At 38.1% G+C, this 144,179-nt stretch overlaps 1 protein-coding gene and 1 long non-coding RNA gene across 7 annotated transcripts; both read right to left on the bottom strand.

Moving 5' to 3' along the window:
• Positions 1-29,999: 29,999 nt before the first annotated feature.
• On the bottom strand, positions 30,000-138,129 carry IQCM (IQ motif containing M). The gene is given in 8 exon segments (XM_069014862.1): positions 30,000-31,112; positions 35,800-35,851; positions 53,240-53,399; positions 88,787-88,921; positions 90,167-90,270; positions 90,775-90,854; positions 90,989-91,169; positions 137,942-138,129. Coding segments are annotated over 8 exon segments (1,017 nt in total). The 3' UTR covers positions 30,000-30,995.
• Positions 54,645-67,207, bottom strand: LOC138109445 (uncharacterized). 6 transcript variants are annotated; one of them, XR_011150473.1, is made up of 5 exons: positions 67,083-67,207; positions 58,368-58,513; positions 58,012-58,075; positions 57,106-57,187; positions 54,645-56,330 (listed from the first exon to the last, which is right to left on the bottom strand). It is a non-coding gene; the product is annotated as an uncharacterized lncRNA (long non-coding RNA). The 6 variants fall into 6 exon arrangements; XR_011150477.1 differs by having other exon boundaries at positions 58,012-58,036; XR_011150475.1 differs by having other exon boundaries at positions 58,373-58,513.
• Positions 138,130-144,179: the final 6,050 nt, after the last annotated feature.

The raw sequence follows: 144,179 nt of genomic DNA, 5'->3' as shown, positions 1-144,179 counted from the left end.
CACGACAACATTCTGGTCCACACACCTTTGGTGTCATGGTATTTTTGTTATTGATTTCAAAGGGGGTAAATGTCACCCCAAAAGAGAATAACATTCTCTTCTCCCTTCTTGCTCTCTACTGCATCTTCTCCTCTTGCAACTCACAATGCCCCTGGACACCTTAACCACAGTCCAATACAGTTTGGCTGCAGTTAAAGGTCAATGAGCAATGATGAATGAGGGAGCTGCAGTAGCTCTAATTCCTGTCACAGTCGTTCGGGCAAAATGGTCATCTGGTGAAGCTGCTGAAATGCAGGCATGTGGTTAAGTGGCCAATTCACTTAGTCCTTTAACCATTAATAAAACTTTTGGGCTATTAGATCAAATGGTAGTGATTTGAAACGACAATATGATCTGAATGCCAGACAGATACATGAGCAGACATTTGGAAGAGACAATTACATGATATACAGAAAAATTAATATTATATGATTAGACTAATTATTGAATTTTGCTATATCTAGAATCTATCTTTTCTTTGGCTGCATCCTTCATTGCTTTTGTTTGCAGCATGGCTTATACAGCTGGATATTGGGGGACTTAGCTGGGGAGGACCTAGGGAGCACCTGTTATTTCAGAGATGCTGGACCTAAATTAGATCTTTGCTTTTTTTCCTGGATTGCTGTCACAGGACTTTTTAGGATTACTCAAAAAGGGGGTTACCATCACTCTGCTTTTTTGAGACCATTAAAAGTGCATTTTTCAGCCCCCAAAACAGATAGTGGGGGACAGGGAGGGAATGCTTTCACGCTTGCGGTCTTGCAGCAGGACTTGTAAAAATATACCTTATGTGTATGCTTTTTTCTGCCTTACCCTTTCCTTCACTTCTCTGTCTGAGTAACCATTAGTAACCACTGAATCTCCAGGATACTGACCCCAAGTGTGTAATAAAGGCAAAATCTTGACTAAATGTGACTCACTTGATGGGATGGCAGCCAAGAAAAGAATTTAGCAGTAGTCCCACATATCGCACCTTGTGTATTGGTGGCCTATTTTTCCATCAAGACAAAAAGAATGTATTAATCTCATAGAGATAAATAATTCTGATTTTGAAGATAAGTTTTTCAGGTTTTCAAACTCAGAACTAAAAGCAGATGAGGACAAGACGAGTCTCATTAAGGAAATAGGAAAGTATAAGATAATGTGGTTTGGCTTTTTTTGTTTGACATGTATTAAAACAATATTATTTTAGTAGACTAAAGGCCAAGCAGGGATTTTGCTTTCAGCTTGAATACTTATTCCTTTTCTTATCTCTTTTCATATATGTATGTGCACATATTTTCTACTTTTTAACAAGTTCCATGTACAACTGAAAATATACTCCATCTAAATATGCACCAGGGTAATGTTATTAATTCACTAGTGCTGTTTGAACTAAATGATAACTTTTGTGTAAAGTTATTTCCACATGTAAATTTCTGTAACATCACTCTGTTATTCCAGCTAATAAGCTAAAAAAGAAAAGTTACTTGTAGGAACCCAGAGTGCTGAGAATATTTCTCTGCCTGTTTTGAAGGGTTCTTACCCCCCTGAACAACACTGGTTTGAACTCCAACCTTGGAAAAAATTACCAACAATCAGACAAGAACTAGAAAATACAGTGGTGTGAATTAGGTGATAGACTACTATGTAAGATTGTCACAGGGTGAAAAATTTAGAGGTTTTAGGCTTCTCTTTGTAGTAAATAGAGAAGAGCAAAAACCATCAAAATGGAGGATTGTTGCTCTCTAAACCTTCTTCTTCTTCTTCTACTACTCCATGTTCAGCAGTAAAAGTAATTTGGGATGATTGTACAAAAAATTCCGCAGTTCCTGACTGTTACTGAATAATTGGTAGGAAAGTGAAAATAATATACGTTTTTAGTAACCATTGGTTAAATTATCTTTAAAAGGCTGTGTAAATCTTGATCATTAGGCTTTTCTTCTGCATTCTCTGCTCTGTGTTCTGCCTGGGTCACGCTAGTGACTCTGTTTCTCTGATAAGACTTAATAAACAACTATCTGGCAGCAGTGAAACTCCAGGAATGTCTCCGTTTGTCTCTATAACTAACTCCTGGCAAGGAATTTAAAACGCTCTCCCATCAGGAGAGATTTTATTTACAGCACGGTTCAGTGTCAATTACTCAACCATAAACAATGGAGATGTTCTATAATTCCAGAATTTTGTGATATTCAGTACTCAAAAGCAATAAATTACTTATTCATCTTTGATTGAATGGAGTTTGGGTTTTGGTTGTTTGCTTTTTTTTTCTTGAACACTGTGCTTTGTTCTTTACTGTCTTCCTTGCTCTTAGCATGATGTACCTTTACATACACAACTTATATACACAAATTTATGTAGAAACATAGTGGTATATGTTTAGTGGAACCTGACGGAGGAAAAGAATAGTTAAACCTTTCATTTTTGACAACCAAGAGGTTGTTGATAAAGGAGAAAGAAAAATTAGACAAATGCTAATTGAAATGTTGGCTGATAAAAAGAAAGGCAGCATATTTGTAACTAGATCATTTGTAATGAAACAACCACTATTAATTTTACATCAGAAATAACATATATATTGTATCTATTTTTCCTTCTAAATTAATTAAAACAAGTTGACAGATTATACATTAAGCTCCATAGGTCACTTCATATATATATATATATATATATATATATATATATATATGTGTGTGTGTGTGTGTATTCGTATTTTATTCTGTATATAAAGGAGTTATTATTCCACTCCAACAGATTCCAGAAAGATCTGATTCCATTCATTTCAAGAATGACTGAAAAGCAGAGTCGTAAACACTCACTCAGCTGTTCCCCAACGCTGTGAATCCCCACACTGGAGTTTTCACATAAATAGGCTCGAGGTACTTCAGGCAGCTCCTCCGGGCATCCTGCTCTTGCCAAAGTACTTCACTCTGGTCCAAGCCCCAGCAGAGACCCAAGGTTTCCCTCTTTCATCCATCTTATTGGTGCACTGTAGACAGGTCCTCAGGCTGTCAGTGTTGAGGGATCACACTCTGTTGGGGTATCACACTTCAGCCCCAGGCCTTGACTCCAATCAATGAAGAAGCTGGATGTATAAGTCAGAACACCACTCCTCTGTGTATTCTTTAAACTTGGTGCTATGCTCCATTTAGAAGCTTGATATGTAACCAGTTTGATGTAATACCCACAGAAACCATTAATCGTCCATTGGGCTCATTGGGCAATTAATGGCTTCTGTGAGGGTCTATCAAAGATGAACAAAGTGAACTATATTTGTTCAAGAATTTCCTGATCTAGCAAGCAAAGATTGAGTAAATGGCCCCAAAAGTGCAAGTCCAACAAGGCAGAAATGTAACCATCACGTCTGCGGTGTTCTGAAAAGCAGGCATCTACTGATCTTAAATTACTTACCATTAATATTTACAGGATAATATATGCTTTGCAACATGTGGCACACCCCAAAAAGCACACAGGGAGCATTTTCGTAGTCAATGAGGTATGCAACTACTCCTATGTGATTAAATACCTGATCCTAGCATTCAGTCATCTTACTTAATTATTATGCCCAAATCTTTGCCTTTTAGAGTCACATATGACCTATGTTTTATGCAGAGAAAATTGGTATCAATATACAATAATTGATTTTATTCACACTTCTTCTACCTTTTTTGTCTCAGTAGAAAAACTAGGTGGGACTTCACAGGGAAAACTAAAGCAATGAGGCTATTACCAAGCAAGGGAAGAAAAGACCTGAAAAAAATCTGATTTCTCAAGTGTGAGCAACTTCACAGCTACCTCTTTTCTGTTATAATGATGGGACTTCAGCTCTTTCATGGTGTAGTTGCAATCAGTTTATTGTTACCTGAGAGTGGTTGTGTCAGACAGGTGCACCACAGGTCAGTTGTCTTGTACTCATCAAAATATCTTCACACTGATCTGCAAACTGAGCAGGAACCAGTGGCTGACAGAATACACATTCAATAATCTTCCAGGTAACATATAGCCCAATGGCCTCAACATGCCTTATGCATGTGGTAGTGATGCTAAATTAAGGCCTGGAAGTTATTGATGGTATTTCTTATTTATTTATTTATTTATTTAGTGGCTAAGAATAGCAAGGCTATTCTGATGTAACTGAAAGCTTATGCTGTGCACATGCATGTTCTTTCCAGCCACTTCTTAAAACCCTTCATGCCATCCAGAGCATTATATCAGCTGTGCTTTGCTGAACAGCACCTTCCATATAACACTTCTTTAAAAGGAAATGGAATTTATCAGGTCTGTTACATTAGACATAATTTTTACTAAATATCCACTCAGCTGCCTACTTCATTCAAGCCCGCCACTGCCAGCAAGGAAGTAATGTTAGAGGAACAAGCCAAAGATTTGCAAACATTATAAACAGCTTCAAAAAGTTCAGAGCCTGCCAGAGATTAATTCAACACCTGGATGCAGCTTGTATGTCAATCCTAATTAAAAGAAGAAATGGATTTGTTGAACTACAATGTCTCTGGACAATTCCTATCACAAATGACAACAGCTACCAAATTTTACAAATTGCTTAGTTTAACACTGTCATCGGAAGAAAACTGAAAAAAAGTAGAGCTTCTTGAAGAATGACATTTGAGCTGGGTGAAAACCTCTGCTAATGATTTCTCTTGCAATTTCTTTCATAGCCAAAAATAACTTATATCTTTCTCAAAAGTGCAGAAAACCAAAACTTATAACCAAAAAAAGAAAACTGGTCTTCTGCTTTTCAGCTGTTGATAAAGACAAATTTCCGGTGTATTTTCACTGGAGTATTTAATTTTGGAAAAAAAAAAAAAACCATACAGAAAACAGACTTCTTCCAGTTAGCTATACTGTCCTACTCAGGGAGAGGAACCTTCGTCACTGCTCTGCTTCATTTGCATGAGAGACCTGGTGTCTAAAACCCCAACTCTGGCTACAGGAAAATACTGATTGGAGAACTGTAGAAGAATAGAAACTGTTAATCTTATGAGCTCAAGCTCCTTGTGCTGTTCACTCTGCAGCAAGGACCTTGCTTCATTTCCACTCTCCCCTGTGCACTAGACACTGCCCAGGCAGTGCAGAGCACAGGTCTCTGAACAGCCTGATGCCACGGAGGTATTCCCCAGAGCTCCCTGTGAATGACAAGTGAGCCGTGTTCACATAGCATGGGATTCCAGGAGTGTCCAAACCCATCTGCTACCCTACCTTAACAACAATGTCCAGTTCATCTGGGATGCTGCTGACACCTGAACTTGTTTGTCTCCTCTGGTATATGAAAACTAACATCAAGAAGCAGCAGTCATTTGTTGTGACAGCGCCGTATCATACCACAGGCATCTCTCTGGTGTGGCGGTCTCCAAGTGCAGCAGGATAGTGCACACAGCACTGCTACAGAAAAATACTTCTCTGCCTGATGTGTAAACAGCACTCTTCATCAGTTTGTCTTCTCTTTTGTGGCTATTCTTGAAGCTCTTTTAATATAGTTTCTGGGAACAGTGGTTTGTGTGTCAGTATTGAAATTGAAATAATAGCTGTCATATTTACTTTCAGGTTGACAGTCTTCATATTCATTGCTGCTCTGTGGAGTTCATCTTAGCTACAGACATGATTGTCATCCTTTTCCTGAGCTGGCCACACTCTGGGAATGTCTGCAATAACCTAAAGACATGGTGCAACCCATTGCCTTTTTTGATTTTTTTTTTTTTTGACAACATCTTTTTAAGTACTGGTTATACAATTTATGCCAGGTGCTGTGTTCTCATTTTGATCCAAGACAGAGCTCTGCATACCTTTTCACCTGAAGGAATAGGGGTTTTGGTGATTTTTTTCATTCCAAACCAATCCTTTGTCAAAGAACTGTGGAGTTCTCTCTGGAGACTGTGCCAAGTGACCTCCTTCCTCATTAACATGCATTAACTGGCACTTTATAAGAGTTTTGTTCAGATTCACTCTGGGTTTTCCGGCAATTTCTCTGAATTTTCTTCCCAGCTTGCATTAGGGCCCATTCTGCTGTAATACAGTCCTCAAAATTGCGAGAATCTGCTTGCTCTGAGCCAATCCTACACATATGTTTTCATTTTTACATGGAATTCAGGGTTCCTCACATTTCTGCACTACAGCTTCCCAGTCAGCCTCTGTTCTGCTTAACAGGAAATTATTGACTGCAACAATCTTTGGAGAACCAGCTGCTGTCAGGAACAAGGCTACCTTCAGAATGTCTTCATTCCTACTGGCACTGCCTGCTTACAAACAGAGGGAAAAGTGCCTCCCAAATTTCCTTCTGTTGCCTTCCACGTTTCTGGGGGGGTTCTGGCTCTGAGAGAGATCCTGAAGATCTCCATTCTACTTAGGCTATTTTTGTTCTTGGTCCCATGTGGTGCTCAGCAACCACTTGGAGACAAGGTGTTTCACACACCTCTATTCCACTCAGTGTCTCTGTTCCAGCTGCCCATGGTTTTTAGCACGAGGCCTTTACAGATATGATTCCTTCCATGTTTAGTAGATCACTGTGACAATTCTCTGCTCTTGCTGTGCGATTTAACATAATATAGCTCTTCCCCCACAGCTGTCACTTCAAACCTTGTTAGCTCTTGGGCTTGTTTTGGCAAGAATACTCAAGAAACTTCAGATTTTATAGGGCAGTTTGCCATACCAGCTTACTTCTTTGCAAACAAGACCCTAAGAACTTTAGTGGAAAATACAATTAAAGATGTTGGAGCTGTAGCTGAAATAAATTCAAATTATTCAAATGGATAGCTGCAATCTACTTTTTTGAAACACATTTTTGCAGCACGCGTTAGCACACAGCTCTTATGTTGCTCTGGGAAAAGTGAAAGAAAATACTGGGATATTTTTGGCTGCAAAGATAAAAGAGAAATCCCAATGGAATTTGATTCACACATCCTTCAGGAGCTGTAGGAGCAAATAGAAGGAAGCATCCTTAGCTGGTCCAATTAGCAAAACTACATTGAATTTTAATAGTTTTTCTCAGGAACTAGTGACCAAAGCCAGAGAAAACTATCCGCTCTTTAAAAAGTCAATGCAGTAACTAACATGATATGAAAGCAGTGACTCTACACATCTTCCTGCAGTGATAAAGACAGATTTCATGCAGCTTTTAATCCCCTGCCAGCAGCTGAGTTGCAGGTTACATTTCATGACCCACCTGGTGTGTTTACTGACAACTAGGGCTTCAAGTTCTTTAAAAACTGCTGAGCAATTTGAAGGGACACAGTCTTTTAAAACAGGCAGGCTGATATAAATGTACACTTGGGCTATACTTGTATGCAAGTGAACATTTCAGTGCCTCCTGACCAGCAGATGCTCTGAAGTGTAGGTATGAGAATCACAAGAGATGTCTACTGGAGGTCTGGTTATCAGTGAAGACCATAACTGCTCTAACACCAGTTCATGGATTCCCACACCAGAACATTACTAGGCAGGACTCTTAACTTCAATAAGACAGCTACAGATACTTCTGAAAATGTTTATTGGGGCTAGTCAGAATAGGGAACTCTGTGTGTGCATGTTTATCTAGCAACTTCCTTTGTGAGCCCTTATATTATACTGACTTGGATGGTATAAATATGGTCTATGCTTCATATTTGCCTTAAAAGGTTTCTTCTTCTTTTATCTCCTCTGCAATATGTCTTAATTTCCATTCTTTATAACCTAATTCATTATGACTACTTTGTGATTTTTTTTATACATTGAGCCCAGTGCTCCTGTACAGTGAAATTCTGGTGTTAAACACAGCCTTCACATTTCATGTGTTACCCACTGAAAAGGCAAAAAGAAAAGGGACTACGAGGGGCTAGATTGACTTGAAGGGGAAAGTGACAAACTGCACATTGAAAATAAGTATTGCAATTACCTTGCCCAAGCTGGAAGGTATCCATTATCAAATTTATACCCAGCAGCTGTAAAAATCTGGGATATTGTTCTGTCATGTAGCCTATGTCATCCTGGGCTGCCATTATAGTTCCCAGTTCTGTCTTAAGTGTACAAAAGAAATGCTTCAGCATAAATGTATGACTGGGTAGACTGATTGATTAGAGAAACTACTGGAAAAGACATTGTCCAAGTGGCCAGATCAGAATGTAATCTCTGTACCCAAGAGCAGGTTGTTCACATAGATTGGTGGCAAAAGATGAAGGTGAGGTTGTTTGGTTGGTTCTTCACCAGGAGATTCCCCAGGTGGGAACAGACACAACCTTGATGACCTCTAAGATTTGAATACTCTTTTCTTAGCAAGATGTATATTGTCGAGTTTCCTCGATGAGTTTAGATTTGGCTTCCATGGGGTATAAGAGGTATTGAGGCACCTCCTTAACCTATGTAGATTTGCTGCTGTGGTGGGCAAGACCCCCTAATTCTAGGGGCTTACACATTTGCAAAACTGAGAATATTTCTTGCTAAACTGCTTCTTCAAATGGTCACAAGCTTAGTTAGCTGAAGCATTTTTATTTTAGCTAACAATACAAAAGAGCTGAATGTTCTCCCCTCCCTCGAATTAAGGTCTGGCCCTTTTCTCAGGCAAGTCAATAGCAAAAATCCCAATGCACTTCAGTGAGAAAAGATGGGAACCTCCCCTTGGCAAGTAAGAATCAAATCCTTTTTACTTCTGATTTGCATTCTCTCCATTCTTTAAGATCTTGGCCTCCAAAGAGAAAAAGCCTTTTTGCCTGATGACTTGAAATAGAGAAATATTCCCATTTTCACAGCTCTATTGACTCACTAGTGTTAATAAATACACACCAAAAAAATGAACTTGAGTGGAATAGGCAGCATAAATTCAGAGGACTCCTGCCTAGCAGATAGACTGAGCAGTTTGATGCTGTTTTTACTTCACAACATTGTGACTTTTAAGGTATAGCAATGATACACAGCACCAAGACTGGATGGAGTGAAAGAAATTGTGGTAGGATATTGTTTCAAGGTCTTCTTTCCTACAGGTTTTCAATGGAATTGACTTTGGATGAAAGCGAATTTGGTATGCAGTTTATGAGAAATTATGAAATAATGAGGAAAGCCAACATCCCCTCTCACTATTAAATCACATGGAAACCCTTGGTAACAATTAAAACTGTTCATGTTTTTAAATCAGCTAGACTTAAACATGTGAGAGAAATTCTGAATATAAATCAAATTGAAAATCCAGGCCAAATACCTTCATTTTTCTTGAAATGGAGATTAAAAAAACACTGGGCAAAGAGTATCTGTCTATCAGTTTAAAAATGTTGCACAGAGTAAAAAAATACCTCCATTTATCCCCCTGCAAGAGGCTTAAAGAATGATGGTTTTATAACCAAAGACACATTGCCCTAAACAAAAATGGGTCAGCTACGCAGCTGCAAATTGGAGAGCTCCAGCAGAGATCTCAGAATTTCCCCTGATAATGTTAGAGCCAGCTCAAAGGAGCATCTACCAAAGAGTTATGAGATGAACATGTTGAGGGTTGGAAAATATAGAGTAATTATAAGTAATTTCCATGTGCTGAGGCCCAGGGTCATTTGTGTGTCAGTCCTCAATACCACAGCAAATGGGTTTAGGCTATCATAATGCTGATGCATTTAGTGCACTTGGCTTTCTGCTCATAAGGTGCTTGGGTGAAATACTAGACTTTTGTAAAAAATCATCTTAAATGGGTTCACCTCAAGTGCCTATTTTTTGAAGGGTTACTGTAAACCATTAGGCTTGTATAGATAATCATTTGCAAGCGATGCAAATGGAAAATAAAGGCAGGCATTTATAGAGAAGACTTGCATTAAAAGGGCTGAGAATAAACATTGCATCAGACATCTTAAATGTCTTCTGGAAAGATCATGCAGAACAATAGATTAATGACTTAAAATGAGCTTAATTAATTATTAGCCAGTAGGCTTCATGAAGGCTCATAACTTTCAACAGAATATAAATCATAAGTAAACTAGATGTAGGGTCTGCATTATGCTGAGAAATAAAACCAGAATTCATTTAGGAGCAGACAAAATTGAAAAGACATTGCTCTTGTAACACTACTTACTTCATCAGGGGCAACAACAGAGTTGAAGCTACACAAAAAAATGAAGCCCAGCAATAAAGTAGCAGTAATCCATGGCTGAAATACTTGCAGGATCTCCTTCAAAGTCTATGCCTTCTGCTTCGTAGTTCACCTACAAAAACAGAGACATGGAGACTTAAGCACAGTAAAGGCTAAGGCAAGGCTAAAACTAAGGCTCAGGCAAGGAACTTCAGAGAACTTCTGGCTGAGGCTAAAGTCAGATTGTTGGGTCACTCAGCTTGTAATGAAGCTGTCACTATGTCATCGATCCCCAGAAGTGCTGGGTTTTGTCACAAGCTGCAGTTGTGAAGACATAACGTGCATGGCTGGTTAAGATACAGACCCTCAGGAAGCTTTCTCAGGGGCCACTCACCAGCTCACCCTCAGCCATGCAGGGACTAGTCTGGCATTGATCTCTAAGCTAATTTGGGAAAAAGCATTGAACAGATTAAAATTGACTTCATCTAGGACCTGTGAATCCAGCTCAAGACTGTCTTGAGAAATAGCCATGCACAATGATGGCCAGTTCAGCAAAAGAGCACTTATTCCCTCCTTTACACAAACAGTTTGACCAACACATTAAAAAAAAAAAAGAAAAAATTACTCTGCATGCACCACTTATATCCATCTTTCAGCATCAATCTCCCATTCCTGAGAAAGATGACAGACCTAGATCCTCAGCCTCCTTGCTAGGTAAAGATTGCATCAAACTCCTCTAGCTGATGTTAACATGAGATATGTTCCCTTTTATTTCTCATTGGCTTTGTGCTTCAAAGGCTCTCCAGCATACATATGGGTATGTGCACATGCTATTTTCCACTCAGATGTGAACTCCAGCTGCCTGTGCTTCTCTTTGGACAGATGTGAAACAGCTCCAAAACAGAAGTCATGTTGCTGTGATTAGAGCAGAGCCCAGGCTTTTGTATCTCTGGAGCATATTTATTCCCAAGCTAACTGCAGCTATGTCCTTTCTTCTTCAGAGAAGGCTCACATCATGCCACTTGCAGGACAAAGAGAGAAACAAAATTAATAAAATCATGATTTCCTACAAAAAGCAGTGTTGGCTTTCTTTTCTTTTCCAGTTATTTCTCTCCAGCACGAAAAGAAACTGTCTTTATTCAGTGAGCAATCTTACCAAAGCCAATTGATAAGCAAAGAAAGCCTTGCTGCAGATGTAGGTTATCCTGGTGGGTGTTTAAGTTTGCCTCCTGGCAGCCTTCCAGTTAGCAAGGTTGGCTTCAGGGTATGTACCCTTAGGGATGGATGTAGGCGAGCAGGATCAGCACTGTTCCAACAGGCTGCCTGCTTTGTAGGACCCAGGGCTATGTGTCCTCTCATGTGAGCCCACACTTCAGACAGCTCTCAGTTTAGAAAATGCTGCCAGTCCTGCCCTGACACCCCCCTTGTTGATGGTGGTAAGTGCTCTTCAATGAGGTAAACCCACTGACAGGCATCCATTTGGTCTGCCCAAGCAGACTCTAAAAGGCAAATTTGTGTTGTTCTTCATGTCCCATCTTAAGAAGAACAAATGGAATAAATAATGAATAGCAACGGGGGTTAGAGCGCAGCTGCTCTGACTTACCAGGCCTTGTCAGCTGGCTCTTCCTATACTGCCAGCTGACCCATTTGGTTGTAGTGCAGGTACTGTGGACATGTTTTATGAATGATGTTTTGTTTGCTTCTCTGTCATCAAACCTTGTCAGAGTACAGCTACCTGGACACCAGGTCTTCTGACTCCATCGAGAAAATGCCCAGGAAGTAATGATCAGTGCAGTCCAAACAGAAGTTTTCCCCATTTGCCTCTTCTGTCCTTGCCTTTAGGCAGCTGTTTGTCTATCCACCTACTTGCCTACCCACCTATGTCCCTCCTTCCTGGGCACTCTTTCCAATGAAAAACATTTGTGAGGGATCTGCACTAATACTTAGCACCAAATACCATTTTCTATTGAAAGCACTCCACAAAAAAAATAACAAAGGGAAATGTGTCTATGCTTGCATGCAAAATAGAGCTATTGTTGGGGGGAATTGTGTTTGCTTGCATACAAAACAGAGCCATTACAGTGTGGGGGTCGTGTTTTCCTTTTATGTAGCAAAAGAAAGTGCTTCTCCATTAGAATCAAAATGCTTTGCAAGAGTTATTTTCCACTGAACTTTAACCTGGATAATCCCTCTTGTCCAGTGTTTACTTTTTGCCAAAGGCAGAGTGAAGGAGTGTAAACACAGAAGGTTCTCCCACCTGAGAAGCAGAACAGCCACTTCGCCCCAGACTCCCTAAAGACTGAGATCTTCCACAGACCTACTTGCCAGGAATGATCTTCATGCTCCACAAAAAGTCTTTGTAAATTTTTGATTCCGTTCTGGTGAAAGGAATGGGAAGGAGAAGACAAATCTTAAATTCTGCTGTGTGAGAAAACTCTTTCCTAATCAGCTCAAGCACAGGCTAATGAACTTCCATCTCTCAGGAATTAGGTCTCCCACTTGCTGGTTCTGCTTGGTGGTAGTTGTGCATCTAGACAGGTTTGAAAATGGAAGCATTGTAACCATTTATTTTATATTTTGTGTCTCTCCCTGAATATTTTAAGTTTTCCCAGTGATTGTTACTGTCTGCAATATATAGCAGTTAGGAAAGAGATCTTCCATAACTAAACTAATCCTACCTTTTAGGTTTATCTGGGCATGTTCCTACAAGATGACTATTTTGTGTCTCTAACTGACTTGACAGGAATATGTATGTTTCCAGTGGTGGTGAAATTTCTTGTCTCTGGCTATAAAATCCTGGTCACAGAAACCTCAGGGGGTTTGTCCTAAACATAAAAATGAATAGCCCAAGCTCCAGTTATAATTAATTCCAAACTTCAGTTATTTTTAACTCCAGCTGCTGGTAAAAGAACATAAATATATGTAATTTTATATTAATTTCATTTTGCTGCTTGATATATATAAAAAATGTAATTTCTGTAAATGTCTTTGCATTGCTTTACTTCCATAGTAGGGCAAATAACAGATTTGCTTATAAGGCTAACTAAAAACTTAAATATAAAGGAGTGGATATTATGTCAATCTTGCCATCTGCAAAGTTACAGTGAAATATTTTTAGTGTAATAATGAGGGCAGACTGGAGAGTCTGGTCTAATCCATTTAGTCTCCAGTCAAATTCAGAGAATCAAAAAATGGTCATAAGCATCTTTGTGATTCCCTGATCTTTGCTCATTACACAGCAGGCTGGACCCAAATTTCAACTTGAAAGACATCTGAGACTGTTCCTGTATGACTTTGACTGCCAGAAGACCATTCTGGCACCACAGGAGAGTGCACAGTACAACAGCAAGTCAGCTACTCCCTCTTTTCTATAGGTACACAAAAGGAATCCTGAAAGAAATGGTTTAAGGCAGCTTCAAGCTTATTTTGAGCCTTGAAGACCTACTGATTTAGTTGTCCTGACTGTAATTCCTGCTCTGAATATTCAGGCTGGCTGTTGTCCTTTTTTCTGTGCATGGCTTTTTCCAAGACCCCAGCAGTGCTGAGCAGTATTTCCAGACATCCTTTGATTTTATATTCTCAGTAGCCTGGAAGCATCTTGACAAGGAATGGTCTTATCTCAATCTGTCAGACAATCACTGATCCTGTGTCAGCATGGAGCCAATATGCAGCAGTCCCTCTATGTCCTGCAAATGCCATCAGCTGCCATAAGTCATCTTTATTCTCTCCATAGTGAGTGGGTATAGCTGGAACATATCACTGCTCACTGAAAGAAGATGATGATGTCCAAAATGGGTTCTTAAATTGATCCCTGCTCTCCAAACACAGGTGATTGACTGGTGGGCTGCAGCCAAGGTGGCCACATGCTGGGGAGCAGCAGGAGGTCCCTCCTTTTCCCGTCAAGTATGAGTGAGTGGGTCTGAAAAAAAACCCTAGAAGGAATTACCAGCTCTCAGTAAATAAATTTTAAACTGTGGGCCCAATTTTCCTGTTGAGCCTTGCTAGTAGCCCTGGAAGGAGTGCAAGAAGTGCAGGCTGAGCACAGGCCAGTTGCAGCTCCACAGCACTGAGGTTGAAGGTGTGGGATGGGAGAATCATAGAATCATTTGTTTTGGAGATCCAAAGATCATCAAGTCAAACATTAACCCAGCACTGTCAAGTCCACAACTAAACCATGTTTCCAAGTGCCACATCTACATCATACATCTATCTGGGGCTGGTGACTCCAGCACATTCCTGAGCAGTCTGTTCCAATGCTTGACAACCCTTTCCGTGAAGACATCTGTCCTGATACCCAATCTAAACCTCCCCCAGTGCAACTTGAGGTCATTTCCTCTCATTCTATCATTTGGTATCTGGGAGAAGACACCAACTTTCACCTGGCTACAGCTTCCTTTCAGGCAGTTGTAGAGAGTGATTAGGTCTCCCCTGACCCTCCTTTTCTCCAAACTGAACATCCCCAGCTCCCTCAGCCACCCCTCATCAGACTTGTGCTCCAGACTCTTCCACAGCTCCATTGCCCTTTTCTGGACACGCTCCAGCACCTTGATGTCTTTCTTGCCGACAAGAAATTCCCTGTGAGAGAAGCAGGGCTGGGCTGAACAAGTGCCTGGCCAGGGCTGCTCCTTCCCCTCACTTATCTCTGGCTTTCACTTAGGCATCTCCTTTAATCCACTAACCATCCATGCACAAAAAGCTCTTATCCAAGGTTAATTTGGTCCTTTCAGACTAAGTTAGTTGGTCTGCACACAGCTATGGGCAAGATTTCCCCTCAGACTGTAAACATTCGCTCTGCTGAGAGGATTTAGGCTAAGTCATGCAAATGCTGACAGACCTCTAATATTTTTACACAGTCTCCTTAAGTGCCCCAAAAGTGATTTAACTTTGCCCACTGTGGGAGGACTGATGGTATGGTTTGATGCAGGTCAGGGACTCAGAGGCTCACAGATGACCTCAGCACTGGCAGTGACTGGATGTACCAACACTGGAAGGCTCACCCCAGTTTGATTAACTCTCTCATGCAGACTGCTGTAATGCTCTTCTCCTGAATGCAAGCACAGCTAGATTTGAAAAACTTCAGACCTTGGTCAAAGCTTGGGGATTGACACCCTGTGTCAAACCTGCTTTGCAAAAAATCACAGCTCTACTGCAAGTGTCCCAGTGACTGTACAATCAAGATGTGACATGCACCACCCTGATGCCAAGGATTCAAAAGTGTGGTATATACTCTGTGGTGTTTTGGAATGCCTTTGCTGGTAGAGGGAGTGTCTTTGAGTGCCAAATGATCTGCTCATCTGCTGGATCTTGCTAATTTTTGATGCACATCCAGCCCTGCCCTTGCACAGGACTTGATTCATTACTAGCTATTGAAACAGTGCTCAGCCTTAGCTCTGAGGGTGTCCTTCAGAACATGGATTTGCTCTTACAGGTGTTGCAATTTAGGTCTTCTTTGGTCTGTTGCTGTTTCTGGTTGGCTTTCGCTCCTGAGATTAGTGAGCAGAGGGCACAGAGCATTTGGCTGTTCACACCAAGGGCCCTAGTGACCCAAATCCACATGGATTTCCAAAATATTTCTAGTCGTTCTTGGTATCTGTATTCAAGTCCGAATTACTTGTAAGTGTGTTAAAATCCTTGCATAGCTTAAAGCAAATACAGTGCTGATGTTTCCAGGATCCCTTTTGGCAAGTCTAAGGAAACACAAGGAATGTTGCAAAAAGTGGGAGTAATTCAGGCTTATTTAAGGAGAAAAGGCAAAAATTTTAGGGTGACTATCCTAGGTAAAAATGATGATAACCATAATTTTTGAAAATCAATGTTATAACACCACTAGGCTTCCCATAGTTTTCCTTTAAAGCAGTGCCTTTCCAGGCTACTTAAGAGTTAGAGTCTCTACCGCAGCCAGGAAATTCTTTAAGCCAGAGCTACAAGTTTTCCCACATATCTGCTACCATAACATAATACAAATAATGTATTGAAAAAGGAAAACCAAAATCCTGTCTGGAAAACCTCTAAAGAGTTGCAATGTGTAGAACAGTGTGGGTCAGGCCTGAAAAGTACCTGGAAGGGTCTCACAGGCCACATACGAAGAGAAACACTTCCCCACAGCAGCAGTTGTTGCTGCTTTTTTGTCTTACCATGACATTACAGAAGAAACATTGAAGCCAAGTCTTCAGAGACTTGGCCCCAGATTGCTGACACTGGATCCCATCCTCCAGTTCCACCTGTGGGAAAAGTGGCCAGTATCTTTTAGTGTCCTTGAGGTGACCCGATTCATTTTTACCAGCAGTGCCAGCACCTTGGGCCACCCTTTGATAAGGGGGTGAGGTAATGTCTACCAGTGAGTAGTCATGGCCATAGCACTGTAGGGAAATAACTGGACTGAGATCCAGCTACTAGTGTGACCCAAATACCATGACAAGCTATTCTGACTATCAGATTAAAGCAGTTTGCCAGCTTCGAAAACAGACTGGTCTCAAACAGTGAGGACCCAACCCTCCAGGGACTGACACCCTGCCACAACAAACCCTTGCACAGAAGGGATGCAGGTGGCTGCCCCTCAAGTCAACAGTATTTTCTACTCTGTAGTATTTTAGAGACTGCAGAAGGCAAACTGCAGGTCAAGCTACAGTGAGGCCTTCCCTTCATTTTTGAGGTCAATGATGACTATGTGGTCAGAAGTTGTACATTTAAAATTTCCTTTTAAATACTCTTGTTCATCCAGCCAGAAGCCTCTCATTCTGTCATCATAAGGCACTGCTGTAGGGCACATTTTCCTGTCACAGTGGGAAGATTAGAGATGAAAGAGGGCTGTAAAGAGTAAGAATTCGATGCAAAGAGGATGAGTTTGCTCTGTAAGTTGAGTGATTAAGATGGATATCCAGAAGTAAGACATAGAGGTTAGGTTTCTTTCTTGGACCAGGAGCAAAAGAGATATAAAAAGTGAAACAGAGACAGTGACAAAGCAAGACACACACAATCACTAAATGCAAACAGGCATCCTTCCACCTTTTCAACTTCTCATTCATCTGACACAGTGGAGAGCCTTGAGTGTCACAGCTTTAAGCTCTGTTTACGCTACCCACCCCTTTTGCACAAACGCCTGGAACACAGCTAAAGACTAATGAGACTGAGCCCTAACCTTTCAGACATGGATAAAACTTCATATTCCAGAGCCTTGCCTTTATGCCCTTTTGACTGTGCATGAGGGAATGCCTCTCCCTGTTTACCCTTCTGTTGTCATGTGAGTAGCCCTGCCGGGCTAATCACATATTTATTCAAGTAAACCTTCCTTGGTAGAAAACACATTGCACTTTATTGTTATTCTGAAGACACTTGCATAAACATTGTGTCATTTCTATAATTACACACCTAAGTGGTTAGGCTGCCTGATTGAGCAGATTGTTTACTGTTATTCTTTTATAAATCTTTTTATTTCAGTAGTTTTCTTTTTAGCAACATGATAATATGTGCTTTCACTCTAATACCGTACAGGATGCATGCTAGGAGGAGCAGATTGTTGACTGTTGTTTTAATAAATATTTTTATTGAGCTAATCTGTGTTAAAGTGATCTCTTCTACTAGCAGGGAGAAAAAAGGTTTCTAGGATGACTAGCCAGCATCAACAGATGCAATAATAGCCATCATTTATAGCAGTACCTTCAAACAATCACAACTGGAAACACATGTTGTTTCACAAAAAAGCATGTATTTTGAAATGTAAAAATTGCATCATGTTTAAGGTATTCTGCCTACAGTACATGTTACTGAAGTGAAAGGGCACATCTGTGCCGTACTTATTCAGATGACTATTTTAGTCGCGGGATGACGGCAATTTATTCATTGATTTCTGGATACCAGATTGCCAAGAAGATATCAGATATCTGGTTGATGTTAAAAAACAGTTGGACTATTTATTTGAATCTCATTTCTTGTAGCTGTTTAAAAATCATAACTGAATAGCAAGTTAATGAAAAAGAACAAGGAAATAGAAATAAACCATCATATATAATTCCATCCTCTCTATTCCCTTGGACAGAACTATATGCACGGATTTACTCACAGGACATTTCCCACACACTGTTAAACTCACTTGGCCTGTGTGGATACACAAATCAAGGTTTGAATCACAACATGAAGATGTTGCAGGGGATGGTCATAATTCACATTTCTGCCTTGTGGCCCCAAGGGCAGATTGCCAGCACCTAACAAGCAAATAATAGACATGGTGGAGCCTTTATTTTATCTTTAATTTCCACCTTTTGCTGGCAGTCCAGGAGAAGGGAGCTCTCATGGCTTCCTTCCCAAGCTAAGAGCAAGATCAGTGGGCACATTCTGCCTGACAAACAAGGTGCAACACACATGCAATAGTTGCCAGAGCACCAGTATTTCATCCCAGTTTCACTTACAATTGTGTGGGCTGGGAAGGTGGGGAAGAGTCAAGGCTGGCACTTCAGCCGTGTGCCAGTGTCCTCCTCGTGGCATGCTTGGTCTCCATGGCTGACTGTCCCCTCCCTGCCCAGGAACCATATCCAACCACCCTACCTTGCAACCTGAGAAGCAGAGTTCCAATTCCAATTTTCACCTCTGAGGGATAACAAATGCAATGGAAACAGAACTCCCCAGAAGCATGAGAAGATCCTGTATTTCTATGCAAAGTATTAATTTCGTTGTGGTAGAAAACATCAATGTTTGCTCGAGTTATTTTATTCCTCTCCCTCTTGGGAAAAGACCATGAAAAATTACAGCTTTTCCACACCAAAAACAATTCTTGATGGAAATATCAAAGGTAGAGGAATTGCTTCTTCTGAGGTAACATACAACATTTATTTACTTTTTTCCGATCAGCTCCATAGAAAATATTGTTCATGTTTAGACATACAAAGCCAAAATGGAAAATTATTCTTTTTTTTTCCTGGCCTGTGTGGTTAGGGCAATCTCAAAGCCATAGTGGATTGTTTCAATTAAGAGGAAAGAAGACTGGTATCAATCAGATAATGTGGAAAACACAGTGTCTTCACCACACTCTTCCTTCTGCGAAGTCAAAGCAGCCCATTCACCACCAATGAGTTTCCAAATATACTCACAGCTGAACAAACACGGAGGAAAACAAGGGGATGCAGGGAATAGCCAGACATCCTGGTTGGCTCCCACATGTGCCAGCCTGTGTCATGGACACATTGCAGAGACGAGCCCCAGGGACAGTGGTGGCACTGAAGGGCAGGAGTAGAGGGGAACCTGCAGCACTAGAGCAGGCAGCCTCTGCCTGCACCACTGATTTAGGGCAGGAGTTGCCAGTCTCAGACAAAAAAAAACCTGTTGTCTTTTCTCTGTCTCTCTCTCTCCCCCATGTTGGTGCATGTGATTTAGCTTCTAGCTGATCTGACCACAGCAGGCTGTGCCTTGAGTTGTGGCTTTCTCCGCTACCACCACTCATCGGGGAGTTTAGTTTCCCTGAACTCGTTCACCTGAAGTGCTCTTTCACTTTAACCATATCTTTGACTGCTCTGAGGCATGTTTACTATAAGCCATTACCACCCTCGAGCCTAAGAAAAGAAGGAAACACAACCCCCCTTCACCTCACTGTGAAGGGTTTATCAAAAGTCATAGCTACAATTAAGCAATCAGTTCTGTGTTGCTATCAGTGGTCTTTGCCCATTTCCCTAGGGATGGAGCAGTGATTATTAAAAACATTCACTGGAGGGGAATCTTGAAGGTGACCTGTGACCTGTGACCTTAAGCCCCTGTGGCACTAGCTCAGGTCAGCCACACCTGTGCCAAGGCAAGACTTGAAAATCCCCAAGGACTTCACAGTCCCCCTGGATGCCATGCTCCAGTGCTAGACACTCCTCCCAGAAAGGAAATTTAACTCTTACTAATTTCTTTCCTATATTAGGCAAAACAAGGTATGAAAGCTATTCCTGGCACAGCAGAGATTAGTTCTTCCAGGCACTGCACATTCCTGGTGGTACCAAAAAGCAAGGAAGCCAGGGATAGCAACCCCTGAGGGATGAGCCAGCATCCTCTCCCTGGTGCGACTGCTGGCAAGGCCAGCCCACACAGAAACAGCATAGGATGCCTTGCAGCTGCATGGCTGTGATCTTGTGAGCCTATTTGAGAGAGAGAGAAGAAAAAAAATTGGCATTATAGAGGGAAGAGTGTGGTAAAAGCCATAATTTGGCTGGGATTAAAGAAACCACTGGAAGTTCCTTAGTTTTAAATTTTGTACAGATGTCAACTATACTTGTTCCTACTGTCTTTAATTTAACGTCTGGAATATTGTGGTAATGTAATTCAGATGACACATGACTGGGAAACAGCCAGACCAACAGATTTGTGAAATTTTCTTTTTATGTTTAGATTTAATAAAAAAAGATCTCTCATGTGTGGCTTTTCTGCACAGCAGTGAAAGAAAATGCTTTAGAAAGCTATGAAGAGTATCTGCTAAGTGCTCTTGAACATGCCTGCAGACAGACCAGAAGGCAGGGGCACATCGTGGCATTGCTGTTTTCCCAGCTCAGCACACCATGGCTTTTCCCCTGTCCTTCATGAAGAAAAAGAGGAAAATGCCAGCACACTGTACATTTCCTTCGGTCCTTCAACCCCATTTTTCACCAGGAACTGAGGTGAAGAAACATATGGGCACCTACCCTAAATTGTTCCAGCTATGTCTAAAGTGATCACCCTCACAGAATGCTGCACATTTTGCTCCATTTTATGCATTCCAGAGCAGTTTGGTATATTACAAGTGCCCTGAATATGGTGTTTGGTGGTGGTTTTGTGAATAAAGACTCAGGGAAACTAATAAGCAGTTCAAAGAACTGTGATCAGGTTTTTGGTCAGAAGCCATGGATGAGCTAAAGTCAGGGTCGTGCTTATCTAACTTGGTGGTGCTTAGACCTGCCTGTTGAGTTTCCATCACAAACAAGAGCTGGTGTCAACCTCATAGAGATCTAAGAATTTAGCTCCCTTTACATGCCAATACAGTGAAAACAGATTCAGAAATTGCTTTTCAACAAATAAAGGTGTCTGACCAGGACCAATTATTTCCTAGCTCACTGTTACTTAAAAAATACTAAATTTAAAAAAAAAACAAACCATCCTTGGAGGGACTCTACTGAGTCCTTTTTAGCCTTTCATCTCCTTCATGACATATTACAAAATGTATTTGGAGGACATTATGCTTTTGGAAGAATAATGCTAGTTTGAAGAATCCTTCAATAAATTACTTTGAAATGCCAGGCTGGTCTCACTGTGCATGCAAGTGACTCAAATTGTTCGGGATCTGTTTGCATTCTCACATAATGCAATGCAATTGTACAAATTTCTCCTCAGAAAGCGTCTTTGAGCCCTGCTAGAGTGCAGGAATAGGCTATGAGTTCTCTTCCTCAGCTTTCTGAGTTAGCTCCTCTTTCACTTTCTTTAAATGAGAATTTATCGGCATATTTGTTGCCAAATCATCTTCTTTGATTTAAAAATATACAGTAAATTATATGGTTCAAAATTTAGCTGCCAAAAAAACCCCATGTCAATCTTCATGTATCTTTCTGCTGATCTCTTTCAAGAAAACACACACAATGGCCTCAGCAGCTTTGAGAATGAAACTTATTTCAAGAAATTTACCCCTTCGCTGTATAACTGTAGGTCTACAAGCGCCTACATTTTTTTCCCTGGAAATGTTGACTCGGCTTTAATCTTAAAACATACGGATGTCATTCTCTTTTTGCTCAGAGGCACTGATGTAACTGAAGAAAGACATTAAGTTTCTGGAGGGAGGCCAAGCTGAATAGCATCAGCATAGAGTATACAGTGCTTCCATTGACATCAGATCTGGAAGCAGATCAGATGTGAATGGGAGACCCACAGTGAGTCAGGTTTGCATGTAAACCTCCAGTGAGTCTGGAGTAGCTCCAGCAGCAAATGTGATGTCAATGAAAGAACTGTGCTGTATCCACTTTCAGATACTCCTGCTGCAAAATCACATTGGTTTTAGTTCATGGATTAAAGTTCAGCCAAACTGTGGGGATATTTTTTTTTTAGATGGATCCATCAAAATTTCATTAAAGGATTGTTAAGACATTACGCAAAACAATTAAAGCTCAGAAATCCATGGTTAAAGAGGCCACTGGGCCTCTTAAAGAGGTTTTAGTTAAAAATAAGAAACAAACAAAAAAACCCAGAGATTTTGGACTGCAATACCAGTTTTAACTTTCTCCATTTGATAAACATTTATTTTCAGCAGAGGTTTCTTGTTATTATCTTTTATATCCTATTGGCGGTCCCAGGTGTTTTTATCCCTTGGTTTCTGATTGATGGATTTATTAGTTCCTGAAATCCAGGAAGATTTTTGTCTTTGGATTAGACCAATTTTGAGTGAACAAAATGTAATTTATTCCTGAACAGCTTTCAATTATAAATATGTAGGCTATCAAGTATTCCCCTGATTTTTAAAATATATTTTCTTTTATTGTTTTCTGAAATGCATATTTTATGATTACATCAGCGCTGTTGTCCTGATCTCCAAATTCTTGCACCAAGTTTCTGAAAAAAGAATAAAGCAAATGGAGAAGGCAGGAGGAAACAAAAGCAGCCCAATTCCCAATAATAAAGCACAACCTTCTCTGTTTTGAGGTAAGCAACACATGTATCATGCCATGTTCTGCAAACTCAAAGTATATAAATGCTACCAGATCCTCACTCCTACTGGAAAGTTGAGGGTCTTCCTTTTTTATAACCTTGAAGTCTCAGTACTTCTTACTTACTGATTTCTTTCTGTTTCTGCTGAACAAGAGAAAAAAAATATAAATCCATTCTTGTTTCAGTGAGCAGTTTTAAAGGTGCTTCTTACCCACTCAGGAGTAATTCCTGTTCTGCAGCCCCATCCTAACACACCATGCTGATGTCTCGCTGGGTGTCTTGAACATCATATTGTAGAGCACCACGAGCTTGATATTTGCTTTCTTGCGTGTGCTTTACTGTGTGTCAGTTACATAATACCAAGGCACTGCAAAAATCTATTGTATTTCCTGCCGTCAAGTCAAGCCCAGAATAAATCTTGTTGCCTTTGCAAGAACCCAGTACAATTTAAACGTGGTTAATTTGGGGCACATTTGCAGCCAGTAGGTTAGATGTGAGCAAAAGGTATAAACTCAATTGCTTGTGCCCTAGATCAGCAGTAAGTGGGTGAATTCTACAGTGGAGGAATTCTCTCTGCCAATAGTTATTTATGCCACTACACCAAAAATTTTAGGCTTACAAATAATTTATAGATCAAACACCTCATTGTGGAGGTAAGACGTTTGAGGCTGCAAAGTCAGAGATATGGTTCTTTTCATCAAGACCACAAAGCCAACATGTTACTCTGTCTCCTCTTCAAGTTTCAGGTGTACTATAGGCATCCCCTTCTGTAGGTTTATCTTGGCCCCAGCTCTGGGGCTGCCCACAGGTTTTGCTGTTTAATGTCTATGTTGTCAGCCTCAAAAAACACAAATGGACATGCAGGACTTTATGAATAATTGTATTTTCCTATTTTTGTAGCATGCGAAAGCTTCCAATAACAAACAGAGATGAATTCTGCTCTCAGGAGTAGACATTCAATACCACATTCATTCATTCACTCCTTCATTCATCCTATGGCTATAAAAGAATGAACACCCACATAATAAAACGTGCTAAACCTTAGCCGTCATCCTGGTTTTAGAACCATACTCATAACTTGGTACCTGAATTCTGCTGAAATCTCTGGGGAAACACCCGCTTCAATCAGACTCTCTTTTTGGGAAGCAGCAGGCCCCTCTTCTCCTTCCAGTCTGTGAATTTACTGTGTTCTTCATTCCCATCCACCTCCTCTCTCCTCTCTAACTGTTATGCACGAACCCAAGGGATCTCTCCTGACATGCCAGTTGGATGAAGCCTTCTCTTCCCTTCCTTTCGAGGGAACCTGATAAGCTCTTGTTACATGCCTTGCTGGGAAGTTTTTATGGTGCTTGAATTTCCAGGCTCACAGCAAATGCCACACCTTTTCTTCAGTACATCTGTGAAATTCAGCTTACTGGTTTTAGAAAGCAGCATAGACAGAGTCTGACACTAGAGTCTTTGTATGTGTGAGCTCTCTAGGTAAATGTCAGCTTGACTCATCCCATAATTAAAACTTGTCAGAAGGAGATCCTAGTTTATGTATCTGAGCAGAGTTATTCTTCAAGGGACAAGCGTAACCCATTCATCTCAATTTGATCAAGATGGCAAAGAAATGAGTGAGAAAGACAAGAAACAGATGTACTTTTGTTTTCTTTGTGCAGAGGATAAACAATACAGAAACTGAATCCCTGAGTTGTTATTTTTGTATGCATATGAAGAAAAGATACCAGACTTGAGTGAAGGTTTTATCTAACCAGTACATTTCATGCATTAGCCCACTCCTTTTATGCATTGCAGGGTAAATGATGTCTCTCTTCAGTCATGCAGGAGCACTGTATGCAGGGAAAATGATTACAACTTCATGGAATCAGAGAATTACTTGGGTTAAAAGGGAATTTGATTGTTAGTTCCAACCCCCCAACTTCCCTCTTCCCTGTGCAGGAGTCGTCATTCAAATCCAAATAGAGGAATAACTGCCCACTACTGATGACCATATTAATGCCAGAGAGAGATGGTGCTATTAATAAAATCCAAGGATGGTTCTACAGCTCCGAAAGCTATCCTACATCCACAGGAATGTGTGTGTATACAAGACTCAAACCAAAACTGTGCATTACTTTATCAATTTCCCCATGCCCACTCTGGAACACCCTGTGTGGCAAAGGAATAATGCCTTGGGAGTACACCTCCTTTCTGTGGGTTAGAAATCAGACTACCAGGTACAAGCTCTGCACAAGAGGCTGATGAGCTGTGTAGTAATCTTCTGCCTGTGTAAACTTTAGGGTGGGTGTAATCTGGATTACTGGTCCTTTGATGCACAGTTATTCCTATGAGGTTTTTGTCCCAGAAAATACCAGTAAAGGTATATGTGGTCTTTTTTACTGCGTTCTTCTGAAGTAAAATATATCACAGTATATCTTTCTAATATATCAAAAACTGCCTGTCCAATTCAAATACTCTGTCTCATTTTCCCTGTCTCTCCAGTGCCTCCTCTACGTCCCATTTTTCTTTCAGGGCAGCAGCTACTGGACTCCTTTTTTGAGGCTCTCAGCAAAGCTCAAAAGCCAAACAAAACACACAGAAATCTCTGAACTAGATTATCACTTTTTCTTCAGGACTCTTGACCTGTTGACCACCTCAATCTTAAGGGTCAATCACCACAATAATTAGCTCCTACCCTGTAACTCACGATGACCCTGACTGTAGACAAGCTATTCCTTGTCACCCTTCTGGCAAGCACACAGAACCACTTTGATACCACTTGCATAAATACTCACATCTGTGGATGCTTATGGGATCACAGGCTCAGGGTGAGAAGGCATAAGTCCAGAGTTCACCTCTCACTGCAAAGAACTTGGCCTGTGAGAAGCAAAAATTGCTTCTTATAAATGGGGTATATACACTCTTGATACAATGCAGTGTAAAAGTATGTCCTAATGTTACCAACTGCTGCAGCCTAAGAAGTCAGAAAACACTTGTAAAAAAAATTGAAATGCTGGTCTGCACGTAATTGATGTGAATCCACACAAGAGTGTTTGTCATTAAATTAATATATTTTCGCCAGTGAAATAGTATTAGCGTATTAATTGATGATACTGGTAACATCAGGCTCGTTTTCATACATGGAGTGACCAGGTGGTTGTTTCTGAATGGAGGTTTGTGAACACTCACTAAAATGGTTAGACTGCAACACCAGTTGTTGATTCTGTTGACTTCTCCAGAAAAAAAGGAGGAAAAAAGATGGATCCAGGCACCAGTCCCTACACAGTTTAAACAATGTGATTTCACAGTTGCTTAAAAGTCACAGAGCAGCTGCGTTGAAATTGTAAAATCTGCAGTTTTATTATGCCAATGACTTTCTATTGGCCTCAGTCTTAAAACAACATACTCTTCACTGAAGTTCTCTGCTAAACAAAAAACACATCCAGACTGACTAAAAATCAAACTCAGACAAGCAAAAAACAATTTGGCCTTCATTTCTCTGGGCCCAATTGGTCCAATAATAAACAATTTTATTTTTCTTCCTCACTCCTACTCCTACTGATAATTACCTTATTCCTGATGGAGAATATAAAGCATTGATAAGCGACTATTGCTGGGAGGAATTCACAAAGATTACTTTGTCCTCCTGCAGGAGTTAATGGCATGCTGAAATTCTTATAAATTTCTCTACTACTATTTTTGTACAAATTTTAAATTTGCCGACTGCAAAAGAGGATCTGCTGAGGAGGTTTCTCTCCAGCAGAGAAGACAAGCGAGTCCTAATCATTCACTACTGCTTGGGAATTCAGGTGACGGCTTTCAAACAAATTACTGCTTCTAGAGTAATAACTATTTTTAGCCTACATCTTCTGTGCCCATGTCTGGAGTTAGAGGGTACATTAAGGTCTAGTGTACTGTTTACTTTAGGCAGAATAAAAATAGCTTCTAAATATGGCACTAATTTGAATGCAAAATAGATATTCCAGATAATACCTCAGGCAGTGAAACTACTACGACACTGTACTGCTTATAATGTCAGGGAAATGGAGAAAAGAGCCTTTTTCATGATTTCCATGATGACAGGTAATGTTTGATTCCCACCCTTCAAAACAATGAGGATATAGGTAGGAATATTGCCCTTTCTTCAGTTAAAGCTGATGATCTAAATCGGATTTCTTTGTGCTTTTTAACCTCGATTTTCTAATACTGCATGTGGGTTTTTTCCTGCTTTGTACTCTGACAGCAGTGACTTGTCAAATATTTGAAGGACTGCATGCAGGGATAGATGGGGTACAAAGCCTTCTTGAGGAGTCTGCAAACATTATTCTATGACTTGTATCAGATTATACTTGTATGGGATTGAGTCTGTTAATTTTGTATTTGTAATGGTATTTACCAGCCATATGACAGGATAAAAGAGAACGTAGTACACTGTGGCTATGATCACAATATCAAATATTGAATCACCAGGAAGCCCCAAAAGACATTCTGATTATCCATTTACATTTCTTAGATTTAATTCATTCTGGTGTTATGCATACCCTTAGATTTAGAAAACAGTGAATATTAATCTTCTGAAAGTATAAATAAAATTGATCTCTGTGGACATTATCTGATGACTCATCTGTTGGACTATGTAGAAATTCAGTTACTATCAAATAAATTTTATTTTTGGAACAGCTACAGCTAATGCAGTCATCATGCTGACAGTGTGTATCATTTAACCCTAGGGCTTTACATTAATTTTACAGTGGAACTAAAACCAGAGACCACGATCATTTAATAGACTGCCTAGGTACAGAAGCCTTGAGCTGAATCTAGATTTCTGTGCACTCAAAAGGACCCTGAATTGCCACTGTTCAGCTTCCAGGGTTAGCAGCCAATTGAATGGGAAGGGGTCTTTCGTACATCTCGGGGATAAGATTTCGTATTGCTTGGAGACTCAGTGTGATCCGCTTAAACTGTTTCTGCTTTTATGTTTGGATGGCAATGGCAAATGGATTACCTCAATGAAGTCAGCCAGAGTTATTAAGCCTTCTGTCTGCATCCTGCCTTGACCTTCCATTTCAGAACTGGCACTCAGATACTGAGGGCACGACACAAATCTCTGCTCTGAGACCCTTGTCATGGGTTACTCTCCACCAAGCACGACAAACCCATGCTGTGAAAAAACTGACAGCTAACAAAATTGATTTTTGTTTTTAATCACCTGATGCAAGGTGTCACATCAGTTCCCAGACAGTCCATACCTCCCAGAGCTGTTGTTTCAGGTATGTGAAAACATGACCATGGATACATGAATTCTCTGAAAATCAATGACTAATGTTGTTCTACCAAACCCAGAGTTTCCAATACCAAAGAAGGCAATTGGGAAGAAATGCTGGTAGGGTGCACCACCGTGTGTCTCCATTTGATCTCTGTACAGATGGATAAGGAGGTGATCACAGGGAGCGCAGGATGATTCCTGGAAAGCTGTGATAAATCACACGCAAAATGATTCAGAGCACTCTGGTGCTTGAAATTGATGCTTCACTGCGTTGCCTTCTGGATTCTCCATTAGCTATACAGGCAACCAGGGTTCTAATTTAAGTACCCAGGCTCTCATGTATAATATTTATATTGGGTATGTGAATTCTCTAGGGCAAAAATACTGAACTCAGTTTACACAGACCACAATAAAAGGCATAAGGTTTACCCCAATCACTTTTAAAAAAAAAATCTGTAAAGCCTCCAAAATATTCTGGATGGTTAAAAAACTGACAGTGATAATAATATTAAAATACCAGTTTTAGTAAAAATAATATTTTTTGGACAAACTGGGTGTTTCCAAATCTCTACCAGCAATGCTGTATGACTTGCTATCCTTAAAACAAGAGACAGATATGTCTGAGCCTGACCCTGCTTCAGTTTCCTTTTGAATGTTACTTTCTCAAAGTGTGATATTTCACATAATTAACCTCTCTTTTGGTTTTTTTTTATTTTCAATAATCAAAGTAAAAAAGGAATGGACTGTAAAGCAGGCTGTTATCTAATGCAGTGAAACACAATGCATGATTTGCGTTTTCTTTGGCTGATTTAAATCAGAGCTTCATTGCAAATTCCTCCTTGTCAGAGAGAATGTAAAGTCTGGGCAGCTCTAGAGTTCTAGCAAACCTGAACGTTGACCTTGCACATTTTTTCTTTCACTTTTTGAATGCTCATGAACTTAATTTGAGTGTAAATGTTTCAAGGATCAGTCTGAAGCAGTGTTTTTGAACTCAGCTGGGTCATAGGAACTTTCTCAGCACTCCATTCTAATTTGCAGTTTCACTATAATAAAAGCCCCAAATATATTGCTACTGTCTAGACATTTTATCTGAAACAAGTGTCCTTTGTGGTCTCAGAGGACTTTTCTATTTTATTTCCAGTAAATCAAAGTCTGTGAAGAGCTTTGGTTCTTATTAAGACATACCCTTCACAGTCCAGCGACTGCCAACAGAGACAAGCCATTGACAGTTCATTTACATATAAGTGATGACTTCCATCAGGTATCTGGCTCAAAAATACAATGGACATTTAGAGCATATCCAATATTTCTTGTTCTTTGATGAGCATCAAGTGCCAATTTATACACAGAAACTGACTATTGGAAGGTGAAGTCTTCTCTTCACTGACCTTACGCTGCCTTTTGCAGATCTGTAGTGGCATACTGTCATTCCACTAAACACCATTTCATCCCTCCAAAGAGGCGTGTAAAGCAAGCTGGTACCAATAAATATCAGAACAACTGTAAATTTCACAGAAAACATGCCCTGACTGCATTAATTGGCAGCACAAGTCATTTACCACATTTACCACAAGTAGGCCAGTAAGGTTAGGATTTAGGGGGAAATGGGAGGAGACGACCCCCAGCACCAGGCAAGGCAGAGGTGTGGGGGCTGCTGCTCCCTGAACACAGCTGGACAGACAGCTGTGGGCTGCAGCTGGCCAGGGATAATGCAGAACAGGGTTCAGTCCTTGCTATGGTATTATTTACAAGGTCAAGAGCACAGAAGAAGAATTTTTAGAAAACAAGAGGAACATAATATTAGAAAATTGTAGTTTATAATAAAAAATAGAAAAAAAATATTAGAAAATATAATAACTAAAATACTGAAAAAGATTGGAACAGGCAACTCCTTTTAGTAGCTGAGCAGAGCCAGATTACATGTCCCAGAGCAGCATCTATTCACAAGATTAAATTTTGCATTTCTTTTAAAAAAGATGGACGAAAACAGAAAAGAAGCCAACTACCCTACTCTTTCCACTGAGAGAAAGCAGGCAGAATGCATGCAGCAGCAGCAGCAGCAGCAGCAGCAGCAGCAGCAGCGCTTCAAGTCTTCCCCAAATTTCCATTTGTACCCAAGTAATCCTCAAAGCTGAAGCATCAGTTGTTCATATGCAAACTGCTTGTGCCCTCAAACTAACCAGCAGGAGGGTGGTTAACTGGTAACCTGTCGGGTCATTTTTAATCTCAGAAATGATAACCAATTGACTTCCTTCTGCCAGATGCTTAAGCATCTTGTTTTGGCAGGATGAACATGAACAGCAGGGGATGGACAGTTGGAAACTCCTAAAGGGCATCCGCTGGCAGAGGACAGACACTCATCCCTCAGCAGCACATCTATTTTAGAGAGTTTCCATAGCCTCACACCTCCAGGTGGGCTGGATGCTGAACCAGCTGCTGGTGTGCCTGTGTGGCAGTGGGGAGGAAAATTCTGTGAAAATAATATCCCTTAACCATTTTCTTGCATCAGTTGTCAGCCGTGCGTGCAGGAAGAAATTTGTGTCACCTTCAGTGCTCAGTACTTGCCTCCATGCTGAACAACAGACTTAGGCAAGTTTCAGGGCCAGAGCTAGGACTGCACCCACTGAGAGAAATTAGAGGTGCTGTGTACTCTTTTAGGCCCCAGATTCTGAAATATTTACTGCATTTCCACAGAGGGATGACTGTCAGAATAAAGATTTGTCTCATATATGGTTTTAAAGAAAAAAGACCTAAGTAAAGAGACTTACTGACTTACCTGTTGCTCTAGGAATTGTACATTTTCCTTATCAATTCACTGTAAGAGTTTTGATCTTTGACTCCAGTACCTACACTGCACACTGATTCACCCTCTCATATACAAATTGACACCTATGTTTTTTTAAAGTGCTCCAAAATTTTGTAACCTGCTGGATTTTCACTTTTATTTTTAGGTCCTCAATAAAGTCTTCAGCATGAAGGAGTCCTGTGTCCTGCTTGGTCTCAGATGTAGTAATCTTTCCCTGCAAAGGAATAGCTCTACACTGGAATTGATTTATAAAGACTTCACCAGTTACTTTTCGCACAGCAGCAGCACCAGAAATCCTGGTAAGAGAGGTGATTTTCTTCTCTCACTGAAGAAGTTACTGATGCAGCTGACACTTGAAAATCAGCTTTCTTTGACTTTCAACTGGAAAATGCTGTAGTAAAGAAACAACAAAAAACATTTATAAGTTAGAAGCAAATCAGAGGTTTAATAATTAGAAGCTTGGTAACAAAGGTCAATAACTTTTCAAAACCAAAACGCCAAATTTTATATAATTTAGACAAGTTTAATAATTTTTTTCCCCAGCTGAGATTATTCAGAAAAATCAGGATGACTTTTTGAGCTGTTTTCAAGGAGATGAATCTCATAGTCTAAATAAAGATATTATTAGCTAAAGTGACTCGACTTCTTTTATAGAACCATGCTGTATTTGCAAGCAAACCTCATTTCGACTGCCTAAGATGTGAAATTTTAAAGTTATTTCTAATTTCAATTACTGGATGCTTCCAGGTCAGTAAGTTTTCAGGCCATGTAGAATTATTTTCCAAGTGATCAAAGAGAAATTATTGCCGGTTTAGATTGCTCTTAATTCTTTATAAAACTTTTCTTTTTCACTTTATAAACACCATAACACATCCTTAATTTGGCCATGCTATAACAATCAGTTTATTTAGTTTTAGCATTTGCTAACACAGTTGTTCAGTAATGTTTTTGACTGGTTTTAGAAAAGGAAAATTGGAGTCAGATATGTAAAATACAATCCTTACAAAGAGAAAAAGAGTACATTTTAACATTTTATAAAGCAAAATAATGAAAAGTGAACTTATTTACCATGTGGTCCTGTAAAAGTGAACTTATTTACCATGTGGTCCTGTAACTCCAGAAGTCTCCCTATTCCATTCATTCTTGTTTGATGTTCAATCTTGCTTTAGTGTATAGTAAAGGAATAGGTGAGTTTATGTAGGAAATTTTTCTCATCCTGACCGAGTCAAGGAAGAAAAATACTACCAGAACATGACAGGAGGAAAGACTTATTAGTACCCATTGAGAGGGAATAAAAATGGGGCCAAAAATACACCCTTGTACATCAGCTGGTCACCTACAGAATGATATTAGAGTTGACACAGAGGGTCCTAAGTGCTAACCTTTTATTTTCCTCAAACTGAATACCCTCTTCTTTATGTCCCCTGGAGAAACACTCCTAAAATGCAAGTGAAAAGGGAGTGCTAGGGAACCAGGTACAATTATGTTAAGTACATAAGGTCATGCTTCACATTATTCCTCAAGAGTAGCAAAAAAATTCATATTCTTACAATTAAAAGGTAAATTCACAGTAAGAGGAGTAAGAAATACTTCTTTCTGCTCTGCATTCATAAAGCAGCCCCTTACCAGCTCAGCTTGTTGCACAGAAGTGCCTCACATGGTAAATACTCACTTGAAAATAGGACCAATACCATCCAGAGCTATGCTCTTGGTATGTATTTTGGCTCACTTTAAAGTAAAATAAAATAACATATATTTAGCTTTAAAACGGCACATATTTGGCACAGTTTTGATGAATAGGAGTTTACCATGTGGATATTACTTTCTACAGAAAATAGACTATTCAAAAGGAATAACGAGAGCAGGATGCTTTCTAATATGTTCCAAAAGTAGAGAAAACAAACACACACAGAGGCAAACAAACAAACAAACAAACAAAGGACGTCGTTCTGCAAATACTTTCACGTGTGAGAAAGCAGCACTTTGCTGTCTCCATGACAGTGGTTATTTTTGCAGGAAGGGGGACCAATTCCCTTCTAAAAGGACTAGCATTATGGCCATCGGGCTAACAAGTAGTCAAACAACTTCCACAGATGTAAAATAATGTAAAAAAAGGGGGTGGGGTTTTTTGCTTATTTGTTTTGGGGTTTTTTGTTTGGGAGGGGCGTTTGGTTTTGTTTGTTTTGTTGTTTTGTATGTTTATTTTGGGAGGGGTTTCTTTGGTTTGGTTTTGGTTTTTTTTAACTCTCTGTCATTAATGCAGCAGAGGATTCCGATGATGCACACAGGCACGTGCACACTCCTATTTCATACATTTACCCAGTACCACCCCATTGGAGCAGGTTGGGTCAACAATTCCCACAAATCCCATTATTGCTGATGGTGAACTGTCAGGGTGAGTTTGGCAGGAGGCTTTGTGCTGCAGACAGACTTTGTGGCACAGGTTAAGGACTAGGCAGGAGATGCAGAGCTGAATAAGAAGTTTTCCTTCCTGCATCACTCGTCAACACAGCCAACACCACTTTGGCGACTGTGTAGCTCCTGCTGTGTCTCAATGTCAAACATGTTCCTTATGAACCCTCTCAAAAGATTATTTGCACCTTTAACATTCTGGCTGAGTGACACAGTTCTCTGAGATGGTCTCCAACTGGAAAATACAATTGGAATCGCAGGAGAATAATTATAAAGAGTATAGAAAGAAACAATTGCCAAGAACATTTGTATTATGATTTCAAAGTCTAACCAAGCCTCTCCTCCATCAGTAGTGAAAACAAGGAGACAGGAGGAGAATAACAACAGAAGGGATAAGAAAGAGAAGCAGCTGGAAGAAATAAGCAGGAAGCCCCAGAATGGAAAGTCTCTTGGCAGGATCTGTGGAAAATAGACCCATATCCATAGAGCTGAACTGTACAAAATAATCCATTACCAAATAAAGATTTAAATAATACGCATATTTAAGTTTTTCTATTACCTATTCTGCCTAAGTAAAAAAAAAATTAAAATAGACCATTGATAATTTGGAGGACAGTCCAAAAAAAGGAGTGGTCAGAGAAAATGATTTCTTCCTCTGCAGGGTGCACTTAGTCTCTTCAGGTTTTGTGCATGGAGATGCTCGCATCAAAACTCTCCTTGTTGGATACTGTCCTGGTGACTTCTCAAAGTCTCATCAGCACTGGGGTGTGTCAGAAGTGGGACTGGATAGTAGGAAGCTACAGCAAGCAACAGCAGAAGCATTTAGTTTAGAAAGTCAAAACCAACAAGAATGAACAGGTTTTAAAATCAACAAAAAACTGACCACGAGAAATATTCCCAATTACTCCTCAAGACACCTATAGAACAGATGAAGAAAAAGCTGCCATAAGCCAGCTCTCCAAGATAAATCCATGCTACCTAAAACCTGACTTGTAGTGTTCACACACAAAGCTGTACAAGTACACTGCTCAGCAAAGGCAGCCACTCTACAATGGTGACACATTTTGATGGGATCCTGACGACGAGTATTTTTCTTATAGGCAAAAAATTTAGGAAAGTCTAAACCAGATCATTAATTGGTTTTGAAGTGGTAGTTTCTGTGATCCTTTGTTGCTTTTGGTAAACACCTTGAACCCACTTCATGGCTGTGGTGGGGCAAGATAACATTGCCTTAGTCACCTGCCTCAGTTTCCTCATCTTGAAAGTTAGGATAATACTGAAACATTTTGCAAAAGTTAATTGACTACTAAATTTTTGAAAATTTGTTATGTAATTGGTGTTAAAAGTGCAGCAGCAAATGTACCATGTTACATTTGTCAACATCAGAGGTACAGCAGCCTAACTCCCCCTGAACAATGTTACTTTGAACTGAATAAAGAAAAAATTGCATGACTTTGTCACCCAGTCAGCTGCAAACTTATAGTCACAGAGAAAAGACAAACAAATACACATGATTTGTAAAGGAAAGCATTTTTAGGTAGCAGCAGGAATAAAGGTCCTCAGGTTTCAAAAAGCTGGCCACTAAAAACTACTGAGATTGAATGTGAAATCAAGTATGGAATGCTGGAAGGTAAAGCAAACAGGGTTTGTTGGGATCCTCCTACGAGAAGGAAGCTATAGGCTGAGATCTTTAGTGATGCTTGAGCTCCCTAGCTAAGTCTTGTTAACATGAATGAATCATATTTGCTGCTTTTCAATTTTAAGACATTCTGCACAATACAGAAGCATAAGTCACCTTGTCTGTTTAGAAGGACGCTGTTGCATCTGTTTCCTGCCCTTAGACTTTAAAAGGAAAGTTGTAGTCATAAAAAAGGACTATAAAGATGTACTGTTTTATTTTGAACCCCTGGTATTCCTGTAACTACTTAGGATCACAACTATTTGTTTTTAATAAAAAATAATTTCCAGTTTGTTTGGGTTTTTTTCCTTTTTAGTTCTTTCCTTTTTTACTTCAGCTTTTTGCAGAAGCAATGAAGATATGAAAACAGCCTCAGTCCTATGCTGGCCCAAGAAGGCAGCAATATTGTGATGTAAGTTTCTGTTGCAAAAAATTCATTAAAAGCAAAGATGACAGCTTGACTTTCAGATCTCAGGCAGAGTTACAGGGCTGTCATGTAAAGAAAAAAATAATCATATTCTTACTGGTTATGGAATTCTCTGAGATAATAAATATGGAAAGCTGTACTGACATTTTTGGTCAGTCTCCTGAATATAACTAATAACCAGATATTTTGCTGTTTCTCAACCTTGGCTGCAATTTACAGCTCTACATAGGCATATTTCCCAAATCACCCCACTGGCAACACAAATAAACAGTGAGATATACACAGGGATGTGAGCAGTGGGGGAAAAGCAAAGAATTTTAGTACAAAAGCAGACACGGGTGAACAATAGAAAGCTTAGACCTTTGTCTGTTTTTGTTAGCTAATTTTGGGGTTGAGAAGGATGAGGGTCGGGGAAAGGCTGCCAGCCCATGGAGTCAAAGCCTCACCTTGAGTTCAGAGCAGCACCAATGACCAAAAGTTCAGGAATGTTGTCTGCCTCCGGAGAAAAAACATTCCACTACCTTCAGCATGTCATTTAAAGTTGGTAAATCCAATGGAACAGCACTTGGAGAAAGGCAGCCGAGTCTCTGAAAGCTCTGGAGAGAAAAATACAGTAATTTTAGAGGAAATCTATACTTAATGCTGTAAACCAATTTCCGATACACAAAGTTTGAATACATACATTGTTATATGTATGTGGCATATAGTCATGTGATCTTCCTAAAATATGATTGTATGATTTTCTTAAAATCCAGGCATTTGAGTACCAGCCCTCTCATGATACAGTTCCCCCAAAGAGTTCAGTTATTACCATGTATATAATATTGTACTGTGATCTAACAGCTTGGAAAAGCTGATGTCTCAAATAATTCACTATGATTTTAAGTCCAGAAGCACAAAATCTGTAAGAATGCAATTTTAATGCAAGTAGAAGTAAAAGAAAAATCAACAAATTATAAAAGACAAATTATACTGAAATATTAGCTAAGTTACAAACTTGAAAATAATCTGTTATATTTTCTTTAAATATAAGCCACATCCTGTCTCTATTAGCACTTCCCAGACTTAGCTACAGTATATGTATGCTGATATGGGATTATGCTCTGTGCATTACGACTGGTTATATATTTCTCAAAACTTAATCCACTCAGAAATTTATTAAGCAGTAAAACTAAAATTCTATTAACCTTAATGGGATTTACACAAGGGAATTCACACTTAATGTGGATGCAACACCGACACTTAAAACTGTTGCCAGGAAAAAAAAAAAAGAGACAAGCTTAGTGTAGTTAAAGCAAAGCCATCACATTCTCTATTTATGTAGTCCTGCACAACGGTAATCCTCTGTGTGTTAAGGAGAGAGAAGAAAGAGCCACAGACTGGTTGGTGTTTAAGCTTCTCAGATGCCAAGTGAGATAGCTGCATTTGCCAATAAAGGGTGGTCTTACTGCTGTGGGACTAATAAACATCGGAAGGAGGATGGGAAGGCATTATGTTTGGTTTTCTTAGGGGTCCTGAAAGTGCAATTGCTCACATTTTCTATGGTATAATTCTGTACCATCACACTGCTGTTCAAATACCTTCCCTGTAACACAGTATACGTGGAATGGAATGGATACACATTCACATTCCCCTGTACCAGCCTTTCCTCAAAAACAAACTAAAGTAAAACTCCTCAGATTTTTCTCAGGAGAATACTGATCTCTACCATTTCCAGGGTAAAATTAATTGTGGAGCAGCCTCTAAGTCATCTAGTGGGAGAAGACTGACTTAATTTTGAAAGGCTGAATGTTATCTGAGTATGTGATCCGGAATTCAGTTTTCCAAGAAGAAACTTATCAGACCAAATGCAAGCCTGCTGAAGAGATGAGATTTCAATGGGTAAGAACAGGAGACTCCTGAGTTTTGTTCAAAGGGGATCGCTCAGTGATGGGTGCATCAGAATTAGGGCAGCAAAGAAAAACATAGGGACCCTGGAACTTGATGCCTCACCTGTGCCAAGGAGGAATGGCATTTGGGCAGATCCAGGAATGACAGCAGAATCTGGAGAACATTTTGGCTCCTGCAGGTACAGTTGTAAGACACCTTCAGCTTTCAAGCCACCCCAGCAGCCTTATATACCAGCCTCGATGAAAATATTTGTAATATTGAGGTCTAATCTTCTGCGGAACCAAGACAAATAAAGGACCCTGAGCCAATCATGAAGGAATTAGAAAAAGAGAATATTGTGTAAATTAATAGAAACATGTCAGACTTCACAAGGTTCCTAATTTGGATTCCCTGGTATAAAAATAGCAGCCTGAAACAAAAATACTGAAATAATGCTCTGGTACAAATAAATTGGTACTTTAGGATAAATTACATTGTAAATGCATTCAGGTATGCTGACATTTACATGCAGTCTGAAATGATGAAAAATAATCACTTCCTTTCCTATGCTACTTTTCTTTCATTAGGAATTAAATAGTCACAAAATAAAACCTTTCCTATACTGTTAGCATCTTTGCCCTTCCTTGACAATGCAGCCCTGATACGCTAACACAAACATAAAGCTTTCTGATATAGATTTTCAGCTGGAAGTCTGTTTTGTTATTCTGTTCATGTCATTCTGCCCAGAAGGGTTTGGAAAACAACCATTTTAAAGACAGTAAAGTTGAGTTCCCCTCTTCACATCATGATCTGCTGTGTCAACATTCTTCATTAGCTAAGATAAACTATGCAAAAATCTGAAAATGAAATTAGATGGTGCAGAGATGAATTTAATGTTAACTGTCTTATGAACGCAGAGATAATTTGATTTTGGTCTTACAGTAAGCTTTCTCATACATAGGATACGAGCCAAGCTGTGAATATGAGCTTGGATCTTTTCTCTCCGTGTGGGCAGAGGGTTCATTTGCGAGAGCATTTACATTTGAGGATTTTGGGCTTCTGTATTTTGGATTGCATTCTCCTTTTCATCACATAATTACAATAATAGAAGCATAACAGAAAATACTTCATCTTTGCTTATGCGTGCCAGGAATCTTAAAAAGGTGATTGAGTCTGGTCATAGCAACTGGTCTGGAAGAACAAGAAGCACAGGAGGAAAGTCCTGAGCCCTGAGGCAATTTTTCAATAAAATGTCTAAACCTGGACAATCAGGTACCCAAATCTTCATTTGAAATCCTCTTGATGCAGCATGAAATAGAAGAATTTTTTTCCATAAGCCCACCAGATTTAGTAGAACCCTTCCCTGACATCCAACAGCATAATTGCCTGTGGTGTGGGTGAGGTCTCCACTTGGTTGCTGCTCTCACAGAGTGTTCAGGCTCCTTTACCTCTTAAGTTCCTTTAATACTGAGACTAATACCTCATCCAATGGTGGACATGAACAGCAAGTAGTTCCCCACAGTGGTTGAACTCCTCAGCCAGGGCTTAGAAATAGTGTCTACACACCAGTCAGGTTTGGAAAAGCAGATTAACCATCCCATACAGCTTTCTCTTGAACCTTCTCATATGCAGGGTGAAAAAACTGAATACTGCTGAATAGTTATGCCGTAGCCCCTTGCGGTGCACTGAACTTCATGCTAAGATCATTGAAACAAATACCACATTGCTCATCTTGTATTTCCATTTTTTTGTAGTGATATTGAGGACTATTTTACATTCAAATGCTATCTGTCTTGAATTAATGAGGATAAGAAGCATGCAGTACATTGCTACATATTTTCAGTAGCCCTTATGTTGTTTTCACCCTGTGAATGTTCTTGAGGGGAAATATACCACAAGAAAAGATATATATGAAAGGAAAAAGTAGTTATATACTGAGTTCTCTCTCCCTTCCTACTCATATATCTGTCTTCATTCTTTCTGCAAAATATCCACGTGGCTGATGGGCCACATGAGAAGGGATAGAGAGAAATATTGAGCAAGAAAGAAATAAATTGAAAAGGTTTATTTCCCTTAAAAAACTGTGCATCAAATGGACAACAGGTGCCATAATTCTTTCCTAATATTCTATATTCTTTATTGTCTCCAATCATATTCAGTGAGGAAACAGCCACTGCATCTGTATTTCCTTGCTAATTTATCATGCTACAGCATGCTCCAGTAACCAACTTCCCCAAATGTTCAGATCAGGCGTCACTCTGGATAAACACATATCCAGTCATCATTCCATGCTGCTAAAACCCCATGTACAAGGAAACAGAGGGACAAATGGGTTTGTGCACATGGATGCAGAAATTCAATAATCTGGACAAGCACAGAGAGGACATCTGATGACAGGCTGTTCAAGATCATTTAATTTCTGCTTTATTTACTGCCCCACCAGTCACAATTTTACATATATAAATATGTATGTATGTGTGTAAAATGTGTAAAATCTATGCATCCAGATATATATATGCACACATGTATATCCAATTTTTTTCTCAAGTTCATACCTGTATTAGCTTTAAGTATGCAATTTAATTGTTCTAAGTTTCACTGTATTATTTAAAATACTAGTTACAAATTTCTATACATTTTGCTGCAGTCCTTTTAAAAAAAATTAATGAAATTAATTTTGCATAGCATTGCAATTAATTTTAGTTGAATATTCAACCTTAATATAATTAATATTTAACATATTTCTGCAATCTGTCCAAGACTGTTTGGTAAAGAACAATATTATTCCTACTGCTGCATTTGAAGCAAGAATTCCTTTAACTCTGAAAAACTGAGAAAGTTAGGAGTTCCCAACAGAATATTAGATCATGTCCTCATACAACACTCCTGAAACATTCAAACATACCCACACATCTGGGAAGCTATTGCTATAAAAACTCTTTCATACAAGTAATCCTTACTCAGCCTTTAGTCAAATTCCAAACATTCAACAAAGCTCATAATTTCCTGAAAAGTCAACATTTTCTTTCAGAGGAAGTGGCCGAGGAGTCAGGTGATGAAATAGAAATATTGAAATAAACGCGCTAAATCAAGAATTTCAGAGATAATGCATACAACTCATTTTAGAAGATGTACTTTTCCATAATTTTTTATATCTGGGAGCAAAAAACTCCTCATCAATCAAAAACCAGTACATAGTTAGGAACAAACATATTATCTGTCCCATAAGAGTTTGCCATTTTTTCTTGGGAAATCAACAATTAAGTTTTCTGTCAGAATTAACGGATCTATATGCATAACTATAGATAAAACTATTTCATGCTTTTGGGGATCCTAAATTTTCTTATTCTCTGTATTGTCAGCTCTCACAGATACAAAAACTTACTTAGAATAACTCTGCTCTGGGAAGCTGGAAAGATTAACCATTATGATCCATAGATTCATGACATCAGACACCCACCGTCAGAAAAAGGGAAACTTCAGTGCAAACTGCAGAGACTTGTGGCAACTACTTCTATCCTTCCCAATCTTTCCAGAGCAAGGAAAGAAATGGCAGCACGGTGCAAAGCATCCAGGGATATTTTTCAGGGATATTATTACTCGTTGATGGAAAATTGTCTACAGAATTTCTATGATGTTTATAAGACATGCATAGATGTAATGCAACCAAATAAAAAATATATTAGACTGGGTTCCTTTTCAAATCTCTCCTCTTGATGCATTTTGTTTATTTGAGCTGACCTCAAATACCATTCAGTTATGATCTGTATTTAGCCCTTTAAATAGGGAAGCTAAAATAATTTCCAGACAAAATCTGTAGAGAAATTTAGGATCCTTTCCTATTAACAAGAAAAACAGAAGGCAGTGTTGTTTGAGGAAAGGGAATGGTCGCTGGAAATGCAAACTGGGTAGTTACTCAGATCCCTGCTTCCATGAGTGCAAGTATTTTTACCCTCTTATTCCCCAACAATATTTGCTGTATCCTGGGCATGTTCTCCAATGCTGAAAAAGTGGACTGAGACTAGAAACTGAGGTTTTCCACTCATCATTATTAAGGAAGGCTCCTAAAACCTTTGGTCAACCCCGGCCAAAGGTACAGCAGGGAGTCCGCTTCTTTCAGGACCATCAAAACGTTTAGTAGCCTTTCCAATTTTCTTGTCAACTCACAGAATCACAGAGTGGCTGAGGCTGGAAAGGACCCCTGCAGCTCATCTTGTCGAACCTTCAGCTCGGCCATGGACACCTTCAGCAGGTTGTCCAGGGCCATGACTTTTGGATACCTTTGAAGGTGCAGGCTCCAAAGCCTCTCAGGGAAGGCTACGACAGGGCTCAGACACCTTCACAGTGAAGAAATGGCGCATGGATTTCCCAGAACAGGTCAGAGAAGGGTTCCCCATAATGATGCTTTACAGGCACTTTCTTGCTTACATGCAAATGTTTGAGGTGACTCTGCTTAAGCCCTGTTTTGTTGACTATCATAGAATCATTGAGGTTGGAAAAGACCTCTAAGACCACCATCTGAGTTAATGGAAGCCCATCCATTAACTCAGCACTGCCAAGTCCACCCCTACACCGTGTTCCCAAGTGACACACCTACATGTTTTTTAAACACTTCCAGGGCTGGCAACTCCACTACTTCCCCAGTCATCCTGGTCCAATAATTTCCAACCCTTTCAGTGAAGAAATTTTTCCTAATATCCAAGGTAAATCTCCCCTGGTGCAACTTGATGCCATTTCCTCTTGTCCTGTCGTTTGTTACCTGGGAGAAGAGACTGACCCTCACCTGGCTACAGCCTCCTCTCAGGCAGTTGTAGAGAGTGATGAGGTCATCCCTGAGCCTCCTTTTCTCCAGAGTAAACACCTCCAGCTCCCTCAGTTGCTCCTCATCAGACCTGTGCTCCAGAGCCTTCACCAGCTCTGTTGCCCCTCTCTGGACATGCTCCAGCACCTCAGTGTCCTTCTTGTTGTGAGGAGTCCCAAAGTGAACACCGGATTCAAGGTGCAGACTCACACTTCTGTTCCCTCCTTCAAATCAGCCTGGGACCTTGCAGAAGATCCAAGCAGCACAGCATAGCCTTTTATTTTAGCTGCTGCACTCCTTTTTTTTGCATAGGCTCTGAGTCCCAAGGTCCCAAAGCCTCTGGAAAGGCCATTGCCAAACGACTTCCAAACCTCTCCCAAAAGATCTGTCTTGCTACCACATTTCAGAGCTCTACCCTGTTCACAGTAGTCACCGAGTCTTTGCAATAAAATCTCCTAATGCCCATATGTGGCAAGCATTTGCTGTTTACACAGCCATTAGCCAATCTTTCCAGAAGATTTCTTTCTTGCATGCTATTTTCTTATTCGGGTTACAAGAGCAAAAAACAGAGGCCTGTAGTAATCTGTTTTAACAGGCAAAAACTCAAACATGAAGTCACAGCCACATTTTTTTTTCAGATGTGCTTTTCAACATAGACTAAGGGCAACAGAAAAAAAGCAATATTTTTTTTTCTGCTTTCATGGTAAGATTTAGTTTAGAAGATCATTTCTTCAGGCTGATATCTACATTGCAAGCAAGATTTAATCAAGAATTACATTGCTTAATACCGTTTTGCGGAGCTCTGATGGATTGATTCACCCTTTCCTTAGTCATATGACAAGTGACTGGAATAAAGGATAAACAGTCTCCCTATCTGGTCTCTCCATGCTCCATGGTATTCGCACCAGCCTTAGCAAAACTGCTTTTTAAGATCAGTCTAAAAAAGAAAAAGGCCAGAGCCTATCACAAACTACTGTATCAAAGAGATATGCAAATCTTTCCTTGTTCCATATTCTCCCTAGCCTCCCACTACAATTATTAAATTACAGGGTATTAATAGAAACTAAATGAAGCTCTCTGAAAAGATGAATTCCAAAGATGCAAAATTCAAATGCCAAATAGAGAGCATGCAATTAGGTTCTTAAATAATTCTTATCACAGCTCGTGCTAATATTAGCACTTCCAAAAAACAATAGAAAACTGCAATATTCCCAGAGACACCCCATTGAAACAGCATAGTGAGGCACCAAGAAAGATTCTTGGTGAATTTCTGTATTTTGACGCTATGCAAAAACAACAGTTATCTCCCATTGCAATAGAAAAAAAATTATTTTGCACTCCTAAAAGAATTTGTAATATTCATGTGGTGATACTTAGGAAAAAAAGAGTTGTGGTTTTTTATCTGAACCAATGCAAAACTGAGGCTTTTCTGCTTAGATTTTTCAGAGAGCACAAATTAGCACAAACTTTTACCTAATTGGGCTCTTCAAGTAAGTATGCAGCAATGAGCATTAGTCTCTCCTCATTGCTTTTTAAAACCTTTATGTCTATCCAGGTCCCATAGCCTTACAGATTTTAATGGCCTTAATGAAGAAAAAGAGCATTGTTATTCAATTTGTCTCAAGCAGATCTCCATCCAGAATGACAATGTCGCCATTCACAATGCTATTGTTTGAGTTGTGTCATCCTTTCTATTCTAAGTCTTGTTTTTCAGGAAGTTTTAAATTGCCAGAGATTTTTCTTCCATGAATCTCAGGCTTAACAAATAAAGATGGTCAGTGGGTTGGTCAGTCAGTCAGTCTGCCTGTTATCTATACATATAATCTGAATTCCTGCAGTACACAATGCCAAAAGACAGAACCATCCACCTGGTGAGTTATTCAGAATTTCACTTTATGCAGCTCAAAATCACTGTTCTCCTAAAACTGAGGTCTGGCAAATTACTTCCCTTCTATACCATCAAATTAATTTTTAATTCCTGATGACTAAAAGAATCTATGAGTAGAGTGATTCAAACCAGAAATTTACCATAACCTGGAGTTAGATGCCATCTCAGCATGACATGAAATATTCACTTTAGGGGACACAATTTGCAGTGATATGCACCAAGAATCATCAGGAGCAGGAATGGAAGTTGGATATTAGCTGAGTATCATCAGCCATGCAGCTCTCAGAGAACAAATTATTACTGAAGAAAATATTGCATTCTAAATGCTGGACCAACTTCTGTGAAGAATTGGAAGGTGAGAGGAACAGATGATCCTTGGTCAGACCAGGGCAGGCTGAAGGGAAACAGAAGGATTGAGAGGGAGATAGTGAAAAAAACTAATACCTGAACTCCTTTCACTTTTCCCTGCTCCCTCATTTGGCTCAGAAAAACTGAGTAATGCAAGCCTGGAATAACTAGTATGACTGCACGAGTCACCAAAAGAGTACCACAGCCTGGAGAAAAAGCTTTCAGCCCATGAGAACTGCACTAATGGAACCACACTGGAGCCACCCAAAATGCTCAATAATGGGTTTGTGAAAGAAAAATACTACTTATGAATTTAGGCTTAGATTCTTGCCCTTGAGCTGACTTCAGAGGTTAGATTAGATACACACTTCTGTATCCTCCCTCACTTAAGAGGAACCTAGAATGGAGATTTAAATAATGCCTTCTTCCCTGAAAGCTATTTTTAATATCAGATCACCAATATATCAAGATAAAGTTTCTGTGCAAGCAGATCAAACGTTTACGTACATCTATTGCTATATCAATACGACTCGATTTTCTAATCAGAAAGTTTTTTAACATGCTTTCTTGCTCTAAAAGGTGATCACTTTTTTGCAAAAGTGAAAGTTTCCCCTTTACTAGCTGGCAGTGTAGTCAGAATATGCTTAGAGCTGACTAGATGTATTATCACCTGTCAGCTATTTAGAGCTCCTATTAAGTTAGAAGATAGACCCGCACTGAGTCGGGGAAAACTACATCTGCTTCCAGACATCAAACTGACATTTCCTGGAAAGAAAACACCCCACCTGTTCACTGTAGTCTTTGGAGCTGCCAGCAGGGCAGGCAGACATTATTTTCAGGTTAACCAAGTGAAAACAGATTAAGGAACATTAAAACTTTGCCACTCCATTATTAACTGCTCAGGACTAGGAACATTTGTATTAAATATGGCACCTGCTAGAGACTGTTCAGGAGAACAAACCAGATCGAGGAATTAGGCCAGAAACTATTACTCTGGGGGAGAAGAAATGCCCTGACACAAATAGATTCCTATTTTCCCAGTACTTTGATTAGAAACTGTCTTCTCATTGGTGCTTAGCACTGTTTTTAATGTGGCCAATATTTTACTGATCTATCAGTCTATTAATCCACGGGCCTGGTTTTATGGGATGCAGCAATGAAAATAACTGCATGTATGCAGCTTCTTACGTGTCTGTGGATAATCTGTCACACTCTCTAGCCGGTATTGAGATGTCATCAGGATCTCAAACAATCTGTTCACCAAAATAATTGGTTCAAATTTCTTAATTTGAATTAGATCTCCTGAAATGTCTTTACTGCTGATAAAGGAAGGAGTTTGCTAAGCAACAGTTTCAGCATTTCTCTTTGTGATTGAAATCCTGAGAGCAGTTATAAATACTAGAAATGCCTGGGCCATAGAAGACATTCAGCAGACTGACTCATTATATTAAAAAATTTCATTGGCAGCAAAAGAAATGGATGTGAGCAATGTTTTGCCTGTAGTACCCAAAGCAAGTGCAAGCAAGCTTTTTAGAGGGATTACAAAGCATTACATTGATTTCAAAAGCAGACAAATATGTTGCATATTTTAAAATAATTTAATTTTTAAGCATTACAGAACAACAACATAAACATATTTGTGAAAATTAGCACACTAACTAGTTAGAACAGGGAAAAAGAATATAAATAGGTGTGTGGTAATTAAGTGCAAATATGTTTCAAGAGCCAAGAAAGAATTTCTAGTTTCACAGAATACCCTTTTAGGGTTTTAGAAATCAACCTTGCCAATGGATCCCACATTCTAAGGACTGTGAGCATGAATTACAGATTTGACAGTACCAAATTTCTTGACTGCATACATGATGCTGTATTTGGGTTTGGTTAATTGAATAAATGGTTTTTTAAAACAAAAAATAGCCCTTCAAGTGCAATTAAGTTTCTCCCCAATACCCTCCCCACCTTCCCAGGCACACTAGCCTTCCTTTCTAAATCTTGTTTTCTTAAAATTATCAGGAACAGACTAAGCTATCTCCAGATATCTCTCTGGGAAGGGTAGGTGGTAATTGCGATGTTAAAAACCATTTTGAACATTTTGAAACACTGTCTTGCTTACAGCTTCATCATTCTGAGCATCATGTTATTTAACTGTAATATTGCAATTTCGGTTTCTAATGGATCTGGTTTCAGGGTTACACATTTAACCCATTCCCAGCAGAATTTTGAAATACAGCTCTTGTTGCTGTGGAATTTCAAAGCTTTTAAGTCATTAAAATTGCATGTCTTTGTATGTTTGCTGTAGATATAATACAGTGCAGTAATTTCTTTGAGGCAATTACGGTCCTCTGAAGCCAAGGCTTTGTTGCAACCCCTGGAATCCAACCTGAATGCCTTTTAGAATTTGTTCAGAATTTTCTTCCTCTATCTACCCTGATCTGTGAAAAATGCTAGCAAATCAGTTGATTTACTGGCTGCAAATCTATGCCAGTAACCACAAAAGATGAATGTAAAATTTTCCCTTTGTATATGATGTTTTAGTCTGGGGACTAAAGGATAATATGGTGCTATTACTCTACCAGTTCTTCATAAAGAACTACATGCATTTTACTATTCTATATGAATTATGAAACCTTTATTCAAGGAGCTCTCAAATGGTAGGCAAGGACTATAACAAACCTCTCATATTTTGCTAGTATTTCTATGCTTCATTAAACTGACTGGTACCATAATTAATTACCATTGTTAATAAATGGGGCAGCTTCATTATCTTTTCTGTTTGGGAGAAGTAAAAGAAGAGCTTCTTAGATTAAACTAACTTTCCATCATTCTGGTTAATGTGCAAGAAAAAATTATTATTACTCCTTTTTTTCATAGCACAGATTTCTCCATGTAACTGTTGGGTTGTAAATTACATCCAGAGCCTTTGCAGAGTGGGACAAATATTTCTTATTCTGCCATGAATTGATCAACAATGTTTCTCAGAACTTGAAATCTTAAATTCAGGGAAGGAATTCCAGCTACATTCATACTGGAATCCTTCATGGTATCCTTGTAACATCCTTGCAGACCTGTAAGATACTTTGGTTTTATAAACTCTCTAACAAAGTTGACTCTGGATTTCAATTAGGATTCATGTCCTTGGCCCATTGAATTAATAAATAACTTCATTTAAATATATAATTTTTTAAAAAATCTTTCTTATACAATTTGATTATCATTACTTAAAAAGGCTTGTATCTTGCTTCATGATAAGCAAATCATAATCTGGTAATAAACAGCAGTTAAGGAAAGAACATACAAATAATACTGGCTGTTAGCTTTGGTATTTTTAAAATTGGTCTTAGTTTACAGGGAAATAATGACACTTCAGTTAAGCAGAACTTTAAAACAGTGACAGCTTGATTAAAATTTTTCTCTTTTATTTTGAAGGGTTTGAAATTTGTGTTTCAAATGCATTGAAGGAAATTCTTAAACAAAAAGAAAGTATCACTGAAGACTGCTGACATCTTTCACTCAAAGGATTCTGAAAAAAGGGTGCTGCCTACGTCAGTCAAAAATAAAAATATTTTAAAAATGGGCAGCTGCACTTTTCTTAAAGAATTTGATGTAATAAATAATAATTACATATGTACAATGTTTGTTTATTATATACTTCTATAAAATGGATGTGCATAAATATACAATTCTCAGTATTAAAGTGCTTTGGGAAGTTTGTTCTTAGCAGAGGCATTATATTGCATTTGTTATCAATAATTGGAACAGAAAGGCTACACAAATACTGGTCCTCACAAGTTGTAATGAATTATGCTTTACATCTAAGAAACACCAGTTAAGTCTGATGTAGAACAGTTTGGAAATGATCCTAAATCTGCATTTCTAGAATTCTAGGTAATCCTAGAACACTTCAAAATGGTTCAGGCTTGACATTGTGAATACGTGCCTGGAATAATTTAAGTATTTAGTGGCATTTTTCCCTAATTTGACCTTGGCATGCCTCTACATCTTTTGAGGAAACTTTCCTATGAACAGGCCTGAGCAATGCAAATCCTATTTGAAAGTCAACACAAAGTCTTTATGTTCCATTACATGTGTTTCGGTGGGTTCTGTTAATCATTAAACCAGGAAACAGAATTGTGAGGTTTAATTGAGTAGTCACAAAGATGCACACGTTTCAAACTCTGGTTTTGCAAAATGATGGATGAAATTTTAGAAAAATGCAGCCACTCCAGGAACCTTTTACACACAAAATTATACAAGTGTTGTCTTTAGTCAAATTAATGGATATATCGCTAGTTTGTTACCAACCTGAGGGCCACATTCCCAGAATCACATGAAAATAAGACTAGAAGAGATGTGACATTTCCCTTTAGCCTTCTTCTAAAGAAATTTCAGATACTACTGTTCAGTTTTTGTGGGGGAAAAAAAAAATTCTTCCTTTCTGAGCAGCCAAGCTGTCATTTCCAATATTTTTAAAGGAAGTTCAGGCTGAATTTCACTTCAGAATCTTTTGATATCCCACACAGCTCAGGAAACTAAGGAATGCTCTGATGTGAAACACCACTGTGAAAGAGCCACAATTCTCACCTGAAGTGAGGCACTGAGATGCCACTGCATTATCTACATCTTCTACAAATATTTGTGTTGATATGCAGCTTTTATGGCCTGCTGCATACCCTGAAATCATTTAGAACACAAAGACTTTGCCGTGGAGAGCTTGAGCTTTCATTTGCGGGTCCAAGGGCTACATTCCAACATGCTTTTTAGGGACAGATTTACAATCCTCCGCACTATAGCAAGCTATACTGCCAGGCTAAGACAGAGGAAGGAGCAGCTTTACAAAAAATGCAAAGGAAAAAACATAAACATACAGTAGGTCTTGCTGGTCTGGCCCACTGGGCCCATATTGTTGGTCACAGCATGGATCTGACACTGTGGGGTTTGTTTACAGCATGGGGTGCAGAGAGCTGCACGCACAAACAATCGTGAGAACAGTATATCTGTTCTTATGTGAAATGCACTGACAATTGACCCCACTGGGATATAAATGAGGGACTGGATTGTTGTGGAAATTCTACTGGTTTTTTTGTGCTTTTTAAGTGCTGAATTTTCTTTTCAAGTGATCAAAAGTGTCTTTGAGTCACAACAGTCAAAGATGGCAAAGACCACATATTGCTCTAATTCTGGTCTTCAGGACATCTTGTAGAGATTAATGCTTGAAAGATATTATTAGAACTTTTTATTCCTTTATCCCAAAGTGACACCATATGAAACGCTTGCCATGATAGCTCTACAATATCTTTTTTTTAATTTTATTTTTGAAGCTATACCATGTAAATTAAACTGGTAGAATCACATCAAAGCTAGAAGAAAGAACTAATATGCACCATATACAGACTTTTAAACACCTGTCATATCCTCTGTTCCTCATGTAGTAGAATAATCACTCTACCTCTTGAAGTGTCAGTGCTTCAGCCTTCCATTTTACATTGCTTTCTCTCTGCTTATTTCTTTCCCCACAGAATTTTTAATCCCCTGTTTACAAATCTTCTTCTCACACAGAAGACCAAACAACATCACAATCCCTGTAACTGGTAGGACACAGGACTTTCAGGGCCTTTTTATCACAGATTAGTCCAGCAGCCAAAAGAGAGCTTGATGGAACTGTGTCTATTCTGAATATCATCAGGAAGCCATCCCTGGAGAGACTCTAAACACCCATGAGACATAGAGGCTCTGGTACTAAACAGTTGGTTTCTAAATTGGTTTCTCAATGACAGGTTTCTCTTCAAAAACCTTTTACAACCTTATTTCTCTACTTGAATAAACCACACTTAGCCCATTGCTGTACTATCAATACTGGTAATTTCAAGGTATATATATATTACCAGCAAACAAAATAACATCAATTTTTTCGTGGTATTGCTTCTTTGTTGCAGTAAAACATTGGGAAAAGGTCTTATTTTACAGTAAAAAAAAACAAATCCAAAACCCTGCATGGTCTGGTTCCATAGAGGAAAAATTCTTCTGTAACTGATAAAGTAAAACAATTGTGTCATTCCTTTAACTATGAAGAGGAAATATTGTACCACAGGTCTAATGAAGAACAGTCGACTCTATGTCATCACTGATAGTGTTATACTGCTTAGTATTTGCTTCAAATTGCTCACCTGGCAAAATAAAAGTATTGATCCATCACCCATGCCATTATTTAAATAAGGAAACCATGCCTTCTTTCATCTAAAGGTGTTTCAGTATAGTGAATTTGAAATACTGTCCCATTTTCAAATATTGAAACTGGCATATATGGAAAGTTGAAATGCTTGCAAAACTTATCACAGTGACAAACTTCAATGTGAATTAAACCTTGATGTCCTGGCTCTTTAATCAGTAAAGCAATCTGAATACACGAGCTGGCAAATAAATTAAGTGGGAAGATGCATTTCCATAGAGTCATTTTTGCCGAAGGGAAATGAATCTTATCTTTCATTTTCCAGTTAAAAAATACAGTGAAGATTACTCATCCTTAAAGGAGATGTTAGCACAGAACTTACTGGTAATGTAGGAGCAATAATAGTTGGTATAAGTACAGAAGTGTTATGAAAACACGCCTTGAATATCAATGATATGAAAAAACTATTGTATTTCAAAAAGCTTTAAAGCTTAATTCCAGTACATTTAAGCACATGTAAAATTCTTTGATTAGAAAAAATCTTTAATTTACATATGTGGTGTAAATATGTGTCTGTGGGAACTTCCACTTGTGAATTAAATACAATCACAGCTGAAGGATTATTTACCTTGGTTTAGAACTTTACCAAATAAAAACCCTGCCTACAGATGGGCTGGTAAGGGGGTGTTCACTGTTTCAGAGTTACTTACTGAAAGCTCAAAGCATCTCAGAAGCCACAGAAACAGGCACAGAAAGCAAAAAAGGGATGGATGGAATCTCATGGTGTTTATGAGCATTAGCTGTGGAACACACAATCAATTTCCAGACCTATCCACAGCAAAAATGCTTATTAGAAGAGGAGACTGAGCTACAGAAAGATCTCCTTCAATAGACTGATCTTCTTTCAAGGCAGCTACTGCACCTCTCTTGTCAACCAGCTTAATATCTGCTGTAACTCAAGAAGATGGAAGAGTCTGGTCACAGCAAAAAAGCTTGACAGCCTCCAGAGGCAGATCTTAGCACGTGCATCACAATCCCACTTGGAGATCTGCTCCTGTCTCCTCCACTATTTTGTCAATGTTACAATTGAAATGTGACAGACCAATACGCTATCAAAGATCCAAATAAGCATTTTAAATGAAAAGTCAGTACCTAGAATATTGACCAGCATGAGGTGAGCAGTTAATGGCTTGAAGTCTTGGCAGACTCCAATAATCTCACTCAAATGGCACTAGTCTTTGGGTGTTATACACCAGCCTTGCTGCATTAAAATCAATGAATTTATGAGTACTTCCAGCAGACGGGGATCTGCCCCAAAAGAAAGTGCAATTCAACATATCATAGCACCAGCTCAAGCAGAGTTAAAGACAGTCCTAACGGTACATCAAAAACAGGGAAAAGCTTTTGCATGTTTGCCTTAGAAGTAGCTTTTACGTCTGCAGGTAAAAAAAAATCCTTTGACATTTCATTTCCAATCAGAGGTTTACAGTTGTTAGAATCATGAATTATCACCTATGTAAAAATAGTCATAAAAATTAGCTCAAATTCTTAAACTTATTTTTAAATATGTTTAAAACATATCTGACAACTTAAATTTCAAGTGAGATAGAAAATTATTTTTGAATAATAATTTCTTCAGCACAGCAGCTGTCATGAGGACACTTGTAAAACGTGATGGGAGAAGGAGTCTATCTTGTTAACATATCAAAGATGAGCATAACTGTCTTAATTTTAATCCATGTCTCTTTTGATCTGAATGCAGCACAAGAACACTAAATGTCTGGAAAAGGGATGACTCCCATTCTCCCTGCCATTTATTACTTCTTTCTGTCAATCTTCTGACTTATATACATGTTTAACAAAAAAAAATCCATGCTTGTAGAGATAGGTGTTTGTGTTTCAGTGTCCTAAAATTCCACATTTTTGAGCAACCTACAGAGAGTGCTGGTTTTGGGCCAGTATCCTAGAAATAAGTTTACAGCATAAATGAACGGCAGGAAAACTCCACAGAAGATGTGGGAGTAACCAACAAAGATTTTCATCTTGAATTTCTAACATAGAGCTTGGCTGCTATTAACTGGCAACATAAGGGGAAAGGGTATAAGGAGAGTAAATCACAGACCATTTAAGGGGAAAGGGTATAAGGAGAGTAAATCACAGACCATTTCCCATATAGATTGAATCTGATGTTTTATCTGACCCCTAACATCTTGTAAGGAAAAATATTCTTATTCTGACACTAAGGACTAAAGCCTGCTACACAATTCATAGTTTTGTGGAGGCTTTTAATTTATTTTTGTCCTTTTATTTTCAGCTCCCTCCTGCTCACACAATCCCTGACTGCATTCACCATGCATTTCTCAGTGGAATCATGGCCTGAGACAGGGTAAGTGCATCAGCTTTGACTTTGCAGTAGCTCAGTCTGCAGGGGCATCCATCTCTCCTCTACCCTTTCCACCTCCTCTCTTCAGCCCACACGCTGTGGATTCTTTCTGGACATCCAGATGTAAATGTGGAGTTACTTTGCATATAATCCTGACATAAAAGTGCCAGGAAAACTCCTCTGCCACCTGAATCTGAACCTTCAAAGAGATAACAGAACACACCCTGCTTAATATTAACACACGCAGAAAAACTCTTACAGGTTAAGTGTGATGCTCAGTTGTGGAATTAGTAGGGTTTGTGTCAGAAGCTACTGAAAACGAAGGATTTTATCTCATCCTATGGAAAGCCAATAGATAAACTAACTCAGTTTTGGAAAGTACACCACAGTTTTTCAGCAGCACAGGTGGTAATGGCAAATTTTCTTGTGGAGATGAACATACCAGGTACACAGGGTCCAGGAGATTATGTGAAAACAACTTCATGCCCTTCATTGCATAAATATCCTTCAGAGGGGTTGAAAATTTTACCTAATATCTTGCATCCATCTTTTTCCATCCATGAGAGGGTGCACCCACAGTAGCAGCACTTTGAGCAGGTTCTTCAGTTTTGCAGCAAGAAAAGGAAATAATGTGAAAGCCATTTCAAATGCTTGATGCTTTTTGATACTTCTTATAACAGCAGCTGAAGCTGAAAAATAGGAAAAAAATGTATAATGACCAACATCTTTCCTCTGATATACAAATAAATGCAATTGACATTCACAGTAATAACCTGTACAGATAGATTTACTTTTATTACGTAAGTGAAACACATTAGGTAGGACTGGGAGCTTCAATAAGTTAAAAGGTTGAGATGTATGTGGGATTATAAGTTGTGGAGCTGCTGGATGTGATTAAAAACAGTACGAAGGTGTCCAGAATAGAGAGTTTGAATTGATTACTGTTCTAATGCTTCAGCTAGTTCAATATGCAGATGACACTCAATAAATAATATGATTCAATCTTTTCTGAGTAGAGTCCAGTGATAAGCATGACTAAAATTTTCAAAGGCATTCAAAACTTAATGGGAGATGAATGTGTAATTATTCTTCAGACCCTTTGAAAATCTCAGTCTTGATAGTTACTGTTTATTGATAACGAACTGTAACACATCTGAAGTCAGACCATTAAATTATTTGGTTAAATGAAATATTTGTTAACAGAATCTTATGGACAAAAAGCACAAAAAAAAGACCAAAAAAAAAAAAAAAAACACCCATAAATAAATAAAATTGCTAGTGAGAAACTCTTATCACCACACTTTATACACTGATCTTCAATGGTTGCTGATCACAACTTATTTCTAAAAACAGGACAAAATAAAGGAGTTCCTAAAGGAGTCTGACCCTGCAAGTGTACCTCACATGTGCTTCTACACTCAGGATGTTCAAGATCTCATGAGACCAAGGAGCTTTGGCTCTCACATACGGAGGGCTCACTTCCTTGGAAGCGATAGCCCTGCACCTGACCACAGGAACAGCTAAAGCAATGCAAATTTCTGGATATGACCTTTTTGTAGCAACACCTAGAAAAACCTCGCTGGAAGCATGTCAGAGGTGAGAGGGGAGGCTGTTTTCCTGTCTGACTAACATCCAACTGCAATACACAGCCAAGACAGGGATACTGATGCTCAGACCCCTGAAGCACCCTCTAGAAAAGGAGAGTGAACCCAGTTCCTTATAGCACTGCACTCCTGGTGGTATAGGTCTTTGGGCTATATCTGAACCTACATCTGGAGGAAAAAGGATCTTTATTACTAAAAAATAGATTTCAAGGCCAATTCAGTGCTGAACTTCCAGTATTTTGTTGTTACAGTTCAATAAAACCGCTTTGCGTTACACTCATTTCTGTATAAAATAAAGTGAATGTCACACTTTTTTGTCATATCATTTTTATTTAACAGGGTTTTTTTTCTCTATCCATTAGTTAAAAAAGTTATAACAAGGCAAATCATTTATCAAAATGAAAAATGCTTTACTCCTTGAGCAAGGAAAGGGAGTCTAAATAGAATGTCCCTGCTCTTAAATTAATGGAACAATCTTACATTTAATATTTTCTCTTAAGTAGTTATGTAAGCACTCCAAGATCATTAATGAAGAAATACAGAATCACAATTTACAGCTGAAGGGCAAAACTGCTAAAAAGGCATTTCAAAACCTTGTCATCGAGTGATATATTCTAGGCAAATAAATGTAAGGATCATTGATCTCCGATATCATAATTAAATGTACATAACACATGACAAGGAGAAAGGACAACAAAGTTCATTGAAACTTGACTTCAAGATGAAGATGCAGAGCTAAACAAACAGATGTACTAGGGAAGGGTCAGGTTTATAAACAATAAGCACTTTCATTTTGACATAAAGTATTTTTTAAATCTCTTTTTTTTTGTCACTACTACAACTTTAACTAAGAGTAATGGTTAGTAGTTATTAATAATAAAGATAATTCATATGTGTGCAACATCCCAAAGGTACCCTTCATGAATTCTGGTGAACTGGTGAAGGTGGTTCTGGTTCTGCTGATCTGGTGTTGAGATATTTTATATTTCTGTCCCTGCATTTCAATTGTACTTTGTAAATTCAGCTCCCTCTTTGCCATCTAGACACTAATACACACATTCTTTCTTCCTAAGTAATCCTAGTAGCTTTCTTCCTAATTATCCATCTGAAGAGATTTACCCAGGCTTTCTTAAGTAGTTCAATAACTGATTTTTTAACATACAATATGTTTATTGCAACAAAAGAAAATTCACAGAGATCAGATGGAATACATCCCAGAGTGCTAATGGAACTTGCAGAGATAGTGTTGGAGTCACTGGCTATTATTCTTCAGAACCAATGGAAAAAAGCCAAGGTCCCAGAGCTGGAAAGCTACAAACCATTTTACCTATTCTGAAGAGAAAAACATGAAAGCTGGGCAACCTACTAGCAGAATTACAGAAAAGAGACTTCAAATTTGAATTGCCAAGTTAGCTAGCAAAGCAGTCCATTTGCAACCTGCTACAAAGGCATGTTGAAACATGGGGATAAACAACAGAAATAAGAATTGGCAAAGACAAAACATGTCTGTGATATAAATATTATTGAACATGGGTCTCCTGTTCTGTGCTATTGTTATCACTCAACACTTTAAGACACTTTCACATGTACCACAAGTACAATAATCACTTTAACCGGATTTCAGGAGCAACAATCTACCATTCTCATTCCTCATTTCTCCCCACCACTTGCACAGGAAACCTATCTTTTGTCAGTGTGCCTTTACACCATTCAAATATTTTTCATGTAACCTCCCTGCTTTTGTCCAGGTCAAATTGCATGCTGAGTACACAAAAAGACTCACAACATATAATAGAAGATGGATCATAAATCCATCACACTCAGATATGGAATATGGAATATTCCCATATAGGGATTAGGTTTTCAACAATAACAAAAAACAGTTTAAGAACCCATTGGGAGGTCTTGATTTTTGTGTTTTAGGAAGGTCATGTCTCTAACAGTTGCAAGGAGTTCCTCACGTTGAAAATCCAACAATAAAAATAGATTCCTCTTTCATCCCACAGGGCATAGGAACTAGAAACCAGAAAACAGAAATACTTAGAACAGCGAGATTTATCAGGAAACACACACAAAAATCATTCCCTGTTCAATTTAGTCCTAAAGTACTTGGATTAAGAATGAGTTCATCTTCCCAGAATATATCGCAAAGTTTCAGAAAATAAATAATTTTATCCATTTTAGCAAACATAGATAGATATATATATATAAAAAACCAAAAGTTAAAATCTCTTAATTTTAAAATCCCCTTCTTTACATGAACACCCATGGCATTTTATCAGCAGTCAGACATACTATTTTAATTTTACTTCTTCAGTACTGATTACCCAAGGTCTGGAATCAATTATGTTCCTGTATTTGCCACATTTAAGTTCTGTGTGTAAGTACTCAGCCTGGACTGGGGACTGAGATCCTAAATCTTGTCAGGATGATATATATGGTGGAAAAGCTCATAGGGGGACTACCTTTTACAGACTGATGGAAGGAAAAAAAATTTCCTTCCAAAGCAAGTGAGGCAGATAATTCCAGGCATAAGCAATATCACAAACCAGAAAGGACACAGAAACTTATTAAACCCATTAAAAGTACAAATTTTACCAGGGAGAATCATGCTGCTGCTAACTCAACATCTTTCACCCTATTCCATAAGCAGCGAGTGTTCTCTTTGCAAGAACTAGAGCATTTCCTCTGTAATTCTATAAAATATAAATGTTTTGTACTCCTGGAACCAGGTCTATATCACCTGACTATAAAAGTCACAGCAGCATGTTTTACTCACATTACTTCTTACCTCTATTCAGAAACCTTTTAGTTGCTATAACTGTTTTTGAAGAATTCACTTCTGTTAGCCATCCTGCATTCAATGAGAATACCTAAAGAAGTGCAGAGATATATCTGCTTAATAATAATAATAATAAAAAATAATATTCTAATATCATATAAAATAGTCAATTAGAAGGTTAGAGCTGATTAGAAGGACCAATAATATAAAAACTACAGGAATGCATGATTGATTTTCTTACCATTAGTGCTGCATCTGTTTTGAAAACTCTGCAGTCTTGTATTAGAAAAAAAATAATCCACTGTTGCTCGCTTTTTAAAATTTTATAAGCATTCTCATCCCAGATTTTTTTTTTTCTTAAAATATTATGCCCTTGCTGTTAGGAACTGAACTCTGATTCCAATCACATACAAGGTGTTGCCCTTTTTCCCCAATGCTTGCACTTATTCTGTGCTATTTTCTTCAGAGGCAGGAAAGCAACCCACATCTGGCACCTCACACCACATGTCATTTTGCATTTAATTTGTAAATAGGAGGAAAAATATTGAATCAGAAAGATATATTAAAAAGAAATGTAAACAGGAATGTAAGAGGGATCCAAACTAATTTGAAAAACTTGCAAGAAAAACAGGTGCAGGTTAGGCTGAAATCGCAAAAGTGACATTAAAGGTGTTCCCTGGGGTTTTATTTTGCTCCCCTCTGTTTCTTTTCCTTCAGTTTTTCAAGTAAAAATGTAAAAAATATGTGGAATCAAACAGATTCTTCATCTACTTTTAAATTACTTTTAAATGTTCATTTGTGGGGCAAAACCAGGACCTTTCAGAGCTTTTGCTTCAAAATGGGGCAGCACAGTACAACTGCTAGCCCTTCCTCATCCACTGGGCAATGAAACAGGAGAAATAACACTAAAATTACCCTGAATCCCACATACTGGTGCCCTCTGTAGGTATTTAGAAATACATTCATAGGATGAAGGATTCTGCAAAAAGAAAATAAATTCTTGGACAGCATTGGAACAGAAATCTAAGGAAATCCACAGAATTTTACAACTTCAGACCAGAACTCCAGATATGAAGAGTTACCAAGAACATAGTTTAAAAAGAAAAGGTAGGGAACACAGATTTCACACTGAAAGGGTGGATTTTTTTTCTTATGAAAATTACTCTTTAAATCTTAAACCATGATTAAAGTTTGCATTATGTGCGAAATGCAATGTGGAACTAAAATACATTTTCATATTTCATACAATGAGATAGTAGGAACAGATATACCATACTCCTCTAAATGGATTCTGCTTCTGAAACTCTGGTAGAATAAACTTTACATTTATTTTCATCAACATGGCAGCCTTGTCTCATTAACGAGATTCATATTTGTTTTCCAGAAGATTTCAATTGTAAGTATTTGGTAGCCAACTCTGAAAAAAGAAAGAGTTTATTAATCACTCCCCTAATATAGACATATGAGAGCCTGGGGTGCAATAAAGCTTGTATTCCCTCTGGTTTAGGAAAACTCTATTAATAACAGGTGGCAGAGCTGTAAGTTAGATGTATGTATTTTCCCAAACAACTGTCAACCAAAACTTTGTAGAATACTACACATAGAACTGTGTTCTCATGTTGATACTTAGGTTCCAACTCAAGCACTGCTCAAGCATTAGGACTCCTTTTGCTTGTGCATTATGAGACAGTCCTTAATTTCACAGTCCTGTCTCCTTCACTGCACCAAACTGATGGTATTCACCTCATGAGAAGTTATTCAGGATTTTTTTTCTCCTTTATCAGTGTTTTCCTAGGGTTGATTACCATACAGTACTCATGCTCTGAGCTGAAGACAGAATTAGCAATTTCCTCCTTCTTTACGGGACTCATCACAAAAATATCAGATGTTCAGAGACATTAAAAAATTTACTTTTGTGAAAGCCTCTGGGAGGAATAGGTTTTATTACTACCATTTTACTGCTTGGGAGCTAAGGCACTGAGGATCAGATTTTTCACAGTTAAATAAGTACCCAAAAATGCATGAAGGAGCCTAATAGTTTTCCCAAAAGTGCTAAAACACTTCATTTACTGCACAGGGGTGCTTTTGTAGTTTCTTCCATGACACTGTGCCCATCACTAGCCATGCAAATAAGTACATTTTAAAATCTGACCAAAAAAGATTAAGGATAAGGGCATCAATGAATTGTGGGTTCCAGTTCTCTGACATCTTGGATTTCATCTTCAGTGTGTTTGGAATTCTACTAATATTTTGAATGCCTGAAACACAAGCTTCAAGATGCAGCAGAAATCTAAATATCAGTTGTAGCTCTGAATCCTCAGCATTTCTGCATATCAGTCATCATGATCCCAAGTCAGGCATCCAAAAATACTGAATACCTCTGCAAACACTTTTACATAAATGAACTATCAGCAAAAAGAAACTCTGTGGAGCTGCTGTGGGCAAGTTTTTAGAGCTCTAACTGAGTAACCATTCTCTCCCAGCAACTCTCATCATCATTTGCTGCATACCTTCCAGCTTCTGCAGCAAAATGGAGGAGTCCTGGCTGCAATCTCTTTCACAGCAAACTATGAACCTCTTGTACTGGATGGGGCAGAAATTTGTCACAAAGATATACATGTTTGTGCAACTGAAGACCATTACTCTGTGTATATACGTAGAGGCCAATTTGCATATGTAGTGCAGCTGATGTGCAAACTGCAGATCACTTGCCTTTCAAACTGCAACAGTGTTCTTTTAATGCTTTGCAGACTTGTTGGTGGGGTTTTTTTGGTGGCATTTCAAATATTAGAGAACAAAGAACATACAAACAAAAGTGCCCTTATGATTTAATGCACTGACAGACTGGAGTTTTTAGCAGGCAACGAGCCATTTGGTGCCCCACATAAATGTAGGTGACCTTGATCATATTCCATGATAAGAAGGCAGAATTCATGGTCTTGACTTTCTGGTAGATGTGCTCAAACCCAGCTTTAGGGTTCCAGAGTCCTCAGAAGAAAACTGTCACTTCAAGTCACTTCATTTCATCTATAAACACCAAGTAAATTCTGTTCTGTATTTAAACAGATAGGCTGTTCTTAAGATAACCAACTTTTCATTTTTTTACTACTTTATTTTCCTTGACATATATAAGTTATCCTGAAATAAAGTTGTATTTGTAGTAGTGATATCAAGTTAATAGATCTAGCTCTACACATGGAATCCAATCCAAAATCGAAGACCTGCAGCAATTTCTTAATTTATTTTTGTCTTGTTTTGTATAAATGAGCTAAAATATTCCATCATATAAACTCATATTACACTAGACATGTGTTGGCTTTTTACGATTATGTAAGTGGCAATTATGAAGTGTATTTCTACTAGCTGTTGCAATTACTGCATCAAACTCAGATTTATCATATAATAAGACCTCAAAACTTGAAGGACATATGAGGACATTTTTGTTCCTGTAAAAGTAATTGCTTATCACATCAACTGCATTGACATAGATGTACAGAAGAAATAATATATGAGTAAAAATTGAAAGCTGTAGAGACTCCTGAATGCTCTAATAAATTTGCAGTGCACTGGAAGGGTACTTCAACTGTTGGCTAACACAGAAACAGATAGTAATCATAAGCATATCTCCATCAACACTGAAATATGTGTAAGGACAATAAAACTATATATATATTCTTTTGTTCAACATCTTTGATGGAGAACTATTATTTAGAAATAATACATAATAGCTCTATAATGTATAATATATAATTATGTAAATAATTAGTATAATCTTGAGATGAGATGAGGGCTATTAGTGGCAGTGGATACTTTGAACCTTGCACATTTAGTCAAAAAGACCAATGACATCCAATCAAAGTCCCTTAAAATGAATTGCAACAAACAATGGCAGCACAGCTGCTATTAGAATTATAATTGAGTTTAGGAGGGAAACAGCAGCTGAATGCAAGGCAGATAATTAAGGAGCAAGCTTTTGTTAACACTATCAGTAGGGTCATGATTCTGCAGATTGTGAACTTATTACGGCTGAAAAAACTGGTCTCTTTTTACAACAGAGGTATATTTCAGGTTTTTAAGCCAATAAAGAGTATTCTGGCTACTAGATAACTGATGACTTATTTATTTAAAGCCACCCATTTAGAGAATGATAAGCACTTACAGAATCTAAGATTACCATGGAAACATTATTCTTAAACGCCAAGGATCATGGGAACAATTGGTTATACAATTGGATGGGTAAATAGCAAGCCTCTGAGTATGACAAAGACTGTAGCTATAGAATTACATTAAGTAATTTCTCTCTTTCAGGCTAATATACATTCTATTTTAACCCAGCTCTGAAAGGGAAGCAATTTACCTTGCATGGGTAAACAGTGAAAAGAAAACCTTTATGGTATGCAGAAAAAAAATACACTGGGTTCTCTTGGGTTTCTAACATCTAACCCACATGTTAGGGAACTACCAAACCCAAGACTGGGAACTGGCAAAATGATCTAAAATTCGTGTTTCCTACTGTAAGTTGACTAATCTTGGAACAGAGGTTGAAAAGACAAGCAGACAAGACTCATGAAAGGATCTGAAGCCGCTCAGAGCTTGGAGCCACAGTCAGGCAATGCAAGATGTTTGACCACTCATAACCACGAGCTAGGGTTCAAGAAATAGGTAGAAAAACACTAAAATCTCATCAACAACCTTACATGCTGTAGGCAGTACCAGTGTTACAATATCATTTTTTCATAATAATCCATACTCTTTAAAGGAACGGAAGTGTTTGAAGCTCTACCAAAGATGTTTTCATCACCATTGTACTCATAACCCCTGTAACTTGGGTAGCACAGACTCAGGATCTTTGGTTTAAGACAATCCTGCTGACAACCAGAGGTCATTTCACCAGCAAATCTAAATTTGTTAGGCACAAATGAGTAATCCTACTTCAGAATTTCATTGACCCCAATGTGTAAATAAAGCAAGCAGAATGTGTCTGACTGGCAGCAAGCCATTATCGTGCTGTGTGAAATAAAAACACTAATATGTCAAAGGGATTTTTAAAATACTCCTTGATATTCCAACCTGCTGAAAATTCTATTTTTGAACCTGAAACCTCCTGAAATAATATAACAAAAATCTTTTAAAAAATATTTTAACATTGCTATACACTGGCACTGTAAAAAAGTCATTTGCTGGTTTTGTGTTCCTGGTTCTGAACTTTCTGAGGTCTTATTTCACCTGATTGTTGTTAGGGTAGGCAAAAGCTTGTGCAGATTTGAAACCATTTTTATCTCTGTTTCTTCAGGAAATCCATTCCCAGTGTTAATATGGAAAAGCTTAATTTGGTCATTACTACAATGGAATTCAAATGTGCTTCAGTAAGATATAAGAATGGGAACATTTCTGCCCAGTTCCTTTTAAGGAAATCTGGAAAAGAACAGGTACCATGCAGGAGTACAAACAGGCCCTTCTGCTCATATGCACAGCATGTTGAGATCTCTACTGCCAGATTAGCTCTCAGATGTAGCAGAAATCTGAAGCACCTTTCAAATTTTATAAAAATTACTCTTGATAATTTACTAAAACTTTACTCTCTTCACATTTGCAGTGGGAGTAAAGGCATGGATGTTCACCCAGAAACATAAGAGACAGAGCCAAATGGAGGTGAAACAAACTTGCAGGTTTTCTAAAGCATATTATAATGGTTACCAGTTAAGCCAACACCTCTCTAGAGTTATAACAGCAGAATCTGAGTGTATCCTGACTTTTACTCTATTTGCAAAGGAAATTTCAAAGGAATATTTGACTGTTATCAATTATGCCTTGAATGCTCATAGCAGATTGGTATCCTGCAGAATAAAGAACCCTGATTTATAGTGGCCAACAAAACGTTTCAAGATTACTACAGATAAGGGCCATCTTCCTGAAAGGGTTCTAAAACCCAAATGAACTTGGAGTCCTGAAATTTTCTATCTAGGTAAACTCTGGAATACTCTTGAAATTTTTAGTTTTACTAATTTTTCTTTTAAACACTGCTATATATTACAGATGAAAAGACTCCTGAATTTGAAATTTTAGGAAATCCTTACCTAGGAAGTATAGAGAATTGTGAAAATAACTAGTGGGCTAACATTCATTTTCTTAACAGTTCAGAGAGTTGGTGTGACTGAGATGTGAATGAGGTAATGGCATATAAAATGTGAAGTTAACAATTTCTAAAGACCATTAATAAATATATTTTTAGCACCTTCTTACTGGAAAATCTGGGAGTTTTCCTCAAGATGATCAGATTTCATTAATGCAACAGCACTGGGGAACTCTCCCTGTAAAGCAAGACCTGTTTTTTTAATCAGCCTCTGTAATAATCATTTCACATTTTGCCACTTTAAGGACTTGAAGCCCAACAGAAAATCAACATTATCTCCTTTTGGCAATAATTTTTTTCTGCTAATTTAAAATTAAAGACTGTTGCTATTATTGTATATGTTGTTATGATCACCAGGGAAGACAGTGATGCAGAGCAGAGAACAGTCTGGAGCTGCACCATTTTCCGACTTCGTTAGACATCACTTTAATGCAAGGCTGATCTATTTGAACACTTAAACACACAAAGCCCTCTAAGAGAAATATGCTGCTCACCAATAAATGAAATCAGCAACTTTTGAACATCTTTAGAATTTCTTTTCTCTCCAGCTGGATATAGTTTTTGCAGTTCTTCCCTTATAATAATGATTTCAAGTATTTTGCGCTGGTTTCACTGTTGGGGTGTCTAGCAGAAGCAATAAACTTCTCAAACCAAACCCCCCTCATTCCTGTCACAATTTCCTAGTACTATCTCCAAAATTCTCCCACTGAAATACCTTCTACTTTTATATGATAGCCTGATTTAAAGTGCAAATGTTTCCTGTTTACACTGAGTACAGTTATGATAACGGAAATTCAGCGTTTCAATAAGAAAGTGACTTTCGAAAGAATAAACAAGAGTGCTTTTTTCTCCTATGCAAAAGAGAAAAATAATCAGCCTTTCTAACTAAATAAGATTGTGAAACTAAATCTATATAGTAGAAGCATGTACAGTAGCTAATGAAGGCCAAAGTGTCTGGAAACAGTTGGTAAATTGGGAAGTTCTACCTAACAGCTCAGCTGGTCTGATGCCCCATCGAAGGGTAGGTGAATGTCACGTGTGACACTTTTCTTCCTAATTCTTCTCTTCAATCAAGAATGCAGGTTTAGGTCCCTCATTCAAGGGACTTTAAGAGTCAACAGAAAAGAGTCAGAGTAGCAGAAAATTCTGGAGGTTTAGTTCTCTTCTTATCTTTTGTTTTCCACTTTCTCTGAGTGGCCATGTTTGAAAGGTCTGTCTTATTGTGGCTAATTTAGATATGGAGGATACCATGTTCTTTCTTGCACAACTGCAATGGATGTCCTGATGGACATGCATTATCTATTGGCTCCCCAACAGCAGCTTTTCACCTGAATAGATATCAATGAAAAAAGAATTTGTTCCTCATGATTTTCATTATCTTGAAAGCACGATTTCTAATAATGCAGGACAGATAAAGCCCAAGCCTGACTTCCTTTGCTGTTGGGGAAATAAAAATAGATTTTCTGGTAAGCAGCAAAGCTTTGCTGCAAAATACCTGACACATGATTAAATGTGGAAACCTTCCTAATGCAATGTGACAGGATGATTTTTCAGCTGAAACCCGTTTACTCCTCCCTTTGCTCCTGAACAGCAGTTAACACTATTGAACTGAACAACAGGTCATATCTGCAATTTTCTTTTTATTGATGAGAGCTTTCTCTCCATAGTGATGTAATTGCTACTCCACAGAGTGCTTAGGAGCAAAGTCTGGAATTGGAACGTCCCTGATCATTGTACCGTGCTGCCACCGAGCCCTCAATGGATGCAGAGGCTGAACAGCACATTCCAAGGAGAAGGACTTCTGTGTGGGAGGCTTGCAGGACACAGCTCAGACCAACTGGAGTGATGAGATACAGTACAGTGCAATAATATTTGTCACTTATAGATCACTTTATTATTTTAAAACACCTTATGAATATTAATCAAGCAACCTCTTTATTATCCAGTGAGGTGAGATAACACCCACTGCTTGCAGTATTGTGTTGGGTTATGTGATCTGTAAGTCCACATATAGTACATGATTTATTAAGATTTACTAATGACCTTGAATTCTATTCAGACTTTCATTCTACCTTCAGCTGCATGGAACTGAAGCCCAGAAACTCAAATGTATTTAGGTATGCAACTTCCATTGATAGAAGGGCAGGTGAGGCAGATAACCTCTGAGAATCTGAAGTCAAATACTTCCATGACATGCATTAGAGGACAGGACAAGCATTTTGTTTCCCCTCTTCTTTCTCTCAGTACTTTTTCCCAATGGGAAAATTATGTGGCAGCTTTCAAAATTATTTTTCATTTATTTATTTTATTTCTGCTGTGCTTCACATGTTTGATATTGAGGCAAGGTTAATGACATGCAGCTTGCATTTGGAATTGAAAGTGGAGATGTTTAAGGTTGTTCCTAGATCCTGTGGGTATATGGTAGATATTGCCAGAATATACAAGAGATTAAATGATGCTTATCAAAAATCAATGTATACTAATTTTTTCCTATCTTTGCAAATTTCCTGGGTTCACAACACAGTGGAGGTAATGCCTGCATTTCATATATACTAGCTACCCAAATTCAAGGTCAAATCCTAAATTACTTCTTGAGGCAAAACTCTCAGGTAGTTGATTAATGTTTTGGCTGTGGTAGCACGTTAGGTTTCACCTTCTGCAATGATTATATATGAGGTGTCACTGAAGTCTTGTATGGAATCGAGGATGCTTGATTGATTCTTTTAATGCCTTTAAGTTGTTTCCATTTAAATATACTTCTGAAAACTGTAGCTGTAATTAAAGGCAGGACAATGGTTCCCCCTCTCCATAGAGAAGTAGAAGATTAATTGCATCGGTGAAAAGAGACTTCAAATGTGTTTGTCACATTTTGTGAGAGATTTGTAAACTGAATATGTGCTAAAAGAGATATGAGAGAAAAAAACCTGTTAACACTGTTAAACGTCTGATTAGGCCACAGGGAAACCACAGTCAGAATCTGTTTCTATTGAAGATTTCTTGTGTGGCTTGGTAAATCTCTAATTTTCCCATGCCTCCACGTTCCAGTAGAAAAATAGGCATAAAACCTCATCTTTCCTCAAGGAAGAATTGTTGAGTCCAACAGTGTTTTTGAGGCACTCACAATCTACAAATATGTAGGGGAGGGCAAATAAGGTTTTCCTTGACATCTTTTCCCTGCTCAGAGCTAGACTACATCACCCAGGAGATTTATGTCTGGAGGGTCTCCGAAGGCTTGATTTACTCTGTGCGTGTGGCTGAGCACTGTGCATATCTCAGATATGAAGCATATTGACCAAGGAAGTCATTGCAATTGAAGAAAGAATTAACTGCTCTGTTGGAGGGCTTCATAAACTCGTTTGTTATTACTGTTGCTCCACAGAGCCCCGACTGTCCAGCACAATCTCTTTCTGCCTGCACAGTCTGCTGGGAGCTCAAGAGTTCTTCTACTGAACAATGAATCTTTTTTGAGTTGGGCTTTTTTGAGGTTTTGGGTTTTTTTTTTTCCTATATAACAGTTCACTTGAAACAACGTGTTGGGCACTGTTATGCATTTATTTACTATGGTGGGTTAATCTCATCTGGGGAGGTATAGAAACCCAATCATGAGTGCTACAGTATATAAGCTAATTGCCAGGATAAAACCAAATGAATAATTACTTAACTTCAGAATGAGGCCTGGGGGAATTTTTCTTTAATAAAGGTTTAATTCACCAGTGATAATGAATGCAATCTCACATACTACTGAACAACACCATTAGCATAATGGCTAAGATACAAAAACTATAATTAGAACAAAACAGAAATGTTAATTACAGCCACGAAGGTACCCAAGAAAAAGGGAGTTATCCTTTACCTGTCAAATGGCTTCCTGCCTGTGTAGCTTTAGTAATCCCTGCGATGGGTCATCAATTCTGCTCAAGTGACTGACAGGCAGAAATTAAAAACTGAGGCTTCCTTTGCCTTCTGATTCCAGAGAGGACTGAGAGTCACAGAGGAGACTTAAATAGTTAGGAGTACAGGTGAGGGCAGTAAAGACTCCACCTCTAATCACAAAGCTTAAAAATTAAGCTCCCATGTGTCTGAATCCCACCTTTCAATTCCATTTCACACAAAGGCAGCGCTATTGTGTCATCTCAGGAGTATGAGATCTCCTCCAAGTTCATTTGCTACCCCCAGGCGTACTTGCTGTGCACAGCACTGTGTTGCTGGACAAGGAAACATGGGAGCCTCTTGGCTAGGAGCTGCTGGGAAGTTTACTGATAACAAGCAGCTTCATTTCCGGCAGTAACAACAATAACCAAAGCTCTTTGTACATAAAAATTTGCACAAACTCTTATGTCTAGCATAAATGAAACCTGGGAGATGTCCTCATGGAAGAGCACTCTTTTGTGCCTTTTCTGGTGTGCATTTTCTTTAATCTCATGCTACTCAAATATTAAATTTGCAGATTCAAGAACTCAAAAGTTATAAAATATGAGAATGAATGTTGCATTCCCCCCCCCCCTTACAAGATTCAGTGCATAAAATGGACACTAACTGAATGGGGAGCTATTCAGTTTTTCTTTTTATCTTCATCATTCTATGTTTGATTCCAGACCTTATTTAGCACACATCATCAAAACCCTGCACTGAATACAAAATTACCAATTTCTCCATAGGCTTTTTTGTGGTTTTCTCAGCTTTTTTTTTTTTTTTGTGGTGCTCTCAGCTCTCACTATAATTAATCTATCCTCCCAACACCTCTAAGAAATCATATAATTGAAGAACAGAGAGATGAAGGCCTCTTTGCTACATATTCAGTAATTTGGGTGCCTGCTTTGATACAACTAAGCTGTAATTCATGCAGCAGTGCACACATTTAAAATACAGCCCCTATTCACTTGTACTTTACACATGAGCTTTTAGCATGTCCATAAACAGGAAATTTCTGTAAAAAAAATAGTGAAAAACTCTGGTTGAAGAAATCTGCAGATGATCTCGTTAAGAACATGGTGGTGAAGGCAGGAGTGGTGCTCAGTCCCTCACAGTGGCATTTGGCCACCTGAACCATGAGATAACCCCTCAGCCTGAACAGTTCTGCCTCTTGCATGCTACAATCTCTGCAACAAAAGGAGATGCAATCAAAAAGGGTGGGAAGGAAAAAAGAAAAATGATAACCTGAGAAATCAGATAAATTTTTGTTATTATGTTTTCTAATTTCCTTGTGAATTGGAGAACCTGGAGGCAGATGTTGGTGGGAAAAACTCTTCTACTGTTCACCTAACACCATTGCCATTAAAAGTAATGAAGGCTGACTTAAGTATTTATAGCTGAACTCAATCACAGTCCAGGCAGGGAATAAAGCTGCCTTGTGGTGATGCAGCCAGTGGCTGTTCAGTGAGCGGGGAGCTGACAGTATCTACGAACAGGGCACTTTCACCGATGTCCAGGAGAGGGGTTAGTGAAAGTGCTCACTGTTCTGGAACAGGAAAGTGATCAAAGCACTGATGCTAAAGCATTGGCTAAACCACCTCCGAGGGAGGAGGCTCAAGGTCCATCTGTTTGAATAGATCTCTCAACACCTGGCTATACAGGATATGATACCTTTCCTGTTTAAGCTAGACAACCTCACCAAAATGTATTCAAGTTTCATTAGAGGAACCTGTGGAAAAAAAAAACAAAATCCAGCACCATGATATGACTTTTTAATGCAGTAAACAGGATGCTTGTGTGAGTGGCAAGAGTCCTGGACTGTGTTTCTGTTCATGTACTTTATGCAGTGACTATTTAGCATGAAATGCATAACAATGGTTACAGTATGGACCAGAAAACAAATGCCTCTTCTTCCTAGTCCCTTTCTTGCAATTCTATGTTCCAGGCAAAAGAAAAACTCAAAAATCAAAAAAAGCAACCAATCAACCAACCAAACAAACAACAACAAACACACACACACACGAAAACCAAACAACAACACACACACACACGAAAACAAACAAACAAAAAAACCACACAACACAAACAAAGCATATTAACTTTACAAAAGGAAAACTTGTTGTCCATGAAAACAGTCAAGGAGGGGAAGAACCTGCCCAGGAAGACTGTGGATCTCCCATCCCTGCAGGTTTTCAGGATCATACTGAATTAAATGCAGAGCAACCTGATGTGACCTCACAGTTCAGCCTTTATTCAGCAGGAGGTGAAACCAGAGACATCCTGGGGTTCCTTCCAACCTGAATTATTCTCTCTTACAAGAAAAGTGCTCTCATGGGAGAAGAGGTTGGTGGTCTTCCTCATGAGTTACTCTGTGGAAAAATTAACAGTTGAAACCAAGCCTGAATGAGGACCTCAGAATTACCTGCAGCAGAGTGGGAATGTTCACCAGACAGAGCCCTTCACTCTCACCCATCTGTCTCATTCTTTCACAATGTCTAGAAAAGCTATTTACAGGCAATGTCCATGCACAGATTTTGTAATGGATTTTTATTTTATTCTTTTATCTCAGTAATTCTGTTTTTGAAGACCTGTTAGCCTTACTAGACAATGAGAATATTTCTGTCTAAGCTGATTCTTAAATTTCAGAAAATACTAGTTTTTAATTTTGGACAGAAATTACCTATTAGCCTAAACTGCCCACTCCGTCAGAATCCTGTGCAACTTTAACAGATTTCAATTCACTCTGTTTAAATTATGATGCACAAAGCTAAACAATCTTCTCATATGAATTTGTCTTTCATGCAAAGTAAGGTTTTCTGGAAAAAAAATGCTGTAAAACCAACAAAAAAGAACAAAGGAACAGCTGTAAGTCAAGAGTTCTTATGCCAACACACTGTTCAGCTGGGTTCCACATTCATTTCCATCCCCCACATAGTGCTGATTACAAACTTAGATGCAGTTCTAATGTTTTCATTTAATTCATTTTTCCATATTTTAAATTCATTGTATTTAGCAAGCATTCAGTTTGAAACTTGCAACAGCAAAAGAAACCCCCACAGGTGCAGGGAATTTGAATAATCAGGTCCACATGATCCCTGAACCTCAATCCACTGAAGTCTCCCTGGGACCACTTTAAATGTGCAAAGGAAACGAATGTCCAAATTACTCTAAACAATCGTGAGATAAGGGATGGAATAAGGCAGATGATTAAAATATTGATACTTTTATTACAGTAATGCCTTCAGTCCCCCACAGAGACACTAGCTCTGTTGTGCCAGGCATTGTACAGGCACACAGGATGGTGCTCTGCCCAGGAGGATTTACAGTCCAAACCCTGATTTCCCCTCAACACCCATGTTATAACATCAGGACAGGAGTAGTCAAAATAGAGTGTTAGAAACAAAGAAAAATAGGAAACAACTATTCAGGTTGCCCAGTAAGACTGTGGCAGAGCTGGGCATAATTCCCAAGGCTCCACAGTTCTGTTTTTGTGCCCTGCTTCCCAGACCTGACTGCAAACTAATCCACTTGTGTGTTCTTCTGCCATCCATGGCAGCTCAGCACTGGCTGGCTGCAACACATTTTCCAGCTTTGTAGGTGCTACAGTTTTCCTGAGACTATTGCCATGTGTCACAATTACTCATGTTTCTTGATTTTCTGCAATGCCTCTTAATTTTAGGATTTTACTTTACTTTTTTTTTTGTGAAAGTTCTCAAATTCAGTTTGACCTACCATTTACCAGCAGAGTCCTCTAAAGCACTACTATATCCCAAAGATGAGGAACAAATGGGGACATGCAGAAGGAACAATGTAGTGCACAATCTTAATAAATTTGTCTTCTGTGCTCAGTTTGCACAATCCATTCAATGTATCGTTGAAATATAGCCAATGACTGAATATAGCCCAAAAAGCTGAAGGACAGCTTTCTCCTAAAAACTGGCATAGTCTAAAAAAAAAAAACAGAAATGAGGCATAAAGAAAAACATATCTAATTGAAACCTTCAATTCTGTCCTTTAGCACATTGTAGGACATGCATGCCAATGCACCGTTGAAGATACAGCAGCAGAAAATCATGCATTCCTACATTACAAACCTGAATGACACCTGGGAAGTGGAATATTCAAGCAGTTTCTCTTGACAGCTTTATCAATGGGCCTGAAAATGCTCACAATTTCATATCTTTCAGAAATGTACAGTCAAATCTGATTATTTTGTGTAACAGCAGTTTTTATGTCATCTATTACCTTCTAACTGAAAATTCCTTGTTACTGAGATGGCTGGAAAAGAGAAAGGCTTTGCTACATGATAACAAACAAGATCTTGATTACTCCAAGGAATGAAGTCTTTTAGAGCAAGCACTGCTTTATTGAGGTGAAGAAATTTTATGCAACTCAATCCTTTGCCATCACCTAAAGGCTTTACAAGCAAAAATACCAAGTAGGGGTTTATTCAAACCAAATTTGAACCAGAAGTCATTATGCAGATGCATAACGCACACATCCTTCTCTGCATCCATATCAGAGGCAAAAAATAGCAGAGATGCTGAAAAACACCTGCTGGTACACCATGTTCTTTATTTATCAGGAGAGTTTCTTTAGATATGGCTGAATCACTACTTTTTATTTGGTGTATTGTTGCAATATATCCAATGACTGAATACAGCCCACACCCATTTTGCCTGCAATGCAACTAATAACTCTCTTTTTTGTGGGGTAAGTAAGGACCCAAACAGCTAATTTCCTTACCTTCTACCTGGAAGCCAGGATATATCTATTGGTTCCTACCTATGTCGGGCCATTGGCATTTTTATTTAGTCAATATGCCAAAAAGTTCCATTACACAGTACATTTTGTAACAACTTCTTAGACTTTTACAGCACTTTTTGTTTGGGGATTCAGGAGGGAGAGTTAGGCTGGCAAGGACGTTCAGATCTGAATTATTTCATCAAAAAACAAAAATAGAAAACCATGATTCCTCTAATATCTCTATATTTATTTTATTATACAAGACATTCTCCTTGACTCCATACTAAGCTCTTTTAAAACTCTGCCATGTTCCAAAACATGGGTTTAAAAGCCTAAATTTAGGCTCTTGAATCTGAAATGTATTTGCCTGCAGGGTGCCCGAGCTCAAATTCACCCTTCATATCAGGGAGTGCAGTTTCTCTGGCTTCACTTTTACCATCAGTGAATAAGCTTATTCAGTCTCGAGAATGCACTTTACCACCTGTCAACACCACTTTTTGGCTGTGATGTTTTTAAAATGAAGCTTTACCACCTTCCACTAATTTCCAAGTGAGCCCGACCTTCTCTTAGAACAAGCAAAAGCTTTACAATTAGCTGGTGCTGGTTTGTTCCTTTTCGGCAATGCATCTTGCATCTACACTGATTGCTGGGCTTTGGAAAAAAACTGAACATGTACTTATTGACTAATCAAAAATACAGTAAAAGTAGAAAGACACAGCAATATTTAAAATCTAGCTGATTACCCTTTGGTGGCAGATGACTAACAGCTTACCTCAGCAAAGCAAAAATTGCTGCCAAAGGTTTCTTCATAGAAATAATCCTTATTTATTATCCAAGTTCACAGCTGTATACACTGCAGGCAGTAACTAAAAACACTTAAAAAGCACGATGCTAAAAAAACAAACCCCAAGCTTACGTGACCATGATGCTTATTAAAGGTCCAATTCTTCCTCATTAAAACCAACAGGAGGGGCCCTGCCAATGATTTTAGTGGTAAAGGAAGTCATCTCAGGGAAAATATTCAGACAAAGTCATAAAGCTGCATTCTGCTCATTAGCAGTAAATGTGTGATTCTCTCTGGCATGAACAGGGAAAGCACTAAACAGCTCCAAGAGTTCTCAGGTTACTCAATAATCTCCTTTTTTGAAATAATAGGACAACAATAAAAGCTATTTTCTGCCCCCCATGTACACATGAAGCCCCAGCTGTCCAGACCCTAGTATTTCAGAAAAAAGTAATTATACACAGCTGTTGTAATAGTTCTTTTGGATTAAAGCAATCTTTACATGGTACATTATTTTTATAAGACCTATTAAAATCTCACTTATTATTAATAGTCACTATTCACTTCGGTAAAATGTATGGATTAAGACCAGATGAAGAGAATAACATTTACTAAGCAATTCAACCACTTAACATTGTTTGCTTGGAGGGACAAATACAGGGAAATAGTCTACTATTCTTCCCCTGTCATGCACTCCATCTTCCCCTCACATGGCTTTTATTTGTCCTTCCTGAGATGCACTCCACGACATTTTCATGCAGTTTGCAGGAGACAAATATGAGACTAAGCATGGCTAGGTGACAAAATATCAGCCATTGATTTGAAATAGACTGAAATGAGGTGGAATCAAACAGATTCTATCCCTTTCTTCTTGTATCACTGCTGCAGGAAATAATTGCCTTTAGACAAAAAGATCTGTTCCCACTTTTGCCAATGCATGGCTGGTAAAGGGTGCTGTAAAGGACACCCGTGGCAGCTGAGTGGTTCAGCAGCCCTCAGCATTGCTCCAGAGTGTGAAACGTGGGAGCAGTAATGAATAATGTCCCCTGCACCCTGCACAGAGCCTGGGGCTCTGCCAGGACCGGAAAGAGGACTCTGACACTGAAGATCCACCTGCCAGAGCCAGCAAGATGGAGAAGAACAAAAAACTAAGGAGCCTGGATGAGCAAACAAGCCTCTGACACGAACTAAAGTACAGAAAACTTGGCAGACTTGGTATGGAAAAAAATTTAGAATAAGGAAAATGTGTTGGACACCTTTGTCAGTCCTTTGAGGTTAAAGCTGGTGAAAGTCTAAGAGCTTCTGTGCCATAAGGTCTCCCAAAAAGAGAGCCAACTGAGGGCGTAGCTGATGACTCAGTCTGCTCAGAGAGCCCACAGAGACCTCTGAATGAATTAGTAGGCTGACATATATCATGCAGCATTACCAGCTCAGCTTCCAGAAACATGATGAGATTTGTGTTAAATCTGGACTAATTAGCCATGTCTCCAAGCAAGTCTAATTAGTCCAGGTTCCACATGTGTGCTGACATGGTGGTATTGTCCTCCTTGAAGAGCTAACCACTGCTAACTTAGCAGTGCTAACTTTGCAGTGCTACAAACTAAATTCCATCACACAACAAGAGCAGCTCCTAAAGTAACACACACAAGACATTTAAAACTTTACAAGTCCGAACTACTGCTATAACCCATATTGAAAAAAAAACAGAAATCAGCACTGGTTATGAATGAGAGGCCGCCCTGTGCTTACCCACACCACATCAGTCCAATAACTCAGAGAATTTAGATATAACCATTGCTGGGATCAGGTCCCTAGCCACAAAACTTCTGGCGTCTTGGCAAAGAACTTACTGGGATTCCTGGGGCTATGGGAAATCTGAGCAATCAGGAATCCTTCAATCCAGTTCTCTTTCCTACAAATTTTCTAGTTCAGGTCTTCTTTTAGCATTTTTTTTCTGTTCTCTTCCTTATGTTTATAATGGTCAAAACGTCATTCAGTCCCACAACTCAGTACCTTGTGGCAGCAGCTGGAAAGTGCTGTCCACATGTTTATGGCCAGTTTTCAGAGCTTGTGGTCATGCCTCTGACGAACCACCAACTTCCTTAATTTCTTGCCCAAGAAGCCACTGATGAACCCTAACAAGGGTTTGCTGTTGCCTATACAGCAGCAGTATATTGGTTAAGTGTGGATATGCCAGGAATTTTTAACCTTTCCAATTCATCCCCTAGTTATTGCAGTTGCACTCTTGTTTTTGTGTACATAAGATAGTGGTTTCTGGTGTATAAGTAATTATTCATCTAGAATATGTGCTTCATTTTTGTATTCAGTTTTACTGAATACAAATCACAGATTCACCAAATGGTTTGGGTTGGAAGGGACCATAAAGAACATCTTTTTCCAAACCCTGCCACGGGCAGGGACACCTTTCCCTAGACCAGGCTGCTCAGAGCTCCATCAGCCTGGCCTTGAACTCTTCCAGGGCTAGGGCATCCACAACTCTGGACAACCTGTGCCAGTGCCTCCCCACCCACTCAGCAAATAATTTCTTACTAATATCCAATCTAAACCTAGCCTCAGTTTAAAACCATTCTCCTTTGTCCTGTCACTTCTTGCCCTTGCAAATAGGCTCTCCATCTTTCTCATAGGCTCCCTTCTGATACTGGGAGACTGGTATTATATGCAACACTCAGCCCAGGTAATGAATACTTTTTATGTTACAGGATGCATATAGAAAAAAGCCCAAATTCCTGAAGGGGAAAACATGCCTATTAAGTTGAAATAATTCTGAGACTGATTTCTTTTCCGGTAGAATTCTGGAGAACAAAGCATCTACATTGAATTGCTTAGCAAGCATTTCAAGTATATATGTTTTCTTTAAAGGTAAGTATAAACAAAAGGACTCTGTGAGAGTAAATTCATATTTGCTTATTCTCCCATTATAAATTATGTGATCTTTCCAAATAGAAGCACTAGAATAATTAAACTAATTTTCCAAAATTATTCTAGTATATTCAATTACAAATTTTAATTATTTTGGAGAAATAATTCGCAGTGTTAATGAAAGAGACAGTAGTTAGAATCATGGCAGAGTATGGGTTTCATGTCTCTGCATTCCATAAGCCTTATTAGAAATGTAAATCAAATATTTGATGAATACTAAGAGTCTATTGGGACATTAAAATGAATATTACCATTGTGACTCTGAGGATCAGGTTGAAGTATAACAGAAGTCAGTTAAGGTAAGTGGATTTCGATGCCAAAGGGAACATTAGCTGTTTTATAGAGGCCCCTAGAGTATTACCCGGTATTAAATGTGAAAAAATAGATGTTTAAATAACACTCAGGTTGTGACATGAACCAACAAAAGACACCAGAATTTCAAAGTTTCAGCTGTTACTTCATATATATATTGACCTCGTCTCACATGCAAAATTAACTGAGGACAGCATGGTGATGGGGAACATATAGGTGGCATAGGGGAGTTGACTCTGAGTCTCCTCTGTTATTCCCTAATCATCCACTATCAGTTAATGAGAACTTTGACATAGCCTTTGAAGACAGGAAGGTCTAATGCTGGCCCTGGCGTACATCTTAAAATATGATTTTGTATTTAATGTGCTGTAAAAGAATCCAAACCTCACCATATTCTACAAAGGGCATTTTGATAGCCTGAAAGGTTGAACAGCTTGCAACAATTAAGCCACTCCTACATATTTATACTTCACCTAGTGTATAGTATTTTGAACACTGTGCAAGCTGAAATTTATTCTTTCTAGAAGGTATCCCACTTCGGAGAAGGGCTAAATCGGAAACAAAGATGAGCTACATCTCCTAAGGCAATAAAGGCTCAACTATTACACATTTTATTCCATCTCAGTTTATCCACGAAGCACCATGTCCCATTACTTTTTGTGAACATTTAAGCAGTTATTTACCTCAATTTTATGTTCATTTAAAGAGAAAGAGGAGTTACACCGGCTAGGAAAAAAGTATAAAAATTCTGTGTATTTGCTCTACCACATACAAACAAACACTATTGGTAGTTTTGGGGTGAAGAGATAACTGTGTGCCTTCAAATTTGTGTAGGCTATGGCAAAGTCTGAGGAGAAATTGTAAATAAATACATGCTTGTATTTGACAGAACCAAGGCTGTGAAGAGTGATCTCCTACACTTAGAGAAATGTCTACATTTGAAACTGTCAGAAGATAAGTTCTATGCCAAATTTTTCACTATTTGAATGAAATTTCCTGCAGGTGATGGTCCTTGGGAAATTTTAATTATATGTGGGTTGAACTTGGAAGAATAAAAGAATTTCATTTTGTTCCAAATTGAACTTTTGTACATCTTGTACCACAAAGTCTATTTACTTACGAGGATTCATATTCAGACAAATTTGGGTCGTTATCTCCATTCTCTACATTCTACCCTTTCCCTGTCATTTCTATAATTTTATCTGTGGCCAGTACACTTCACGTTAAGGTATCACTGACAACATATTTAGAAACAGAAAACGTAGAAGTAGATTTCCTTTGCATGATGTATTGTTCAAAATACTCCATATTCAAGGAAAAGGGAGAACCAGTGTAGTAGCACTTTTTTTTCCCAGTACTTTGATAGAAGTTCTGGAAAAATGCGGTGCTGAAACCGTCAATACAACAGAATATTGTCAAAATACATTCTCATAATAGATTCCAAATTTTCTGTTTGACCAAGAAATATGGATGAAAATGATAAAATTTCATAATATTCAAGAATTTTCCAGAGACTTCGCTGCAATTTTTTCTATAGAATCTGATGGAGTGGAGCATAAGTAAATCTGTGTAATGCAAATTCTCTTTTTTTTTTTTTTTTTCAGTATAAAGACATTAATAAAAAATTTCATTTCAAATTATTAGGATTTTACCTAGACCCTTTCTTTTACATTCAAATAGCCTTCCAGTACTGGAAAAACCAAACAGCAAAAGCATATTTAGTAACTGTATTCATTCTGTTAGCATAAAACTCAATTTTTACAGAGATTCAATCTTGAACTGTTTCAAAACAGGGATATAAGTGACTTAAGTCATCATTTAATTACTTTCACACAAATATTTAACTCAGCGTGAAAGCATTATGCCAACACTTAAATGAAAGCTGCTCTCATGTCTCTAATCCTATGACTAAAACAATTATTTGGAGTGATGAGCTTAATTCAGATCAGTTTTTCTATTATGTCACTGGCCTCTGGATTAAACACTACAAGCAGGGTCCTCTCTGTATATTTAGAAGACAATAACATTTCAAAGGAAATATCTATTTAGTTTAGAATGTTTTCTAACAAAAGAGTTACAGCAATTATTGCATGTTCTTGGATAAGAAACTTGGATAACTAGCATATAGGAAATAGCATTTTATTTTTCATTTAACAAGAAATGTTTATTGATATACAAACACAGAAACCCACCATTTTTCATAGCTTTTTAGTGGCAGAAATATATTAACTGGAGTTTCTAGCCTACAGTGTTAATAGCTTTCTTTAAGAGAATGCAGGCTATTGATGGCTATTCTACAGTATTCAATCATCTACCAGACAGATATTTATTAGGTGCTGTCTTGAACTATAGCAGAGAGCATCTTGGATCTTGTCCTCCATATCTTGTTCTAGAGACTTTGTTTCAAGAAGTTATATGGTTATCACAAAGGCATCCAGTGCTCGGGGTGCAGTTTCAAATTCTGGATTCAGAAGAAATTAGCACAAATATGCAGCTTTCAGAACAACTTAAAGAAATTAAAATAGTAACCCATGAACCAGAAGAGAAAACTCCAGCAATGATGGTCACAATGAGAGATGTCCCCTTCTTGCTGGGTGACAGAAAAAATTAGCAATAATACACTGTCTTGGGGTGCCTTTATGAGGGGTGTCCCATATCACAGCTCTATGCCTGGACATGATTCCTGTGCCTTTCTGTGCCTTTAAAACTGGGTGCGAGAGAAAGAAGAAAAGCCAGACAAACTTTTCAGAGCAGTTTGTGCTCCAAACTATCTCGTCTCCTCTGCATGCTTCTGCAGCAGCAGGAGTGGAGACCAGCACCTTCCTGCTTTTCCTGGCTCTTAGGAGAGACACAGAGAGTTAAACCCCTTTGCTTTTCAGCTAGTCTGCAAGCTGAGGCAAGAGAGCTGGTTTTTTTTCCCCTGGGACTTTGGTTTCTTCTTCTTCTCTTCTGGACTGTTCAACAATACCAGAACACACCAGGACACCCTACACCGTAGGCCTGGAGGGGTGCCTTTGCCAACCCAGCTCTGAAGAGGAGAGAGAGAGACCACCCCCAAAGAAAGGACTCTAAAATCTTCCCAAGTTTCTCTCCACAGTGAGAGGTTTTATTACTTAGCATTATTATTCTTTTCCTGTGTGTCTGTTAAATAAATAGGGTTTTTTTCCTTCACTTTCCTCCAAGCAATTTCTTCCTGAACCTGATGGGGGAGGGTGGCTGTGACCTGCCTTCTATCAGAGGACATTCAGATTTGGACGTTCCTCCGAGCTGGTCTCAAACCGGGACATACACTAAAACTTAGTTTCAGATAGAATAGCAGAACTGAGAACACTGTAATCCCAGCAAAACAAATAATAGAAAACCTAGAAGTTACTCATCATTAGAACTGACAACTAAATCTGCTTTCTTTAGGAGAAACACAAACACTGATGGCCAAATCCCACACTGGTAGAAGCACTGGAAAATTTCTAGGAGAGTTACAGTGTTAAAGAATGTTTTGTGTTTATTTTGATCAAGCAGATCTAACAGTTGATACGAAGACAAGTATTCAATCCTTCTGCTGAATAGAATGCAAAAGACAATTTAGAGGAAAAAGAAAATATTACTCACTAGATCAAGTAGTACTTCTTCATATAGAGTTACTACAACAGAATGCAAAAAGATCACAATCAAAAAGGAAAAAAAAGCTCTTGATCAGTCTTGATACACAGAATGCTCAAATGCTGGAATTCATATAACTATAGGGAACTCTAATTAGATTTTTTGGTAGCTGTATCATTTTTAAACCAAGTGTGAAAGGGGGCAGAATCAGCCTATAAAATATTCTTCTGGAGATGAGCTTAAAGGAAATGGTTTACATAAAAATCAGTTGTTGATATCACAAATGGTTGATTTGACGATTTTGCACATAAATTTGTTTTAGAAGTTGGGGGGTTTTTTTTGGCTTATGTTTCAAGGTTGGATGAGTGGCTTTATGGAGGACTATTGTACAAAAAAAAGGAAGCATAGCTGTGTTAATAAAATAATTGATTAATTTTATGCCGTATACTTAAGAGAATTTTAAATGCAACAATGGATTACAGGAACATGTGACAGGACATTTAACGTAACAAAATTCTGTTACTCAAATAGCTTAGATAGCAACATAAAACAAAAACTACCTTTGCTGAAGTAAGGAAAAATGTATGAAAATATTGCTAACAAACTGTTAAGATGATGGCATATAACAATCCTGTTATTTTAAATATAAAGTTGTACAGATAAATTATACAATTAAAATAATTCACTGCAAATATTAGTTTTTCCATTTTACAACATGAAGGGGTTTTTTGCCACTTCTTTCAACTGGAAAAAAAATCTGTGTAGTATCACAGAGTTAATCAGCAAAGTAATTTTAATGGGGCTTAAAATTAAGCCCCTGTGCTCCTGCTTTTGTAATCCTGACAAAGAGTTGAATGTTGTTACTACTGATAGATTGGAATTTGCCTAAAATGCAGCAAATTATCAAAACCTAGCAGGAAAAGAAAAAACAACCCAGTGTTACAATTTTAGGGTTCTATTAAAGAAATTGAGTAGATTCTCTACTTGGACAAATATCTTGCCTTGTAAAAGACAAGTCTGATTTTGTTGAAAAACCCTTTTATCTTACCCAATCTCTTGCACATATTCACTATTGACGGAAAGAATTCAAGGACCTTTCTCTGTGAGTAGTACCTGTCTCAAGAGGCAAGAAGAAGTTGAGAGCATGTGTGTTAGGTAAGTTCCTGGAGGAAAGAACTAAGCATGAGCGTGTATGTGGCTACACGTGTGAAAGAATGACAAAAAAATAAGCTGCCCTTTAGACACCACCTACTTGTTCAGTATGGGCATAAGAACCAGTCTGAAGTCAATTTAAAATAATTCAGCCCAAAGTTCTAAAGCTAGTTCAGTATACAATCAGAGACAAATAATTTAAACTCTTCTTTATTTCTCCATTTAAGAAATGAGAATAATATATACTTGTCTACAACATAACAGTAGAGGAAATATTATTGCACTTTTAAAGTATGATTAAAAATTGCTAAAAAAGATATTAAACTCTATAATAATCCATAGAGTAATATATAAACTGGATATTAGAATGATCCTCTCTTCATAGTTATCAAAAAATATGCTTAAACTCTTTACATTCATTGCTCTGTCAAGAAATATTTGAGTATGGGAACTCGTGATTATTCCCATTTCCTGCTGTGTAACCAGGGATTTATTTCACTGGATAATTTCTTTTTTTTTTAATTTCAAGATATATTATGCAAATTTCAACTTTATATATTCTATATGTACTAAAAATACATATTGGTGTACCTGTGTAGATGCATTGTGCTGCGCATATTCTGAAATACAAAATATAAATATGACAACACATTCTTTAATAGGGGTGGTGTTGAATCAATTTTTATTTTCCATATCCTTGCAGCCAGCAAGTTCTTCAAACTTTTAAATCCTACTATATATCTTTCTGACCAAGAACACTGCAATGATAAAGCTTTTCATGTACTATTAAAGAATAAACCTTCTTAAATCATGTAAAAGATATATTTGTTGCAAAAAATAGTGAGCATTTAATTTCTGTCCCACATGCTGCTATTCTATTCTGGAATTTGGGAATCTCTTAACAGCTACCAAATCTTTAAGCTCATATTTTCAGCTGACCCATTTTTTCTTACTACGGATCAAAATATCCTACTTAAAGGACAGATAAATGCTTTCCTGTCAAAACTGAGGTGAAATATAAAGTGAGGTCTCGGAGAGGTCTGTCCTAAGTTCGGTTCTATTCAATATTTTCATTAATGACTACTAAGATAATGGAATGGAGAAGTCACTTTACAGAGCTTCTAGGTGACACCATGCTGGAAGCACTTACAAGCAGTCAAACTCAAAATTGTCTTGATAAATTGGAAAAATGGCCCCAAGTCAATAAGAGGAAATTCAATAAAGACAAGTGCAAAGTAGTAAATTTGGAAAGAAATAATCAAATGCTCAAAAATGTGGGACTGTCTAGGCAGCAGGAAAGATTTGTGCTATAGAGAACCACCATCAGAAGAGCAGTCAACAACACAACTGCAAAAGGAACAAGTGTCATCCTGAGGTGTTTTAACTGATATGCTCCTATTCAAGAATGTGAAGTGATGAACTTGTTCTATCAGCACCAGTGAGTCCTAAAGAGCAGTTCCACCAATTAAGGGACTAAAGTCAAAATTTACATGAAAACAAGTTTAAAAAGGCAGTGCCATTAAGACTCAAGTGAAATGCAAATGCAAAGTAGACACAGCAGCATTATGGTTATTTGTTAACCATTTCAACGTGGCACATATGCTAATTTACTTATTCATTTAAAAAGCTTTTAAGATGTGTGCGTTATCATACCAAGGGAATGAATTGCACTTACTATTGCATGACATATATTAGCAAACTGAGACACTAATGTTTATATAAAAATACAATTTCCCTGAAATGTAGTGACATTAATGAAAACACAAATTGCCAGGTGAAAAAGGATGTAGCACAGGAAATCATAGAATCACAGACTGGTGGAATTGTTTGAGTTGGAAGGGCCCCTTAAAGGGACATCTTCGACTGGATCAAGTCATATAGTGACCCATCCAACCTGACCTTGGGTGTTTCCAGGGATGGGGCATCCACCACCTCTGTGGCCAACCCATTCCAGTGGTTTACCACCCTCATTGTAAAAAGAGCTTCTTCCTTGTATTCAATATAAATGGACCCTCTTCCAGTTTAAAACCATTACTCCTTCACAACAGGCCCAGTAAAATGTTTGTCCCCATCTTTCCTGTAGACCTCCTTCAAGTGCTGAAGTGTAGCAATGAGAAATCTCCTTCTGGACATGTGAAAGGCCAAATGGCTAAAGGATGACACAGGAAATTTGATCAAGCCACCCTATTGCAGTGATCCTAACTGGTGTCATTGGAGTGAGGAGAAAAAAAAAACATCCCAACTGCTTCAGTCAGGAGATTACTCCCCACAGATTTGAGATGAGCCTTTGTAATGAAAAATGCTGGTCCAAGGGAGGTCCTTTCTCCCTGAGTTGCAGTCAGATGGTCCCAGAAGAAAACTGCTCTGTTTCCACTACAGGCCGTATGCTGATGGGTAAGTACTGGAAGCCTGCTCTGCTTCCCACTCACAACCTGCCACTGGATTCTCTGTGATAGGAATCATCCTTCTTATATTTGGGGGTAGGGAGAGGCAATTGACATAGAAAAGTAGTCAAATGTAAGGATTTATACCCTATCTCTAGGTGTAGAGAAGATCTATCCTTTAAAATTTCCCCCCCTTTCTTTAGAGCAGATTTGACACTGCATCATTATTTGTACAATCTACAGGTGCTAGGATAGTGCTCAGGAGCCCTAGGCACAGAAGAAGACCCTCAGTGCCCTCAGATTCTAACACAGTTGGAACAAAAAGCCAGTCCAAGATTTTATAGCTTAGGTATAGCCGGAAGAGACGGCACAGGAGAATAAATAAATAAAAAAGACAGCATCAGCCTGGATGACAGGCAGCAGTGTCAGCACACTGCTAGTTCAACTGTTGTCAACTATTCTATAGACATTGTAGCAAAGGAGAATTTTAAGGAGGAAGTTTACTTTTCAGATGGTTGTTCTGATGTAGATTTTTAGATTAATTCTAAATGTGATATAAAATATGAACAGACTTGAAAAACTCTCTTCATCAACAAAGAAGGATTTTTTTTTTTAGTTCTCAACTTCTTATCAAAAGGTCTTAATAAAGCCATAATGGTGTTTTAGAATATTATTAATAAAGTCATAATGATGCTTTGGAATGTTATTACTGTCAAAAAGAAATTACATTTGAACCATGTTTAAAGCAATGTTGGTGGCTGGACTAGGCTTGTGTGGGTAACCCAAATTGCATTTTCTGTTTCTACTTGCCACTCCCAGGAGGAGCATAGTGATCATAAGCTAAGAGCAAAGTACTCAAGCAAATTAAGTTCTTAAGCACGAATTTTATCTTTCTTTAAAAAGGAAACAACAGAAAGAGAAACACAGGCTTTTGTTTGTATATATGTGGAAGGTTAGAACAAACATTGATTAGATAGCTTTTGCATCCAGCAGGGATTCTTGCATGCTTGTTGACAAACATTCCAGATGTTGTGGGAGTTCTTTAACCTTTTAAACCCACATTAATCTGTAATTCTTTTGGGAGAGGATCAGCAGTCAAGGAGAAGGGTATACTCTGTATTTTATTTCCTTTTGCTGCAGTTGACAGTGGATGACCCGTAGTCTTAAAGACCTGAAGGAATCATTAGATAGATTTGCATTTAGCCTTGATCCAGAAACCATTAGGTAGGAAATGCAAAGCTTTACAATAGCTCTATTAAGACATTTTATTAATGCATCTATTCATTATCACTAACTCTCTTGCAGAGTTCTTACACAGTGGAATTTAAATTTCTTGACGTTATATTTAGCTTAAATGGTCAGAAGGATAACCTTCATCTCCCTCCGGGTTCATTATTGCATAGGTGTGGAGAATATTATTAAACAACAGTACAATGGAAGAAACTCCTGAGTATTGTGTTCTGCCAGATGCATGAGAGCTATTACAGCTTTGTTCCCACTACAGTATGCACAGCTTTCTGCTGCTTGTTCTTTAAGATTTTGTTTAATGAAAAATAAACAGTTCTAGGAGGCAATTTTCTGCCAGTGATGCAGGAAGCATATTTTTCCTCAGAAAGTGCAGGGTACTCAACACAGAAGGGTCCTGCTCTATAAATAAGGCTTTTCTGGCATGACTGCAACAGAAATTGCTGTTAGGTGTTGTTTATTTAACAATTTATGCATAGTTACACATATAATCCACAATAAGGAAGAACAGAGAGAGGAAATAACTGCAGGGTGCACTGGTGAGAGCTGCAGTCAGCCAGTGCCACTTCTGAGCTGAACCTCCAAAACCATGAGAGCTTCCCAAAAGCCCCAGTAATAAGTGCCAGTTATCATGGAATAGCCAGTGAGACTGAAAACTGATGAAGGTTCAGCATGAGTCAAGCTCTGAACTTGTGACAAGGGACTGCTCTAATATCCTCTGTTGGCTTCATGCAAAGGACCAGATCCCAGGGACCTCCTGTGTCTCCCCTGCCTCTCTGCAGCTTGAGAGGGAATTGGCATTGACTTTAACAGGGATACGTTGCTTTGAAATGTCTCTTAGAGATCATTGTTTTACATTCATTTGTTGTTTCAGTTCAAGCCAGACCAGTTTGCAACCTAAAAGCTCCTATAAAAACCTTGCCTTCCACTAATATGTGTGAAAATTTAAATAAATGAAAAATCTGGGTACTTCTGTGCTTAAATGAAGAGATAGTTTACTGCCTCCCTGTAAATACAGAAAAACCTACAATGAGGCTAGGCCAGTATAAACTGTGATGGCTTAAAGCCAGTGATTCAAATTCTATGCAATATTGCATGTTCTTAGCCTAAACACCAGATATTTTGTGTAAATACAGGACTAGTTATCAAGATCACAAACACAAAGATGAAAAAAATATGGATTTTAGTAGAGGCAACTCCAAAGAGCCAATTGCAGAGAAAATCCTTACTGTGTTTACATGTTATTTGAAAACAATCCAATTATCAGGATGCTGCAACTGTGAACAGTTCGCCTTAACAACATATAAACAGCTACAACTATTTCTCCAATCCAGTCCCAACCAGCATTAATAGCAGTAATTTCAGTGACTGCAGAATACAGAAAATACCAAGATATTGTGGCTGGACTCTTCAGCAAATATTGAAGCAAAATAACTAGCACTCCCAATACCTAACCTCCAGGCATGCATGGTTCCTCTGAACACAATGGAAAAGTGTACCTGAATTGAACATGCAGGACTTTGAATCAACCAGAGGGGAAAAAAAGTATGTTAAACAAAGGCTACAATATTGCTTTCCAAAAAAATGTTTAAAGAAATATTTTTCATGAGAATTAGCTACGATGTCAATGGATACTGCAAAGAATTTGTCCAAAATGGATTGGTTCATTACTTCCATCTTTTCTGTTATATTCAAACAAAATACAGCAGTGCTGCAGTGAGGATTTCTCCTGACTGCACAGTGCATGGCATTCTGCTTTTCAACAGCAGAATGGAGTAGCAGCACAAATTGATTTGAAATGTGATGAAATAGCATCATTACTTGTGTATGAAATCTCAAAATCACTGCACTATGGCCTTAATTTTAATTGGCTTTTTCAGGAAGCCAGCAGCTAAACCTCACCACTGATGGAAATTCATTCAATTATTTGTAGTCAGTTCCTAACTCCTCAGCCAGAAATGTGTTAGGTAGTAACACAGCCACTGATTTTCCCTCACACTGTGGGGAACAGGATATGTATAGATATATCTAGAGAATAGTCTGTGGTTACATTCATCTGACCTAAAGGAAGCTCCCTTGCTTTCCTAGAAGCCAAAAAGCAGATTTCGTAAGGAAATCACAAACATGTTTGTCTGTATAAGCTTCCTTTCAGCACTCCTGAGTCCACTCTAAGTATCATTCTCTTCTTCAGTTCCTGACAGTGCCTTTACTGTATAGTCAGTCTGGTTTGGTCAAATTATTGTACCAGCTCACAGTGTGTGAGGACAGCGTCCCATATTCCCCTTTTTTCTTTTATCCCATCTATTATTTCTCATGCACATTTCACAGTATTTTATAACATATAGTCTTCTTTCCTATTTTGACCACAAGATCTTTGCTATTTAATGATGAACATCTGCATTTTGCTGCAAATATTTTTTTATTAAATAATTAACAGTTATTAAATAATTAATTTAATTAATATCTTTATTATTCTGATAATTTTACTACCTTCAGTGTCTAACCTTTACAAAAAATAAGCAGATATTTTTGTAGTTATGAATGGTACTGATGTAATTAAAACTCACTAGAGAATATGTAAAATTAAAAGTCTTCAAGCTTTTGCTGTCTTAACTATTGTTGGCCAAAGACAGTGTTCGTTAATGACTGCAAATGGAAAATCAACAGGACATTTAACATCTGGGCACTGCTTCTTCAGTAATGTTTAGATTCAATTAAAATAAAACAGCAACAACAAAACTAGTAAGAGTAAAATGGGTTGGGAAAATTTTCAAGAGATCTGAATATTTTTTGTTTGACCTGTGCTCAGACTAAATAGCCACACGGTTCCTTTTCTTGTTTTAATCTTCCATGGATCAGTCCACAGCGATGCAGGATGCAATGCCAGCCTGAAAAAGTCCAGTGTAGATCTCTGTAGCATTCTGTCTAGACACACAGACCTCTTCTTCTCACTTATCTTTCCACTCCTGAATAGGCAGACATGCTATGGGATGCTTTTCCACTTCCACAAAATATGGTTGCATCAAATCAATATTCAGGGAATCCAAACATTCAACCAGTTGCAGTGTCTCTCCCAAGCAATTTAGCAAGGTTTTACTCTGCTCATAACTTGTCTTCAGAAATAATGACATCTGTATTATAAAATTGAGGAAGAGAGGCACTTTGCAGATAAGTGGAATTTATTCAAAATGCTTCCATGTTAAAAATCATTTTATGGGTGCCCTTTAGACTCAGGCACATCTCCATGTTTTAGCAATTATTCATCATTTACATGTTCAAAATTTAGAAGAGTTTTAAAATCAAAATGCATTAGAAGCCTACACACAGCCTCAAGTGACCGAACAAGTCTTGATAACACTTCACACTTAAGAGATAAATAAATTAAATAATTAGTACAGAAGCATGAACCTTTCGTAGTGTGTCTGTGAACACGGTGAAAAGTCTCCCAAATCTAGGATATAAGACAAAAATCTGTCTCACAGTCACAAAATCTGCTGTTACCATAGTGATGGGGACTGAGCAAACGACTAAAAATACCTGGTCTTATTCATGCTGTCTTAGGAATGTGACCTAAATGACACGTAATAGATGATTTTCCATGAGAAATGGATGGCATTTATGAGGAGCCAACACTGGAAAGCAAGAACCATGTGTTGTCAGACATTCAAAGAGACCACCTTCTCAAAGATGCATCTTGGAAAGAAAACTCCCTGGGACAAGGCATGCAAAAAAATTATGATCAAAAGAAACCACATGTAGATCATTAACAAGTCAAAAGCACCAATTACATGTGAGTTTCTCTCACTAAATAAAATTGGACTCCAAAAGCATTCTTTGGCGCTGCTAATACATAAAATTAACCATAACCTCCAAAGAGGATCACTGTCCACAAGAATCCCCCAGTTGTGACAGTCAAGGACAACTCGTGTTTAGACCAGCTTTGGTTCACAGCACCTACATGTGTCACTACAACCCAAAAGTGGACTAATAAAGTGTGTTACAGGAGAAACTGGCAGTGTCATCTCCCACATCCTGCCTTATTTACAGTCATCTAAGAATGTTTTCATCTCTGAATGTTTCTGAAAGTTTCCTGCACTGAGCTATTTAAAGGTGTTGGAAGGCAAACACCACGAACACCACTGAATGTACAAAGGGGTTAATGTTTGCCTGAAGACATCTGCAAATGCAGACCTGCACCCTCTTAAGCATATTTATAAATAGTATGAGATTATATTCCAGCATTCTTAGACACAGTGGAATTCTGAAAATATGTACTTTATTTCAAGTATAATAATAAAATGTTCAATTCGAAAAAGATCATCAGCATCAGGTAAGGTTTGTCCTGACTATACTTCTAAGAATAGTAGTTTCTTATTCATGCAAGGAATAAGAAAAAAACAAACAAGCGAACAGCCCAACGCCTGCAGCACCTGCAGGTGAAAATTTTGTACCATTGTAAAGTATTTACAAGAAACCACCTACCTGAACAGGCCAGCTGGAGGACATACTGTATCCCACTAGGAAGTATTGAGTATCCACAGTATCTCAAAACTTCAGACAGATTGGTTCTGTTCATCTTTTTGTCAAAATCTCTTTGGGAAAACATGGTTTCACAAACTGAAAAAGAAAAGCTTTTGTCAGATACATCTTTACAATGAGGTATAAGGCACTTATGAGTTTTTTTAGAAATATTTTCCTCAAAAATATGTTCTCTTTCTGTAGAAATACTTCTTCAAAACCAAGTTAGCATGCTTGAAATGCTTTGTATGAAAACATAGGCCCATGCAGAGGTTACATGATGGGGTACTTTGGTCCTGACTTACTCCTGCACTGAAGGGAAAGTCATGCATCATCCTTGCTGATGAAAAGGAGAACAGCTGGGCTGAAACACATCTCTTTCCCTTATTAGAATCTCTCAATATGAAAAGGTGATGGTCAGCAGTACTGGTAGAAAGGTTGAGGTAAGTGAAAAAATTATAGTGGTTAATGCTCTTTTTTTACTTGGCAGATACACTCAACCTAAATCAGTATATGAAACCTCTCCCCCTAGGGTAAAAGGTAAGAGGAAAATTCAGAGTGGAAGCAATTTTCCCCAGTATTACTGTAATGGAAATGCCGAGAGATGCCTTTCCCCAGGTATTTAAAAAAAACAACCAAACAAGGAGAACTATAGCAGTAGGCTAACAATCAATCATTTTCTTGAGAAATTTAATGTATTAAATAATATAGCTTCAGTCAAAGGAGACTAACTCAGAGATAACTGTTGTATGATTTATTTTTGTACTGCTCCGGAAAGAAAAAGTACAAAATAAAAATATAAAAGGTTCACAATCTCCTATACCTTCATGTCCACAAAACATTTCAGGTGATCTACCTCTAACTCACAGATTTTTGCAGATTTGGTGAGATTCTGTAAACCTTTCTCCCTGAGAGGCATAGGTTAGGGATCTAGCTGATGTACTATTGATTAACAAAACCATCAGATTTCCTCTAAGGGTTAACACCACCAGATCATATTGTGCTCCATGTTGTGCATGAGCATCTATAACATGTTTCTTTCTGTCTTCAGAGCAGAGAAAATTAATGTCATTTTAACATTTCAGAAAAACAGCATCTGCCTCCTAAGGCAGAGTTTGTACTCCAATCTTTGAAGACCATAAAGAAGAAACAGGAAAAAAAAAAAAGACTTTACATTGGGCTGCAACCTCTTATTTAATGGGTGGGACATTTATATTTCTCTGAAATGTCTTTTAAAGAAGATTAAAAATAATTCAGCACATTTCTAAATCTTAGGTGTGAATAAATGGTCACCTAAGTCCAACTTGCAGTGCTGTGTTTGGATGCATGGTTGAAATCACATACCAATTGTGTTTTTCTCAGTTTTTTTCCCATGAGGGAAGCTATTTTCTAGTGTACACACTTGGCTAATCTTGATCATATTCTGTGATGAGTTGGCCACCCTTATCCTGGAAGAGGAATTTCAAGAGCAAAGGATGAGACAAAAAGGAAGTTTAGATTAGACTTTGCAGTCTAAACTTCTTTTTTCTTTTCCTTTGTATCTTCATATAATCCTTGAGGTAAAGACAACACAAATAAAAATATTCAGAAGAATGCAGATGGAAGTTGGCAGAGCACTTGGAGCTAAAGAACAGGCAGGTTTGGTATCAGGCAACTGTTTCCTCTTCTTTTAACACTTCTCTGCTTATATATCAGGGGAAGCAGCCCTTTTCTCGACTTATATATATATATTTCTATTCTATCGAATACACTATATTTTTTTTAGCAATTGAGATGCAAGACAAAGTGGGAGAAGAAGAGTACAATAAACATTCTGTTAGTTACAGGCTGTTTTCTCCACCTGAAAAACTGCAAGCCCCAGCATTAACAGTACAATAGTCATGCACAGCAAGACTCTCTGGAGGCAGAGGGATCAAGTGTCACATGGGGTATTCTCTTTTGAAAACTGATACAGAGCCTTCTGATACAGAGAAGATGAAGTGATGGGAATGGGCACCGGCACAGCACTCACTATCAATGAATTCTCCCTAACCTTGAAGGTGCAGAACAGCCATGACAGTCAGACTAGCTGAGCATGGGGGTTTTTAATAGCAAAATAACAGTAATCTAGAATTTTGATACTACTAAAATGTAATTGCTGAATGTATTAAACAATCAAGATAATACTTTAATCTTTACTCTCTTGAATGCACTGTTTTCAAAGCCCCTTCTCATGAATCTTTGAATGCAAACAACAGCTTTCAGTACTTCTCTATTGCTAGGATTCTTTCTACTATCTCAAGAAGCTTCAAAGACTTCCAAGTGAGTTACATTTTTCTTGTGAGTTTGAAGGTCAAGGTGTTGGTCACTAGAAGTTAAAGGACAGCAGATTCATTTTTTCAGTTTGGTGGACTATGGATAAAAACTCTAGAAGGCAAATTGTAATGTGCACCTGTCATAGGTTAGCAAGCATAGTCCTGGAAGGGATGTCCTTGCTAAGGGGTGCTTACTGCTTCCTCTGGGACCTGACAGAACCTATCAGCTGGCCAGTTTGAATATGGACAATTCTTTAAGCCACTTAAAGTTGTGACCGCCTCTGTGATCCACACTTAAGAATAGACAAACTCCACCCCAAGCTCTCTCTCGTTTGCGGTGCTGGCACAGGTGGCTGCAGGCCCCGTGCAGGGGCCAGTGGGCCCAGCCAGGCCCTGCTTGGGCCAGGCCGGGCCGGGCCACGGCCAGCCTGGAGCCGTGGGCCTGTTCCAGCCATGGAACCCCCCCACTGCCTTGCCGTGGGCAGCTGGAGCGGCCTGGCTCTCCTCCCTCTCCACTTTGATAAGAAAAATTCAACATTCCAGCTGCAAAGCTGCAAGGCCGAGGTGAGATTAACCCTTTTATTGCTGTGAAGATCTGAAAACCTGAGAGAAGAGAGAGAGGAGATGCTTAAAGCTGAAAGTCTGTTGTGAAGCTATGATATATCAGAGTATCCCGTTGTAATTTCATGAAGATCTGGGGGGTGGAGTGTTCAACTCGTAAGCAAAAGCACCTGCGCTGAGATAGGCAGATGCTGACACAGCTGTAATTTCATGAGAAGTTTGGACAGGGAGAGATGGACCAGATGAGGACTTTTGCTCCAAATGGGAAAGGAGAAACCTCAGTTCCTAGACATGCTCCCTGAGATAGTCTTAAAGATGAAGATGAGGAAGACCCTTTGCTCCCAGGGAAGGAGAAGGGCCTCTGTTTTTGTTTCTGAATGGCTCAACCTTAAAATTGTACCCCAAAAACTTCAAGAGTGGACCCCAAAAGCAGTTGTGGGAAAAGCTGCAAGTCGGGGGAAGGGACTCACATGCGAGCAGAGAGACTCCTCTTCCTAAATGGACTGAACAATATTTGGAAGTGGGCGGCTGTCTCGTTGTGATAATGTTTTCATAGCATGAGCAAGAAGAGACTTCTCTTTCTAAATAGACTGAACAAGGTTATTATGGAAGTGGTAAACAGACTGAACATCTTAAGAGTTGTCTTTACATTGTCAGTGGGAGATGTTGCAGTGGGGATACTGCAACACGCATATATCAAACCAGGAGCCCCGTGGAAAAGAAATATATACGGACGGACTCTCGCTAGATGTTTCAGAGATGTTTATTTCCCCAGCCACATGGCCGGGCTCTGCCGAGGGACTCTTACAGTCAGCACCCGAGCTGCTTTGCCCGCGCAGGGGAACACAAACCAACCAATGGGGAACGAGGCTGAGCAGGGGCAGGGAAACCCCGTGCCTCCCTCAGGGCTCCCGGGGCTACATGGCGGGGGGAGGAGACCCCAACATCTCACCCGTTTTATTTTAATAAAAGGAGAATGAAGACAACTGGATAACCATAACAAGAACAGTTTCAAAACAAAACAAGCCACCCTCCTGAGTCTTTAAATGTCCAAACAGATTCTGTGGAACATCTTAAGGCTGACGGAAGGGAGACAGAACTCTCTGGACATGCCTGTGGGGAAACTGAGGCAGGAGAGGGTTCAATCTCTTCCCTCCCCCTTTTTCATCCCCCCATCGGCATCGGAAAAGGATTTTTGGGGAAACAATTGGCAAAGGCAGGGTTTTGTGAGGGAAACCATGGATGAAAAAACGGATTGGGAATACACTGGGGGTAATAGGACATAGGGTAGAAGGGAAAGGTGGGATTAGGAAGAGGAGACTGTAGGGGGGGTTTACAATGGAGATATTGTCTAACATGACTACGATTTTTTGCATATATACTGCCTTTTACAGGAACACCATCAGGCCCAGTGACCTGCGATGCTTGTAACCCTTTTCTACCTTGTATGATTTTGAATTCCACCACCTCTCCATCTCCCAAGCTTGGGATGCATTTTTCAGGGTTATTCTTTTTAATAGCAGTTCTATGCACGAATATGTCTTGCTGGTTATAAAACCATCTTGTTATAAAACCATAGTTTTGTTTAACATTATACCATTTCACTGTCCCTAAGATCTTAGCTACTATGGTCTTTTCCTTTGTCCGAGTGGCTGCTGTTTTCTGTCTCGCTGTGTCTGCTCTCTCTTTCGGTCGCTCCCGTGTTGGAATTATCGGCGCTGCTGGTTTCGGCGCGCTTTTCCCAGGGTCGCGTTCGGGGCCGCGCGGGCCGGGCCGGGCCGCGCCACTCTGTTCTCCGTGCGTCGCCTCCTCTGCTCTCAGCCGCGCTGCCACTGCCAGGGGCTGCGCCCACGTCTCGGCTGGGCCCCCAAGCGATGGCCCCCCCGCGCCCTGCTCCAGCACGCGTCTCGGCTGGGCACGGCTCCGCTCCACCGCCACCAGCCGCCGCCCGCGCGCCGCCCCTCTCGTTCGGGCGCTCACAGGGCTCGCTCCACCAAGCGCTGCACGGGGCCGGGCGGGCACCGCTGGGTCCCGCCGCTCCTGCCGCGCCTTGCTCCGCCACCGACACTGCGGCCCGCGTGGCTCCGCCCGCACACGGGAACCGTCTCGCTGCTGCTCGCAGAGCGCTCGGTGCACGTGGCCGAGGCCGCACGGTCCCTGAGCCAGGCTTCCCTTCACCAGGACACAGCTGACATTGCTCAACAGTCTCGGTTATTAAATAATATTCACGAAAATATTCTTCCATCGGCATATATTTTGACTCAAATATTAACTGGGTCCAAACGGTCTTCCAAAAGCTCTTGGTAAGAATTAAATCCCAAGAAACATAGAAAAAGTCCTTAAACAACCATGCCAGGAAGTGTTTCAGTTCTTTCTGATCTTGAATCAAGCTAAAATTTACAAACCGTAGTTCAAGAATCATTTTAAGTTTAAGATAAATGTCCATATGCGGCTCTGAAAGCCAAGAGTCTTCCCACGGTTCCTCCATTGTTTAGATATGGAATAGCAAAACAAAACCAAGAAGAAGAATCCAAAGTTTCCAGGGTTTACTCACACAAAGTCGCTTAGGGATCGGGGATCGTTCTGGCCTCAAATCTCCACCATTATGTTGCAGTGGGGATACTGCAACACGCCTATATCAAACCAGGAGTCCCGTGGAAAAGAAATATATACGGACGGATTCTTGCTAGATGTTTCAGAGATGTTTATTTCCCCAGCCACATGGCCAGGCTCTGCCGAGAGACTCTTACAGTCAGCACCCGAGCTGCTTTGCCCGCGCAGGGGAACACAAACCAACCAATGGGGAACAAGGCTGAGCAGGGGCGGGGAAACCCCGTGCCTCCCTCAGGGCTACATGGCAGGGGGAGGAGACCCCAACAGGAGAAGGGAGGAAGGTGGGGGGAGGAGGAGAGTTCTGAAGGTGTGGTATAATTTTTTTTTCTTCTTTTAGGTCTGTTAATGAACTTCTTTATATTCTTTCAAGTTTGGTGCCTGCTGTGCATTTCTCCTAATTCTTATCTCACATAAGATAAACAGTAATGAGTTTTTTGGACCAAACCACTACACTAATTGGTGTTTCCGCCCAGTTACAAACCCAACCCGCTACAGCACCTAAAATAATTACAGAATCACATAGAGTCCTCTTATTTACATGAATAGCTTGAAAAGACTGAAAAGGAGATCTTGGTCATTTACCATCTACAATTACAGAACTAGCATCCAAATCTTCTTGCCAAGTGTTCTGCTGCAGCTGGGTAGATCTGCACAATGCCCATGGCTTTGCAAACTATAAGGATTAAGTTATTTTCAAAATTGTTAACATTTTGAATTCCTACTCAACTGTACAGCTTTGGTTTTGTTTCTGGGTTTTTCTACAAAATATGAAAAGTCATATTTTTGTGTGCAAATACACTGTAATTTGAGTAAGACTAAAGAAATATTTTACCTGCCAGCTCTTACAATTGAACTGGTGATATAAGCTATAGCTGAGAGACATTGGGAGCTTTGAGTATCTCTTCCATATGAATGCAAACTTTCATGGATTTTATTAATGTGTATTCATTAAAATTGCCAGGAATTTCACACATACACTGAAAAATATATATATATATTTTAGGAGACAAGAGAAATGTATTGAAACCAATCCTTTTCATAAGAACACACCAGGAAATGCTGTATTGGAGATCTTCCTGTCAAAACAAGATAACCGAAATACCAGAAAAGTGAGGCTATTCAATATCCTGGACTATACATGTATTTGCTAGAGTAAAATTACTAATAGTGATTCTAAAACCCTGAAAGCTCTCAATTTTATCTTGATATAGAATGACTAGAAAAGAACTGTCTGAAGTTTCCTCTCTACAGTCTTCCTATGTGATTACCTGACTATGCCCCAGCTGAGGAAACGATCACAATATATATGATAAATAACAAAAAATGTTAGCTTTTGAATTTCAAGCAGTGTAACTGACAGAAATGTAAACCAAACCCTAGCTGAGGATTTTTCATCAATGACATTTAGATTTTCTTTTTTTCCTGAAGGTACAATTGTGAATAGAAGTAGTCATCTTATACTTAAGGTCATGAACAGCTGTGTGCATAAAGTCAGTTGTAATTTTATTTAACACATCCAGATTGTGCCAAGACTAAACCAATCTGCTTCAAATAGCTTTGAATTAAGAGAAAAATGGAGTTTTATGCATGGTCTTCATTAAGCAAGGTGCTAGTAAGATAAAATTCTTGCGAAATGGAGATCTGGGTATTTCTCAAAATATTGTCTTTTGGTAGTTTTGTTTGTTTGTTTCTTTCTTTCTTTTTGAGGTTTTAATATATTGAGTTTTTTAAAAAGAAAATTACTTAGATGATTAATTTAATCTGAAACTGAGTATTTTCTGGTATTCTATAGCACTTTTTCCGTGTAATCAAAAGCCTGCAGGATTTCTCATCATACTGTCTTCTTATAAATTAAAAAAAACCATTAGCACTTATTCATCACTCCCCTCTATACCACAAAGACAAATCTGTTCCATCAATCTTGATCTCTCTCCTGGCTAAAAAATCTTCCAGGTATTCCATATAACCTCACAATATGGGATCACAATTTCATCATTCACTTATATTCTGATAGACCCTCTAACCTTTCTCACTGAACAAGGTGCTGAACCCTCTACCATCTTAATTCAGCTCCATATCTGCAGAAACCATGCATTTACCATTTTCCCCAGAGATTCTATCAAAGAACAACATTTTAATTTGTTTGTAGGGTTTCAAGGAAATTGCAGTTTCCTAGGTTGCACAGGGGATACCCATCACCACAATTCTTTCTAGACAAGCCTAGTGAGCTCCAGGTGATGTACATCTGCTCTAAGACAGGAGAATGTGCCAAGCACTCAAGAGCAACATCTCTGGCCTGATCAAACCCACTGTCTTCAAAGACCAAGGAACAACATTATGTGAGATGGACAAGAGGGAAACTACCTGACTGATTATCTACATGGATATATAGACTATAAACAGCATTTCTACAGATTATTTTTTGTCAAATTTTGGGCAAAAGTTTATCCAAGGCAATTATTTGTGTTGGGAGGGCAGAGCCCATTGTGTGGTCTTGCAGGAAGAAAAGCTTGAAATGTCATAACATTGCTTTCTGCTTAAAGTTTGACTCTTCAAACAAAATCCTAAAATCAATATGTGAGTTGAGGAAGAGATAGCTTATTTGAGGATGGCAGGGTACTTGGACAGAAGGAGAGAAAGTCTTCTGAAAATCAGCACATTTAATTATTTCTTTTATTTAGTGAAAATGTATTGCAGAACAGTTCTGATTAAGTTACCGTTACATTCTTTTGTAGATCCATGATAAAAAAAAAATTATGTGAAAGATATGGACAAGTGGCTGTTTGAAAGATCAAGTGTACAATCAAACCCTCACTTAGGTACAGCAGCTGTCTGCACTACAGATGTCTTTGTAAAATCAAATTCGTGCTGCAGATCTGATGGGAATGCACTGAATGGCTCTTCCTACTGAATTATACATGGAGCAATTTTTTTTGTATAATATCACAATTTAATTTCATGAAATTTACATATTCTGATTAATAGTGCAGTGCAAAGATATATTTAATATGCTCTGGCACTGCTGTACAAATAATGTCTGATATCAGTATTTTGTGCTGTTCTTTAAGATTAATTAATTTTAAGGTTGTATTCAAGTTACACTACTCTTTCTCTTATATGCCACAAAAAATGTATTCTAAACTACCTTTTGCTTAATGTAATTTCTCTCAGTTACAATATCTCTAATGAGAACTTTTACAGGAAAATGTGTTGTTTTAATGGCAGAATATCACTAAACAGGAAAAACAAGTGCTTTTTATTTAATAAGTGTTTAGAATATACTAAAGCAGAACAAATACCAAGCATGATGTTTGAAAAGGAATGTCTATCAGTTTATCTGCATTGATGTATATTCCATCACTTACAAATTTCAGTTCAGATAATGCTACTAATTAGTTTTGGCTGATACTGGAGTATTTTGTATGCCCCATTTATAAAAGCTGTTTGCCCATCTGTTAATAGGTTGGAAGTGATTAAAGGACACTTATTTTGGCTGTTGCAAAGGCCAAATAATTTTAAAGCTGCAAATATGTGACAAAATCAGCTAAAGGTTTGCCAAGTTCAGGACCTGATTTTCTTTAAGTGTGTGGTGTCTGCTTCCTTTCCCTCCTGCCTAAAGTACCTCTGAGTTTTCAGCATATAAAAGCAAAAATTCATCCTACTATGGCAGGCTACACCTTCCATCTATTTGTTTAAAATTAGGTTTTAATGAACTTTGAATGTTTTTCAGATATCTAGCATTTCTCCTGTTTGTCTACTAGCTTGGAAGCATTGCTTCTGAGAGCTTAATTAAAATGGAGTTTACAAGAGTACTCTGTATCACTGTATTTTAATACCTGTGCCTGCTCTTCCTGTCTATCATTTCATCAGTGTGCAAAAAAGAAAAGGAAAACCAGAGGAAAAAGAAGACAAAAAATAGGATACAGAATTTGGTTGACAAGGACAGTCATGGACAGTGAGCTGGGAATTAACAGAAAATCAAAACCTCTAATGATTCATATGTGTCATTATTGAGAGATAATTGTAAACTTCTGTTCCGTCTGGGGAAGAGTATTTCAGTCATAAACTTAACTTCAATGAAGAGAAGAATTAGCCTTGTACAAGGAGTTTTAATAACTCCCATATACCATTTACATCCTGTGGCCTACCTGAAGGCAAAGCTCACATTTAAATTTTACTCTTTTTTTCTACATATATTTAACTTAATGCTTTGCAGTATCAGGACAGAAGCCAAGCTGACCCTTAATCCTGATGAAAAGCAGCAATGGAGTTGTGAAAAGAACATTCAAACACATATTCTAACCCTGGTTTACCTGCAAATCCCTGAATACTTCTTTCTTGACTGGGTTTGAACTGTAATACCAAAGGAAAAAGACCAATAACTAACTCTAGACTTATCCTCTTCATCTGCAAATTTAATTTTATAAATGAGCAACATGAAGTGCTGCGACATACATTAAAGACATACCACCTGCTTCGAACTGCTTTAATGGAAAATCTGTCTAGCACTTTCTTTAATGATTATATGTCTTAAAAATTCAACAAATGAAAGGATTATCACTGAAATCATATTAATCTGCAAAGGATTAACAGCCTACTGTTGAAAGACTTAATGAACTGCAATAGGAGAGGATCTGAAATAAAAATGCAAAGAGCTTTTCACATAAATAGTGCAGAAAGACTCTTAGAGGTTGAAGCAGAAAAAGTGAAAATGGACTGAAATGAAGAATGGGGATGTGAATCAAACACATCAGCAGCGAAAATAAAGGAAAATCACAGAAAACATTCTGTAAGCAGTAACAGCTGTAACACCTGTATACACACTTTCTTTTGTGAGTATCTGTGACCCCTGCACTCCCATTATCATTTGTAATTTCGGGAAAATTTAGTTACACTATTTGAAATGTCTTGTTTAAAGAACGAGAATTTATTGAACATTCTGAACTTAATGAAATGCTGAGAATGAAGCCTTGACTTCCGATGGATACAGCTTTTGAGGGTTAGAAAGACCTCCCACAGTCTGCAAAATACTTTACCTTCAACAATACACAATTTCGCTTCTAGAATTTCAAGACACGAAAAAAATGTTTTACTTTTCTGTTATATCTTCCCTGCCTGTAGGATATTAATGGAATCGTGGCCAGGCATTTCTTGTTATTTAATGGCCAGCAGGATTCATTTCGTCAAACCTCATTCAGTTGTTATCCATATTCATGAAGGCACTTAAGGATGTGTTTGATTTCAGCTTTAGTAGGATTTAAGGATATGTTTAAAGTTAGGCACATACTTAAAATGCTATGCTGAATTCGGATGGAGGCAATCTCATGCTTACCTGAGCTAAAGTTAAAATTAAGCATATGCTTAAGTATTTTGCTGAATACAGATGGAGTGCTGAACTGCATCCCAGTGATTACTCATAAGTGTCAGTATGTTCTCAATCCAGATATTATCACTTTACAAATAAAATCTGAAGATATGCATATACATAATCAATGTATGGCTGAGTAGAATTTTGATGACCAGCTAATTACAATTCACGCGGACATAAATTCATAAGGGGATGAAACACTGCTTAAACTCAAACATACATCCCAAATTATTCACTTGGGATGCACACAAAAGATTAAAATATGACAGTAAAACAAAATGGAGGCGTAAGGACAAGCAATAATGACAAGAACAACAACAGCTTTTTCTTCCAGTTGTAGACACCAATTTAAACCTCTGTGGGACCAGTTTAGTTGGTCTCAGAAGCTGATACTAAAACTTGCCTGGTTTCCTAAGGTTGCAGTGATGTTAAAGGGAGACTGATATGCACATCAAACAGACCTTGCTCATCACACAGAAGAAGCCAGAATCATCATTCTGGAGTTTGCAACTTCATGACATTCAGAATCTAAGGGTACTATTTGCAAATAGTGTAAATGTATGACTACAGCCTGCTTATGCTTTCTGATTCCTCAGTCAGCTTTCAATATTAATTACTGAAAGAAAAACATTGAAAAATAAGTTTAAAAACAACTAGTTCAGTTTCATCTGTACCTCATAGTCCTCCTTTCTGACTTAGCATTTGATGCAGAGCTTTACTTTTAGTTGGCTTGGAAGACTACCGTAATCTGGAAAGGCAGAAGAAAGACCTCGTGAATCAGATATGTAAAATCTTAGACAGCTCATAACTGCCATATATTTCAAGAACTCTACATACATTTTAAAAGCTTCCAAATTTAGACAGGACTAAAAAAAGTTCAGAGAAATAAATCTTCTTAATCAGTAACCACAAATGCTAGGGATGAACCTAGCAATACTTTGCTTTAAACTTCAATGTACAGGTTCAAAAAAGGAAAATACTGCTTTCCCCTTTCCATCTCCTCAGTGACTAATCTCTGTCCTGCTACCCAATAATTCCAACATTGTTTTCATTTAATGAATTATGAAAACACAAACCCCACAAATATTTGCTCTAATTTCATAGATCAGGGTGTTCAGCTTTTGTTGTGATGTATTTTTGATCTAGAGACTTCTTAAGAAGGACACATCATCAAAAAAAAAAAAAACCTGGAGAAAAAAACCCAACAAAATAACCCAGTATATAATTGAAGCATGTCCTTGCCCTTTTAATTCCTGTGTTCCTGAAACACAGCACTAAACACAGCATGTTAAAGAATGGATATCTGATATCCTCATCCATTACCTCTGTTGCCATCAATGGATGGTGGAATGGCACATGAGATCTGTTATCATAATTGTTTTCCTACCTGATTATTCCCAGCTTCTCTAGTCTGTTTTATGGCAGAAGCTATCCCACACTGCTGGCAATTCCATACACTACCCCCTAGATTTCTTTTCTTTTTAGGACAGTATGATGGGCACATTGTACTTTGTCACTAATTTGTGACTGTAGCACAGCCACACCACCTCGAGGGACACAGACACGGTGATGTTTTCTGTTCAGACCTAAGTTCTTTTCCTTTCTATATCCAACCTCCTACTGTGTTTTGTACTCCTTAGGGTTAGCAATTCCATACAATTAAATGGTGATTTTAAGCTCCTGACTGTGTGAAAATGCAGAATTCAGGGCTCATTCAGGTGGGCATATATAGAGTGCTTCTCTCCACCAAACATTTTCATCACTTTGACAATTACCAGCATGTTTTCATGAACAAATAACATGATTTTGTTTTAAAAAGTCAGATATAGTACATGCTAGGCTAATGTAAGCAACTACATTGCAACTACAACTAAACCATTTGTTCAAACATTCCATTAGCAAGTTTACACACTGAGTCTGAATTCTAGAGGCTGATTATCATTTTTTTAATCAAAAGAATGCAGGTTTTAAAGGCTGCAAGTCAGTGCCCTGACATCTATTACAAATTTCCAACAGGGAGGTATGAGTAACTCAACTATTAGAGAAAAACATTCTTCTCAGGAAGCCAACTATGCAATTCAAGCAGCTGCTATTGCAAATAGAAGACCTGTCTCTCCACAACCTTGTACATTTTATGATCATCAGGCACCAATCTTATCTGGTAGGAGAGCTAACCTGCATGCAGATGCTCAGGAACAGCCCTATTTAGTACCTCTTTTTATAGGTGTATAATTCTTGGGTCATTTATTTAGTAAGTTCTGTGTCACCACTGAGTAGTCCTGTCCAATTTAGTTGGCTATTATATTAGCTAGCTATATATTGGTTTTTTGCTTCTGGTTGTGATCTAGGGATTTGAGTCCTGACATTGCTCCTCCCAGAACCAGAGTGGCTAAAGCCTACCATTTTATCAACCTCATTCATCTATTTGGAAGCCTTGTCAGCCATGTAAGGTACATGCTGAAAGATTATCTACATTTTAGTTCATGTGGTCTAAAGTCAAGACAATGCCTAATAAAGTCACCCTCCAAAATTTAATATGAAGGCAAAATTATGCTTCTTGTGCAATTGAGATGTGACTAGTTATTTAATGAAGTCTGGATGTTAACACCAGCTGTCTGAGGAAAAAAAAAACATGAGAAAAGAGTGGACATAGACGTGCTGTAGGCATTTGATCTGGATAAAACCTCAAGAGTCATTCTCCAAAAATTACTTTCTGTGCAAAGATCCAGCACTACATTAAGTGACTTTTGCACTTGTAAGCTTAAATGTATGAATTCAGGAAAGGATAGACACTTGAAGTAATAGAAAGAGTTACTGAGTATCTTAGTAATTCACATGAAATTTCCCAAATGCTGTGAGGACATCGTCTGAGGCAGTCTTAGATCCTCCAACTGTGCATATCAGTATGATTCTGATTATGAGCTGACAATAGAAACTAAAATGCTGCTATGCAAGTGACCAGCATGTGCCAGATCTCTGAATATCTCCGATATTCATGACTCAAGTTTCAAACACATAAAAATAATGTTCATTTCAAAAACGAACGTTTTGTTACAATAAGCCTTCGATCACCAGATTGCCGCACATAATACTTAATACTGAGTGAAAAGTAATTTTCACCTTACTTTCTTAAGTATTCTTTCTTAAATAAAGTACATTGTATCTTGCTTTCTTAAAGTCGACCACATAACTTGAAGTATGTCCTCCTTTAAAAATAAGAAAATCATATCATCAACCTGTGAAAAGTGGGAGTTGAGAAATACATGCAAAGGTCCTTTACAATTTGCACTGCCAGGCTATTTGATACTCTGCTGTAACAGAGGAGTCAAATGGCTTTATCTCCTCAGAATCTTCCATGTAAAACAGTGCAGTGAAGCATGTGTTTAACCTGGAATGCGCTGTTCCCACTTTACACCAGGATGAGCCACTTGCCAATTGAGTTCAGCCTCCTGCCTCCCACTTGCAAAAGGAATTTAATTGGCTCTAACAGCAATCTGTACTCTGATAAGGTTGCTGAGAGCGACAAAAAAAGAAAAAAAGAAGGCAATAAACCATCTCGCTGAAGACCTCATAGAGTGTATTTCTTCCACAATTTTCTATCTCTGCTGGTCCACCACCCCTCTAACTGTGTAGTGACTCTTCAAACAGCCATTCCTCCCTCTAGATTTCCAGTGTTTACCCATGGCCATCCAAAAGTTCACAATTCCTTCCATTTACTTCCCAAACTATCTTTCAAGTCTCCAGCATGTGGTCCAATGGATTGGATATGCTTTCATGTGAGGCTACGTCCCCCCTTCGAATTCCCAGCGTAATCCTGCCGGAGACAAGGGTAGCCTACAATAAAGACCTTGCTTCCACTTCACAAGCCACCTGTTATCTTCCTCGCCAACCTGCCAACTTCTCTACTGTTTCCCAGTCCTGCTGCTCGCCAGCCCACTGTGCCATCTGCACAGCAGGAATTCAGAGATAAACTTACCAAGTGTTAGAAGTCTCAGCTTTGTCTCTGAGCCGGTGCTGCTTTGTGAGCAGAATAATTATTCTGGAATAAGAGTTTCATTTAAGTATAATGTCTGCATGGAAAACTACTCCAGAACCAGGGATAGCAAACTAATTTATTCTATTCAACTCTGCTAGTTTGCTTCCTCTTTTGTGCAGGGTCCAAGACTACCTTAAATTTTCTTACTCAGACAGGTTCTATATGGATATAATAATGACATTAATCTACAAAAAAAATAGAAAATTACTCAAGTGGAACTTAAAAATTTACAGCAATTTCAGAGAGTAATATTTGAAACATTTCTGAAACTGGGGAGTGGCTGAAATGCAGGAATATGATTGCTCAAAGACTACTAATACTTCTGCCCCGAAGTTTGTTAAAAACAAAACCAAAAAACTCAAACCAAACAAAAAGAAAAAAAACCCTACCAACCAGAGACCACTACAGCCCAGAAATTGGACTGTTATATGAAAAACTGGAAGAGATGACTAGTTTTCAAACAGAGAAAAAAAATTCCACTCATCTACTATGGTTAGTAGTACCATCCCACTGAAACTGAGGACTTTAGTATCGGTCCTGGTGTCCCATAGTGCTGGACATGGTTTGAATACATAAAGTAGAGAACAATTACTATCTCATAAAATTCACAACTGCAGCAAAGATCAAGAGACAAGAGAATCACAGAACACAGACAGATAAAATAATACAAGGAAACTATTGGAATTGGATTCAATTGACATGACACAAAGCTGTCACAGTACACCAGGAGCTTAATAGTTGTTGCTTTAGAGCAGAGAGTGTAGTAAATGTTAAGCTTAAGAGTGAGCATAAAGTGCATTAAAGAGGTAGGTTTAGACCATCTGTTTCTCCCAAGCCTACCAGGTAGCACAGAAAAAAATCACCTGCAATTCCATGCCAGAATATTGAAACTGGCCTGGGGAGAATAGAAGCTGACCATTCTGTTGTGAATCAGAGATGATAGAGGGGAAAAGATGTTTCATATTTTGTTCAATTCAGATTATTGTGGTATTCTGTCTAAACTGGTGAATTTGAACTCTGAAAGCACTTTGCATGATAAACAATAGAACTCTATCAGCCTTGAATCATGATGCAGAAATGGGTAATTCACAGCTAGCTTTGAAAGCTTTTCCAATTTAAATAACGATCTCTTGTTTTAGGTCAAGTGCAAAATCCTACTAAAGTTCAAATCACAAGCAAACAAAGCTATCTCAGCTCTTAAAACACCACAGATATATTCTATCTCATCCCAAAGAAAATAAATCAATAATTCAAAATAATGGCATCCTGGCAATGGAACACCTTGTCTATAACCTATTCCTCCTCATGTGTCTTTTGGGGAAAGATTTTATGAAGCATATTTTAAAGTTTAACAAACCATTCTCACATTTTTCTTTCAGTTAATTTTACAGGAAAAACATGAAAGTTGTTCTGAAACGACAATAGCCCTTGTGTGTAGATGCAAGCAAAGCTACAGGCATCTTCTGAGCACACTGTTTTATTCAAATTCACAAGCTATGTGATCTCAGTTGCTTTTTCTCACTAAAGGAAATGCAATCAGACATGGAAATACTCTGCAAGGTGATTTTCTGTCACATGAAACACTCAGTAACAAAGATGCTTTGTGCATGACATGCTTTCTACTTCTTCTTCCCCACTTCTTGTCTGCATTTCAATCCAGGTTACCTTTTCTTCTTGGTGGCTCAGACTTTGTAGCTGGTTTTAATGACATAGAAATGCCATGATGCAAGCACAAAAGTTTGCATGGTAACTTACCTACCAGGAAGATGGGTACTGTAAATAGCTGAGTTGGAGTTGCAAGTAATTAAAAGAATGTGCACCGGGCTAAGATGTGAAAACGCTGTAAATTCATGGCAATACAGGCCTGTCATCAATTCCTCTTTTGAGCAGGAATTTAACTACACAAATAAAGAGTTCTGTCATGCCTCTGGATGATGTGCCCATTATAGATTCACTCATAACTTCACACAGAATTTCAAGATTTTAAAGTTCAGTTTTGGTTTGCTGCAGAACAAAATCAAGAGAGTCTACATTGGTGGCAAAGGTCACCACTTGTGTCATCAGAAACAGATGTGGAATAAAATGCCTTGAATGGATAAGCAAAGAGATTTCAACCTCACTTTTTCAACTCCCTACACAACACCCCCCTGCATGCTTGGTTTCCTGAGAGGGTTTGAATTTCTGGTTTTCTCCTCTAGTCCCCACAGCAAATGCTACCTTAGGCCTGAGAGACTCTTTTTGACAAAAATGCCATTGAAATTCATTTCTGGGGCCGGGGGGGGGGGGGGGGGGGGGGGGGGGGGCGGGAAGAGAGAATGGGTTGGAACATTTCAGCTGTAGAGCTTCAGGATTTGCATAAAGTCAGCATATATTTCTCAGTCATTTGCTCCCTGTTGAGGAAGTGGTGGCTTTTATCTGCTAAAAACATTTTTCAATAAGCACTGCACAGTAAAGTCAGCCCCTGTCCTGATGCAAGTGTTTGCAGTGTAGCAGGAGATACTCTGAATCCCTAAATTCCATAAACTTACCCTGGGATGTAGCTTCTCAGCAATGGCTGCTCATGACACTTTCCTCCTTCCATGGAAGTAGCATTCCATGCTTATCTCATCCTTAACATCAAGCAAAATTAAAAATCAAGAAACTCTTTATTTAATGAAAGGTTAAGGTAAGTCATTTTGATGTCAGATTAGAAATAATATACTTCAAAGAAATCAAAAATGGAGTTTTAGTTTAGACTTAATTGTCAGGTGCCTCTCTAGGCAAGAGGTAACCTGTTTTATCTAGGCTCCCAAGGATTTCCGCTCTGTCAAAGCTAGACAGAGTCAGACGTTTACTTTTTGAGAACAAAAAATAATATTTAAATAGAAAATAAATTTTCCAATTTTTTCTTGCAAACCCTTCAGTCTTCACAAGTGTTTTCAAACAGGTTAAAATATGTTTACAGTTATTTTAGTAAATAGTAAGATTTATGCAGCTCTAAGATCAAACAGAAAACTTTTAGCAGGCAAGTTACCTCCACCAGCTGCTTGCTACTTTAAATTACTCTTAACATTTAATCTTACCTCAAAATAATACAGTTTCTAAACCTTGTGTAGAAAATGCATAAAGTTTTGTTAAATTTTTCTATTCTTTTCTGAGCTTTACCTCATTTTAACTATATGAATTTGAGAATTTGTAATCTCTGCCCTGTTCAGTATTTTTCATAAAATAATTGCTAAAATTACTATAAAGGTATGAAAATGTGTTATTTATCCAAATTACTTCACAATCTTTATTTGAACTCTTCTGATTCTCTTCCCATCCCAGCACAGGGAGTGAATGAGCTGCTGGCTGGGGATAAACCACAACACTGAACCATAGGTACCTGTTTAAATGTCCTTTTTTAGTAGTATATTCAGTGCTCTTTGTTTGAAGCTTTATCCAGGTAAATTTTGTCAAGGCCTTCTTGCTGCTTCCACGTGCTTTTGGAATGCTGTGACCAGGACTGCACAATATTTCAGATGAGACTGCCTTCGTTATTTATGAAGAAACTTCATTAATTCTTTCTGCATTTGACATATTATACTTTCTCTTTTTCTACTGCTCACAGCACTTAGGCTTAAAAATACACAAGAGCTCAGCCTTCCACCCAAGCTCAACAAAAATTCTGCCAAGTATTTCACTAATGTTAAAAGATGAAAAACTTTAGGGAAAAAATGACCATATAAAGAATTCTGTGATAAAATGCTTAAGGCTCCGGCCGTGCTCATCAATTTTCCTACTTCAGATGCCCTCTGCAACTTCTTCCAGTGTAGGATTTTCCTTCATTGACTGCTAGATTCAACATTCTCTCTAATGTAACATAATTGTAATTCCTGCAGGGAACTGATGGGAGTCTTAAATCTGCTACCAGGAGAGATGAGTTCCCTAACTACTGAGTTACTTAGGACTGAATGACTTCCTAGAATATATTTGAAAAAGCAAACAAACAAACAAACAATCAAAGTGCACCACAGGAAATTCTGCTCTATATTTCATAGAGCAGTCTCACCATACCATCAGGAATCATGCAGATAAATTGCATTAAGCCTCTACATGCAAAGGAGAATGGGATTTAAAGCTTTATCTTTCTATTGCACTTTTTTTATTTGTTTGGTTAAGCACATTTCTGTTTGGCGGGAGGGATTCTAACTCTGTGAATGCGTAACTCAGGGAATCCACTGAAAAGTTCAGCTATTTGAGTCACTTCTAAAAACCTTGTACATTCAGGATGTACTTCAGAATGTTGGCTCTTGCCTGTATTGGCATTAATCCCTCCTCTAAGATGAGAAATTATATTTGAAAAATATCTGAGACACTTAGGTAAGAAAGATAAAGGAGCAATGTATTGATCACAAGTAAATACCTTAATGCAGAGACATTCAGAGGTCCCCATACGTTGGGCTCTCTGCTCCAATTGCATATTCCCACACCTTAGCAATGCTTTTCCACTATGCACAACACTACTTACCTTGGAGCCTGAGAACTTACTAAATTTCAGCAATATCAAAAGTAAATCATTGGGGAAAAAAAAGAGGTTAATAACTCTTTGAAATTCCTGGTGCCAGTGAATCAAAATCTAATTTAAAAAATAAGTAAATTAATAATTTTTATACCTTTCCACACTTACTGGACTTTATCAGTCCCAAATCAACTTCCCTCTGAACTGCCATTGTGTTCCATTTTTATGCCAGGCTTTTTCATCTAGCTCTTTTCCATAAAGAAGATTTCTGCAGGGTCAGCCAGGTGTGCTTTTAACCTTTTTAAAGGCAAAGGCTGTTGCAGGAATACCACAAAACATACGTCAATGTTATCTGATAAATCAGCGAGAAAAGCCAGAGTTTAAACCAAGCTTCTCTAAAAAGCCTCTTTACCAGTTACCATTTAACTCCAAAAATGAGTGCATTGAGGGAAGAGAAAGAAGTTGATGAAGATTCACAGCTAGCTAATGCCCTTTTTAAAACAGGACATTCATTTTAATTGATGGTATTATTAGCTAGAATATAGAGTTAGTGGTTCATAGTTTATTTGTATGTTTACTAACTTTGTGTTAGATAATTAATTCAAATAATTTCAATTTTATCTATAAAGTCAGTCTATAGGGGCTTTAAACAGTGAACAGGAAAAATAATAGCCAGGATCTAGAACTATAAAACAGTCATAGAAAGAGATTGAAGTTTGCATCCACTTTGATGTCTTTTACACTGCTAGAGTATTTTAAATGAGACTGTGTTTCATCCAAGCATCAAAATAGGAGACCGAACTCCCTGTCTGGATTGCAACTCTCATTACATTTATTTTAAATAAGGCGGCACAAGAAATTAGAAATAAGTATTTTCTGAATGTCTCCAGTGGCTGAAGCCAACAGAATTAGGATATTTTTGTTTTATTTGGTGGAAATTTTAAAGTATACCAAAAACTTAGGTGTTCATCCAATGGAATTTTGAGCAACCTACAACCTTAACTCCCACATGAATAAATAAAACAACTAAAACCTCATGGGTTTTCCTAAAATACCCAGTGCTTAGACTGCATTTTGACATGCCAAATTATTACTAAAGTCTGAGTTTTTATGTTCAGTTTTTGGTCTATTTTGTGAATGCATTCATTTTACTCACCATTTTTCTATGTGTAGAATGCAAACTTTCTGGGACAGGAACTGCCTTTACCCACATGTAGGTACAGCAGCTACCTATGCAAAAATTACTGTTACTATTCCCAAACCCTTTCATCTCCCAGCTTCACTCTTTGTCACTTCTAATCCAGCTTTCACCCTATCCTAGTTCCTCTAGACTGCTGCAATTTTACTTTAGGTTACCTATGTAAACTGGATTTAACTAACACACCATGACAGTGCTCATCTTCATTTTCTCCTGCAGTTATATACTTGGGCTACCTCAGGGCTTGTTAAGAGTTTTCAAATGAAAGAATTCTCTTTTTGTAATCTAAATAGTATAGAAATTCTCAGTCCATTTCTTTTATTTCTGCTGGTTTATGAAATTTGTGCTTTCACTTAATTTTTATTGATTTACATGTTGCTGCAGACAAAGGATTTGGAACACTGAAATTTGTTTTCTTTACTCTAACCTCTTTTTCTCAGCAAAGGAGGTCTGTTACTCTTCCTAATAGTGCAGTTACTGCTGGTAGCACACTTGCAGTGCCAAGCAGCCAATGTGAGATGCAATGATTCATGGTATAGAAACAGCTATTGAATCAGCAGTAATTGTACTTTTGGTGTCAGGTTCAACAGCAACAACAAAACCAATCCCTGCTAACCCACAGAAGTGGAACTGGTCACTGCCAGACACAGAGTATTTTGCAGAACTCATTTGTTGTGCATCACAGCCACATTTTAAAAACCTGGTTATTTAAAGTGAAAAATGGATTCTTCATTATCTTTCATTAAAGTATTGTGAAACACCCTTCTATGTTTTCAACAATGATACGTATTCAGCAAATAGCTTCATATCATTGGAAAAACATGCATTTTGTTTACTAGAAATGTACCAGACAGACTGTGAATAGAGAAGAATAAGGCTTCTGAAAGTGCACCCACAAAGGTTTGCTTTTCAGGGTTGATATTACAAGTAATTAGCTTGACATTTAATGAATGACATTTCTAAGAACTGCTAAAGCTAACTTAACAGGCAAACAGAACTTTTTTTTCTTTAGAGAAGGTAGTAGCATTGTTGCACATTTTATGTGAAGTGATTTTGCCAGCTAATGTTGAAAATATCTACATTCATGAAATACTTGAAATAAAAATTCTCTCTGTTTACTGAGTTTCTGGTATGGTGCTGTCTGCTTAGCACTAACTCTGATAAGAGTTCCTGTGGTAAAGATGAGCAGGCCCATACTAGAGTTAGAATAAACTCACCCTCAATTAAAATTGTGTGTTTTTTCCAAGCAAGTTTAAAATCATAAACAATTCAGACAGCATTTCTCATTTTGGTAAAAAAAGGGGGGGGGAAAGGCAGATCTGTTGAAATTATATGTTCTTAAGCTTTTCCTAGGCTTTAGAATTTAATTTTATATTGGCAAGAAACTCTTTGGAAGGATCAAGAATGCATGTGTTAGCCTGGTTATCCAACCCAGAGGATATGTTTGTTTACATGCAACACTTTTCAAGGGCACTTAGAAAAACCACAGTAATTCCAGAAATACATCTGAAATTTGGTCTCATTTCCTGCTTGTATTAAGAATGAAATTAAGTGTTTATGTCATGACAGTCTCATCAGCTTTATTTTTGTGCATTAGAAATCTGGAAATCTCTTCCAAGTGCCTGTAATATCAGAGTCTCATTCACCCGGTTCAGCTGCTTGGTTTACACACCCACACCTCACCAGGGGAGAGAATGGAGTCTTCAGCCCAAATGGCAGAAATCTCGTTATAAATAGGGCTCCCATTTAGCACCTTTTCCTTTTTTTTAATGTCTGATGGGCTTTATTTCACTGCCTAAATATGCGTAAGGCAGATCTACAAAGTTATCCTGCTTAAAAAGGAATGTGAGCAAAGCCATTGACTCTTTTCTTTTTCCTAATGCCATGACTGCCATCAATGATGACATGGTCTAGCAAGCCAAGTGGCCCTGTCTTGAAACAGTATTAACATGTAAACAAAAGTTTGGCCTAGATGTGGAGTATGAAAGAAAGACAAAATGTGAAATGCTAGAATGAGTGAAATCAGTATCAAATGTCCTGTCTTCTACATTCCTAAGATTTTGGGACAAAAGAACACATATTCCTTTTGCTCTTTCATTCCTTCCTTTACTAATTCTTTTTATAATCTAAAAGAAAATGACAGTGAGCTCCATAAATTAAAGAGAAAAGAAAATTATTTTGGCAAAACCAAAAGAGATACTTTTCAAGAAAATATTAATTTTTTTTAAAAAGCTTAGTAGAACCAACACCCCATAGTTTGCAGCAGTCTTGAAAGAGGGAAGCGTAAACTAATAAATAAATTAATACAGAGATTTCCATTGCAGTGTATAACTAGTGCTTGCAAATAATCAAAATATGCCCCTACAAGGGCTCACCTCCACCAAAGCAATATTGTATTTACAAACAAAATAGAGGCTCTATTAGCACACACGTGAATACCTTGGTGGTCCCTTACAGTCATTGCCCTGGCACAGGGACTTTGATAAAAGATAGCCCTGAAATCTCCAATTCAGAAAAGACACTTCATCAGTGTCTTCACTGACACTCCTTGACATCTCTCCTAATACATCTCTCAGGTCTCTTGTTGGCCTCTGCTACTCTCTCCTTCTGATCCCACAGTTAATATTCTCCCTTAAACTCCTTGTGTAGCTGATCCCCTCTTAGCTGATCCAGCTCATTTCCAGCCTCCCAGCAATACCCTGTTTCACAGCCTTTCTTTATTTCAGTCATATAAACCTTTCCATTAAAGAACTCACTTTCTGCCCACAAGGCACTTCCATGGGCCTGTTTTATTGTAGTGAAAATGCAAACAACAGGGAAAAGAATCTTGTACACATATGAATGAATTATGCTCCCTCAGAAAAAGCCCTTTGAACTGCAGTTTCTCTCCCTTCTTCCCCAGCCCTTGTCACCATGGGTTATTTTTCAAATGTGCTTTCACAGCAGCTCCTCATTGAAGTGAATGGTACCACTTTTGGACCTTGGTATTTGTGCAGTAATTACTATTGTTCAGCCCTGTGTTTAATAGGCAAGTGAGAGGACTTCTAAAAATATAGCAGCCCTCATAAAGATTGCCTACAAATCCCTTCAGAAATACAAAGCTGTGGTCCCAAACAAACCCTGTTCCATTCAGCAAAGTTTTCTGTTCAGCTGTAGTGCAAAAATACAAGAAGAAGAAGAAATAATACTGGGTCAGAAGAAACAGAGGAAAGGAATAAAGGCTGTAGTTCAAACAACTAAGGCCTTGGTTGGGAGACTGAAAACCTGTTTTATCACTTCTGCAAACTGTTCTCTTTTCAATTGCTTCAAAATCAAGATAACTCTAATTTGCTCTAAACAGCTTTTGATTCTATCAACAAAGCATCAAAGGTCCTGAGAATGTGTAGTGTGAATATGATTCATACAGGTCAGATTGTTTTCCTGTCTTAGAAAGCAAAATCTCCTCACCTTTTTTTATTTTATGATTCGAACTTTATTTGAAAATATGCCATTTACTTACAGTGCTACAGCTCTTTCTTCTCCTTTCCTTCCTGCAGATCTTCTTTGCAGCTAATACTGTCCTTTATGAAACAAAACAGTTTACATGTTTTCCCACAAAAAAAGCCCCATCGGTTCTCTATCTTCATGTTACTAAAACAGTATGGGGTTGGGGGTTTTTTTTCTGATAGATGTATAGGCATGAACTGTGATGAATAGAGGAAGAAAAATAAACGGTTCCAGAGTTTCCTGTTGTAGAATGGAAGTGAGCCATCATAAAACATAGCCCCCACAAATTGTGCTAAATGGTTTGAAATTACACTTGTTATACTGTTAATTACCAATAGCCCAACTATTTTAGGAGAATGTAATTGAAACCAGTTATGCTGGAATCCAAAAAGGGTAACATCTCTTCATCTGATGCTATTTTTTTTTTCTTTTTGACAGAAAAAAATTGTCATTTCTCTTACATAATAAGAAAAAACAATAGGTAAATGTGCCTGAAGCAGACAGGAGTAATTTGATTATTTCTTAAAAGCCCATTTATATTGAGGACCTAAATTGAATCCCAGCCTTGATTTTTTCCATTCTACCTAGGTGTGACTGACTACAGGTCAGCTAAAATGGTGATGGAAAAGGGAATTAGAGCAAGACTTATGCTTCTGCTGAAGCTCAGCAACTTGCCAATGTCCCTTTAGAGAGGAAAAAAGGGTGCAGATGTTTTTATACCGAGTGAGCTCAAGAGAGAGTGTGATTCTGCAATCCCTGAATTTAGTAATGAGCCTGAGCAACATGCAAAGACCTCCAGCTTTTGGCAGTCCTTCAGCTCTGAAAATCACATTTTCAAAACCATTCAGCTGTCCTAGATAAAGCAGTACCATCCAACACTTGGCCTTTCAGCTTCTGGCCTCCATTGCACCAAGTCTTTAATTCAGAAAACAGATTTCCTATTAACATCATCTGTTGAGCCAGGGGAGAAAAACTGACTTTCATTGGTGCAAGCTAATTTTCATCAAGGCATTCAGAAGTGCTAATACTAATGTATTATTTCACATAGGACCTATCTGTAGAAAATATGGGTTTGGCACATGTCTATAGATGGAAGGCTTCTGGGATTCTCTTTCTTTCCAGCACCATATCTGTCAGAGCCTAACTATGAAAATATATATACTAACACTGACTTGGACAAACTGAATTAGGCCTTGTTGGGCAGAATGAGCCATTCTGGAGAGAGCAATACTCTCTTATTGAGTCAGGCCAATAACAGATGAGTGGTCTTGCAAGTGTTTCCAGCATAGCATTATTTTTTCAAAGTATAAATCAGCTGCCTAATTTGCACCACTTCACTCAACACTAAGATATTCCTCAACCATGCTTTTACATGAATGGGCAACACGAGTGTTGTTACCAGCCCTTCCCATCAAAATTGGTCACTGATTTTGCTTTACAATAGTCTGTTTTCAGCTGCTTCGAGAAACTGCAACTATTGAATCTGACAATTTCTCTGCTGAGCAAATGCATCCTTAGAAAAACAAACCCAACTGAGGAAACTTAAAAAATCAAAAAGTCAAAAACAGACTACTAGACAAAAACTGAATTCATTATTCTGCTAGAAAATCATTATTCCATATGACAGAAATAGAGGTGGGCAACAAAATAAAAAAGCTGAACTGAGTTCAAACCAGTGCCTGATTGTGACTCATCTCTGTTCATGAATAAGGATGAACCAAGTCAATGAAAGGTTTCTGGCATTATGTCCTTATCATCAAATATGTTTGATTTCTCATGTATTTGTCATCAGCTCCTTTGGCTTGGATTGTTTTTGGCTGATCGAAATAAGTTAGACCCTTGAACTAAGTCACATCTTGAACTATATCACTCACTGAAAGAGAAACATTCCGCATTCTATCACCTTTTTATGAGGAATAACTCACGGCGGAAAATAAAGAAACAGCCTCAAAGTTTTATTCAAAGGATTTTGCTGAGAGGACAAAGAACGATAAATGGTCTCCAGGTCAACCTGCAGGACCCTTAGGCCACAGTGGACTACAAGTAAAGAATCAGGGGTTTTCTACAGTTTACTCCACCGTAAACCTATCTAGTCCCTCTGTACCCTCTTACTCATATGTACTTTACTCCAAAAAATGGGTAGAAGACAGCAAAAGAAGCACTTTACTCTTCTTCCCTCAGTCTCTCCTCAGCTTCAAGAGGGCCAAGTAAGAAACTGTTTTAATAAACCCAGAACATTAGTGAGAGTGGTTCTTCTTGTTATGAATGTTTCTTTAAAAGGAAGGTTGCTATTTATTTGGCATTAACAAATAAAGAGATCATATCCATTCTTAATGATATGTCTGTATCAACTTCACTGTATCTGTAAGAAAAATGGCTCAGTAGATTTTAGGAATTTATATTTATTTTTGCTTATGTCTAGTGATAAACACATAAATATTGCTATTAACATAGAAGAATTGGTATTTGTCCACAGCCTCAGAGATTTTGCTTCATGTTTTTAATTGAATGAATTATTTAGCTTTTTCAACAGTATATCAAGTCTCTACTACAAGCAGAATGACAATATTCATAATTTAATATGCAGTTTAGACTCAAAGGAATACAACCAAATCTGTGCAACCATTTACAGTATTAGTCAGTTTTTGTTCTCAGAAGATATGGAAAAAGCTCTGATTGTCTTACTTTACAAGACAGCTGAACTAATGTCATTTGCTAGAAACATTTTAGAATGAATTCTGACATTTTTAATCAAAGAATTATACAGTGGTTTGGGTTTTTTACTGAAGACTTAGGTATTCAGCTAATTTGACAGTTCCTTGAATATATTTTGAGGAATATTGGCAGTAATCATTGAATAAATTATTAGAAAACATATCTTTCTTGCACAGTCCTAGCCATTTTCACCCCTGTTTATCAGTTCCTAGCTCTTAATGATAAAATCCGCTTATCCTAAGGAAAGAATCCCTTTTTCCTCAAAAAAGAGAAATAACTTGCCATTTTGAGTTCTTTTAGTATACCAAAAATAATAATATTTTTACACATGCATGAGCTTAGAAGCTTTAAACGTATTAAATAACAGATTTTAAAAGCACTTTTTCTTTGAAATCAGTGCTGTGAGGACATAATTATAAGGCCTTTTTATAAAGATATGCAATAAACATCATGTCACAGCTCAGCCAATGCTTGGCTTCAGTTTCTTCTACCTATAGTACAAATGCATAAGCAGTACCTGTAAGAGTCAGTCATTTTGACCCAAACAGAAGACAGTCACAAACTAAAAGCAACTGTGTCCTTTAAAAAGGACAGTTGCAATTTTTTTGCAAGACTGTGTCACATTTTTGCTATTTCTCTGAGTGGCACCACAGCTCCCAGTGACTCCACAGAGGTTTCTTCCCCCCTTCATCGCATGCATTGATGTGTGCTGCACGACTGGTGCGAGCAGAATTCGCAGCCTTGTTGGCCAGCAGATCTGGACCAGATAGCAAAAGTAATCCCGTGTGAACAGACTGTAACAGATTGCTTCCTCCTGTAAAGAATGAGGGACCAAAGCACAGACCATAATTGAGAGCGAGCTCCCCGCCTGCTCTGAGCTGGGGGTGGACAACCGTAGGCTGCTGCTGAAGCAGCTTAAGGCAAAATGTCATGCTGCAATTTATCCTGAAGAACAATCAAGCACAGGTTTTCAGAGCCTTTCTTTGCCTTTTTAAACAATATTTGCAGAAACACAGTGTGGATATAGCCTAAACATTCCTGTTCATTGAGTCAGAAGCATCCTATTGATAGCAGCTTAAAACAGTTCTTTTTGTCTGCTTGCATGAAAATTCAGGTTTTGAAATGTGTAAAAGACCTAAACAGAGGCATTTCAAGACAGAACGGATGTTAACTCATTCTCATTATCGGATCACTTCAGAATCCAGTGGCTATTCACAGCCCTGCATTTCTTTACACCAGTATTATGGAGTGCAGAGAAAAGAGAAGCTCGGAGCAGACAGATCATTTTGCTGCAAGCAACAGCCTATCTGGGGACTTTTAAGTACAGTAGATTAAGAAAATGTTTAATGGCTTTCATAATTCAGTTAAGCCCAGTTAAATCTGTGAAAGCCCCAAGAAGCATTTATGGCAAACACAACTTTATTATCGTTTCTGTTTATCAAGGAAAGCTTGGGTCAGATAAGTGTCTTATTTTCTCAGGAGTCAGATCTTTTTATTTGTTTCTCAATGCCCTTTGACTGAAACAGACAGAACTGAGTAAGTTCCTTAGGTCTCAAAAGCATTACATCTCAAATTTTGCATCAGGAGCTTTTACTGCAGATCTCTTTTCAGTCACAATAATTTTACTCAATTTCCATGGAGGAAGAGGAGTTCAGGCTCTCAGCTGTCCCTTTTAGTACAGCACCTGAGGCCAGTGAAAAGCTAATACAAGCTAAATTTAGGATTCAAGCAGTAAATGCTGGCAAGGGGAGACTCAGCTGAGGGTTACAAGATCCATCCTGCAAAATGGAGCTGTCAAACAAAGAAGGCTGGAGCAGGATTAGTCCGACTGTTCAGCTGCACGAATAAGCTGGGACAGCAGGCAGGCCAGAGGGATACCTATCCAAGAGTCAGGATCAAGGGCTGGAGCAGACAGAAGCAGATGTTGGGACTCAGGATCACAGACCAGAACCAGACCCAAGTCCCTGAGGGGAAACCTGGCCAATGGGAAAACCATCAGTTAAGCTTTCAACCCAGTACCTAAATCCTGAGGGACAGATTGTGGCCAAGGGATCTGGCTGCTGCTTGGAGTCCCCAGGTTATCCAAGTCACTTTTGGAAGAGATTTTGTGCATGCTAGAAATGGTGATGTCAGTCAGGCAAGATCATGGTACATACTCATGTATACAAAGAAAGAGGTGTAAAAACTCACAGGAGAACAGACACTTTGGGTTTGAAAGGCACAGCATAAAAGTTTCAAGTAAACTAGTAAAGCCTGCTCAGTCGGAGAGCATTAGGAGATAAATATGGAGTATTGCCCCTGAGATTCACGGATTTACAAAAAAAAATCATCTGAAATTAAAAAAAATATATGCATAAATTTGTCTAGCATCAATGTTGTAAACCTGTTGAAGTTTTGCAGAACATTAGGAAGAATTCACTCAATATGAGGAATTTTATAAAAATATCTCTCCCACAAAAAACTCAGGATAACTTTTCTGATACTAACTATAGGTTAATCATATTCTATTTATTCTCTGTAGCAGAATAGAATTTATTTCTCTTTACCTTTGTCTGTGATCTGAAACCTAGGAATACCATACAGTCTAGAAGCACATAGTAAGTCCCAAGATCTGCTTTATAAAAATAAAAACAAAGCAACATTTTATTTTTATCTATCTCTACAAACTTAAAAGTTTAAGTCTCTTGACCTTGTAAGTTAAAGTCTCTTTCTGTGTAAAATATCAACTTATGTTTTTAAATGCTTGAAAGTCAAAAATAACCCTTTGAATAAACACTAGCTCTTCAGTTTGTGACTTTTTAATGCTAAAGTCTATAATTTCTAAATTAACTGCTCTTATTAATGTGCTTAAAGTCCTTACAATCTAAAATTTGCTTTGTCAGAACGAAAAATAAATTGGTGGCTTCCTTCTGGTTCTTCGCAGACTGACTTCTGTCACTGTGACTGCAATTAGCTGCTGCTCATGTTGGCATGTCCAAGAATGAAAGTAAACAAGTATTTTCTATGGTAGCACTGCAAACCACCTATTTTTTTCATACTGATAAAGAACACTGGGCAAGTGGCACTGCCTACAGAGATGCTGTAGCTGCTGTGTGAATCATGGGTGTCAGCGAGACCAGGAGAATCACTTTTGTGAAGTTTCATTCTCTGTTGGATGGATATGAGCAGGCTGGCCTGGCCTTTGCTTCTTCATAGCCATGCCAATCTGTATCCTCATCTGTTCACTTGCTGCTCTGCAGACTAATTCTGTCAGTTCCAGATGTTTCATTGATTTTACCATTAAAACAATGTGGTTTGTAGCCATGGTATTGGGTAATTTTCAGAAATAAAAAAGTATTTTCAATTTGAAAAATCAATTACTGAGAGCTACTCACTGGTCATGAGTACCAGTCCCATATTTGCTGAATTTTAATTCAGTCATGGAGATTGTGCTTTGAAGCTCCATTAAATATATAAATACATTATAATAACATAAATAGGTTCATTTAGCATGTTTTAATCTAGCTGCTTGGTTTTGCTGGTTAATTTTTCATAATGCTAGACATGTAAAACATTCTCATCCCAGGGAGCAAGTTTGTTGCCATGGACAGCCTCTAGAACTGTTGTGAAGCAGCCGAGAGCCGCAGGGGCCTCCATGGAAAAAACATAGCTTAGTTTCAGCTCTGGCTTGGAAGAAAGACTACAGGGAAGTGTTGTAGTCAACAGTAACACAAACTGCTTTTAAAACTGGAGCACTTTTTTTCCCACACCTGCTGTGCAACCATGGTCACAAGGATCCTGATGCTATCAAAAGATAACAGGAAATTCAAGGACAGGATATCACTATCACAGCCCATGTATGTAATTGAGCTAGGTTTTTAAGTATGACATATTATAAAGAATGGGTTTTTTTCCCTTATTTTACTAATTTAATGGCCATCATGGATACCATATGTATAGGAAGATACCAGAGGGTTATCAGATTTCATCAGTGATAAAGGTATTTAACCATTTGCTTACCCCAAATCCTTGCAACACCCACTGAGGATAGTTGTCTTCCAGAAGCATGGTACCAAATTCTACTTATTACTGAGATGTGTTACTCTTCCAAGACAAAAATCCAGATTATTATTGAAAACCTGAGCTTTAAATCGCTCATGTTTTTTTTTACAACGAACTCTGCAGCTGGTCAGGAGGCTGATCTTAAGTTGCTTGTGAGAGGGAAACATTACATGAGAATCCTCAGCTGAAAAAGGTTACACTGAATGTAACACAAGATGAACTCACAAGTAGAGCTATAGTTTGTTTTTCCTTGGGAGTGTCACCACTGGAACCTTCCATGAAGTCACAAGGATTTTGGAAGACTGAATGAGCTTTCCTGGAATACTTGAAGAGCCTTAAGAGCCTGATATAAGAAAAGGCAAAAGAGAAATTCCGTGAGATTGTAACAGACCCTTGCAGGAATTTTAAGCGAACAGCGCTGTGTCTGAAAAAAAATGTTGTCACAAAGGTGCAGATAAACTAAATGTAAACAAAAAAATAAGTCAAAAAAAATCAGGATTATAGACCTCGATGCAAAATAGAGTTGCATGCAGTTGTCCTCCCCTGCTGCTTTTTCTCCTTTCTAGTGCTCATCCTTGTTACTCCCTACTTCCTCCCCTCATTGTGGTTCCCTTTCTCTTGTTTGTCCAGGTCCACACAAGAAGTGCAGGATAAAGAAGGGGTAATAAGCAGTGGAAACCTTTCAAAACCATCAAATAAATATTTTAGTAAATTTATTAATGTTTGTGCCATTTGGATGGATGGAAGCAGGGGCAAATGCAAGGTGTTACATAAACTAAAATTTTCTCTCTTTTTAAGAATATCTTGAAAGAAGCAGCCAAAGCTCCCTGATGCACCTAAAATGTTTTCTCTGAGTAGCCATTTCATTGTGCTCATGCAAGGCAAATATAATTACCCTGCTAAACAGATAAAATAAGTCTCTAAAACCACGCACTTAGACCTCTATATTCTCCTACTGATATTTTAATATCAAATTGAAATGGAAAATGTTCCACTAAGAATGTTTCTTCACGTGCTAGAACTCAGATGATAAAAGGAAATTTTTGTCAACGATTTTGAAACATTATTATAAACGTGTTTTAAATGGCTTGCAAGGACATTTGAGAAATCTTTCAAATAATCAAAAGCGTAAAGGGTCAGCTTTTCAGCTGCTGTAAATTATCACCACCTTGCTTAGGTTAAGGCAACCAAAGAACTTGCTGGGTTTTGTAGATATGGTAGGCTATTGCATAACTGATAATTTTAAAAGAGTGTTGTTTCTGGGTTTTTCCAGTTTTCAGTAGTGTTTTACAGCACTTCAGTCATGTTTTAGTGTAGGACTTGATCACAGAATTAGATATGAGTCTGACCACTAAAATCAATAAGAAAAAAAACCCCAGGAATTTAGACTAAGTTTATACATATAAAAAGGAAGATTCAGTTCATCTATGAAAATGTAAGTCTCTCAAATGTATCATTGCCAAGATACCTCATTTTGCATTTTTCAGTGAAATCCTGGGAATAATCTACATATAGAAGAAAAAGTAGTGAACTCCATAAAAATAAATGCAAATAACCAATCCAATCCAGTAGAACTCCTATTCCTAGATTTTGTGGAACTTTATGATTTCTCAAAGAGTTTACAGTAAGAAATGTACAGTAAATACAACATATTGCCTGTAAAAAGCAGTCAGCTTCTTATTTGGTTTCAAAATGAAGAACAATTAATAGTCCAGCCATTTATCCCAGGTCTTACCTGAAAGATGGAAAGTTCTCCAAAGCTCTACTCCCAGAGTCAATCCCAGACAACAACTTAATCTCTCTATGAAAAAGCCAGTGTTATAACAAAGGTTTAAAATACTTTGATTCTTATATATAAAGGCACAACCAGTTCAAGAGACGTTAAAACATCATGTTTTTCTACAAGAGTATGAGAAATTTCTCAGGAAAACATATACTGCAAACACACTTCTTCTGCAGTGTCACCCTGCATTTAATTTTGGGCTCCAAACCATTATGCAAGTGGACTGCACACTCCACATAGGTCTGGTTTATATTGACTTGCACAGAGAAAGCTGGACCACTTTTAAGAACCAAAATTGCTTTAGAGAAGATCTTATTAGGAATGTACGCATTCAGCAATTGTTATAGAAGTACCAAAGATAGCAAAAACATTTAATAGCCTTCAAATATGTATATGCAAGTACCATTTCTTTCCCATTGCTCCCTTCAGAAGCTTTCCTTAAACGATAAAATTATTCCCTCTGTGCTTACTTCCCATTTACTTCCCCAAATGTACATATTCTAGCTTTAACAACGTTTTCTATCTTGTAATATGTTGATGAATTTGGAAGTTTTCTATTTCTTTTAACATCCCCATAATCATACCACAACGACAGCATGGGCAAGGTAAAATTGAAGATGCCCCATCACACCGATTCAGCACACTGCCAGAGATAAAAAATACTGAGAAGAAAACAAATGAAGGCCCTTAATTTCAGTAAAATGGAGTGTGAAATACAGGTGTAACCTGTAATTTGAAAGTAAAGCATATATTACTCTTTCGCATTCAAAATGTGTTCATGCTTCTTTAACACAGGTAAAAGTTTGTTTAGTTTCAGTGTCATCAGTAAATTCACACATTCCACAGGGGAAGTTAGGTTGCATATTTTTGGTCTCTTTACTTCCTACATTTCTTCAGGTTTTCAATCTCTTTTAAATAGAGTTATCCTAAACCCATTCTCCTACAAGTTGTACAACTTTCAATCTCTTAGTTCTTGTGATTAGTAACATGTCATTAGCTCCTCAATCAACAGAGAATTTTCCCTGGAGACTTTCAATTTCAAATGTGGAAATCAAGCAGAAAATTTCTGTTGTTGGCATAAACCTTTCAAGATTTCTATATGTATCATCAAGGACATGGAAAAGCTTTACAGGACATACAGAACTTCCCCTGGATAAACTGCAGTAAACTACAGTTCCAAATATCAGGTACACATCTGTTATTAGACTTAATATTAGCATTAATTCTATGGCTTTTCCAGCTGATACTGTCTGTGTAAGTACAAGCAAGAATGGTTGCAGGTTTCCACTGCTAGATTTCTTTTCAGCCACCTCCTAATGAAAGGGTGTTTTAAGTCACTTCTGGTCCCTGAGATCTGTTCTGTCCCTTTCTCACTACATGTCTTCAAGGCAGCCTTTTCTTCACCACCTGCATTGCTTCTCTCTCTGTATCTCTTCTCCCCTCAGCCAGCCATCATATTTGATGGCAAGCTGAAATATTAATAATAATAATATTCTCTGCAAGAATAAGCAGAGGAGTGGTCACATCCAGAAGCATCATTGTCTCAAAATGAAAGCAGAAAGTAAAAGGAAGGATTTGGTCATGACTTGTGGGGAAAACTAAAATAAAATAGCGTATCAGTTACCTCTGAATATATGCAAGTTCTAAACAAACATGTACAACTCTGATAAAAGCAAGTCTGTTTCTGCAGCATTGCTGCTGTTCTGCTCAATTAAATATTCAATAATTGTATTCTCTTGCTTCTTGCAAAGTGCAAGGACCCTGCTCTCTGAAAGTACAACCACTTAACAGCCAGAAACATTGGCCAAGGCCAATGCTAAGGCAGAGCATGAAGTCATAAACATGCACAGATGTTACTATTTGAAAACATTAAAGAGCTACTGAAGTTCCTGAGCACATCCCAAGTTGTGTTGATTTCAGCAGTAATGAGTCATAAGGGAAGAAGACACTACTAAAATTACATGCCTGGGACAGTTTTCTTTGCCACTCACATTTAGGAAAAAAACAACAGTGCCTTTAGAAAACCTTAATGGGGAGGAGAGCACTCTGGAAATGAATAAATCTGCTTGCTTGTATTTATGCAGTAAAACAAATACAATCCTAATGCATTACACATTTCTGATGATTTCATGAGAGGTTCAGGAGATCTAATTTCACAAGTATCTAAAAAGGTTGGTACTGAAGGTTACAGGAAGTTATGAAACGGATTATTTTAGGGAAAATTTTATTTAATGGAATTTGGGCAGTTTTATGAACATAGCTAAGAAAGGGAGACTACTCACATATTCTGTGCCAGTCCTGCCCTGATGAATAATTGCATTGAGTCTACTGAAATATTGAGTTAGGTGAGGGAACACACTCAGGAGGTCTGATTTTTTCAGAAGTCCCCGAACCTTTTCTGAGTTCACTTTAGTAGCAGCTCAAGCCTACTCCACCATGTAGAAACAGAGATTTCATGATGAGCATGAAAATTTACCACAGTGTGCTAATATAGTTATGCACATGCTAACCTCTCTGTAGTTACCTTACCCTTGTATTGCAGAAGAAAGGACTCTCAAACCAAGAAAATATTAAAAAGAGATGCAACCTAATAACTCTGTTCACTTTGGCAAGTATAATTCAAGGTTTCAGAAAGCTGTCTTTAGGGGAGAAAGTTTAATCTCTGGGAGGATCTTGGCCCATTAGCTACTAAAGAACTGTAATTTTAACTAGGTAGAGTAGATCTAATTGTCTGTTTTACATTTTTACCAGTGCAAGGATAAAGACACACAGAAAAAGAGATAATTTAAGCTCCCACTATATTTCTAGCTCAAGGACTAGGGTACCAAAACTGGAAGAAAGTAAAAGCTCATGAAAATAGAAATTTCAGATTTCCCCCCCACACCCTTTGTTCCTGCTGTTCAGCAATTCTTTTCTTCCCTTTTCTCTGTTGTTTGGGGAATTTCTTTGTAGAGGCAACTTTGCCATAGACATTTTCTCTCCAGAAAAGCTCTCATCTTGTGTTCTTCCTGGAGAGAACTATTTGAACCACGCAGTAAGTTGGCAGGTATCTGTCAACATCTCCTTGTTGGGCCCAAACTCAGCTAATGAAAGGAACCAGTGCAAGTTCCACATCAGTATCACCTTTTACAAGGGGATCACTTATATAGTTAACTGGATCACTTATATATCTAACTATGCATCACAGTATTAGTCTCCTCTACCTACTATTATTTGCTGAGGTTTGACTTCTAGGCTTTGATTTCTAAATTTAGTTATATTTAGTTTTATATCTAGATGGGTACTTATGGTGAAGTTGGTTTGAAACAGAGTATTTGAAATGAGGTGCAATCCTCCAAAGGGTAAGGGGAAAAGAATGCAGTTTTGTTAGTGTTTATTATTCATAAACAAATCTATATTATAGCCTACAGACCACGAGGATTATGATGTAGCTCATGAGCTGCATAAATCTATTAATGGACATGGAAAAGTCCCAATGTCAAGTCACATGAGAATGTGGCCTCATGACAGAAAAAGCAGCAGTGGGCAAAGAGTAAAGCACTGAATTTCCTTGTGTTTAAAACATATATGAAAGAAAAAGCCTTTCACCTCTTGGCCCATAGCTGTCTCTGGGGATAGGTACATGCAAACCTTGACAGGTTTCTCAGGCAATGTCACAAGACTTGCTGCTGTTTTCCAAAATAGAAGGAGCTCTCACAACAGTTTGAATTGATTCCCAGCTGCAATAAGGTACAGAAAGTTGTGGGAAGAAATGGGCCTGTTGCATTTCTGTTGATAAAGTGACTGTATTTTTATTAAGGCGCTTATAGTTTTTAATTATTTCTGTTGCACTGAATTATCTCCAAGCTCCCAATATTGAATAAGATAACAGTGAATCAAACAGCTATCTCAGGAATGTCACAAGTCCATTATGAAAAGGAATGTCATCACCTGACTTTTTATTCTTTTTATTTCCATTTATGAGAAATTGTTGATTTTGTTTGTAATGAAAATCAGTAGCTTGTTCTTATAGAAAGAAAAAAAACATGAAAAATAGAATTTAATAAATTGAGCTGCAGTTTTCAGATCTGGAAGCTCCTTCTGACTACCAAATTTGTATTTATAGGGTTAGTGCCCAAAAGTCTTTGGCAAGAACCCATCCATCTCTGACCCAGAACGATGAGATCAGACTTTATACCTATTTAGCAGCTGGTCACTTAACATTGGCCTATTTTATGCAAATAGTCTTCCATTTAGATAACAGTCATTTTCATGTATTAGAGTAATTCAATTTTCTAAGGACAGTCTAATCATACAGCTGCCCCATTATGCCATGGATGAATGTCGTCAAATACTTGTAATTATATTTAAAATCTGTTACTGCTGTTTAGTATTCCGTCACACCTGCAGCACTATCAGTGGCTCACAGATATGAAGTACAGAGATCCCTGTCTTATCTAGAAAACATATGGAGTAGGTCCCTGTTCTAACAAGGATCACTGTACTGGCACTTTTTGTAATGCTCATACAGGGAAAATTACTAGAGATTTAATGAAGAAAAGTCGAACTGACAATCATTTTACAGACATTATCTATAGGTAGTTCAGCAGAGGTGAATTACTATAGTATTAGCACCATATTTTAGACTCCTTCATCCATCTAAACACTGAGCCTGGTTTTGCTGCAGGCTGTTTTACCACAAAAGAGGGGTTCATTTTCAAGGCCTCAATTACTCTTAAGTAGGAGAGAATATCCTAAAGGTCTTTTACAACTTAGCTTAACTGAGACCTCCCTCAAGAGGTTTATCCTTATTCAGAATTTCTTATAGTCTCCTTGAAGCTTGTGACTTCCTTCCCACCAATGCTCTGTTCAAGATGTAATAAGAGAGATTTTCATTCTTCTGTTGACTTCATCTCTGCCAAAGGGCGACAATCCTTCCTTTATCCCTTCTTTGGCTCCCAGCTGAAAATCTTTTCAATGGTCAGAAACAATGTTGTCTTCTGCTTAGTAAATTACAGGTGCCAGGCGATATTTACACTTCAAGAGCTTTATTGGCTTACTGATGCCAAATCAATAGAATCATATAAATCAGGAGAACCATGCAAGTTTTCAGGAATTTTAGTAGAAACAGCTGTAACACTGCACTCTGGAGAAGACAGCTAGAAGTTATTATATGTGCTAAACACAGCAAGCAGTAGTAAATATTTAAATACTGTGATGGAGTTTGTTCTTCGTAAGCCAAGAGAATCTCTTGTAAAAGCATTATCTCCATACTGGGCTATTCACTCTCCAAACTTGGGTAGAGATTCAATCCCAAATTCAAGGCACCTACAATCAAAGACAGGCAACATGAAATAGGAGTGAAAAGGAAGAAAATGCGGCCATGCTCAACTGCCTTTTCCCTGAATATTACAAATTAATTATTTATGTGAGACATTTTATTTGACACCAGCTCTAGAAGGCATGTGCAAGAGGGAGAAGTCTCCTATGTAGCTTGTCTCAAGAAGAATATGATCTTGTCAGGCATAAGAGAGGCACAAAAGTAGCACTCATCACATTTGTTTTCATTAGAGAGCACCAAAGATTTAGCAGAGGTAAAAGTACACAGGACAAAAGTGGAGCTTTGGAAGAAACTCAGAGATAATGAATAGAAACAATTTAATTTAGCAAGAAGGAAAGAGACAATAAAAGGACTGAAGGGATACAATAGGCAATGTAGGTGATCTGGAGAGATGCATAGTCTGGGGTCGATAAAGCTGGAGACAGGAATCCTACCAAAATGGGTGGCGAGAACCAAGACTGGTAGTTGCAGGAGTTGGGTGAGAAATAAGTCAGCAGTATAATTGTGGTGAATTCAGTGCAGAGGGAGCAGATAGAAAGCCCTTGGCACTCTCAGTGTGAAAAGAAACATGCTGAAAGAGATGCTGGAGAATTAAGCAGAGGGGTGGGCAGAAAATTAGAAGAAATTTCACCAAACTCTGGAAGGGATAGTATTTTGAAAGGAAAGATAGGATTGAAAATGTCAGTGGAATAAAGGAGAGGAAGAGAGTGGAAGATATTCCAAGCAATTCCAAGATTTGGCTGGCTGAGAGCAGTTTCAGGAAAATGTTGAGACTGAAAACTGATTAGAAGTGACTCAAGATGTAGTTATAGAAAGAATTAAATACTTCTGTTTGCAGAGCCAATGAATTTAGATTTTTAAAGAAATAGAGCAGTGAAAAGTACTGAAGGGAGATTTGCCTGCCGCTCAAGGTATTGTGTAGGTAATTATGTGGCCCATAGCATCTATAAATGATTTAATCTGATTGAACCACTCTTTTTAGGTTTCTATGGAAAACAACATGTATCTAATTTCTAATCATCTACCTGCAGAAAAAATTATCTGTGAATGCATGTCACTTCCCCTTGTAAATGCCTGCTACATCACACTTATCTGCATAATTTCTGTGTTTGCTCACATAGCTTAGTTTTGTTGATGACAAATAAAAGCTTATCACCAAGATGGTTCTTGCATGACAAAATTAATGTGCAATATGATAAAGAAAGATTTATCTCTTCTCCTTACAGCTGCCTCTGCATTTGAACTATTTTCTGAGCACAAACTCCATAAGGAAATGTTTCAGTTGAGTAAATAACTCCTTCCTCTCCCATCATTTGCAGGAAGGTAAGTCCCATCGGCTCCAGCAGAAAACAGAGCTAGACAAACCCAAATACTTTTTAAGACCCTGCCAGTCAAAGAACTGAAAAATCATGTGACTCAGTTTACACAATGGGGAGTCACAACAGACTAAAAAAATTGCACAGGCTGCTAAATCTGATGTTAAATCATCACCATCCTCCTAGTTTTCAGCTGGTTTAATGCCCCAGGCCTGCATTCCACAGGTGAACACTGACACAAAGCACAGAGCTCTGGGCAGTGCGAGGGACAAGGGACTGAAGCCGCTCTGTCTTAGGTCAGCTCTGTCTTAGGTCAGCTCTGACTTAGGTCAGCTCTGACTTAGGTCAGCTCACTCTGTTTTGGAGCTGCTTCATTAGGAACAGACCGACAAGGAGACAGAGGTGCGACCATCCCCATAACCAGAGTACCTGACTCCATTTTCTAGTTTCAAATTTCATTTTTCACAGTCCAGAAGGGACATTTTAATGCACTAATCTTCTGCAAGCTTAGAATAAACTGCTGCTTTAAAATTTAAATAATATTTTTCAGCTTATATCCTGCTATTAGAAAAGAAAATTGTAAAATGTGGCTTTCTTATCTTCCCCAAAAGTTTAATTGATTTTATGGAAATGGAGGATTGTACCTTGAGCACTCTGGCTGCAAGCTTGAGAGAAGAAAATTGGTTAATATACTGTACTTACATGACTGTAAAGCATTTGGCTTATTTCCACATTCTGAGCTACCACGTTCTTGCTGATTTCTCAGAGTAAGGAGTATTAAATACATATTAAAAAAATGAATTGTATTAAACACAATGGGCTAAAATGGCATTTAAATAATTAAGGCTTATTTTTTAATGATACTTTTAATTTTTTTTAATTATACATTTTAAAAATGATAAATTTGTTATTATCTATAAGGGTTATAAATATATTCTGCATTCCTCTTCAGCCATAAAGGAATCTATAGGAATGCCTCTCTAAACAACCAGTGTTTTGAATGTGGGCTAGCCAGCATCTAAACCTTAAGTATCGTTTTCAGTGATCTGGAAGAAAATACAAAGTGATTGCTGGTAAAACTTGAAGAGCATGCAAAAATTGGTGGAGTGGCAAGTAATAAGGCAAATGTTCTATGGAATGACCTGTCTCAGTTGGCTAGGTGGCTTCATTTGAACAAGATAAATTTTAATAAGGACAAATGCAAAGACATCAATCTAAGCACAGGGAATGCAGGTCATAGTTACAAGATGGAACTCTGGAAAAAAACTGATTCTAAAACGGGAGGGGGGGGGGGGGGGGGGGGTAAGGAACTTTCTGTGAACTCCCAGTGCAACACTGTGGCTAAATGAACTAATTTGATCCTTGAGAGAGTAAAGGGATATTGAAAAGAAGCAGATTCTTCTGATTATTTCCAAATTCAAAAACTGATGTCACCAATGCTGGAACACTGTGTTTAATCTGGGATTTTAATTTTTAAAACATATGAAAAAAATTGAAAATATTCAAAAGTCAATTAAAGCATATTTTGACACCTGAAAAATCCGCCTTGAGGCCAGATAAGACCAATATACATATTTTAATCAAGAGAATGCTAGAAAAGTACTTGTTCATGCTGAAAGAAGCTCAGAGTAAACCAGCAGGAAGTATGGAGATAATGTAAAAGTCCCAGTTGTTTCGAGGAACTTGTGCATGTTATATGTATAGAATTCATACAGATAGATGGCAACTTAAACTCTTAAACAGTTTGATTCTGTAGCTGTAGAAGGTGTTTTCCCTTGCTTCCTGTGAGTATCAACAGAAAGGATATCATTGCTCTTAGAATGAGAGATTGGAAGTGTTAATTTCCAAGAAAACAGGAAAAGAGCCAACGCCAGAGTTAAGAAGAAAATGTTGTCTTGTCACCGATCATGTTCAGACCAGACAGTAAAGACACAAGTTTAATCACCAGCTGAAAACACTATGAAGAATATATTTTCTTTCACCACTCCTTCATAAAGGAGGGACAAAGTGATATGGAGCAGTCAGTCAAAGAAGGACTAAGATAAATTCAGATTTGAATAGAGGATGAAACTACATATGGAGACATTAAATGGGGGGGATAAGAGCTTGGAGGTATGGCTTTTGGGCTCTGTTGCTTTCTCTTTCTTTAAACAACAACATTGCAAATAAAGAAAAAATGTGTGAAAGTTGAAAGGATGATTCCTTTAGAAATACCTTACCATACATAGCCAATATAAATTCTCAATAAAAATTAAATTTCATTACCTGCAAAACAGTAACACTTACTGTATTACTCCCAAAAAACAAATACAGGTGGGCCTACTATCAAATTCTTATTTCCTTACTTACAGGAAGAGAGAAAATCTTCTGTATTATCAGGAGAAGTTTTGTGCAACAAATCACAGTCTCTTTGAGCCTATATGAGAAGATTTCAAATAGTAACTTTTTAGTTAGACAGCAAAAACCAACATGTTGAATTAAAAGGAAGTGAACTTGTTTACACTGAAGATACCTGTTGATGAAACTCAGGTGTTAGATTTTCCATAATCTGGAATCTTTAAACCAAGATTGGATGTTTATTTAAAAAATACATTTCAAAAGTGACAGCATCATGCAAGAGTTACTCACACATGTTATGCAGGAAGCCAGTCTCTATTATTTTTCTAGCTTTGAATTCATTGAAACTGTGAAAAATAGAGGCATTACTAAATCCCACTGCAACAGAAAAGATAAATTGCAACAGAGAGAAGCAGCAGCATGTACAGACAGACCATGTACTAAATGAATCCTCATCTGTTGGTGAAGGGTAGGTGATCCAGCTTTCTTCAAAATATGTTTTAGAAAAGCAATGGGGGGAAGGAAGACTCAGAAGGGTAAGAGGGGCATCAGAAATTAAAATGAACATCCATATGTTTTCATATTTTTTCAGACTGCATCTAATAATTCCAAGGACACTCATAATTAACCAAGGATGGAGCATTTCCTTTCAAAGAACTGTACACACAGTGACTAATCACCTAGAAATACTCTTAATTTGTTAGGTTTTCAGCATCAGCTTCATTTTTAAAGGTTTAAATATTGTTTATTATTAGCCTGAAGTATTCTGTGTGATATTTCCAAATAAATTCCTGTTCTATCTTTAAAACATTCTCTGTTACAGAGAACAGTATGAAATATTAATCTGTAGTAATTTACTTTAGATTATGCTGATTTTATTTTGTCAGATACATGGTAATATTTATAGCAATAAAAAATAATAACAATGTAGATAATTTCTGCAGGGAAAGAAAATATATACAGAGAAGAAATCTATAATTATGTAAAATATAACATGCAATATTTTTTGTGACAGCAGGTTCCATGATAAATAGCTGGTAGGAAGCAAACTGGAGGGAAGCAAAGGAGCTGAGATAAAAATTATCAAATAATTTAGATGTATGGCACAACCATTTCCTTCCTGAATATGGACTTACCATATTTGAAAATAAGGCTTTATTCGATATCACTGACCCTGAATTTAAAGCTTCATAGATTATTTTTATCTAAAATCATCTCAGAATTACAGCACAGGTGAAAATAATTTTTAAAAATGTGAATGCATGAAGAAAGTTCCCCTTCAACCTTCACATTGTGGCAATTCCAGCCAAAACCAGCACTACTCTCTGTGACTGTAAATTCTGCAGAGCCTTTACCTCTTCCTTTTCCCAAGGATGTTCAAAAATATAACCTCTGCACTTATCCTCCTATCTGAACAAAAAAAGAAATGGCATTTTCTTAAGACATCAATTTTTACCTTGTTCATGATGATTTATAAAATTGCAGTTTCCCTTTTATTCTGTCAAGCAGACATCTGTATTCTCATTGCAGCTGACCTCTGAATGCACCATGGGAAGCAGAAAAGTTTGATACCATCACGGCAGGGTAACCTCTCGTTACAGAAGCAATGACTGCTCGAGCAGCAGGAGACTCTGTGAGAAACTTCTTAATTCCAATCATTGGAAAGATGACTTCTTCATCAAAATGATCCTGGAGTTCCTGATCTGATTCTTGAAAATGACAATATTGAAGGAGCAGTGTTTAGTCAAAGGAGGATTTTATTAGAGCAGATTCAGTGAGCCAGGCCTTATTTTTCTGGGATGTCTCCAAGAAATGAACCTGCAATTCTTTGTAAATTGGCCACACTGTTTTTCCCTCCAAACTGCTATTTTAACCCAGGTTAGACTTACTCTATCTGTGTTCCCTAGTGCATTCCTACCAGTTGTTAAATAGCAAGGAATAACCTTGGAGTGGTGTCATTAAAGGCATCCCTTCTCACAATATGTTTGGAAGTTTAGCTGTGGGAAGGTGCACAACATGTAGGATGAAAGCAAAAGGGGGCTTTTGGAGACACTTTCATTTTATCCCCCTTTTTCCCTGCATTACTGTTCACAGAAAACCCCTCTTATTCACACACACACACAAAGATACCTTAATTTCACACGGACAACTAATAAAACAATAGAAGGGGAAAAATAAAGAGCTTTTGTACACAGCTGCAAAAGGTAAGGTCTGTCAACAACAAAACAAGAAATAACCCACTACAATTCCAGCAGGGTAGATACAGGTTAATTATGAGGAAAAAACAATATAATAGATAGGAAACACTGCCATGGATTGTTATGGGAATCTGCTGAGCACCTCTGTTAGAGGTTTTGCAAGCACATGCAGGATGCCACAGCTATAGTTTTAAAAGCAAAGAGCCTGGAATTTGGCCCGTCAACTCTGTGTAAAGAGGATCAGGGAATGGGGAGCCCCTGGCTATTCACAAGACAAGCTCAATACTTCAGCTTTATAACTAAAGTGCTCTGACTTGTTTTCATCATCTGTAAAATGGTGCTGTGGACACCACACAACCCCTGGAGTTGTTGCAAACCATTCTGTGGCCATTATACCGTTATCAACACTCGGAACACCACCCACAGACCTCCTGACTTCTTTTGCTTTCCCTAATCAACATAAAATCAGTCAATTAACATTCTCAGAAAGATTTGCTTATCTAGTGTATTTAAACAACTGATATTTTAAATTAAGAGGTGTCAGGTTTCTCTTACAGGCTCTTCCAAGAAAACTGTGCCCAGGTTTTTGGTTTGCTTTGAGGGGAAGGGGGTGAGGTTGTTTGTTTGAATTTTGTTTTTAATGGGGAAGCAGTGGCAAGAACACTCTGTGGCCATTGCAGGAAAGTACAGCAATGACATCACAGCAATGCTACTTTCTGCAAAGTTGCAGATCAATCCCAAAATGGTATTAGCTCTAGCAGTCACTTGGGAAATAAAAATATCAGCTTGACTTATAACTGCAAATATTAAAGGCTAAGAAAAAAAGGGGAAACTATAGGGTCAGCTGCAAATATCTGAAGCTGCTGGAGAAAGAAAAGCATTATGTCAGTCTAAAGATAAACATATCTATGGAAAAGAAAATATAGGATAAAAACAGTACTGCAGGAAAACAGCGCAACAGAATAGGTACCACATCACAAATGTATCTGAGATGGAATGGTGTTAGCAACAAGACACACAACTAGGAAATGTCCAGCAAGAGAGAAATACAATATGAAATATAATAGATGTGGCTGACAAATGGAGGAAAAGGTGAAGGTACTCTAAAGGAAAAAAAAATCTATGAATCTATGAGAGATTTTAGTAGCAGCTCTGAACATCTGTAGTTTAACCTTTCAAAACAGAACTTCTGAAGCTCTCCTAAGAGATGGTAAAAAATCATCACTGTTGACAGATGTGTACAGTTGTTTCTATTTGACACTGCATAGATGGTTGTTGTCTGTGCCACAGGGATATGCAGAGAAGTTCTTCATAAAAAAACACCAAGTTCAAAATATAACATGAAAAAGCTAAATTTAAGTTGTTCAGAAACAACATGCACACTCAGAGCCTTGTGACACTGGGACTTTCAGTATTCTGAGGTGCAGAATAATCTTTCCAAAACCCCAATATTGAGATACTGAAGCTTTGCACCATTTTTTGAAGTCAACACTTCTGTTTATCTAAATATTCTAACAAATTAAAGTTCTAAGAAGTGTGAATTTTAGATTTACAGATCAGTTCAACAAATATTTAAAGCAATATTACTCCCACAACTTTGAGAACAGTATCAGAAGTTAGGATAGCATATCATACTAATAGAGAAATCCCCAGCAATGAGTCATTTAGAGACTTTAGGTGTCCAAGCTGAAGACTTACAGGGCACATTGCTAAAGGAAGTAGGAATTGTTAATCATAAACTGCTACTTTATCACAGCTGGGAACAAGTAGGCATCTTAACATCGAATTCTCAAACAGTGTGGGAAGTCTAATTGGTTTTGGTCAATCAGATGCCTTTAGTGGCCATGTAGTGGACCACTCATGCTGCCCTAACATACAATGTAGAACACTGCATTTGCTTTCATTGTCAGTTCTCTGGGAATCAAAATGTCTCTATGAAGCCACAATAGCTGTAGACTCATTCTGAAGAAACCTGCATTGTTCACTCAGCAGATCCTCTAGCCCAACACAGTCTACAGACAGAGCTCTGAGGCATACTCTCAAGCATCATAAACTTCTCTCTTCTAAAAATGTAGCTCTCTTCTTCATTTTTCCACACCTTGTAACAAAAACAAACACCAGAAAACAAGACAAACAAACAAACAAAAACTCACCAAAACCCCCCTTAATAACTACAAAAAAAGAGGATTGAGACATCAGCAGTGGTACCTCTCTTTACTGGGAGAGTGGAATGCTGAAGAAGCACAAAGTTCTCCAATTAGTTCTGGAAAGGAAAGAGAGAAACAATTAAAAACATTTGTTTTCCTGCTCATCTGTTACAGCTTTAACCATGGTGAACTTTTAACTTAGAAGTACTCAAAAACAATTTAACTTATGAAGATCTTTCAATTCAACTTCTCAAAGCCAAATGACATTCAAATTTGAAAAACTAAGAATTAATTCAAATATACTAAGGTTTCTTTCCTCAGAACCTCTTTGTAGGTTCTGTGCTATACCTGAGGGCTGTCTCCACTCACTGATAGTCTGGGTGACTATCTCCAATGGAATTTCTATGACTTAAAATATGACCAAAGTACTACTTTGACAGCAAAAAAACATTAAAAAGCACAATAGCTGTATTAGCCATGGTCGCTGATCTTCCATACAGCCTTACAAAATAGGGACATGGCCTTATACTCCCTTACCTTATCTAGCACTGGTGCCTTATGTAAAAAACTGTACATCTCTTTGCAAGGCAGCAGAGCCTTTTTCAGTCTGAGATCTTCAAATAAACGAAAAGGTACCTCTAAACTAATACTCCATTTTACCAGTCCTTGTAAGTCTCCTCTCCATTTATTCTACATCTCACTCTACTAACTCACCAAATATGCACCTCACCCTGATGGTGTCACACAAGAGATTAGTTTGCCATAAATTTTCTCTTTGCCAACATCAATATGCATGAGAAAGACCAAAGTAGCTAGAGCACCTGACTTCACTAAAAAAGCAAGTTCTGCTTTCTAAAAGGTTATGCACATTCAGTCTGGAGTAGAGCTGGACAGAGTTGTGCCTGCAAAGAGTCAGAGTGCAGGGACAGGTCCCAGTCCAAGGAGAAGTTGGCATTTGGGGCAGAGAAACCATATATTTGCTACATTCCAGAGATCCTTGCATATTTTTGGTTTACACCCATAAACCACCAACTCGGTTACTTTCAGACCCTCTGTCCACCATTCTTTCCCACAAGGTAAGGAAATACTTGGTTAAATTACCGAATAAGGACTTCTGCCTTCTTTGCCATTTTTTACCTAAATGGCTGAATTTTGTGTGAGAGTCTACGAGGCAGTTTGAGGGGATTTTTTAAGATAAAAAAGTTAAATGAACAAAAGCCTGTAGAGACTGCATGACCCTGCTTCAGCAGCTGCATTATTTGATTCACTGGAGTTGAATCAAAAATTGTAAGATCCAACTGAATGCTCACAGGCACAGTGAGCTAAAGTTTGTAGCTGCAAGTTGGAAACATAACAAGCACTTTTTCAGCTGATTTTTCTTCTTGTGTTTGGCAGGAAATATCACATGAGAAGGGATATGAGGCAAGGACTTGACATCCAGAAGGGTCAGCAGTGGAACCTTGGTGCACAGGGGATTGCACTGCATCTTCAAAGCACTGTAGTAATTTTTCAAACTAAAATCAGAAATCTACATCCCTAAAAAGTGAAAGGTTTGCCTAAAGCTTCAGCTTTTAAATCACAATTTGGCAAGAGCATACATGCAGAACATTTAAAAATATTAGGATTTCCATGGCAAATTAACACTGAAAAGCATTAAAAGATCACATTAACCTGTTTTCCATCTTGTTTCTGTAACTTCAGCAAGATATGGCCACTGTTGCTTATGATATAACCAGAACACATCACTGAAATCAGAACCTCACAGAAAATGTCCTGGGAGATTCAAGTTAGAAGTCAAGAAGAGCTTCCTAATCAGTAGATTTCTTTTTAAAAGCTACTTGGATTAATAAAAGAACAATTACTTTCACTCTCAATCTTTTTCTAAATTGTTGTAATCTTGGATAAATAGAGTGTAATGAGATCACCTTATGCTAAATTGATTTTTCTATTCTACAGAGCAAAGTGGTTTTCAGTTCAGGACTCGGCAATACATGCAGTGAAGTTATCATGATCAAAATACTCCTTTCAGTATGGGAAATGTGAGACAGGCACAGTATATTGCTTTGCTGTGAAATTCCAATATAAATTTAGGTCACTTCTATATTCAGATTTCTAAAATGAATGTTGCGTTCCTTGTAATAAATTATTTTTTCTTCCCTTTCCACTGCAGGATTTTTCAAAACCAGATACATTGCTTTTGGAAATCACATATATCCTCATGAGACAGATAAAGTCATCTTATGTTGAATGGAAGTCGGGACCTACCAAATCTAATACATCTTTTGAATCAAATATATGATCTACTAAATCTTAATGGTATTATGTATATTGAAAGCTAAACTGATGAATCACTGGATAAATTATCTAGCAAATGCATGACAATATAGTATTTATTAAAATGGATCAGTGATTTTTTCAGCTCCTAGAACCTCATATATCAACTCTTGAAGAATTCTTTAAAAATGCAGAGATTTCAGAGAAAGGCAAGAGACACAGGTGAAAAATAGACTAGAAATGGGCATCTGTGTGTGATGACACTGTATGCTGCTGTTTTGCTGGTAGGGTGGCATCATTAGGGCTTTCAAAGAAATGCAGCATCACTATTAGTCATACCTAGGCATTTATCTGGGATTTTACAATTAACAGGTTAAAACAAAAAGGCAACCACTCCCAAAAAATAACCTCCAAAAAATATTCAGGTGAAAAAACCCAAACCTTAATGAAAGTCTCAATAAAGTAGATATATTCACTCAAGAAAGTAAGAATAAGATACATAACACACACATTCTTTATTTCAATCCCTGTAAATATTATTTAGACATGGTTTTCAACAAGGTAATGACCATTACTAAAAATTACTCCAAAAATCCTCACATCGAATTCTAACTAAAAGTGCATTTTTCAAAAACTCTGTTGTCACTCTACTTCCAGAATATCTGTCCTGAAAGTTCCAGAAAAGACCTGAGAACCCATGTACACTTACTAGCCTCTGTTTTCCTGGGAAAACTGAAATCTGTGATTACACTGGAATGCTAGTTTCCTTAGCATCACTCCATTTTTACCATTGTGAGGATTCAAGTTATCTGTCAGAATAAGTGGTCCAGAATGGATTCCAATTTGCACACCTGTTATAGTTTTTTGGCTTTTTAATTAGGAAGACACATAAATCACAGAATCATAGAATGGGTCAGGTTGGAAGGGACCACAGTGGGTCATCTGGTCCAACCTCCCTGCACAAGTAGGGTCATCCAAGAGCACCTGGCACTGGACTGTGCCTAGACAGTTCTGGAATATCTCCAGTGAGGGTGACTCCACACCCTCTCTGGACAATCTGTTCCAGTGTGTGGTCACTGCACAGTAAGGAAGTTCTTTCTCGTGTTCAGGTGGAACTTCCTGGGCATCAGTTTCTGCCATTGCCTCTTGTCCTATTGCTCAGCACCACCCAGCAGAGCCTGGAAACCTCCTCTGACACCTCTCTGCAGACACTGACAGACATTGATGAGGGCCCCTCGTTTACCTCCTCTCAAGGCTGAGCAGGTCCAGCTCCCTCAGCCTTTCCTCATAAGAGAGATTCTCCAGTCCTTTAATCATCTTTCTTGTCACCTTCTGGACCTGCTCCAGGAGCTCCCTGTCCCTCCTGTGCTGAGGAGCACAGATCTGGACACAGCACTCCAGATGCACCTCCCTGGACCTGCTGGCAATGTTTCTCCTAATGCACCCCAGGACACCATTGACCTTCTTGGGCACAAGGACTCACTGCTGGCTCATGGCCAGCTTGTTGTCCACCAGGACCCACAGGTCCTTCTCCACAGAGCTGGTCCCAGCAGCTCAGTCCCCAGCTTGTGCTGGTGCCTGGGGTTATTCCTCCCCAGGTGCAGGACCCTGAATCTGAATTTCAGAGAGTTCTTCCCCACCCATCTGTTCCATCTGTCAAGATCCTTCTGATCACCAAATCCAACCATTAACCCAGCCCCACCATGTTCACCACTAAATCAAATCCCCAAGTGCAGCATAAGTAATGCAAAACAAAATCAAAAGTGGGGCTTGGGAGCAGTGTAATTTAAAACTTTTGAAAGTGAGATAATAGAAAAGCAATATACCATGAGACAATATTTAAAACTGAAGATGTTTTAATTTACTGATCAATTGAACTGCTTTAATACAAACTTTGGAAAGATCTGCAAGATGTATACAGGGCATAAGAATTTTTTTTTAACTCATTTGATTTTTGTGGTTATAATATCCACATATTCATATACATATATGTGTTTTTATATCTGTATCTAAATCTATCTATATGACATATATCCATTTATACATATATTTGTGTGCACATATTTATATATAAATATAGGTATGTACTACAATATATGTAATCCTACATCCCTTCCTGCTTCGGATTAATTTACTTGTGCCTTTCTTAATGTCTGTAACAACTTGCTTACACATTTACTTAATTTAACACTCCACTAAACATTTCTGAGTCTTTGTAAATGTTATTCCCTTTAAACATCTTTTGGTTTATGGCTTCTATTCTCTTATTCTATGATTTACTAATAATATTCACTGTTTTGGCTTAGTCTGTTTCTGATTCTTAATGTGGCACGTTATTTGAAATGCATCCTGATTTCTGATAGCCAGGGAAAAAAATTACATTTGCTTTGTAAAGATATTGAACCCCTACCTCAAAAAATGCAGTGTCCAATGTGTTTCATGATTCCACTCTCAGTATAATGTTGGGATGTATCAGTCCATCACCCTGAAGATCTTCTAGTTTTCATGGTCATCCATGGGTAAAACTTTTTAAACATTTTTTGGAAGTCTATGTCACATTTGCAAAATCTAGCTATGAGTATTGGGGCCGAATTCTATTTGCTTTCAGTGGATGTTAGGCTTCTCTATGCCCTTTAAAATGAAGACATTTTTTACTTTTGAGAATTTTAGTTCATGATAATTTTTGTTATTTTTACTGCTTAATAATTAAGGCAATTAGATTTTTTTTCCTACGTTGGCATTAGCACACATTTGACATAGTCAACTGATTATTGGATGCTGGACTGCTTTACATTTCTGAATTAACACCCACATCATCTAAAGTAGAATGTTCCTGATGAAAGCTAACAGCAAGATTTGAGGTAGAGCAAACTGATAACACAGGTCCTGGTCACTGCACAGTAAAACTTACAATGCTCAATGAACAATGCAGTCACAAACCTGTGAGAGTGTCAGGACAGTGGTCCATGTGTTATGAAATTTTTACTTTCTTTTATACTAGTTTACATGTTTGGGGTTTTTAAGGTGAAGCTGTAAAATATTTGCATAGGAAATAACAACCATAGCTCAAGTTAAATCTTACATACATCATCATTTATGTTGTTAGATTACCTTTGTCATAGCTCCTCTGAGGAGCACCTTTCTACAGCTCTATTGCCTTAAAAATCCTGTAATGCAGATAAAGTAAACCATATGCACTAATGATTTAGCTGAGATGCTATGCTGTGTCTAAAATGGAGTCCTTCTCTGACCTTGCCAAGTTTACAGACTGTGCCAATAACAGAGCTGGGATTTGAAAACTGACTGATTAAAATTTTGCTCACTAGGATAAAACACTTGAAATGAATCATCTAATTTTCCAGCATGTCCTCAGGTTGCTGCGGGCACAATAAATTACATTCATATAATAGAAAACAACTAAAAAAAATTAGATTTAATACATTTCTTATATATTGTTACACTGTGTCCTATTTTTAGAACTCTCAATTACCTTAAATTTTGATGTTCACAAAGAATTAAATAGATGACCACTGTTTTTCAGAGTGAAATTTCAGAACAATGAGCCTGATCCAAAATACATAGGACTCCACTGAAGTCTTTCTCCTGGCTCAGTAGACCCCAGAAAAACACATATCTGCACATTCCTGATTATCATCAAATGCTGTGCCTGGTATCTCCACAAAGAACAGACTTGCAGAGATGCTGAATGCTCTGGGTATAAGCTTGCACTCCTGTGAAATGAGCAGAACGTAAATAGAAAACAGCAACAAGCAGTTGCAATGTCAAATAATCAGCAGAGGTGGTAATGGATTTAATGGCTGCCAATGCCTTGTACACCATGACAAAAATGCCATATATATGCCATATATGGCAGCCTTGCAAGAGGTTCCAAAGGGCTGAGGTTCGCCTAAGGAGGCAAATATTTGGGTTTTCTCTCTAGTGGAGAGATGTAGGCTCCTCCTCCAGAGGGAGATTAAGAGCATCCTCTTCCCATTTTCTTCTCAAGGAACCACATAATTAGCAGTGTGGTTTAGGTAAAGACTTAAAATTTAAATTAAATTCTTTCATATTACTGAAAATATTCTTTTTCCTTCTATCTATTTGTACTGCATCCATTACAGTAGTTCCCAAAAGTTACAGGGTGAAGTAGGGTGGATGCTTTATAAAGACATCAAAAAACCCCACAGTATCTCCTCATACTTGTCTGCTTTTTCTGTTCATTTGATGCCATGAGTAACTCCCACAATTACTGAAAGGTACAGGAGCTACATTTTGCACTCTGTGCATTAATTGGATTTGAAAGCACTTGAACACATATATATGTCAGAATGCCAGCTATCAGGCAAGTTGGGGAAACGCCAAACCTAAAAGAAAACTGTAAAAATGAGAGCATTGCAGCAGTTCTCAGCATGCTCAAAATTTATAATAGGATTTTGAACTGGATTTGAAAGCATATAAACACTCTTAAAAGGAGCATCATAATTTTTTAACTCCTGAAAGGCAACCTCCATTCTTCAGAATATCCTACCATTCTGCTGCTCTGGAAACCTGGTACCTAAAAGGTAAGGCAGATTTCTGTACCATGAAATACCAACATTAGATTTTTTTAACACTGCAAATTGCATTACCATAACAAGGACTCAATATATTCTCCAAAACAATGCAAAAGTATTAGCAAGTTAAAACTGTCCTGCTGCTGGGCTACAGCTGAAAATATTTCATTTTTCATACTACAAATATTAGCCTTCAATTTTAAAAAATGGCAGCCATTGTTACCAACAGACAAACGACAAGTTAATCCTAAACAGCCATTTAGTTCACTACTAATAAGGTACAAACAGATAACCTTTAAAAAATGCATTAAAAATATCAAAAAACAACACTCCTTCACTGATTTTGCTATATATAAGCTTTAATGTTTTATAAATGACTGCACAGGTGACAAATGAAAGAGGCTTCTCCAAAAAATAATCAAAGGTAGACCATAATCTCTCTGAAAGAAACCCTAATATTCATATAAGTTCATAAATTTACAGACCAATGATGACATGCCACTACATTTTAAAGAATATTTCTTTATTCCTTTGTATCCCTGAACAAGAGATTTGCTCTAACAGTAATATAACATCCTACAACTAAAGAAAAAATATGCAATTAAAAAAGGAATTCATGTGATCCATTTTTTTTCTCTAAACTAAAAGAAAAATATATTAACAGAAGCTCAGACTTTGGTATGACATTGAACAACTACGTGGAAAAGATGTTTCCTCTTCACATAGGGTTCATTCACTTTAAGTTTACTTATTCAGGAAAACACTTAAGCACATGCTTGACTTTAAACACATGCTTTGGGCCCAGTGAAGCAAATGGGATTTAATCACATTCCAAATAATGATGGATATAAAGCCAAAAGATATTAACACAAATGGTTTTTGGATTCAGGCTTAGCATTTTTCAAGTCTTAAATATACACATACAGACATGTTCATACACATATACATACACCCACACACAGACACATACACAGAAAGATCTGTCTCCAAACGAAGCCAAAACATGCAAAACCAGAACTCAAAAGATAATTTTCTAAGATATCAGAGTTAAACCGAAAACAAAGATTTTTAAATACAGGCTACTTCATCTTACTGGCTCCTTAAAATGCAAGTTTTTTTATTCTAAAGTTGGAGCATCTCCTAGCTGGAATCTTCCTTCCATACTGTGATGCCCCAGGTTTTGATCTCACAGAAGAGAAATGGTTTGGCTCTAACGAAAATCCAGTCTACATAGCGTATTTTGTCATGCTTTGATTCCAGGAACAAGAATCAATTCCTCTTCTAAAGAGATGAGTCTCCTGATAAGAGATTCATGTTGGCAAAAGCACAGACTTTACATCACAGATCACTTTATGGGCTTTTTCAAATGAGATAGAGAATTAAAAATAAGTAATCCAATCTTTATAATTAGATTACTATAATAATTAATTATTTACCCACTTATTGGGTTAATCATTAGTCATTATTTTGCTGATAAATCAAATGAAGATTTCTTCTTGTTTTATCTCCCAAATGAAGAAAAGAAGCATTTTCAGAAGGAATTGCTGAAACAGAGGTTGAGTGAAGCTTCATTGAAAATACATTGCACATGAACATCCTTTTTTTGGAGTATATTTAACAGGCAGCTAAGCTCTCTAAAAGCCTGATAATAACTGAAGTGTAGGACTTTGTCCCTAAAACACAGCACATGGACAAATCTGCCCAGCAGTAAGACTACATGTTCAAGGAGGCTTTTCCTGTGGACTAATGATAATGACCTGATTATCACTTTATGAAGATCTACAGATGTGTGGACAGAGGCAGCCAACACAGTCAGTAAAGTCAGGGGAGCAGCAAGACAAATACTTACCATCAGACTATCAGGTCATCTCTGCTATTTAGAAATCAGAATGAAATACAAAATAAACTGCCATCTCTTCCATTCTTCTTGTGCTTGAGGAAACAGTTCATTACATCTTCAGCCAATGAGCAAAGTGACATCTAAGAAGTACTGCTTAATACCACTGATTTCTCCCCATAACAAGAAAGAAAAGTAGCATGTCAAAAATCACAACCAACAAAACCCCACAAAATAAATAAAACAAAGGAAAAAAAAAAAAAAAAACAAAACAAAAAACCCAAACAAACAACCCCACACACACACACTTTCTAATTGTTTAAAAACTCACAGCTGAGTAGAAGAACCTGCTTTAGTCAAATATTCATAAAAATAACTGGAGAAAGTTCTGTGCCTTGATGTTCTGTAACACATTGGTCTAACTGTTTCCTGCACAACTAAATCAGGATATAAATCTCCACAGCCATAAGGAGCCCACTTCAGCCAAAGCATATCATGGGGAGGATATGGAAGTTCCATGTAGGGGAACACCTACATTAAGCCTGCAGGGTCCTGGGGTGTGACTCAGCACGTGTAAACTGACTGCATCCATGCCTGGACTATATACAAGAGATTTTTCTTCTTACCTGTGGTAGAACCCCATGTTCAAGAAACATGATGTTCAGAATTCTGTCTAAAACCCATTTCTACACTGTTTTTTGCAAGAGAGAGCAGCACGGTGCCAGATGTGTTCTAAGAGCCTGAGAATGAAATGCATCGAAAGTAATGCAATGAAGTCTGTCTGATTTCCTTCCCATGTT

This window comes from Aphelocoma coerulescens, chromosome 4 (genome assembly GCF_041296385.1).
Source record: "Aphelocoma coerulescens isolate FSJ_1873_10779 chromosome 4, UR_Acoe_1.0, whole genome shotgun sequence".
NCBI classification, from domain to species: Eukaryota; Metazoa; Chordata; class Aves; order Passeriformes; family Corvidae; genus Aphelocoma; species Aphelocoma coerulescens.
This window is presented reverse-complemented; position numbering and strand designations above follow the sequence as displayed.